General features: G+C 32.0%; 2 protein-coding genes across 2 annotated transcripts; both read left to right on the forward strand.

Moving 5' to 3' along the window:
* Positions 1 to 29,703: 29,703 nt before the first annotated feature.
* Positions 29,704 to 82,010, forward strand: LOC137926861 (lachesin-like). The gene is made up of 8 exons (XM_068770587.1): positions 29,704 to 29,785; positions 51,553 to 51,686; positions 54,766 to 54,951; positions 55,335 to 55,527; positions 60,533 to 60,661; positions 68,383 to 68,502; positions 81,114 to 81,284; positions 81,372 to 82,010. The coding sequence occupies exons 1-8, from the start codon at positions 29,704 to 29,706 to the stop codon at positions 81,608 to 81,610; spliced, it is 1,254 nt and encodes a 417-aa protein (XP_068626688.1). The 3' UTR covers positions 81,611 to 82,010.
* A 9,850-nt stretch (positions 82,011 to 91,860) lies between these two features.
* On the forward strand, positions 91,861 to 94,252 carry LOC137926993 (C-type mannose receptor 2-like). Its single transcript, XM_068770757.1, has 4 exons — positions 91,861 to 92,104; positions 92,346 to 92,546; positions 92,837 to 93,079; positions 94,050 to 94,252. Exons 1-4 carry the CDS (start codon positions 91,867 to 91,869, stop codon positions 94,220 to 94,222), a joined length of 855 nt encoding a protein of 284 aa, XP_068626858.1. The 5' UTR covers positions 91,861 to 91,866; the 3' UTR covers positions 94,223 to 94,252.
* The last annotated feature ends 49,927 nt before the right edge of the window (positions 94,253 to 144,179 follow it).

Consider the following 144,179-nt stretch of genomic DNA (forward strand, 5'->3'; position numbering starts at 1 on the left):
AATATTTCTAAAATTAATTTATAATGAGCTTAAAAAATCCAAGAAATTACCAATTTTCACTTCTAAAGTGCGCAGGATTTCACTACGAAACTGAATAAGAATTGTAAACGCACAAAAACAAACGATATAGTTCAGCAGATTGGCAAGTTGAAATGCCGAATGCAGGTTGCTTCCAATCTTTATTTATAAGAAATTTATGGAGGAGACCTATACTCAGTAGTGAATATCCTATGACTGAAATGATTATGATGAAGTATAAAGTAGAAGTCGTGATGCTAAACCGCGGCAGGATTTAAAATTATTTATACTAAGTTAGGAATGCAGTATAATCTACCCGACTGTAGAAACGGTTATTAATAGTTTATTATGTTCTTGCGAGTTACAATAGAACAAAAATAAAAGATTGTAGCGTAATCTCCATTGTATTATCTTTTATTCCGAAAATGTAACATCGGTAGTTACTAAAACAGGTTTAACGTTTAACATTAACATGAATAATTAAGAGCAAAATATTTTGTACCCAAGATAAATATTTTTACTAAGCGCAACACTATCTGTCTTTAACTTATGTTCCCCAAGTGTTAATTTCACGAAGTAGTCTGACAAATTCGCCAAAGGCGCGCGGAGCGTCGGCTCACACGTTTTTAATGACTCTCAAAGAGCTACCTTTGGAGCGCTGAGGATTTTTTTTTTGGATATTAAGTCACAATAGTTTCACTTTTCTTCGAGAAAAATTTTATGATATATTGAACACCTTGTACGAGTAATTTTATTATACTATACATATAAACAAAATAATTAATTTAAATGTATGTTAGCTAAATTTCTCGTGTGTTATTATAAATTAATTTTATATAAAGCAATCACGACTAAGCAAAATAATTGTTTTAATAAAACAGTTTTGGTTAATACATAATGTTTTTAAAAACTATTATATACATATTTCAGTATTTGTCTTTAAAGAAACAAACTTACAGTTGGAAATGGTTTGACAAAGCGCTTTGTGCTACAGTACAGTAGTTTAAATCGGAAAGTAGTTGCGTGTTCCGAAGCGAAGTTGCTCGGGGAACTAAATAAGTAATCGGTGAAAATAAATCAAAGTTAATGCATCGAAGCACCTTAATGTGTGCACCATTGAACCTTCGGTAAGGTCTGAATACAGAATGTTTATATTAGATTTTCTGTAACATATATTAGGTTTTTTTTACACCTTCTCACCTTTACCTTTAATTGGTAGACTTTTTATAATACAGGGTTAATAATTTTTCGGTTTGATTTTCCTTAACATTATTACTATTTCTTATCTTTTTTTTTTCTAATCTGACTGATTCTTGGCTCTACTCTAATTCCTTTACATTATTGTCTTAGTCTATTCTAGTTTACTCTAATTTTTTATTATTAAATAAAAAATCTAATTTCTTTTTTGTTAACCTGTCTATATTTTTACATCATTCTTACCTTTGCCTGCTTTCCCAACTATTGTGGATATGTGTACTTTACCTTATATTAATTAAACTATCTTTATACAATACTATTTACTTATTATATTATTATTTTATTTCTATTACGCGTGCCATCTATAGCCAAAATAAATGGCATTTATTAGACTGTTATATCTATTTTAGTTAACTATATTTAACTTTTTCTTTCTTTTTCATTCCTTTTCATTCGTTGACCTTTTTAACCTGGTCACAGCCGGCGCGTGGACATTCTTCCTAATTTCTATCAGTGCTCGTATATTCTGAGTAAGAATAATCTTACTTTAAGAAACGCACGTAATAAATACGTCATAATCAGCATCATATTAACCTATAAACGCCCATTGGAAGGCATTTTTCTCCCCCAAAATTCACTGTGGTGCTTCCAGCGACTTACCGCGACCTTACTATGTCGTATAGCCTCCCAACGCCGCGTCTACCGTCTAGTGGTCATCATTCGAGAACCTTTCAGCCCCAACAGCCATCGGTTGCACGAACCTTCTTCGATCGATATCGATGATCACAGTCTGTCAGCGGATCCCGTCATTACTAAGACGATCCCACAGCTAAACTCTGAAAGAGCTCCCCTCCTTTCTCCCTGGTTGACAATGAACCTTCTTAATAACCCGTGTTTATTGTTTATTAACCATTATACTGTAGTCATTTATTTTATACGTGTACCATTGTTAACCAAAAGGTTTTTTTTATAAATTATTGATAAATGAAAAAATCTGTTGTAATATAGTTTTAAGATATGCTTGAGTACAAATTCCAAAAGAAAATCACAGTGGTTAATAACAATACATTCAATACATTATTGGTTTCAAAAATATTGGATTTTATTCCGCTTAAAGTCGCAACAATGTTGTTTTTTTTTTTAATTATTCTACACTGTTTTGGTATTATACAATAATATAACAAAACGCAATCTTAGCACGACTAAATTGAATTACGAGATGGATGAAAGCGAAATGGAAGCTGATATAAACAAGAAGAACACGTACTCATTCTCATGTTTTAATCATGCACTTTCATTCAAAGAAAAACAGATTATTAATAAGTAATGTGTTTTCTTCGAAATATTTCTATTAAAACGATTTTTTTATAATTTATGATAAAAAATGTATAATCTTCTATATGTATTAATACGTATCTTTATTTCTCGTGATCACATTATTACTTGAGAAAGACTTTACCTACCATCAATCTTTATATAAGGTTCCTAATACCTTGTATGTTATAGATAAAATGGAAAATAAAGCAAAAAAAAAAGCATATAAAATTTGATCATTATTGAAACTGCACATTTGACAGCTCTGCATGTTTAATAGTCCGCTTTGTGGTTTTAACTGATTATTCATAGGTAAAACTAAACTGAATCAGCTAAATGTTTCAACAAAAATCACGGATACTTTAGCTATAAACAGTTTCTTGTACTTATGTGCACAATAATTAAATTAATATTTAATAAATTTTTAAATTATGTTTAAGGTTACATTTAATTCTGCTAAGTTACAGGACACTAATAATACGAAGTAAGACTTAGGTTTAGTGTTACGAAACCAACTTTAAGAAAAATCAGTAAAGTAAATATTCGGAAGATAATATTATCATTTTTAATATCACACAATTTTTAAAATCTTAATTATGTTAAATTATTGCTTTGTAATGATCTAAGAGTTTTGTGTTTTAAGAGTATATAAATATCAATCCAAACTAATATAATATCATTCATAATAAGTACTGCTAAAATTTCTGCGGATTCGGAGAAACTTGGTTTAGCCGACTTCGCAAATAAGTTTACGGTATCTTTAAAGTTAATCTTTGCTGCTCTAATAGAGATAATGTGTAATAATTTAATTACGTAACTTGTTAAAATTACAAAGTTTTCAGGATGGGAGATTAATGAGTTCGTTGTATACGAGTATCGATACAGACATTTTAATAAATTTGCTATTTTAAAAGATAGAAGATGAAGATAATATATTATTTTACACTATACTATTTTACACTGAAAACATTTTCCTTTCAAGTTATTATAAGAATAAAAAAACCTGTTCTTCTTTTTAGCCCATAGACGCCCACTGTAAGGAATTGGCTACCTCGAAAGATCAACTAGGTTACATATTATTGGTCTTGCGCTGCACGTATCCAGCGACTTTAACTATGTCGTCAGGCCATGCCGCATCTACCTGCTCGTGGTCGCCATGCGACAACCTTCTAGCCCCAACGACAATCGTTTGCACAGATGACATACTACGCTAACTGCCACTACAGACGAGCAATTCTTCCAGCTACGTCGGTAACCATCATGTAATATTTTCATAAAGGATGATTTTATTTTTCTTAAATGACAACACTACTCGACCCCATCACTCTTTTTAACAACTTCCGGTAAAAAGATTGAGAGTGGTGGGGTTGAAACAGCGTTTTGATTATTGAGTCGGGAGCTCGGTCACTCGTTCGATAACCATCGAAGTGATTAGTTGTCTAGTGGAAACTATGCTAGTTGGCCTATAAGAATATTAAAAAGTGGAATAAAAGTTTTTACTGTGCTGTTGTGAATTGAAGTTTTTCTGATAATCGTTCTTCAGCGGAACTCATCAAAACAATCGTTAGTCACTATGAAAAAAAGAATATTAAAACTTCCTATTTGTTTATTAAATAAATACAAAATAGTATACAGCCAATTTGAAATATCATATAGGTTTTATTTTACAAATAGTAATAAATGAATAAGAAAGTCACTTTACATCTCCTTGCTTTTTTATTTATATGGTGTTTTCTCTCTATTTATCAAGATGGTATAATTTGCTATCCGGTGTAAAAAGTTATAACTATTTACAAATTATTCATTGAAAGACACATTAGCCACATAAGCAATATTTACTGCATTAAGGTTTGTGCATATTAGGATATAGCTTCAGAACTAAGTATTGCCATGTTTGGACATTTCCGGCACAATATGTGATCTTTTAATATATGTAAACTAGTGACATGATTATCTAGTTAAGTTTGATTAAAATAAATTTAAATCGTATTTACGCTGACCATCAGCCAAACAAACAACAACAATGATTTTCAATTTAGCCCGGAGCCCTCTCACCGTGATAAAATGAATTAACAGTTTTACTTTGTTACGCTAATCGTTCATTAATTTTGTCATAAAACAATATACATTCGACGTAAATTAGCTAATTATGTATTTTGTGACAATAATGATTCAAATCGTTATAATAAAGAACCTACTTATCCGAAAGTGTAGTAAATATCGCTTAGTTCATTATATATAAGTTATTTAAGAGTCCCCTTTACACACCTATTATTATAATGTAAAAAAATTCAGATGTAGCCGGCAACCCAGGTACTTTTTTTCATTGGCAAATTATGACAGAACGTTAGCATTTATAACTTTGTCTTGCTTAAGGTGGTTTAACTCTGAAGGGTCAAAGGACGATTCGGATTTTAATTAGATATTTGATCGTACTGTGATGCTGCCAAACCTTTTGGTAACTTAAGCGGTAGATCCATGTAGCGACTTAACAAAAACCTTGTGTAAGAGTTTGTACTGCTAGTCGAGGGTAGTCAATAAGATCGGACCACTGTTCAATTGATTATTATTATCGGATTATGATATCCATTTCTGATTGACAGATGACATCTTATAATTATATTGAAGTAGATTTATATTGATGTCCATAATTCAATTCACTAGCTCGCTACATTCAACGAATCTCAACTACAAAGGTCTTATTCAATTACGATTAACCCCAAAAAGTTAAAAGTTTACCGATGGTGCCTGACTCCGATAAAGCTTTATGCTTTTTAATTTATGATGAGATACTTAAAGATGCTATCACAAGTAGAAGTAAATGCCATATTTTGCACTTCGTCATGAATATAAACAATATTCTGAAGCAATGTTAAGAATAGAATATAGTTCTAACATCGTATTGAGACGGTTGAGACACAGTTTTTGTGACATTTAATCATCAAACCTTAGCAATACTCAGCGTATTATAACCACCCCTGCATAAGGTGTAATTTACCTTTGGGACATATCAGGCGCATGGTAGACAATTTTTTTTGTCAAGTTCCGCAAATAACTTCAGTATTCACTATTATTTGAAATCATTTATCTTAATGCTAATCCAACAATTTTAAGCGCCCGTTAATACGTACCCAATTCACTTTAATAAATTCAGATAAAATAATGTTGTTTGTGCAATGCTAAAAATGTAATAGTCTACCGTTCCATTAACATGTTGTTGTGTTTTATATATCTTAGTGCATAAGAATTTGACGTATTTTTTATTTTTCGCAGTTGACCGACAGACTTTCTGTCTTAACTATGAATAAAATAAAATAAAAAATAGCCTCACCAAGATTTTCCAAAAAAAAAAAATTCTTGTGTTATATTTCTGAACCTTAATTTGCATTTGAAGGCTTATCGGTAGAGCTTTTAATTATCGAACTGTTTTAATTTCATATTTGGTTAAATCAAAACTTGTCAAATTGTTAGTAATCAAATTAGTTGTAAGCTTTCCTTGAATGTTAAATATATACTTTTTTTCCTTTTTGACGGGGATTAAAATTATATTTATACATACCCAAGCGGAAACTAAATTGAGCATTCTTGGACTAGCAGTAACTTAAGCAGTACTTCTTCACTCTCGCTTACATCTCCTTCACCGGATACCGGACCGGTCTTTCAAGCTTCCTCTGTCAAGACGCGCTAGAAACATTTCTCGCGCCCTAAGGCAAAATAAAAAGGACACTCAAGAATAAGGAAAGACCCTCATTCTTGCAGTAAGTGAATTAATTCTGCAAACAAAAACAACAAATGCTTTTCGTGTACTAGCTGATATTTTTATAAAATATTGTGTAAACACTGTTTTTTTTTTTTTTACAAATTGTTGAAGTTTTGATATCGTTAGTTTCATATAACAATAATCTTTGCGAAGTAAATTGGAAATATTATGATAACCCGTTCGAAAACGATAAGATCGCGGAAGCCGTTAGTTCACGGAAGACAGCAGAACTTTATCTCTATATTATAATCGAATTGCTGAGCTTCTTCAGATCTAAAGATACCATTCCACGTAGCACGCAACAACTGAACGTTAAAATCGTTTTATAAAACATTTCTCTTTTAATTTTGACATAAATTTAAATTCTTTAACTACAGGCAAACTAACAACAATGTAATTAAAATTATAATTAATCTCGGTTAGTGAATAAAGCAGAGGAAATATTAAATATATAATTTTCACAGATTTAACATATCCCTAATTAATACCGATGATTTTTAAAAATAAAAACGAGTAGTCTTCATCTATTTACTAAATCCACTCAATTCAGTTATGAAAACACTGCAGTACATAACACGTGTGTTTTGGACAGGTCATACAGAACTAACTTTAAATCTAAGGTTATATAACCTTAGAAAGACAACGAGAAGTAGGAAATAAAACCTGACTTAGCATTTCTGAATTCGACCATTGTTTTGGAATTTAGCTTCCTTTATAGAACGAAATTTGAATTTTAAATTTCATTTTGAAATGCAGCAGATTTTTTTTTAAAATACAGTATGATATATTTGTTTAAATATATACCAAAAACAACAATACTATACAAATTACAGACCTCTGCATTAAAACTAAAACTGTCCAGTTATTTAGAAACGTGTCGCAGATGTTATGGTCACATCCGTAGTTTAAAATTTAAATCTCTACGTAAATATCTAAAACAAAACGAAAACTGTAAAAACAATAAAGATGTGTATATGTGTTCAAAAGATTTATTACGAAATAAATAATTCAATATCTTCAAATAAAACATTTTTACTTACGTGAAGTAGCGAAAAACTGTTTAATATGCTTATGTATTTTCTAGTATAATCATGGGCGTATGATATAAAGTGTTAACTTGATACAAGCCCTTATGAAAATCTCTTGATACTTTTAATCCATTTTACGTGAAATAAAAGATATAAATAATAATGAACTTGCCAAAACATTCTGCAGTTTACATAAGTAGAGCATGTATGAATAACGTCTATTGTTTTATCGGTTGCGCTACGTTATTAAAATATTTATAAAAAATTGTAACAACTTGATAATTAAACTTTAATGAAATTTACGGACACATTAATCAGTAATGTGGTAACCTTTACCATAATAATCTTTAAATTAAGCGGCTTCCAAGCCGATATCCGCTTTATTGCTTATTTTTAATTAGTATTGCGGGCGAGGTTGTGTTGGACATACACACAGCTTCAAATAATTGGATGTTGAACACGTTGACTGAGTGTTTATTAAGAGAACAAATAACTTATATTAAATTTCGAATCTTATATCAAAAGTGTCCCTAGGGTTGTGTCATTTAGAAAATACGTGTATTATGTATTAAATTGGATTAATTAAAAAAACTATGAGTGTTATAAAGTAGCAATGTGTATTAAAGAAATATTGTTTACTTTTATAAAGTTGAAAAGTTGAAAAAATTCTGTAAATTTTTACAATATCTTAATCTGTTCACAGTGAACAATTAGTCTCAAAAATTAGGAAAGCATTTGACATCCAATTCAGTTTATTTCTGTTAATATCATTCTGCTCTACCCAATTCGCAAAAGATCTGTGCAGTGGATTAGAACCTCTTCAAGAGAGTGGCCTGTGGTTTTCTTTTCTTCATTGCGGAAACCCCAAATTTGTATTGATGTGTTATACTAAGTGCCTCCCGTCGATTTCACGTGGCCTGCACAGTCTTTTGTGGTTATAATTTCATGAAATACATTCTCAGTAATTTTTAACTTGATGAAAAAATACTGACCTAGTTTTATACCTACAGGAGCTATAGTTTTAAAATATGCGTTTTTTAATGAATGAAACCTCTATTCAGCAGTGGTAGCTCAGCGGTAGAGAACTGAGAATGATCATATCATTGGTCGCAGGTCCGATTTCCGGGACACAATCTCATATAATTCACACTTTCTGCATTAATTATTAATTATTATTTTTACTACTGCTCATAAACAAGTTTCCAGGGGATGGGCAGCGCTCTTTACTTACTATAATACCAAACTACGATCGCTAATCCGCCTGCCAAGTGTAGCAATTTTGATATATCTCCCCAAATATCTTTAGATTTTTGGAGGAGGCTTATGCCTTCGAAGGGGCGTCTAGGGCTTAAATATTTCACATTTTCCGTTCTTGCTTTCATTACTGTCGTTATGTTTACATCTATCATTAATGAATGCATTAATTTTAAAATTTGTTCTAATGTTCTTCGTCTGCGTTTGTGTAACACGTTAAAAATGAAATTTGTTAATATTTTGTGAGCAGACATGCTTGTGTATCTCCCTAAAAGGGATAACCTCTTGTATCTTACTTGTAAGTTATTGATTTTAATAAGATTCAATAGTGTTGCAGATCTTAATAGTATAATCATTTTAAATTGTTAAATTAGTTGAAACATGTTACTTTTAAAAAGTAGGTTTTGTTTTATAACTTCAAAAAGTAACTTTTTCCCTAGAAAAAAATTCGCAGAGAACTTTGATAAAATATTTTCAAACAAATTTTTTCACATAATTAAGGTGCTATTTTTATTTAGGTAAAGTGATTAAGAAGGCTAACACACAAATAGCAAAACGGTGAAAAGAGATTTCCCCCCTTTCTAAATTTATTGCCTGATCGGTGCTAGCCGATTTACGTACGGTGATTGATTAATAGCCACGAACGTGCAGATTGTTTTATCCCACCTGGTTCTGTATGTCGTTTATAAAATCACGTTGTTTACTTAAATTATATGAGGCGAAGTAAAACTCAATAAATGAACAATTTCACAAAGAAACAGTAATAAATCAATATTTACAGTATTACAGTTTTATATTATTTATCATATTTCTTTTAGTAATAAGCAGTATTTTCTTTTCGTTTTAAAATTGTGTTTTCTTTCTGGAAACAAAAGTAGTTAGTCTGCCCTCAACCTATGTGTGACTCGCCACCAAGCATTACTGGTTTTTTATGGTAAAATTTTAGTCTCTCGTTTTCCTACCCTAAATCTATTACAGGAACTTTTATATCAAATAATTTTACAGTAATTTTATTTATTAGCGTTCTATTCTGTCATCCTTCACAAGGTTTTTTAAGGTATCTCCTATCATTTTTTATATTTTATTGCATACTATTTTTCTTAACTCTCAATCCTTACACACGCATCTTTCCCGTCGCCGTATTCCTGTAATATCACAATTTAGTTCGCTGTTTTTTTTTTTAATTTTTGTCCTTATTTCTTTTCTTGTCGTTTCTTAATATAAATTTCTTTTGTTACTCAACCTTATAAGGTAAAATTTATTTTATTATAGTTTATTCTTTTATTTAGTTTTATTTTTTCCTTCTTTATTATTCCTTTCTTTATTATTATATAACAATAATTTTAAAATGTGTGGCGGCGTTAGTGCCAATTTTCATCCGTATCTCCAGCTCAATTTCGCACACCCATCTTTCTCTCGCAAACACGAGACAACTGCCAGGTCACTGATGAACGCGGGGCTCTCCCGGGGCTTAAACCTATGTAGGTACTCAACGAATCCATAGCCCCGTGAACATCAGACAACCACAACAACAAGAACAAGAAAAACCACATAATTTTCTTACAAATTTCTCCTATTATAATATGGGGTATAAAATTAGTGGCTAATAAATTTTATGAAAAGAATATCAATAAAGAAACAGAAATAATATCTTTATCCCTAGACAATAAAAAATTTAATAAATCTTAACGTAAACAAAAATGGCATAAGAAACTTGAGAATATTTCGAAGTTGCTCGAAAATTGTTAACTTACCAAGTTGAAAACTAATAATGTAAAGCGAAGCATGAAACAAAAACTGACTTCGCGTCAGAGTTCTTTACGTGTCGCCTTCTTGATACAAACGGTATGTCTACTTTAAATCTTTGTATATTTACTTTGTATACTTTTTTCTTGGTTACCTATATGTTGGAAATTATATGATCTCTATATACAAAAAAAACGACGTGTCATCTCAAAGGGACCATTTTTTTATTTATGTATGTCTATTAGAGACACATTTACTTAAAAGTGATTCGCTGTTTACATAAATACAGCGCAACCCAGTATTTTAACATTCAAAGTCTTACTTATTACTATCCTGCACGAGATATGGGGAACTCAAAAATGCTAATTAACGTTATCTTAAAATTAAGTCTGTCCTTTTAAGTATGTTGATTTTAAAAGGTTTGGGTGACATGGTATAGACTGCTGTCATCATCATCGTAGCCGTAAGATGTTTCCTGGAGGTAGGTGTCGTCAACAGATTTTCGATAAGACCAGTTAAAAGCGGCCTGCATACAGTGTTTTACAATCTTTAAAAGGTCGTCTAGTCATCTGTTCACCTTATAAGCGGACGTTTTATGCTGTGATATCCGGTACGTTGTCACTGCTCCAGAACCTTGAAGGCCAAACAACTGTCATAAATACACAAATTGTTTTTGGTTAACCTAAGAGGATTCGTCATTTCATCAACTGTCAAAGAAAACTCTCAAAATAAATACGGAATTCGAAAATGTTACCTATATGTATTTAAAAATATTATGTACTTATAAATACGTTCTTAATAGCTTGAATGTACTAAAATATAAGTTTATATTAATACATTACTTATTTGTATTACCAAAACGTTATTAATTTATTACAAAAATCACTATATAAATCTTTTTTCATATAGATTATATGTTTTGAAATATTACGTTATACACTAATTAAATAAAAAGCAATACATAATAAATAATATGAAATATCAAAATATAGCTACTGATTAAATATATATGTCAAGGTAATCTTTGGTACCGTTTTTTTTTAAATTCAGTTTTTTGTGAGGTAAGTAGCGTAGAAAAATAATTTTTTCTAATTATTTTCATTAAATGTCATATTTGCAATATACACAATAACGTTAAGGGGAATTTATTTTATTAATAATCAGTTTTTAGTAGAAATTTTATGTTTACTCTTTGGTCGAGCTGCGAATATGCACCAATAAATAAGAACAGATAAGAAGTTTAAAGGATAAGAAGCCTTTTGTGCGTCGTACATTCATTTTCAAAAGAAAACACGTAAGATATGTGTTTTCTTTGAGAAATATGTGTTATTTCGTTTTAATACAAGAAATTTTACTGCAAAGGGCACGTTGCCGGACAATACAGATTGAAGAAAATTTCATTTTATTTTTAATTCTTTAAAACCTACTTTCATCTATTTGTTTAAAATTACTGCAGATTAATTCAGTAACTTTAGCATTTAGTAAAACTTTTTCTTATTATAATATCCACGCCTGAATCGATATGAGATTTTATTTCACATTTTTATTAATTATCATCGCACAAAATAATAAATATTCATTGATAACTCCCTCCTTGCAATCAACTGATAAGTTTAAAGCAATCAACAGGCATTTATCAACGTTGCAATCTATTTTCTCGAGTTTTGCTAAAATCGGCGAAACGAGCAACGTTAGCGTCGCAACAGCCTCGGAAGCGAATCCCACAAGAGTTGACTTAATCATAAGAACGAGCCGCGAAAATCGCTCCAACTGAAACTAGCCCCCGGGGAGCCGCACGCTATCGGCCTCCTTTTGCTTTCTTACCCGATCCACTGCTGCAAACGTGCCAGATTACAACATGCTTACGACTTTCCATCAATGTGAAAATCAATACACTGTTGTTCACATACTTTATAATAAAACTATTAATTTATAATTGTTGTTTATTACATTTTCTGTTTCTATAACCGTACTTAAAAAAGTTTTAAGTCATATTTATGATTTAAAAATGAAAGATAAATTTTTTTTATATATTTAAAAAGGAATATAAAATTCTGTTAATTACTTAAATTTACGTTATTACATAATTTGCTCATGAGATATTTCTTTGATAAATAATTTAATTCAGAAATATATCATCGTCTACGCACACAAACCACTGATCGAAATAAGTTGGGAACGACGCGTGCGCGTAATATATACGGCAATCTTCACCTCGACTGGTCAACAGGTTACCAACGGAATTGCGAGATAGTTTAACACCTAAAATTAGGTACATGCTTCAAGTTTCACTTCCTGAATAATCTAACCATTAACCAACTTGAATATATATACTTATAACTTCTAGTGCCACTCCAAACAAAGGTTTAATTCACTTTAAGTCAGTTCATTTATGTTTTTTTTTATTTTGACTCTATTAGCGCAATATAATCCCAGATGTTTTTTTTTCAATAATCATGTAACAAAAATTAACGTAAATTAATGAAAAAAATATTATTAAAAATTTATAATTTAGAATTTCTCATAGCGTTTTTGATTTACGAAATTTTTTGACATTCATATGAATGATAATTTTATATCCTTTAATCGCAATGTTCTGATGTAATGCTTTTTGACAAAACAACAACTAACATAATGTAATTTATTGGTGTCAGTCATCATTAGGATCTTGTTACTCGCGACAGTAAACAAATAGGTGCACACTTAATAATTACAGTGGCACTGCTAAATGTAATAAGTGCCAAACGTTTATTATTCAAAATTGTACTTTTTGTGATTATATATACAGTCGTTCATTGATTGTACATACGTTTAAAATTTGATACAGTAAAATAGGTGTCTAGAGGGCGTAGGGGTATTAACGTTGGCTTATGGCAATGTATTAATTTTGAACCGTAGTAACTTTGGCGGTGACAGAACTAAGACACCAACACATAATTCACTTTGTAACGCAAATGAAACTAGCGCTTAATTTACTGGTATAATTCAGTAAATTCCTTTATACACGAAATTGTTTACGCCGTTGTAACACCAACCACGATATAAATAGCAGATTTGTAAATGTTTAGCTACTATGGACACCACATTAAGAGATGCAATTAAGTTATATGTTAAATATAAAAAAAAATTGTTAAACATATAGAAAAATCAAGTAATACAATAAGGGAGAATCTGAAATTTTGTCAGCAATTTTTAATTTATAACAGAGGAGAACATAGTCACAGGCAGTGTATGTATGTCTAATTGAATAGTTTTATTATGGAAAATAAGCCTGATTCAATTTAACATGTTTTTCTTGAAAAAGAAAACGTATTTTCTAAAAAAATTCAGATGATTGTGTTCTTCCACTCCGTACATAAATAAAACAAAATAGATGGGAGGCTTTTTGGAAAAAAATAAAAATAGGAAAGATAAGAAGTTAGCTATTCAAAATTAACACAGAAATAATACAGCCTGTGCCATTAAAAACAATGAAAAGTATTAAAATATCGTTGCTGTGTTCGTGCCCTGGTTAATTAAAAATTTAAAAAATAATTACTTGTTCAATTGGACCAGACTTGGTTTGTATTCAACCTTTACATTAAGGAATCGAATTACTAATTTTCTTTTATATCTGTTGTGTGAAAATTAGCAATCTTTCCTCTTTGCGATAATAAAGTTTTTCATCTCTATTGTCTTAGTAGATACAATCCTTCGGTTTATCTAAGTATGTATTAAGCACTTAATTATCAATTATAAGTAGTCGTCATCGTCGTCGCCGTTTCAGCCCATAAACGCACACTAAGAGGCATAAGGCTCCCGCAAAGATATCTATGGGGGATATACCATAATCGCCATGTCTGGCAGAGAATGCTGCTACCCATCCTATGGAAACTTGTTTGTGAGTAGTAGCAATCCTCTTAATTAAAGCACAAAAAGTGAATTATTTTAGGTTGTATCTCCTTAAATAAACCCGCGACCTAAGATCACAAGTCATAATTCTCAACCGCGGGGCTATCACTGCTCTAATATAATTAGTAGCCAACTACAGTTGTAACGTCCTTAACAAATGTACACATTTATTACGTATTTGAATGTAAACCTTTTCATTGTAAAATTTAATTGAAATTAGAGTATAATACAGAGTAATTATCTATGTCAATTAATATATAGGGTGGATTGTTTTAAGAGTAAAAGCATCAGCTTCTTAAAACACACAAAACATAAACTTTTTTTAAGATTCACCCCATATTAGTGGGGTGAATCTATAGTTTATTTGTTGTTATTAATGTATAGTACAACTTATTCGAAAATTAATGGTTTCAGAAACGTAATGAATGAAAAAATTAAGAAAAAGCATTGTCATAATCCATCACCTACATATTAAAATAAATTATTGTTTACTATCTATCCCTGCAGATTTTGTACAGCGATAAATTATTGGCTGCTGGTAAAAAAATAAAAACAGTAAATAGAAAATGGATACACCTAAAGCTTTAAGGCTATTACACCTATAAAGTTTTGCTCCTAAGAAACAGATTCTAACAACAGTTGAAGAGTCTATATATTTATAACATGATGTTAAAACAAAAATACCCTGTTCTCTAAAATATATTTTTTTAATAACAAAAATTTTATAAGTCCGCTTTTGTTATCGTTTTAAAAATAAAACATTGCAGCGTCTTTTCATCAAGTACAATAGATATAAGCGTTCAACAGCACGTGAAATTGAGACAAAAAAAGGAAAGAGAAAATCGTAGAAAGCGCGGCACCATAGGCCGACTCGGTTTGCGAACTACAATACACTTTACATAAAAAAACATTGTGTTGAACGACAACGGGGCATCAACTTTCCCAGCGAAGACATAAGCGAAATTGAATTACACATATTGAAAAAGAAATGTGTAGCTTCTTGGTAGGCGTGGTTTGGTTGAAGACTCCTCCTACAGCACGAGCGGCGCATGGAACGCGGCGTCGTCGCGAGAAAATCGCTCGAGCGGTCCGCGCGTCGCAAAGCGCCTCGTCAGTGCTCTCCGAGCCTTGCGTCGGGCCTGTGTCGCAACAAAGCACAACTTTACTCAACACGAGCTTACTTACAGTTTGTCTTACTTCAAACGCGAACACAAGCTGAACTTTTGAGTGTTTGACTTTGACGAGCTTTAATATAACTTTGTTCCGTAAACTCTGAAAGTGAAATGATGGAAAATGTTGGTTTAAAACAAATACACCGCTAACCAAATTCGGTAAATGTTCAAAGTGTAAAACTTGTTGTGTGCTTTGTAAAAATGTAAAACATTTCACTGATTTAAATAAACATACAATCATAGACAATTGATGATGGATCCCAATGGTAATTTCATGTTGTTTGTTTATTAAGAATTAATAAGATAATTTATAATTTTACAAGTATACATAGCCATAAATAACGTATTGTTTGAGATCGTATTGACGTAGAATTTGTTTCTGAATATTTGGCACGAACTATACTTAGTAATTAACGTTTAGTGTTCACTTTCAGTTCTAAATTTATAAACCCTTAACTTGACAATCAATGCATTTCACTTTATATTTAAACCTATATTTTATTTCGTGATGATGTAGTTTATCTTATTCATTACCCCTGTAGAAAATTTCGTTTACTAAATATAAGAATTAAAGGAAGTATTTCTAGTGACTTGAATTTTCTATTGACCTTGATAGACAGTAATTTAAGTTTTATACACAACTTTAAGTAAGATATATTATAAAGGCTATATGTATATATAATTTAAGTCTAATTATTCGCTCGTTCATAACAATTACTTTTGCGGTTTAATTCTCACGAAATACAAGAATTGGCATCAATATATTGGTGTTATAAAAAGTACTTCTCTGTTTTGTAATAAACGTATTACGTAAAATAGATTTGTAGCCAAACTTTACATTAATTTAAAGTATATTTATACGAAGCTAAATAAAATTGGTGTATGTTTGTTTGCGATAATTATGCTGTCCAATCATTAAAATATAACGTCTGACAATTAACGAATATACTGGTGTACAAAATATACTTTGTCACACGTTTTTTTTTTCTTTTAAATTAAATATTGGACTCTATTCGTCTTATATTTATTTATTAACATACAGCAATTGTTGAACATGTGTATAATTTTTTTTAACATTTATATTATCGACTTCGCTGGATGTAAACCAATCATTGGGAATCAATGGGGAAGCTTGTGTTCAGCAGTGATGAATGGTCAGCTGTGGCCTATGTTTTACAGCTGAAATGATGATAATGATGATAGTAGATTTTCCCTAATTCCGAGTTATTATTCGATATTTATTTTATGAAATTGTTTTACAAGTTAGACAGTACTACGCTGTACCGGTGACTGTAATTCTTGTAATGGGCATCGGATATCATACCACATGTCATTTAATAAACCTAAGATTTGTATAGGTTACGTAAAATTATTTCCTATGTTTTTTATGAATAATTAAGGAAAATTGGAATTATTTTTTCTAGTACACTTCTCCTTTTAGAAAAATTTAATAAAATAACTGATATTAAAATTATAATAGAATTCCTGTAATTAATACAATTGGATTTATATTTATCAAAAGTTGCTGAACAGATAATTATTAAATTAAGTATTTTTATTTGTATTTGAAAATAGAATATTATGTAAATGTTTTCATTTCCATCATTAATATAAAAAATACGTGTTTACCTACATAATACTAGAGTTCTCAAAATATTAATTTGTATAAAACACTCTCCATAAAGTAGTCAATAGAATTTTTTTAAGTTTTTCATTAACTTAAAAGCTTCTTAAAAGCCGTACAAGACGCTTCGTCAGTTTTATATAAAATGAAGACCAGGATAATTTAATAGTCAATTCATTTTCTGTATGAATTTTAGTGAAGCTGGTATTTACGAAAAGTACCTTTAGATTCATCATTTCGTTATAAAATTTGTTTAAACCGAGAAAACACAATTTAATTTTTTTATTTTAATATGAATTATATTTAACGACGGTATAAAGGTTATATACAAATAGGATATTTCTGTTGAATGATGTGAAGAAATCAATAATAATATTTAATAATTAAAAATATTTTTTTTGGTTTATTTTTATATTTGTGTCGTATTATGTCGTTGCTACTTTAAACATATTTTAAAATTATTGCTTAATGTTTTGTTAAGTTCAACATACGATTTTTAACGTGTCTGGGTCTATTTGGTTCATAGAGAAATTACGTTTGCCAATTATATTGATAATAAGGCTTTAGCTGAATGCCGTCTAAGTGATCTTATCTATTTATTTTATCTCGGATCGATCATTTTTAGTCAAATTATTATAGTGATAAAATGTACAATATCGTGTCAATGTGACGGAAGGCAGATAATGTTGCACATGATTATAAAACTGTGTACCTCCACTACGCTTTTTGGTTACAGAATCAATTAATATTACGTTTACGCCTTGAGTGACTCATTACTCATATCTTAGTCGTCATTCCTGCCCATGAATGTCCACTGCATGTCGTCTGTCTCCCCCAAAGATATATATGTGGGGAATACACTAATCGCCACGCTTGGCAGGCGGGTAGACGATCGCAGTGAAATATTATGGTATGCTGAGGACGTTACTACCCATTCTCCGAGCACTTGTTAGTGAGCAGTGGCAACCCTTTATAACGAAAGCATAAAGTGTGAATTATATAAGATTGTAACCCGGGATCGAACCCGCGATCTAGGGTCGCAAGTCTCAGTCCACTATCGCTGGGTTACCTCTATCATTAATCATGTATTATATATAAATTACACAAGCCGCTGCTTTGTTATTTCCTAATTTATTTTATCAATGATCTTTTTTAATTATTTATGTAAATGTAAGTTATATACTCATATGTATATCTCGCATAAATGTCCGATAAGATAGCCGGTAGTCCACTTGTTCGGATCCGGTTTTTACTATTTTATTTGTCGCAGATAATTCATGGTAGTCACTACTAATTCGAATGATCGTAATGTTTTGATAAACCAAATCAAGGTTTTAAGGACATTATTTGACATTCATATTGCTGAAAATTATGCAAATGAAATACATAAATATGGAGTTTTGAACGTAGGTAGTTGATTTTCATAATTATATTCGCATCGTCGAACCGCTTCACGGGTTCCAAAATTCACTAACGGCCATTATGTCTCGCTCCGTGACACCAGGAGGTAATAAGAATCAATTACACCTTACACAGTGATAAAGGTAATTTTTATTCGACCGCTCTCTTATCTTAATAGTGTGAGAAACACAGTTAAGTGGATTTGTAGGCATTATAGAGGCCATGTTTCCTGAACGGTGAGTTATTTAAAGTCGGCTCTTACTGATATCTAGAAGCGAATCCATTACCTTCCCACAACGTGGTTGCTGCGTACTATAAATTATGAGTAGGAACATTTATCGTGATCTACATCAAGCGGTAAATTAAACTTAATGTGTTAAATTTGATAGATAACTTTCATAATTAATTGATAATAATATAATGTTATACATTATTTAACTCAACTTGCAAATTGGAAATTTTATCTACGATTTATTACTTTTTCCTTTCTTCCTGAATTTATCTGCAAAATATTTTTATGAAATACAGAGTATTTTTTTGTATTTAGTATTTCATTTTGAACAAATTGATTTGACTTATTATTAAGAATTGCACTCACTAAAACAGCACGTTGAATGAAAAATAAATAAACGTGAACATTACTTGATTCGACAGTTCTTTAATTTTTCAAATAATTTTTGATCGTATAGTATAATTTTCCTAAAACACTTTACTACAATATTCAATTTTATTATCTTAAATATGCTTTTGGTTTTAATTTCTTATTATCTAAAATAAATAATTTTTGAAAATATTTAAGTACAAGCACATTAATTTAATCAGGCATCGTCGAATAATTTAGATTGGTTTTTCATTTTACTCCTTTTAAGGCTCCACTAACAAAGTTCTATAACATTTTAGCTTATTTCTCAATTTTTAAGGATTCTTCTAAATTCATTGTTATAGGAAATTCAATCAATGCAGAAATACATAAAACTATTTAACACGAACTTTTACGTTTTGATTGCAGTAAAATCGTTTCCATTGCATTGGAATTAACTTATCAAGAATGTATAGAAAGGTCAATGTAATGTAATGTAGTGTAGTTAAATATTAGTAGAATTAGTAGACGATAGTATTTGTTTGAGCTGAGATTCAGGACTCTTGAATCAGAAGGTTAATTTCCTATTGAATGACCACCCAAAAAGGTTCCCTCTCGGAGGTCTTTGCGCCTGATCTTTCATATGATAGATGGAATTTTTTTGATTTATGTTCTATTATCTTCATTATCATTATCATCATTTCAACCGTAAGACTTCCAGTAAACATACGCCTCTAGATCTCCAATAAAACCGATAGGAAGCGACCTGAACTCTCACCATTTTCCGACAACAGTAGCAAGGTCACCTGACCTCCTTGCGGATAGACACCTTACACAACGGTTGCCGGTCCGTGGTCTCGACGCCAGAACTTTTCAGTCCCACTGGCCTTTTTTTTTCGCGCTAAGTGACCGGCACAACGCCACTTCAATTCGCCAATCCGCTAGGCTATATCGGTGACTTTTGATAATCTACCGATCACCTCATTCTTGATTTGTTCACATAGAAAAATCCCGAATATAGCCTTACCACGACTCACTAAGCGACAATAACCTTCAATCCGCAGAAATGCCAATAAACTATGCATTAATATATAAAATTTACTGTTTTTTATTCAACTTTTCATTTGTATTGAGTACAAATGATAAAAAATAGTAGAAAAAACTACATGTTTTTAGCTTCATATTAAAAAAAAACTTTTTTTTTAGACTATATGTAAAAATACTAACTCTTGCTTTTCTAAATCCTTATTGAATGCTTAATTTATATATGTATATTAATCGCGACATATGCGAATTCAAACAGAACATATATATGCTACACATAAAAACGCAGCCGCATGATTCAATAACACGTAACAAAACATGACTTGCAGTGAGAATAAAATCGCAACGTCAGTCAATGTCTGTCGAAAATCAATAACTGGCCAATATGTGCCTATCATTTTGACATCTAGAATTTCGTATACGGCTTATGGAAACAGAGTTAGGTTATACCCGAAATTCGCAGCGTGTATGAGGAGCCCGTTTTTGTACGACACGTTACACCGGCCATTCATTAGGCCCTCGCCGCTGTCCATGTCGGCATTAATTACAGTATGCCTGTGACGAATGTTAGGTACACAAAGATACACTATGGATAACTGTAGCTCCCAGCTTCATTTTAATTCTATAAAGAGGTTTATATAAGAACGTAATAATTTATCTTCTTTACCAAATGTGTAAAATTACGAGACGGACAAGTCTTTCACCCTAATAAGTGATAAGGCGTTTTCGGACCATCCCAGTCAATTCAATTACCATAACAGCCTTCAAAGATTAATACGGTAATATTATTAGTGACTGAGATACTGTATTACAAAGTACTGAGATGCTGTTCGCCAAGATAGTTTTTTTTTAAACGTTAGAGTGTAACGTTTTAAAAGAAGAAATTAACAAGAAGGCTTATTCATTTCACAAAATAGACAATTTAAAAAAATCGCTGCTATTGTAACAAGACCAGGACGTAACTTAAATTAAAACAAAAATAAAAAAACAGTTAAAAATAAAAGTATATTACCGTTATCTCAAATTTGCTTTTACTTCTACTTTGTATACAATTGGTATAAGCTTCAACCCGGTGTCAATGCCTTTTAGCAGTTCTGGAGCATAACATAAATATTTTAACATATTCCACCACTGAATAAATTTTAAAAGATTAAGTTAACACCTAAATAAACTAGATATTAAAAATACAAGTCCGTACATCTAGTCGAAATCTAATCCATTTTTTATGCAATTTTAACAATGATTGATACACGTTGGCATAAATTTAAAAAAATGCGCAGATTGGCTATGTGCAGCTCGCAACGAATAATCACAGTTTACTTTGATTAAACTGTATTTGTGTATACCACATTCACTTGGTATTTCTTTTTTATGCCTTCAATATTAATAACATCGCATAGCTAGTAGCCCCATAGATGCGTATTAAAATGACCACTGAAAATCACCGTTGTGATATTGTGCAGCATTATGTTCAATAGTCACCTACCATTCGCGTCCACAACCGACAATATTTATTTTATACATCAAATAACTACGTAAATATTTATATTGGAACTGTGATAAACAGTTTTTCTTTCTTTCAAATAGGTCACTAGCAACAATGCTGTTTAAATTTGTAATGTACAAATTTTGTATGCTCGTTTGTATGTTATATATGTAAATCTATTAGATGTAGAAGCAACATCAGTGGCATGCCTGAAAACAAAACCCATTGGTGGCAATTTTCATTCATTTATATACATAAATATACTCAAATCTAAATTTTTTTAAAGAGTTAAATAAAAGCTGCAAAACATGATTTATTAAAAATCTTTTTAGTTAGACAGTAAGACTTGTTGATATTGAGCGATTTTATTTTTTATTTTCTATTGTAAAATCGCTGTATGACTATGATTATAACGATATCATTTATAATATGTAATATATTTTCACCTCGAATAGTTACAAATTTTAAAATCTTTATGTTACTGTTGTTCTTCTCGGGATATAACTTAAAGATGCCAAGTCTAATTTGTTCTTGATTTTTCAACGGCTTTTTTGGGTTCGCCAATCGCCGATCATTCTATATAAAAACGTTGCGGGAGTTTTTCTCCCAGCTTTAGTAATGTTAGCCAAGTAATATCAACCGGGCAGGTCGCAATTCCTCACTCTTGGGCGTCTTAAGTCGGGATGCAAGACAGGTGTTATCGACAGGCGACAGCTGAAGCTGATATCTCCTCGTGGGAGCCCTTGAACCTAGTCACTCCTTGGAGCGTCCGCCTATGCGATCTAATAGGTCTTATAATCTAGTGAAATTATAGTATTCGAGCTCAGGCTCCTCGAGAAGCACTCGAGTTTCGCTGCCTTAAAAGGTGTTTTAAGCTAAGCACCCTTCGCGACCTGACCCCTCGCACCCACGAAATTTAGAAATGCCAATTGGTTAGCAGTGTGCTTTTACTATCTATTTTCTTGATTTTTAGTCGTTAAAATATCTTATGAAGATTAATGAAAAAAAGCAATGAAATAAGATAAAATCAGTTTTAAAAAATGACAAGAGTATTAAGATGTGTTTTCCAGATTAAATTAAAGAATTTATTTAAGCCATTTAGTAAATAATTAGGTGGAGATAAAAGCCAGTGTTTCTGTTGTACTAATCACTTTATTGTGCCGTAGAATCAGGGACAGCGGCCACACGCGACCGCGTCCTGATTGCTCTGGTTTATAATTGCCGCTCTTACAAATGAGTCCGACGAGTCCGCGAGTCGATAATAAAATATTTTCAGCTGATCATTCATTAATTTGTGGACATTGTGTTAATCCAACATTTGTCTAATTGAGATGCGGTGTCATGTTTTGTCATTGATTATATGCGTGTTTCGAAATTATCGTGAACACAAACGCTTAATTTAGCGAAATGATAATCATGTAATCAGTGGTTGATTTCAACTAATTATTCATACAATATTTAATCTAAACGTATTTAGCTTTACTTCATTTAGTAAATAATTTTATTATATTTGAAACACAACTTTCTGAAATACAATCGAATTGTGTTCATGAATCTCAATCATTTTCAGAAAACTTACAGCTACATTAAATAATAAGAAGAGAGTGGAGAATAATAATAATATGGGGAGAATAAAAGTTTTCACAAGTATATGGAAGAAGAATATAAAGTTTTGCGGTCAATATATATAAACATACATTTTTCTCGTTATGTACACATCTTACAAAAATTCCAACAACGCTGACTTGCCAATTATCAAAAGTAAATAAAAATAAAGTAAATATTATTGTAGTTGAAACTTAAATGAGTACTTAATTTACCAATAAAACCTATATTAGTTTTATCTTTTAATTCTCAAATGGCGGCGAAGTTAAGATTTTTTTGTTATCTATTCTTTAAGTGAAAAATAGTTGTATCAAACAATATTTTCACTGTCATAGTATAAGGCACTTTTCAGTTGGTAAACCCACAACTATGGTAGATGACATTTTACCATCGTATCCGATCTCCTCATAATGTTTTACAATATTAAAATCCTTTAAAATTATTGTAAAAAAAATATTTTAAAAAAATTATTTTACATTTTTAGAGATTATTAACTTTAATTTGCATAATTTCTTAAAAATAGAGCATAAAATGTAACACATTTGCTGATTTATGACGCAAAGATTTTTAAAGCTTCAACAACCTTTACTTTGAGTTTTCTAAACACAAAATGCCTTGTGCACGTTTGAAATAAAACGCTCCCAGAAATGAAAGACTCACTCCTTCTTCACCACACAATTCTGCTCAAACGTAGATGAAAACATTTCTAGCCTTAAAAGATTTAAGTAGAAAGTGTGTCATTTCAGAACAGAAAGAAGTACGTATAAAAATTCTTTAGAACTATAGCTTATTTGCATATACACCTATACCCCGATTTACACGGTACTTGTTTTACACGTTTTCGCTTTCACACGGTTTTCCAAATAAGTTATTTTTTTTGTTTTAATAACTGATTTTATTACCATTTCTCATAATGTAAATATTTCTGCTTCAAACAATGAATCGGCACAAATAACTTCGAGTGATAAAAGTGAATTCGAACCTTCGATTTCGAATAAAATAATAAGAGTAATTTCTGATTAAATTTTTGGTTTTATTTTTTATTCTTATGTTTAATGCATTATAATAGAATTAAAAAGAAAGTTTATCCGTAATACATTAAATATTTTAACTTTTCAATGCATTTTATTTTTATTTCTGTGTACACCTAAAATATTTAAAAAAAATCACAACTGTTAAATAGCAAAATTATGCATTTTCTGCAATTTTTTCGATTTACACGGTTTTGACTTGAAATTTTTTAATTTTTGATTTATACGTTTTCCTCAGGAACGTATCTACCGTGTAAATCGAGGGATGGGTGTATACATTTACTATTTTGGTTTTATTCTACAAGGGAGTACAAAAAGAAAAAGTGACGCGTTCATCTTGCAAATCCTCCAAATTATACCTATATTTAATATGTATAAACTTTTACTTGACAAAATGTAGAAGAGAAAGATGAAAAGTTGTCACTCAATTCTGAGTATTCATTTAATTTGATATGAGTTCACATAATGTAATAAAGTGTTATTATTTCCTTGCCAATGATCGCAATAAACTTACATGAACAGCTTGACAGCGGAAAACACCAACAAAAACTTAGTCATGCGAATCAACTCTAAAGACTTTATTACTTTGAAACAATTTTCACTATTCGCAAAATGAAATAATTCACTTCATACCGTCTCATAACTTTAAAGTGACTTATGAACAAGCACAATGAGGCTTTATACAATACGATAATGTTGCTCGACCTGCACGCGGCCGGTAACGGAAACGCATAATGTGGCGCTGGCATTAATTACAACTTCCGGTGACGATCGCGGCGTTATCGCGCCTTCACGGGATAGCCGGCCGCTACGGGATGATTTGTCATCGCTATTTTCGAGTATATTTTGGCTTTACATATGCTTTATTGAATGTCATTAAATAAATTGCCGTAACTTTTTGGTGTTTCTGTAACAATGCAGTGGTCTACGTGTTCAACAATTTGTTGTCATGTGCCATTATACGAGCCTAGGGCTTTACCAGCACAGTAGATTTACGTGCCAGAATAACCCGTCCATACCAATGTTGCAATGGACGAACTATAACGAAAACATATTATTTCATACAAGTTATCCTACGGAATATATTGTTTAGTGTTTTTGATCTCGCTGAGTTTCATTCGCCTATTCATCTTAGATCAACAGGCGAATGAAACCCAGCAAGGTACTCAAACAGGTAGCAGACTTAACTTGATTAAAATGAGGGATGTAATCCATCGTAAGCTGCTTAAATAACTTTAAAATTTATAAGAATTCTAGGACTTTTTTATTAATTTAAATGGATTAAAAAAGTCCCGAAAATTTGTTGAAACTTTTGAAATCAGAAATCATGTTCAGATTCAAATAGTATGAATTCACACCATATAACACACAGAAGCGGCTGCCAAGTAGGTCTTTAGGTCCCGGAATGAAGATCACGAATTGGCGAAGCGCAGCGCAGGATTTCGACTAATTAGATGGACAATCGGAAGACTATTGACGCAGGCCACTACAAATCACCTCTTGTCAAGTGAAGAAGGCTTAAGTCTATCAGTGGATATCCTACAATGATATGATGATAATGATAAATGTGTTTAACGGTGTTTTTATCAAACACCAACCCTTTTGTACTTTTACCTCGTTCAGATTAACGGTGCTGTAATAGTTTTTGTATTGTTACAAAATTTTAATAAAAAACCTGACGCAGCATATTTTACATAAGTTTAAACCCAAATAACAATAGTTGAATATGATAACGTTTCAGCTCTAATAATAAGCGTCGTGTATTCTATGGTCCTGTACGGGCGTTGGGCCCGTACGGCTCACAGCAGTTGCATAACGAGTTGCTAATGGGTTAGAATAATTTGTTGCACCAAGGCGAAAACATTCTGGCGCTCTAAACATTGGAATTGCCCGTATCCATGGAAATAGCAGCACATTGAAATTTTTAAATATTTTAATTGGACTTGTTTTGGAAAAGCAACAATTCCTGGTATACAAGCCGTTGCTTCTCTACTACAGTTATGTAACACAATGCACATTCCTACTTCATTTGGAAATGCATTATCTATTACCACGTATAATATTATTCGCGGTAAATAATTGTTATAAATTTAATTAGAGATTCCATTTTTGTTTTATATATCAATAATTTTAATATGACAAAAAGTGACCTAGGAAGCAAAACAAGTGACCTAGCAAACTTATGGGAATACAGCCTACCTACAAGACATCCGATCCAGTCCCATACTAATTAGAGATTACAAACACTTAATCTGCATTACTTCATACTTACTTATCTGTACATGCTTCATATAAATTATATTTTTTTGACAGTGCTACCGAAAGCGCCATACCTTGCCTTGTCCCAGGGGGAACTCCGCTCCGTAAGTCTCCCGCCAAAGTTATCGACGGCAGCGTCGTACTTTTCTTAGGCATAGGACTGCGGTTTCGGTAGTATCAAAGTATGTTACCTTAGCTAATTAAAATTTTAAATTTAGCCCACTTCTCAAAATCAAAACTGAAATATATTGCATCTCGATATGTTTAGAACGTTCACCAAAAATATTCAAGGCTTATTTATATAGCGCAACTTTTCTTTAGCGTATTTTGTACATGTAAGTTTTCAAGCTAAGATAAATTCCTTTCCGTATGAATTTACTCACACGTGATGACGATTTAACGATGTAACTTCAACAAACGTACCGATGTGTGAACACTGTTTAATTTCTTTTATTTTTATATGTACAATATATTGTTTGTAAAATTATTTTAGAAAGCTAAAAAAACAAATTACTAATTACACAGGTTGATTAATCAAAGGCGTAAAAGCTTTTACGGGTGAAAGTATAGCTTACTTCCAAAATTCTTTAGTTTGTACAACTATTTTCATGAATCCTGTAACAAGAAATCACTTTGAAATATTTGTTTTTAGATTGGAATGGGTCAGTCCAGTAACTTCCGGCAGGATAAATTCTGCAGGGGTAGATAGTAAATTGCAATTATTTTTTATAGTAGTTAATTTTATGTCTTATTGCTATGACATTTATTGATTTCTGAAACTTGATTTTTTAAAAGGATTTACAATACATCAAATTGATAGCAAATTCGTACACCTCTAACACTACAATCAATCACACTGTATAACAATCTCAAGTTTAGTTATTATGTTTAATAAAAAACAGATGTTGTAATTGAATGTGTTTTAAAGTTTTGTTTTTTATTTTATTTTTTATCAATTATGGCAACGAAGCTGTAGTATTTAAACAAAAAGTAAGATTAAATAAATTCTTGCTAATTAACGGTTGCCTATTTAGTTTTGCCACCGAATATAGAGTAACCTGCAAACATTTCGTGTGCAGGTTGCTCGTTTCACGTTAAACGCAAGCAGACACCAGGATAGCTACTGATGCAAACAAAATTTCATATCGCGCCATCGTTTCCCCCATACAATGATAATAGACTGTCAACAAACTACGTTTACTCTGCGAATGATCCGTGATAACGTCTTTTTCAAAAAAGGGATATAAATAAAGTAAATATGGTATCCAGAGGTCCAATCAACGTACACTCTATTGCATGATTAATATTAAACATGATCTCTATTTTGTCCCTCATTTTTAAGTAAGAAGCTAAACCCACTTTCGTTGTATTATCTTAAGTGTGACTAAACAATTTGTACTTTAATAAATAAAAAAATATACACGTCGAGTTTATTGTAATGCTTTTTGGCACACCACTTTGCTTGTTTTTTATTCCCGTGCATACATATATAATATTAATTCGTTTCAAACACGTGAATAGGCGACATAATCGCCCGTTCACTGTTTAAAACTGTTTAAAGGGTGAGTATATTTCTTACATTCGGTTTGCCGGTGACATAGTCATAATGGCTGGAACCATGGTCCATTATGACTGAGTCCCATAGGTACAGTTCTGGTTGATCTTAGTAGAGCCTTAATACAAAAGTAAACCTTATAATAAATATGGAGAAAACGAAATTGATGTCTAATATACATGGCCTACTCAAGTACTCAAGTCGAACAATATAAGTTGATTCTAGGACGATATAAAAAGTAATTAAAAAATATATAAAAATGCTAAAGTAAATATGATAAAAGTTCAAAGCGAAACGGCTTTTCTGTTATACGGCTTTAGTTTATTATAGAGGTCATATCCCCTTGAAGATGAAAAGACGTAGTTAATATAAATATATAACAATGAACGTAGCGGCTTCAATAAATAGTCTATATTAAAATATTAAATAGAATGAGGAATTTTCATTTTATGAAGAGCACGACCACAAGGTCCATATTACCATTGCCGCGGGCGAATCTTTGATATCAAATTCTTTTAGAGCAGACCGCACGTAGCCACCATGCCACGCCGCCCCACATTCACTCATATTTTAGATAACGTTCGACTGTTTCTCTCGCGCTCTGCCGCCGGAATGTGAATAAAAATAGGAATATTTTAGCGTAACTGGAAGTCGTGCGAAGATTCTGCAATGTTTATATTTCTTATATTATCTTTACAATGCAGTATATACATACTTCTATCTAGAAGCAAAAGAATATGCTTAAGGAAAACATATACATCTTTAAATTATACAGAAAAGTTTTGCTTTTTATTATGTGTTAAGTGAATGTACTTTATGTGCGTACATTCATTCATTCATTCGTATCAGCCGATGTACGCCTTCGCCAAGGATGCCACAATGACCGATCTAGCTAGCATCCAACGACAAAACGACTTCCACTTAATATCTACATATGTTAAGTACAAATGCCTTTTCTATTTTTAAAAATACTTAGTAGGTTGAGTAATTTGTAGGTACACTACGCATTACAACCCTGACAGGCAAGGAGGGTTATAATAAAAAAATATTTTAATAAAAGTTTGGAAGTACGGATTATCTTTCGTTGATATTATTTGATGATGACCTAAAGACGGATGTTAAACTTTTTAAGTAACGCTATATACGCTATAGGTGTAACACCTTTAAAAGGTCTGAATGTCTTTTCAGATATTCATACCTTTAAAAGGTATGAATATCTGAAACCCAAAGAGCAATGATTCAGATAAATAAAGTAATGATAAAATAGTAAGTTAAAGCGTTATCCAAATTCAGATTAAAACTATTATTTACTATCTGTCCCTGCAGTTATTCAACTACCAGAAGTTATTGTCTGCATTGCAATATAAAAAAACATATTTTAGGAAGACCACATTATACATAGGGAATGGAAAAAGATGTAGAAGCTTTGAAGCTCTTTACTTACAAATGAGATTAACATTTAACCCCTTTAAATCTATAGATTTAGAAAATTTAGATTTAATTTTAATTTAATTTAGAAATAGAAGATTAAACGGTCCGACCCTTTTAATCTTCTATTTACAACATGCAATTTTTTATTTTTTAAAGTGTTTTTATTATTTTCAGGTTTCGAGAAATGATGGTTCTCAGTGAATTCCAAAATACATTACAAAGAAAGTTGAATATGTCATTCTCGAAATGTATATGGAAGCTAAAGAGTGGTAGACGGCAGCACCGAGCAGTCACTCGTTAAAGCAAGATGGCGGCAGGCGCACAGTCTCGAAGATGTGGACCCCTCGCTCAGCTCCTAGTTTTGGCAGTTTTACATGTCAATTTCATAGGTAAGGCACTCCTAATGTTATATCAAAAAAAAAATAACGTATACAGCATACGATTTTATGATTTGTTACCTTGTTTATCATGTTTTGTTATGTTATTAATCGTTCTTATAAATAAATTTGAAATTAATTTGCAGTAATTTAGTTTCCTGCAATTCTATAAATATAGAGAGTCACCGTTTCCCCCATACAATACCAGTAAATGTAAATAAACATAAGAAACACCTGATACAATAATTTTCATAAGAAATACATCATAAACAGAATACGATCTTGACTTCTGTTTCATTATTTCTAATTAATTTTAGAAAAGTATTTATTGTGGATTTTTAGGAAACTTTAAACATAATTAACATAATATAGAGTTATTTTTAATTTTATATAATGAAAACAAAATTCATTTTTATTACATTGAAAACAATTTAGATTAACCTAACTTAACAAATAAGGATCACATTTCAGTAACACGAAAGATTGATTTTCCTAGTATCATTACTATAGGTCACGTAATTGAAGTGCCGTTTGGATAGGACAATGCGTGGGCTGGGTATAAACGTAGCTACGAGGATTGCCAAATAACACAGTGGCGTACATTTACGACATTTGCGCGGTTTGTGTCCAGAGTTTTGCAGTCGCTCTCATTTAACAAAGTGCAAGCTTTCACAGAGTTTGCGTGAAATTTCAACGCTGTGACAATACACAAGCTCGTTTAAATGGTTATAAAAGCATTTCTACAAAATATCACTGAAAACAGGATAAAATTATTATGGTTTAAGCATTGAGTATTTTAATAGTTTGCTAAATAATATTGCAAGTTTTAATCAAATGATACCATGATGTGTTTGTATAAACAGGGTTTGAAATGATTTTATATATATGTTTGTACATCCGTATACATACATTTTTTCGCTCCAGTTGTATAGTTGTATCACACTTGTCCTAATTACAATATTGAGGGTTTATTCAAACGGGTTAACATTAATCTTCTACCTATGCAAAACGGTGAAAATATTATTAATTACACACTTATGGTTATGATGATAACCATTGAATGTTAAATTCTCAAAGGCGTATACAACAATTAAAGAGACATTTGCAAATGGATTTTTTGTAGTCACTCTAAAAGCAATTCATTCTACGGTGATAAAAATGTACAAACGCAGAAAAGTAACACGGATAAACCCTTTCAGAAATCAAAGCGTAGCTCGAACAAAAAATCTCATTGAAAAACAGTCCATAGCGTAAAACTCAACGTTTCACCAAATACACATGATCTTCTCATATTTGATGTTTTTATTCCGATATTTTGTAAGCCATTAATTGTCATATACTTCGACAAGTATCGTATTTACAAAATGATTGGAATAAAGTTATTTATTATTTGAATAATTAAACCACTGTTCAACGCGCTGTAGAAGTAAATATTATTATAAGGTCTCATATCAATAGAAAAATAAATAATACAACACTTAACGTTATAAGATTTCATATCAAGTTATTTTTAGTATTGACACCGCTTTATTTTAGCTTGACATAATTTAACAAATTGATATTGCGAAAATAAATCAATTCTTAAAAAAGGTTTAGATTTATTTAATCCACAAAAAAATAAAGAGAGCACGACAGGTAACATCAAAGATGAACTGACAATACCATGTTGCGATATCAAAGTTAAACTTATCATTATAAACACAAACATGTTCAATCATCAATTACTTATAGAATAGTTTCGTATAAAAAGGCAATTATTAGCGTTGTACGGATTTATGAATGCTGTAAATTAATCTTATGATAAAATTTTCACTTGCTACCATATCTCCGGTCGTTTTATTGTGCCTGCCCTGAAACCATTAGCGAAAATGTCACAGCAGCGGCATTGTAATCGCGCCCGCGGCTCGTTCGCACAATGATGCGGCCGTTCGACCCCGCCTCGTGCACACCCGCCTTTACCTTTACGCTACGATTCACATTTATGCCTCCGTAATAAATGACAACGACAAATTTTTAACAAAACTTTAATCTTTCAATAAATATAAAAAACAAAATTTAACGACGACAATTTTACGAAAAAAAGTCACAAAAATTTATAACTGAATAATCACTCACATTTACGATTTTGCTACTCGCGTTACTTCTCTAGAATTCTTCACATACAGGCTAACAAATCTCAAGCGTCCGCATGGAAAAAAGATTCTCATCACGTTGCGAACGAGTGGCCGACAAAGGGAAAAGGGCTTGCATACCTTATTACCACCTTTTCACAAATCCCTACTTATGCGAAAAACGACACGCTCGCACAATTTAAAATGACAGCTAAGTGTATGTTTACGTGAGCACGCTAATAAAACGAAATTTTAAATGAAAACCCCAGACGTATAAATTAGGCTAAAATACCGACATCGTTCGAAAGACCCCACTCTGCCCTTTATTTTCTTGAATTTTTTTCTGTGTCAGGCTGTCATTGCTTCTTACTTTGCAATTAATCAGAAAGTCAATGAGCCGTTTTGTTTGGACACAACTAATGAAGAACCCTTCCCTAGTGAATCGGCGAAGTAATTATTACTTTGTTTGTTAATTACGTTTTAAGTACATTCAATATAAGATAATTGTAAATAAAAAGTCTATGAATTATCATATCCAGTCTCAGACTGAAAAAAATCTACGGCTATAAAAGTAAGTTCAATGAACGTATAAACTAGGCCGTTATATAAAAAGTGGGAGGGCGGAAAAACCAAACAACAACGCTAGTATTTATTCCCGTTATCTTATTTGCATGCAATTCTCTGAATTGTTGCCTTCACTATACACTAATACTATAAGTCGTATTGCGTTCCAAGTTGTTTATAGAATATTTACTCATAAACATGCAGATTTTATGTGAAAATGGGGAAAGGGGAGCTGTTTTATTTATTGCCCTCTTCACTTGGTAGCGTCAGAGTGAGAGATTGCCTCCAGTGCATATCTGAATCAGGCATCAAGCCTATGAAAGCGTCCATCGAAAATTTACGTATTTACGTACGAAGCAAATATAAAGTAAGATTCCTATGCATTTACGATATTAAAGAACTCTTTTCCCTTTTTCATTTCTATGAATGTAATAAATTTTAAATTTAATATTTGATTTTCTATATTCTGATTTAAATTAATATATTCTCAGGAACTGTTCATGAATGTTATGATAATGCGAACAAATTTATAAATGTAACTTTTATTTATTAATACTAAGAATAAATAAAAGTGCACACACAATACTTATAATTTAAATTATATATATATACACGTGTGTGTGTGTGTTACATAGTAGTTCCACGTTAAACCTTTGAAATGAGAAGCATCAAAAGTATTTAAATACACAATATCAAAACTAATACAATGGTTAAAGAATAGAGTAGAGCTGTCCAAACGTATTTTCCTGTTCGTGATTTATTTAGAAAACAACGGATACGGAGGAGATCCTCTCCAAAAGTAACGGATCACCGACGATTTTATTGTTATTGATATTGTCATTTTCATATCTCATTCTATTATGCTAACTCTTTGTTTCATGGAAGTTTAAAAACAAAAGGTTGATTTGAATGTCCATCGGTGTTGTTCAAGATTATTTATGGACTTCATTCTTGTCTACTTTTTAAATTTCGAAGAACTTAAATCGACGAAGTTGTAATACTTTATCTAGCAACAAATGCGGAAGCTTTTAAAATTTTCAAGCTCTATAACTTCTTTCTCAACAACTTCCGGGCAAAGCCTAAAAGTTGCACAAATATAATCTGGGAAATAGTTTTGCGCCTCGACGCCTCATAACAACATATTTTGCGTCAGTCTGTTGGGTTTAAAGCTACGTTTCTCTCGCAAGTTACTGAGAGGTCTATTTAAGACCAGTTTCTTTACTAAGCCTTATAACATAAGACGTAGTATATTTATAAAGTACAATATAGAAGTGAAACATATTTTTAGCGAAATTAAAACATTTGTGTGTAGCGTTTTAAAAACAAAAAAAAAACATACAGAAACAAATTCAATGTTGTGATGCTGTTTTTAATATATAAATAAAACACAATGGAGATAATACGCTTCAGAGTCAGGTTTTTGCAAAATCATACCTGTTCATATTACTGCAATGCTAACAATTGTAACAATCCGAAACCGCACAATTCTCGGCGGATTTATTGTAAATCCACGCAAGACGGCTTTTTGCCTTTTCATGATAATTTACCTTTACCGTATGATTTTTATACTTACTCCGTTAAAAGTGCTAGCACTCATTGTTTATTTTCAACATTCATTGTATAGTCTTGGTAAACTGATTGTTTTAGAAATAAAAGCTAAAAAAAACTGCCAACGACCTGCTGACAATTATTTGTTTTACTTGTTAATCGAACTCTTTTGTATTCCTTATAATATTATAAGAAGCAAGCATTAATATTATTATAAGTACAGGGCGCTATTAGCGCTTGGTAGCATAACGTAAAGTTATTGATTTAGTGGCAGACACAGTAGGTTAACTTGTTTAGAGTAAATGATAAATATTTACAACATTTTCAAAATTACAACTTTCACCTGAGAAAAAAACGGTATTTATTTCTTTATCAAATGGCACCACATGAGGTATCTTTTTTCAATATTCAATTAATAAAGATTAAAAAAATCAGAAATATATGTAAATTAATATATGTACGAGATATACTACACTAATTCCTATTTAAACATTATAATGATTTTATTGGTATCACAGTTGAAAATTTTTATTGCATAATACGAAAGCTTGGCTCTCTAAAGGAATAATTAAATATAATATAACACTCCGTAGATTATTTCATACACCGGTAATTAAAAACGTGACCGTCATCACTTGTCGCTTGAATACTCATAAGGGTTTTATCTACTTCCCACCACTCACACCATTGATCTTTGTTTATTAGAAACAAAATTTTATGCTCGGTCTTGAATTTCGGCTATTTCATAGGCATAATGTTTTTATTAATCCTGTTACTTTAACAAGCGTAATAAAAGGCAAGATATGACAAGATGGAGATTGAGCTGTGACAAGACATTCATGGTATTTACTTTTATGATTGATTGGAGTGATTACTTATAGATTTAAAGTAGTCAATGTATCATCACTGATTTTCTGTTAGTTTTTGTACGGCATTTAAAAATCAATAGTTTTAAAAATAAAAATATAACGTAACGATTGTAAAAAAGGCGCATTCAAAACTTGTATAACTACATATTAATATTGAAGAATTTTTACTATTTACCCCTTTAGACTTTGTATAACCAAAAAATACCGATCTGTCACTATCCAAAGAGTTTCAGGGACGTCGTCTTATACAAGGTGATTGGAAATGGGTGTATGTGTTTTTTGTTAAGAAATGAACTATACATTTACCTCTTTAAAGTTAGTGATTTTGTTCAACGAGAGTGTTGATTACTATTAATAAGATTTTTTTCTAATTTTTAACGACAGTTTTCATCCAAGTGCTACGAGTATATAAGGCCAACTTTAACGGGGCATACTGCTTTTACTGTCTTATTATATATAATTTTGTCGACTATTGGTAGATCTTGTATTTCGTGTAATCATTATGTTTTCGATTAAAAAGTGTAATATTTTATAACTAAAGATATATATATATATATATATATATATATATATATATATATATATATATATATATATATATATATGTATGTATATATATATATTAGTCTGTGTATATGTGTGTATATTTATATATATAGTTCATATTACGCCCTAGGCTCAGTTCATCTATCCATTTATATCACATCTACATCTGCTAACTGTGAAATCCATGTATTTATATTGTATTATAGTAGCCAGAGGTACATTTCTTGAGTATATGTTTATCAACGCTTGTTTATACTGTTCCAAAAAGATTTAGGGCAGTATATAATAAAATAGGTCTCAATAAAGAACCTTCATCAACACCCGGTTTAATTTCTTACCTTTGCTTGTAGGGTACAGGATTTGGACAGGATATAATTCTCTGATCTTTGAATGAAGTCGATATTATATTTTGATAAATTTATATATAACTGTGTTGAATATTGCTAGTTTTTCTCGCTTATTGCTGTCTTAATCATTATGAACAGTGCTGTTTGGAGTGTAATAATTTTTTATTTGGCACGACTCATCCCGAAAAAAAAAATTATTCAAGTTCAACTAAAATCAAATTTAAAGTAACTAATCTTTGATTTAACCTACTATATATCGACAGCAAAACATTGTATTGATTTTCTTTAATGTTAGTAAACCGAATAATTTGTCAAACTTAAAATGACCTTCCCTAACTTATATTTTATTGTTAATATTCAATCCAACTTTTACGAAAAAAACTCGATGAGTGTTGCTTCTACTTCGTAAAAAAGTATATCCATGTTAGGTGTAAACCACCGCGAGCAGTGACTTTTTCTTAATAAAATAAAGTGATAAAGTGAGAAGGGCGCATACTTGATGATACGTACATGTTACGCGTAATAATGTGGCGCCAGTTATGTTTGTGGAATTATGAACAAACATGTCTATGATTACTCTCATCTTCATGAGATAATACAATCTTCTATTTCTTTCAAAAGTTTTTTTTTTTGTTATCTTATTATTTGTAGATGAGTTTTAAAAAAAATTAAACGGACTCTTCCTCTAGGAATAGCGATTAAATTTATTCAAAAACGTGTACCTATAATATATAATACGAAACGATGCAAGTAAGCGGAGTTAAGCCTATTTTCATAAGCCATATCAAATTCATTACGACAATAAACCCCCAAATGTATTTACAAGGGATCACGTCATGAATAAATTTCGTCAACGAAAAGTTTGATGCGTAAAATAACGGTGGCAACTTAGACAAAGTTTTTAAAAAAACGTTCGTCGCAGAATTCAATACTTTTGTAACGCGGTATGTAGTCTCTTCATTTATTTTAAAACGAATTGTAGATTAAACATATAACACTATAAGCATACTGAGAGAAACAGTTTTTGATTAAGAGACTAAGAAAACTTTTTATTTCAATTTTAATCAAACTAGATATCACATATTGTGAAATTTTGGTTTCAAAATTTGATTTATATTTTGGTTGATAACAATCAGGGGCTATTAATTGTGATTGATTTATATTTTATATATGTAATAAATATACAATTCTGTTATCTTCTATAACAACATATAAACTCTGACCTGGCAATCACCAGAACAAAAAAAAGCAAGACTTTGCATACAAAAATGCATTCTTATTTATTAAATATATCTAAATTTTAATTTTACCACTTAATTGTCAAAGCAGCGACAGACTGAAAAAAAAATGAAATTTGTTATAATTTTTTTTTAGTATGACACAGTAGTATCAAACATTAATATGTATAAACATCTTTTAACGTGAAATCATTTATCAAAGTCAATAGGATTTCAGTTAAATAAAAATTACAGTATTTTTGAACAGCACCTTTATTTTAGCATTCATACAACCTAAGAAAACATTCAAAAGCTCTGGCGGCGTCTTACCATGAAGTATATTATACGGCAACACGGAGTGTTGCCATGAATTTATGGTAAGCGGTCGAGATGCCTTTATATGAAACATTGTAATATATAAATATTTTAACACTTTAAACATGAATTGTCGATGTAAAAAGTTTAAATTCAAGCTATTTAAACACATAATTCTAGAAATGCTCTAATTTTAATTCAATGCGAAAGTACTAAAATGTTATTTTTATATTTTTCTTAACGTAATAAACAGGTTTTAGAAAAAAGAAAAGATGTCTGTAAAATAATAAAAACAAACATTTCTCTTTTTCAATACAAAGTATAATACATTGAAAATTAAAACACATGTCCACAGCTATCAAACATTTGACGTCAATAAAATCCAACATAAGGTGTGTTAGAAAGTAAACAAATAAAAACTATTATTTACAATAATTAAAAAGTATAATCACATTATTACTAAGCATTAAGTGTTTCAGTGTACGAAATGTAAAATATTTTTTTAAGTAATCGTTGTTAGATATTAATACATTAAATCAACAAGCAAATTGATCTTTCTTTATGTATTATTTTAATTTTATGTACTAAAGTACATATCTACTTACTTTTTCTATTTTAACTTTGCACTTTCAGAGTATTAACCATAATTACGAATTCGCTCTTACCAATAAATAATTTTTGAAGAAATTTTTTTTTTTTTTGGAAATGCGTTAATTGAAATGATACACGTATATTGAGTAGTGTTAGCCCAACGGTAGACGACTGTGACTTGCGATCCTAGATCGCCGATTCGATTCCCGAGATACAGGCTTATATAAATTTACATTAATTATATATTGCCACTGCTCACAAACAAGTTTCCAGATGATGGGTAGCAGCGTCCTCTGCGTACCTTAATACCACACTACGATTCCCAACCAGCCTGCCAAGCGTGGCGATTACGGGATATTCCATCACGCATATCTTTGAGGGAGGCCTATATTGTCGAATTCGCCTATAGGTTGTAAATATAAAACGACGTAGCATAAGTATAAGTGAGCAACAAATTATAATATTAACAGTTCACCTAAAAATCTTCACGAATCTTTTAATTTAATTATATACAAAAAATTCTAGTTTATATCATTTAAACTATGTTAAGTGGTAAAAATATACAAAGAACAGCAAAAAACATTTTTTGTGAATTTTATGCATCGAAACTGTACGATACTTTGCAATGATTATTAATTGATGGAGCTAACCAAACTAATTACATTTCTACATCTAATTTCTAAAAAAATTACATTTTTCACCTATAAAAGCATGAATGTAATCTTCTTACTACTTGGAATTTTAATATTATTCTATTATTACTAGTGATCACGACATTATAAGTATTTTGCCGGTGGTTTTTAATATACAACAAGGATCTAGATCAGCATGCCATAACAAAATTAAAAATTCCGAAAGCTTTTTGCAAAACGAACGGTAAACATTTGGTCTAAAAATTTAATAATTTTTTTTAATATTGATCTAGAACCAGTCAAGTATTTTTAATATTGCGATAAATTTTTACTTCTAAATTTACTTATTCGCCCGACATTTATTTGAAAATATTTCAATTTAAAATAATGTTTATCTATTTTGTCATTCGTAGAATTTTTGTCCAATTCATTCTGTTACATTATATTTATGCTATAATATTCTAAATTAATATAAGGTAAATTCGTTTAAAGATTTTTTAATATGTGTAAAAAGATTTATTCACGAAGAACATGTCCTATCAAAATATCTCGAGCCACACGTTATGTCGGCACATTCTTCTCCTAAATTGAAATTCTCGAACGCTCTGCCTTCGCAAGCGGGATGGGGTCAGAAGTCAAAAGACAAATAGAATGTTCGATTAATGGGATCTTATAATATTATTTTTTAGCGTATAAATTTTTAAATTACATTTATTTTAAAAGTTTTTTCGTCCTTTTTTTCTAAATCTTTACATTTACTATAACGTCGTATGCTATATGGCTATAATTTCTTTATCTACGAAATGTTGTCAAATCATTTTTAAGCGTCTCTGAGCATGTATTCTCAGTGTTACAAATTCTTTGTTTATTTTTAGTAATAATATTTAAAGATGACATGGTTCGCAAACACACATTAAAGTTCGAAATAACTTTGACTAATATTTAAGAAAAAAATTAACAAACGTATCTCCGTATAAAGTCCTTTTTATTTAATATTTTTGTTATAATTCCAAAAATACGATTTTAAAAAAATATTTAGATTTTTTGAATGAATCATCTCATCTCACAGTGCAATGGTAGAACTGTTAATGTGTATACAATTGTTAATAAACTTCTTATTACTCTTAAAAAATTATGGTATTAAATAAATATATAACCTGTATTAAAACCAAACAAATCTACAAATACATATAAAGTTTTCAAATTTAGAAGAGAAATAAAGTAAAGTCTATTCAGTAAAGTTCAAATCGATAGCACTATCAAAATGCGCTCATACTAAAGCTTTCAAAGGCCGTCAGTCTGACCGCTTCAAAGGATATGTTCATACGAAACAAGCTGCATGTTCCTACTTAGATGATCGCACCGGGATATAAGAGAGCCCGCGTCTGTCATGAACTCTTAAAGCAAATCTCAGCTCGTATACCTGTGCCGATAACATTGCTTTTATAACATTATTTGAACTAGTTTCGACTACTTTACTTAAGCTTTATATATATCGTGTAATTATGTACAATATAGAGATTTAATGTGGAAGTGAGCAAGCCACGTTGTGCGTAGAACAGATGCCTCCAGGAATCCTAAGTTTCTCGAGTGAAGACCACAGACAAGACAAGACAAGAAAGCAAGCGCTGCGATCACACGCTGCGTCTGCGCTAACTATGGTCAAATGATATTGATAAAATCGACGGAAATGGAGGATACAGTTAGTTTCCAACAGATCCTATTAGAAAAATATAAGAGAAGTCTACGTCCTGCAGTGGACGTCTTACGGCTGCAATGATGGTGATAGCAGAGCTTTGTTCGTAAAGCAAGAGGAACCCGAACTGTTCAATGACGAAATTTTCCAACGAGAAACGAAGGTTCGATCTCCGTCTACACTTTTCTTGAATAAGATAATTGAAACATACCAAAAAACGTCGAAGAAAAACGTCTTTACAAAACCGACATACTAAATTTCATAGGCAAAACCCAACAATTATAGTAATGAAAAATAATTATCATCTAATATTTATTTATACCGGAACGTTTTGTGTGAATAAAATATTTTTTTTTTTGTGTTCTAAGTGTTAAAATCGAAATTTTATTTACGGACTAAAAGCGCGGACACGTTATTTTAAAAGCAATACCTTTTTTAATAAGCCCCTACCTTTATTGGAAATTCCTTTATTAGATAATCACTAAGACAAGATATATTTAAAAAATGAAAGGATTGAGAAGTAATAGATGGTTGTCGGAATAAATGATAAAGATCGCTCTTTGTACTTAACTATTCTGCCAATTACATGTGATTTCTGTAATTGTCCTATTTACTTAGAATGACAAATAAATACATCACAAAATATACAAGAAACATAAGATACTCAATGATATTGTTAGTAATTAAATATGAATAAATAAACTAAGAAACATGTAACACATAGGCACTTGTATTTTTTTTACAAAAAAGCTAAATAAAGTAATTATTTAAGTTAGGCATGCAATGTATTTACGCTCATTAAATGTATATTTATTTAATTTGCCACGGCTGAGGGCAGACGATAAGCTGTGGGGCGTGCACGCCTCAGACTTCGCCGACTGAATAACAATACATACGGGTACCTAAAATAGCGCTTTCGTTTTACACAATTATTTGTATAAAGTTATATATTAATGTAACGCAGATCTTAAACAGCAACATTTTAGGCAAACGAGAGTACTCAGTATCGCTTTTCCGGGACACGGCCGCAGCTTGTAATGGAATTACAATGAAAAGTAGAGTACTTTAAAGAATAAAAGTAACCAATTGACAATTCAGACAGAAAATACTTGATGAACAGGACTCAAAATACCGCATTAAAGTTCGTCATCATTCAGTTCCTCGTCATCATTACGAGCTTCCTCTTCTGGACATGTCTTCCCCTAGACTTCTGAATAGACCGGATGCTAGCGGACTGCTTCCAGTGTCATCCCAAGACCTTTTAAAGTTTGTGTATTCACCTTGTATGTGAACATCTTCCGGATTCGTAATCTCCAGAACTTTAGAGCCTCAGCTGTCATCTGTTCTTCACGCCTTGTGGCCTGCTGACTGTTACTTGCCCATCCGCTAACTTATACCAGTTACGTTTTAAAGGATATCTTCATTTCTAATTCTATCTAAATTCGATTAAAATTTATTAAGATTATATTAAAAAGAAAAAGCATCACATTTATGCCTCTTTGTAATATTTACAATTAATATTAATGCAAATAATACAAACAGTTTGGGTTGCTACTGAAAAGCAAATTTTTTAGTTCAAGTTAATTTAAAAATTTCAAGTCACCCAAAACTGATGCTTCTGTAAGAAAAACATGTTTTATTGTTTTTAATAAAAATCTGTGTATTGATATAGATTGTGGATTTTTTGGCATTTTAAATAAAAAATAATAATTATTACAAAGTTTGTTTACATTTTATAGAAAATTTGTGAATTCTGAACAAAAAGCGACAAGAAATTTTGACAATCCTCTCTTGATGTTAACCACTGACACTACCTAGACATTTCTAAGAGACAGAAACGGATGAAATATAAAAAGGTAAGGTTAGGCCCATATAGCGGATGCACTATCACCTTCGAACCAAACTCTTAATTTTTGCTAATTGGTTAAAGATGTGTGTATTCTATCATATTGGTAGCCGCTTACTCCCAACTTCTTGAATCTCAGCAATCGTTAGCAGTAGAGAACAGAATCGATGTTCCGTCCAGTAACTAAAGCTCGTTATAAACAATGATTTGCAACTGAATCATAAACATAGGATCACCTTATTGCGCGTTTACTTGGGTTTTGCGATAGTCTGTGAAGTCTGTCGGATTTTCAACCACAACCTTTTTCGCACATTTTGCTGTCGCTGCTTCAGATTTACAACTGGTGACATTCTTCACGTAATTATCCATCAAAGATGGTTCGGTTTATTACGTCTGAATAAAAAATTACATATGAACACACTTCGTTAGGTTTCTTTGAGTAAGCTCACGTGGTACAGAAAAATCAAAAAATTTAAATATTATGCTTACTTGTAAGTTTTTTTTTTTGTTTTAATGTATCCTTTTTATTGTCATCAAAATCAACCAAATATAAATAATACAGCCAAAGAGATTTTATTACATGTTTAATCAAACTATTTGTGAATACACTTTTCCTGAACTAATGAGTCGTACAGAAGTAAAATTAAATTCTATGAATAAAACTGACTCGTGTTCTTCTAAAGTTTTATCAAGAATAACTTCTTGTAATTAAATTTAAGACTTTAAAGTAAAAATATTTATTTGTATTCATTTTCCATTTATTCCCGTGTATGATTTTTACATAAAGAAATCTCTTTGTTACTATGGAAAATATGTTTTTGTTTCAACAGTAAATTCGACATAGTTGTTGTACCCCATGTATATAATTTATTAATATTAAATATGTGAATATATACGAATATACCATATATACGAATGCCATAAATATGAATTAAAGTTTTTTCTTATTGCGTAACTAACTGAATGAATAGTGTAAACCAGTGTACAGCACGTTGTATAAGTTGACCCATGTCAGGAACGATGCGCAAAGTGCTCCGATAACAGGGCCAACCGCCGCCTATCGCTTTTTGATAGCATCACTTTGCCCAACTCGCCATCTGGCGGCCATTAGGTCCGGGCCTTGAGGATATTGAAAAAGTAAGCCACAAGACAGACCGCCTCGCACTCGTGCATGTGGTTAATTTTTTACAAATTATAGCACAGCTTGACAATAACGTGGTTACTTGAATATGATTTTGTAGAACCCTTTACAACATTTTTTTATTGTTTAATTTTCAAAAAAATATATTACAGATTTCATGTTCACGTTTCTCGGTCACGTAAAACGTTAGTTCAATTTTTAATCGCCTTCTCTTTTTTTCCAAATTTTTGTCATAAATAAATCATTTTCAAAATAAAAGTTATACCATTTATAAATATCACCTCTTATTATTAAAAAAAATTGCTTTATATTATAACCAAATACAAATAAAATTTTAAAATTTCAATATTCTTATGTGTTCCAATCATTATGTTATTATTAAACTAACAGATTTTTTGTGTTTTTTTTTTTAAATAAATACCATAAAGTTTTCACTTATTTTTTTCTATTACATCCTTATTAATAGTTTTAACTTAAAATAACGTCAGAGTACTCGTTACTATAAATCAGTCTTAATTGATGTTCCAGATTGCAGGACGTCGATTAGCAATAAATTCAACTGGACAAGTAACGATATCCGAAATCTTGATGTTTTTTAGATAAAATCTTCCGAAATACAAATGAAATAAACAAATAATACGAAATCAAAAAAAGTGTAAGAAGTAGCTAAAGTAATATCAAACCATCAGCGCGTAGAAACTTATATATTACAAGGTCCTTTAAACTAGTGATTGTAATCATCGACTTTAAGACAGTAGAACGCTCAAGATGCTTGACCCAAGCCATAATCAAAGGTCCTAGGGTCTGTCTGAGCCATCGCTTTGGGTTATATTACTTAAGATAAGCTTGCAACTCTCGTGTCGCTATAGCGGTCGCGGCATGGAGCCATGATAGACCCGAGAGGGAACAACACTTCATTTTGAGGGTACCCAAGTAGGCCTAATTTTAGCTCAATCGGTTGATATTATAGGATTTTACTAAAAAAACTAGTTATTGTTATAAATATACGCTTCTGTTTGAAGATAAACAGACGATGCGGTGACACCTATTAGTAAAAATATCTAATATGTTCTAATATGTTAATACATGAAATTATCATTTTTTTTCATTATAAATATGTTCTAAGAAAATTTTAAACCACATACAAAACCTCAGTTATAGCCCGATAATGTTTTTTCTAGCTGGCGTTAAGTGTAATTCGGTTTATCTGTGAACTCGCCGACTTCTTTTATTTATCTAACAAAGGTAATTCATTTACCCGTGAGAATAGTTTCAACACGTGCCTGCGTCTAGACGAATTGACTGTAATGGACTTTGTACCCGCACGAATGGGGTCCATCGTTTTTGTGAGTTTGCCCAGGGTAACTAACATTCATTTTGTTCTCGGTTTCGCCTAATTTTTACTTTCTTATTATTCACTGACGCGAGTGAAAAAAGATAACGCTATCGTCCTTTACTTATCATATTTATATTCAATATACAATATATAATAACGCAACATTAATTTGAGTCAATTAAGTTATAATTACACTACCTTTTTATTATTAATAATTACAAACAGACGACAATGACTCTTATACATTCATATAGAAAGACTTGTTTAATTGGTGTGCTAAAAATATTATAATTGCTGAATACTTTTAGATTTAATATTATTCATATTTTTAAAACATAATTACAAAAGAAAGTGTGCACGGGATGTAAGCGTAGATAATATATACAAGGAAAGAATAAAAATACAAGTAATTTTTTTCTTTTTGTTTTAAAAAGTCATTCCAAATTCAAAAAATTCTTCTAATTATATTTATATGATGTCACAGCAAAGAGGTTGAAACATTTCTTTTAAGGAGTTCGCAATATAATAATGGGAAATGTACAAAATATAATTCAGTGTACATCTTCCAGAGAACAAAAGAATGGTAATGCAGGATATGAAAGTAACTGAATCAGTGTTAATATAATTCTCTCCTACTTTGCAACCAGCTAGGAAGTGTCAAGTTCAATCAAAAGCGGTTGTGACTAAAAGCGTTGGTTTCTGCAGAGAAGCTATTCACTTTAACAATTTCATTATCTTCATCAATAACATAAGTAAAATCAAAAGTTTTGGTATATTATATCAGTAGTGCACAAATATTATAATGTATTAATTCAAAATGAAGTTTTAAAAAAGACCAATAATTTAAAAACGTACATATTTTTGAAAATCTTGTTTGCTGATATAGCCTTTACGATTAAACAGCCGGTAATCATTTAAAAAATAAACTTTTTCTTAGTTTGTGTTATGAATTTTATAAAGTAATTTTTTATTAAATTGTTCCTAATTTTTATTAAAAAATTGTACCTTAAATAACTTATTTCGTGTTTATGTCATAATAAATTGATAATCGGTAACGTATGATACCGAAGCGCAGAAAGAAACATACCAACTTTGAAAAAGTGTTAATTAAAAACTCCGTGATAAAGTAGTTGTAGTGAAAACTCCAGCATGTTTTAAAATACCTGTCTCCAACTTAAAATAGACGGAGACCTCGACAATTAAGTCGCTCGAAATATTTAATGAACAGTGCTAGTTCCGCAGCGGAAATGACACATAATCAGCTTAACTTCGCCTCAAAACTTCCTCAAGCCGTCTTTCTGCCTCGCGCCACCCCTCGTGAACCCCGTAGGAGATACGCTGCATCAAAGAACTCCGAGAATGTGCAATTATGAGATTGTTTTAATTTAGAAACAACGTTGTTTGTAGAATTTCCTCGTTTTCAGTGAGCTCTTCAACCAAAACCAAAATTCTTGGTTTCATTCTGCATTGTTCTTTAGTTATTTCTTACCCGTCGGCAATTGAAGGAAAATTTCTTAATAAAATTACTTGTTTCCTTTTACACATACCTCTCTTTAATCGCCTCTTGTCGGATGTTTACAAGTGTTGCGTAAATAGTTAGCAGAAGTTACTTTCATAATAAAATGTAAATTAATTGACATTAAATGAAAAAACTTTCTTCGCAAATTTATTAAGTAATAATGAAAATATTATTAGCAAGGAAAACAAACAAGAAATGTACCTTTGTTTTAAAATGATATATTACCACAATGTTCCAACATATGTATATACATAAATACATTCCTAGGTAAATGTAAATATATAGTACATAAATCCATAGGTAAATGTTATAAAGTATTGTTATAAAGTATTGTATATAAACGTTTGCCATAATTTTTCAGTCGTTAATGAGTTCAATATTATTGTAAATTTTTTTTCACTAAAAACTCTAGTATAACTTATTACTTTCAATGGTCACGAAATTTTCGAACGTAGTTTATTTTAATTTTACTCAAAATTTGAATAGGTCAAAGGCAATGAAGAATAAAAATAATTTGTTCTAAATATTTTGTACATAAGTTATTCCTCTATTATTACACCAAGATAAACATATAATGTGTAAATGGGCGAACGAGTAAAACACAAATATTAAATAAATGTAGCATACGGCAAAAACACTTAGATGCTTGAAGAAAAATCACTTTATAAGTATTTAGTAGACTTTAACAATAATAGAGGACAACAACGTCCCAATCCGTTGTCCGAGTAAAGTTTGGAGGAACATTTAACTAGACGCAAACAAATCTCGGAGTGTGACTCTCGTAGCCACAACTGCATTCAAGTTGTGTTTTGCCATCTTCAGAGTTTGTACGAGGACTCTAAAAATAGTTTGTATTAATTTTTATTTCAAGTTTATGAAATTGTAATAAGTGTATTCAAGTTATTGTTCAATAATAATATTAATGTAACCATTCACCCTGTAATTAAAATAAAAAATATAATTTTTGCATTCAAATACTTACACCAAACAAAAATATTCTCCTATTTCAACGTACCTTTTGGCAAAGGTCACACCATCTATGATTTCTAATATTGTCTTTTCTAGGTGACTTGTAACGAACTGATGTTTTATTTTTATAGTTCACGAACTCATTTCGACGAAGCAGTACAAAGCCGAGCTTACAGCTAACATCATCATATCAAATGCAGAATTCCAGTTTCAAATTAACGTTAACATTAGCTTATTCTACTACCTACAGTTATCTTTTTTCACCTCGCTCCACTCATAATTTATCACGAATAACAAACTGTCATATTCTCTTGTTGGTAAGTTCGTAAGTACCTTGGTATTTTTTGTTTTTGATACCTAGTATCTAAGTCACATCCAGGCGTTATATCTGTTCTTATTCTAGATCCAGATACCACAGCCATAAGTTAGGTGGAAAATTGCACAAGTCTATAATGGAACAAAATATAATTAAATGTTTTCATTTATCGATTCAACGTTTTATCATTTTTAATTAAATCTTCAAATAACATTTGTGGTAGTTTAAGCCCACAGATGCCCATTGCAAGATATACCTCTCATCGGTAGGTTTCATCCAAACATATCTATGGAAAAGTATAATATAATCGCTACGCTTTGTAAGCAGGTTAGCGATCACAGTGTGGTATTATGGTTTACAGCTGCCCATCTTCTGGAATATACTTTGATCTCCTCCATACAACCTTAAGATTATATTAGTAAATAAAAATTTCAACTATTCCTTTAAATGATTTATATTTAGTATAACATATTAATTCGATTTTATTAGGTATTTATATGCTTGCAACGAACTTTACAACAAATCGTACTAAAAAATTTACATTTAAAAAATTAAACAACTTTTAGGTAATGATATAAAATATCGAGCAATTAATTGTATTACTTCAGTACTAGTGCAGACGTTAATTAGAACAACCAATATCCAAACAGCGTGTATTTATTTACGCCCGCTAGATCTCAAACAAACTTCCAAGTGCTGTCGCATTCAATGTTTCGTACAACCGGTTGTAATATAAGTTAAGCAAACACTCATCGTTTGTTCGGACAATTATTGCTGCACATAATTTTCCTATATGTTGAAATATTATAACTATTAACATGGCGTAACTATATTATGTATAATCGTGTTCTACGAATCTTTCTCTAATATACAATTTTAACTGTAGTTGCGTTAAGATCTCTTATTGAATATTTTGTTGATTCCTTATATAAGTAATTTCTTTTAAAAAAGTATTAAGTATTTTCTTTTTGATAAAAAAAAATGCCACGAGATGAGAAGGCAGGCGGCTTGTGTGCTCGTGTGCGATTCGCCCCACCATAAAACATCATATATTATAACATACTTTTTAACAATTGACGAGAAGTCAATTTAAAACTGATTAGCTGGTGAATAAATGTAAAATTATTTGTTTCAACTCTCAAGAACATGAAAACAGCCGTGATGTACTTTATTTGTATATTATGTGATAAATAAACAATAAATATTTGCTGACATTTCTAAAGGACTAGAAAATTTGTTTGACAAACAAGCTACGAAACAATAACCCACCGATAACGCTTAAAGCTATAGCCCTCTAACTTAAAAAGTTTTGAGATATGATTCAAACTTTTAAGATATATAAAATTAAACATTTGTATTCATAAAAGCTACGAATTAAAAGCTTTAAGCTAAAGCTTGCAATAAATATTAGAACTTATTTAAGTGTAAGTTTTAAATTTATATGGGCACAATAAATTATCCAAAATAAATTAAATCAAACGTGAGTATAATTTTTCGTGTAAAATAACCAGTATGTTACAGAAATTTTATTAATTCTGCCTTTTGATATGATAAAATTTATCATATCTAGAAGATACCGCGAAATCATATTTTTTCGGTGATTACACTTTTTTGTTGAATTGCCATACTATTTATCTCTTCTTTTTTGGAGTCACACTAAATCAAAAAAAGAAAGTTACTCGAAAATCTTTTTTTAATTTTTAATAAATCCCATCCATTGCGACTGTGTGTTTGAGGAAAAAATCGTTAAAAAATATATTTTTAATGTTCAATAACAAACCGGGTTTAAATGAAAATTTTGATTAATGTTTAAATTGCTTTTTGTATAAATTATTAAAAATTAAAACAGTATTAAATAACCATGCATGTTCCTCAGTTGTGAAGTATATTTAAAGTTCAAACATTTCCTTGTATTGTGCAAAAAAATCAATGTACGCTACGTGAATACCGCGAATCAAAAAAGAATAATGAACAGCTGAACGAGATTTTCACCTTAAGTGTAATTAAATTATCAAAACTAAACAAATAAAATAAATAATAGCTATTCATCATTCTCACGTACTTTTAATCTTGTTATTTATGTCGTGTCGCTGTAGTCGAATTGTAAATGCATTCTCATGTTTCCGATTCGCATGTACCTAAATGATTCAATACTACATGTGAACGCCATTCTATGAGCATATAGATAGCCCTCACTTCCGACACATGTCTCCTTGGTAGCGACACAAGGAACTGGTCACGTAGAATATTGACACCCCTAGCTATCTACTACAAGAGTACAATAGGTATATTTTTAGCGAAGAGGTTTAATATTTTTGTACAGACGAAATTTTCAACTTCAATTCTTTAATACAAGTTAAATAAATCGATTGAATAACTATTTCCTTTGTATAAATACGAATGAGTTTATTTAAATAATAATGTTATATATTATAATCAATTTATGTTCGATTTTTCGGCTAAGGATATATTCTTTTTTATTTCAAAGATGTTTTTCCTATTGAATGTAATGATTTTTTACCTTAATTTAGGTTCACACATTAGGCACACACATACACACGAAAACATATTGTATACTCCCTCTCTCTTTTCAGCCAACGAACACCCACTGCAAGGCTCCCCTTAAGATATCTATGAGAGGGACAGACCATAAATTTTGTTTACTTATTGACGAGTATATTTTCGCGTCATTGTGACTATCACACCCAATAACACGACAATTTTGAACCCGTTTAAAAATCTCCAGGCCTCCCCCATAGACTTCCAATAGCATCCAGCATCTTCCAACGACCTTAACAAGGTTTTCAGTCCAACTTGTGGGTGGATATTTTACAATACTCTTGCCGATCCCTGGTCTCCACTCCAGAAACTTAAGGCTTTGCCCGCTACCTCTTCAACTTGCCAAATCGATGAACAATTTTCGTCACTTTGTCCGTCTACGGATTTCGTTATTCATATAATAATATTATAAAGTTATATCAGACTGCTAAATAGTAGTTTTTGGAATTGTTAAATCTATACACTTTGTAAACTGTACTAGTTAATCGATATCCAAAATAATCCAAAACTTAATCCCTAGATAATATTATTTATTACTTTTGAGTATACTTGTTCGTTCTAATTAAAAAAATATTTTACCTCGTTAATAATAATAATAAAATACTAGCATTAAATGTAGTCTTTGACTTTGTATTAATAACCACAACTACACAATGTTCCGTATTGGAACATCGTAAACGACACACATCGTTAAACCTGTGAACCCTAAATTAACTTTTAACAATTTTGGTTTTCGGTCTAATCTAGGTTTTCGATTAATATAACTCAGTATTAATCAACTAAATGCCTTTAAGCCAATGTAATGGAGAAACGCAGGCATTACTCTGTAACGAAATAACAATAAATTGGTAAATCAGTGATACGATAGTAACACAATCGAGCTCATTTCGATTTAAATATAAAGTACTCATGTTAAATACTCAATTTACGTAATTGCTCTGATAACATCGATTAATAAAGCCGTTTTTCGAATTATTTTATTCTGATTATATTCCTCTTCAGTTAATTGGCATTGCATGAGATCACAGCGCTTATACGATTTCATATTTGCTCATTTTTAAAACTGGATGATATTTATACGGCTCGAAATTGTAAACAAAAATGAAATCCTTTGTTATTTCGCTTCTGCGTTTGCACTTTCACGTTATTTTTCATAAAGGGACTAAACGAGGAGTTCGATCACCTGATAGAAAAAAAATCTTACCCGTAACAGTACTTTCCTCGGGGCTTGATAAAACGAGATGACCTGGGTCATACCGGAACCAGCTTCTTCTGTACTCACGACAAGATGGGGTACTTAAATATGAGATGTAGTTATAACATGAAAGCGAAGTATTTGGATATTTTTTACGGTGTTGATATTATTATTTATGTGGTAAATGAAAAACTAAAATCGAGTCCGTTACTGCATTTTTAATAGAATCATCATATCAGCCGTTAGATGCTCACTGCAAGGCAGCCGCGGCCTTGACTATGTCGTCGGCAAGTAAAAGTGAGGAGCCCCCACACGTCGCATCCACCGGCACGTGGTCACAACTCGATAACCTAGCGGCTCCAACATAAACAATCGAAAAATAATAAAATTTGCGCAACAAATTTTATCCACGATAAATTTTCGTAATTTTTACTTTGTAACGTAATTTTGTATTTTGTTTAGCTCTAGGTCTGGAGCCGGACTTCTTGTATCCCCTGGAGAACGTGACGATCGCGCAGGGCAGAGACGCGATGTTCACATGCGTGGTCAATAACCTGGGTGGTTACAGGGTGAGTGGCGACTCCGCCACTGCCAGGGTGTGTATCAATCCAACTCAATACAGCTAGTCGTCTGAATAGTGACGCACCGTCAAAGAGCACCACTGGACTGGGATCTGGTAATGTGAACGCCGCATGACATCGTGCCTTAGGCCCTAAATAACCATAATCATAGTGTATTATCAAAAAAAATCAAGTAATTGCCGATAATAGCAAAATACAATAATTTATTTTTAATTTTCGTTGTTAATCATTTACCTGAATTAATTCAAAATCAAATCTAAATATCAAACAGGATAGGTGTCCGTATTATGACAAAACATTATTAAAATTCATAATCTGACAAAAAATAGTGAAAGCATACCTCATCTTAACCATTTGAATAATAAAAAAAATGTTTTTTGAAAAACAAAATACTGGAAGTTACCATATGGCATGACTTGTTTAAAAATGCTTTAGTCTGAGAAAAATTTGTGATACATAAATTGTTTATAATTCTAAAATTACTAACTATAATATGGTCCCGTAACTCTCATGTAAAAAATTTCATATATGATACAGATATATATATATATATACATAGAAATAAAAAAGAATTTAATGAATTATATTTCTTAGTACACGATAAGCAATACAGTAACTTTTTTATGTTCCAATCATGAATTTAAATTCAAATGCAACCGTCACATTACAGATCTCAACCAATAGAACTTTGCACCAACTTCCACACTCCTTGCACATTCTTTAGCACACAACCTTCTGTGCACCCCTTGAGCACTCTTCCACTCACTACTTCTAGAAACTATCTCTATCTAGCATAGAGTGTTCCATGAATATTTATAATGCACAATAACTTGTAAGTTGATTCTCAATAGTATGTAGTAATAGATCACTGCAAAGCCGTCGTCTTACGCACACTATAACAATTGCACATAGTAATTCAGTTCAAAATTTATTTTTTGCAATTAATTCCTGTGATTTAATTTTCATTTGCACAAAAAGTTAATTTAATATAATTTTTATGTAATTAATTTATACGCTTCTTATTACGGATGTATATAAATCAAAACATATATAAACAAAAACCTCTCCGTTTCAAATAAATGCCCTAGCAGATCTGCATATCCCTGTGTGAGCCTTAATTTTCATTAAACAAGGACGTTGCAAAACAGACACTTAACGAAATTAAAATAAAGCTTCTTGGTCCTCGTTCAATCATTTTGAGAGATTTTCACGCTCTCACTTTCCCGACAGTTAATCTTTCTATGTAACATATGACACTTTATAGAATATGATTCTTTTTATTTTACTGCATTAATATGACTACAATTTTAAAAATATTTAGATATTAAATAAGATGGTTAACGTTATATTTCTGTATTATTAAGAACTTTATTTAAATGATATACATAAAAATTATAGATATACATTAATAAATATAAAAATTGAAGCAATTGCTTTTTGTAGAATTTTTCGAATTCGTGAATAAGATCATAATTCTGATTTATTTAAAATAAGTGTAAGAGTTATCAATAATCATTATATAATAATTAAATAATCTTCATTAAATATTATCTGTAAAGTGTTACACTTAATAATAATCTTTAACACTTTTGTAATTCTAACAAATTTTTAATACAATTCTTACTCTAAGTGTCACTTTAACTACATTGATCAGTAAATAATTAACTAGTCTAGGACGTTCTATTTCATTACGGCATGTCTCAATATCTATCGATTGATATATGCATGTTTACCCTTCAACGTTGGTCACAGTAAACACTTAACTCAAGCATCAAAGCTAATATTTAGTTTCGTTGAACCTTACATAAAGACTAAGGAAAAATGTACATTTTGTACCGATTTTAGGAACGAAACGTACTAGTATTTATCCTTTTATTACCAATACTTACCAGGAAAAATATTGGTTCAATTAAAAAAAAGAGTATTAATTTTTTTGTTTCGCTATTTATACTTCTCTCAAATTACACATTTCAATTGAAGCACCAAAACTTCGATATGCACCGCTGGTATGGATGAGTTAAAAATTGGTAAATATTTATATTATTTTAAATGATTATTATATTTTTGCATAACAAATAGCAATGGAAATTTTTAAATCAGTAATTTATTGAATATGGTTCGAAATATATATTGCAATTAAATTGAAAAAATTCGATCGATGTTGAGAAAAAGTTAGTGCTCAAAAAACATTTTTAAAAATATTCATTGCAAAATTAAATTCACAACCCCTAGACTATAATTTTGGAATTAACACTAACAAAAATAAAAGAAATAAAACCAAAATTATAATGCAAGGGGTTATGTAAGGCTTTGTCATTGAAAAATGGATGTAATACTGTACATTCCTTGCAGATATTGCTACCATATCCAGCACAATTCACTTGTTTTGTAGCTATTCATAGGCACTTTGAAATGTCACAAAGTAGTGTTTGAAGCACAAGCACTCTAAAGAAGATGGAAACATGTTGTGTAGTCCTTGATATTTATCTTGTAGAAACATTTCTTGCACATTAGGTATATCTTTGCACTTTGAGTTACAAATAAAAATAATGTGACAAACAATATTAGTAAATGAAATATTATTATGAAATTCATTAATAACGTACTTTATTCAGATAAATTATACCGAATTATAAAATAAACGTACTGGAATTTTGAACGTCATATTTTGTGGACATTTGCTCGTTTTTTCTTTCGCGCTATGCAGGAAATTAGCTTCTATTGCAATGTCGACGCTTTTGGTAAGCGAGTGGAACGAGGCGTTTTCAGAGCTCGCCCACAGCGAAACTCATAGCGGCGACCAGACGAAAATGTAATTAAAAATTCCAAGAGCATTTTGCGAGGCTTTCGCAACAAGATAGTGTTGCTTGAAGATCGCTGTCATGACTGCCTCTTGGGAACTACTTGCTTGTAATTAGACTTGTTCGCTGTAAAAGTCTTCATTACTTATACTCTTCGTAACCGTTCTTCGTGTCTTATGAGATTATTGAGTTTAACGTATCTTATATATTGTGTCAGCAACGTTAATAATTTCGTTAGTATCCCCATGAAGCTTGAGCGCATTAACAATATTTGGTTGTGCTCTCTGAGACAGGTTGCATGGATCAAAGCAGACACAAAGGCCATTCTGGCGATACACGAACATGTTATCACTAACAATGCGAGGCTGAGCGTAACTCATAACGACTACAACACGTGGACTCTCAACATTAGAGGAGTGAAGCGGGAGGACAGAGGACAATACATGTGCCAAGTGAATACCGATCCGATGAAAATGCAGGTACTAAAAAAATTATAAATGTTGATTATATTTTAGAATGTGATAATTATAATTCTGTTCTTGGGAGAAAAATTACCTGAATATTTTCCCTGTTACCTACAAATATATTTAGAGCATTAACTTTTTCTACCCTTTGTTACCAACAATAAAGATAATATTTGTACATATATATCTATAATGGACAAATAGTTGTCTATAGATTAACGACTAAAATTTACAGTTGCACATTAAATATAAGATTCCTAACGGGCGTATATTTCAAGTGAATAAAATGTTTTCACAGGCTTACAGTGAAAAATCGAAAGACATATTTTCATCGATTTACATAGCTCTTGTGCCCCATATTTTTTTCGAAAGATTTTTTGACATATATTTATTTTTAGACGGCATTTTTGGAAGTGGTCATACCGCCGGACATTATATATGAAGAAACGTCTGGGGACATGATGGTACCAGAAGGCGGTTCTGCAAAACTAGTTTGCAAGGCTCGAGGTTACCCCCCTCCGAAGATCCTTTGGAGAAGAGAAGATGGCGGTGATATTATCTCAAGGAGTGGACCGCAAGGAAAAACAAAAGGTGAAAATTAATTATTCATAACTTTATTTCCCGTAACCGTTACAAACGCCCTAATTTTAATCTTCATTTAATTTTTTTCAAACAATTACAGTTTATTTTTTTTACAGAAAAAAACCGTTATCCGTTTTTTTGTTTTGATATGCATCGTCATTTATGGTTATAAATTAATAGTTGACTTTCAATGCAATAAAATTAAATTTGTAAACTTTAAGCGCAATATGTTTGTTTTTATTGACACAGTTCAAATATCTGTGTCAATAAAAAACATGTCCCATTCCGCTGCACTTTCGTATTCGAAACTTTTCACAGGAGATCCATTAAGATTCTCTCTGAATATTAAAACTTTTTTTTTAAAAAAAACTCAACGTCAAAGTGAGTGAAAACATGAAAACTTCTTTCAAAGGTAACATTTTACAATTTAAAGTAAATATACTGATTCCAATCGATAGTCAAGTGAATTAATAAATATCTAAAAGAATAAAAAAATATTTTTACTTGAAAATTATTTTAATACTAATTTGTTTTTTATTATTTTATTTATTTACAGTGACCGCTTATGCTTATTACGAGTAGGATAAAAAGGGATCCCAATTTCATAAAAACTAGAAATCGATTGATTTCCCTTTAATGGAATACTTCAATTTAAATCTATGAGGGTTTCAAACACGCCCTATTCTGTGAGTCCACGACAAACTCGGACGGGTTTTTTTGGTGATCACTTGCTCAACAGAGGAGTAGAACAATTCGTACCAACGCTTTATTATCAATTAAATAATCCTGCTTTAGGATTTTTACAAGTTTTTGTTCATCGAAGTTCTCATATTTATTATGTGATAATTTCGAAGCATTACACAGGGATGTATTGCTCAAGCGTACATAATTGCCAGATTTATTAATTTAATGAAGCATTTCATGAAAGATGATTTTTATTTTAATATTCAACATATATTTTATTTATTATGCAAATAAGGCAGATTGTCTTTTAATGACTACGTACCGTCACAATATTTATAGTTGAAAATTAAATTGCTTTTTAGCTTCAGATTACAATAAATACTTGTTATTTTAATAATTAAAAACTTTTTTAAAGTTGATATAAGAAATAAATAAAGAAGAGTGTAAAAATGAATATTAAGTAAATCACATCTTAAATTATTCACTATTGAATCTTAGCAGTAAATCAGACCGCAGCACCGCGTAGATCTCCTATTACTATTCACACCGCCCTTTCTAATCCTCCGGGATTACACTCTCTAGACAGTCCGGGAATAATTACTTATCTGCTCATCTCTCTACTGGGCAAATAAAGGGGGTAATGAAGGATTGTCGATTGAACTTCGATCGTCAAAAACTTTAATCCTTGAATGGCCTTTCCATTATTACATAGATAATTACCATATATATTGAAGACTTCTTAATTTTTACTATTTTGTTCCATATATTTGTTAAATCAAGTAAAATATCATAAATGTCATCCCATAAAAGCGTCATCCCGAAATCTAATAATAGAACCGCCATATTGTAAAAAAATCCATATGTCCGTTAAAGTTTGATGTGCATTTTGAGTACATGAAAAGTTCTAATGTCTCTTAAAAAATAACCTTTTGTAAAAAAATACTCACGGTACATCATCGAGTGCATAAAAATCATTTACTTTTTTGAATAATACATAACGTAGATTTTTTTTAATTATTTTCCGGGATTAGCTACTATGACTTTGATTTATAAGAACCTTGTATAGGTAAAGTTAGTAAAGTGGTTTCATAGAATCGTGCCAAGCCCAAAACAAAATAAGTTAATTTATAAAAACGTTGCGAAGGGAATCCCATTTTAAATAAATAGCTTCATTCAATTTGATTATTCATTTTGGTATCTATATTTGGACTAGAATTTTCTTGTATCCATATAACATTCATATAAACATGTCAAATAATAATAATTATTGACTCTTGGGAAAACGCTATCTTGATACGATATTAATTTCGATAAAAGTATCGCACTTGCTAACTTGATAAAAGTAATAACTATCATTGTCACTTACGAAAAGATATTTTTGGTGATCGGATTATAAATTTTATTTGTTTATGTCTATTCGGGTTGAAATATCTAAAATAATGTTCTAGGAAAAAAATAGGCGACCACTTGCATTGTGCTCAGAGTCGTTGTTTAAGAAGAATCTTCACAGTCCATTCTATAGTATCTGATTATTTCAGTACTAACGACTGTTCTTGAAAATATTGTCGTTTCTTTGCAAATTCTAAAAAAGAATCGTAAGGAATAAATTTGAAAAAGGATTAGAACGTTATTAAACATATAAAGATAAATCTTCAAGATTTGTAGTTTTCAATACGTTTATTATAATAGCTACTGTTATTTCTGGAAGTCGTGCCGAATAGCAATTGAAAACGGCACTGACAGGGTGATTAATCGGCGGTACGTACTTAACCCCACCACAGTTCTGACTTTCTCATGCCATCAGTCAATTCATTAAGCTAACAAAGTACCACCGGTAATGACTTGCCTAAGGTTCGGAGCACTTCTATACAACCTGTTAAGATTAGAGACTAGTATTCATTACCTGTCCTAGATTTAGTAGAGTACCATACTCTAATCATAATTAAAAACACTTATAATATTCCGTTCTCTTCAAACTAGCCCCCGCCGACTTCGCTTAGCCCGCACGGTCTTTTGTGGGTGTAATTTAAAAATAAACTTTTTTTTCTAATTTTAACATACCAAAAACAATTCTTATCGAATTGTATGCCTATCTATATGACCTATAGTTTTAACATGTACATTACATTTAATAGGTGCCATTTAAACTCATTTTGCGGACCGAATTTCCTGAAATTCGATTTTCGCTATCCTCTACTCGACGACAAGTATATTCCCTACACCTAAACTTTGGGCGTCTCAGCCTTACAGATCATATTGTAATGAGTTATTACATAAGTAGTAGCCTCTTATATATGTGCAAAGTTATTATTGGTTATAGATGTAAAACTTTTAAAGGGTGAATGTATGGCCCATTCGTCAGAAAAAAGCTTTAAATGTTTAAATTAATTACACTTATAACCAATCACCAAGTAACCATGGCTTACCAGTTACGAACATAAAGGGTAGGTAAATAATTAACTTTTCGAAAGTTTCAATATTAAGTCAACAAAGTAACCCTCTTCGAAAAATTTAAATTGAGTAATGTCAGTAACAATCATCAATTTGAATGAAGAAGTCTAATTAAAGAAGCCCTTACAAGTTACCTCCATAAATCTGAACAGGAAACAATATAGGCTATCCATTACGTGAGGCAATGTTTCTTTACGGAATATTCCAATGAGCAAAGTTCGAGGGTTGTCCAACACGATGAATATAGTTTTTCAATGACAGCGTAGAGGCGCCCCGAATTCGTTATACCCATCTTATTGAGTTTCCTCTACATAAATTACTTTAAATGTTCAAGTGTACTGTATTTATTCGTAGCAGGAAAATACAACATGCAGCTTTGTTTACTAATAACTATTATAATATAACTTTTTCTCAAGAAAGTTTTGGTTTCTTTGGTATTACCAATTATTATAAATCTATTCATTTTAAATATAAATAACACATAAGTTAAAATGTTTCCATTTAAGTCAACTTTTTCCTTCCCTCTTTTTCTTGAACAAACCACTACAATCTATGACGCTAGACTAGAGAGAGTGTCACTTGACTTGTGACATATCGACGGGGAAAGTTTATTCAACGATCGGCTCCGAAGACAGTTTAAAAATGTATCGAGTAGCGTACTGTTTATTAAGAGTATAAATACTGTGTTATCACCTACAAGTATTTTTATCAGCAGGTCTTAATTTCTTTATAATTAATTTATGTAATTTTATGTATATACACCTTAAGTTGTTCTCTCCTTCATGTCTCTCATCGCTATCCAAAGGCAGAGATCGCCTGGAGGGATAAGAACGGCTCTTGTACCTCTTAAAGAATTGATTCTTTTTGTTTTTTTTTTATTTAATTGTATATGGTGTACAAGAAAGTGTAAATAAATAAATAAACTAATAAAATACAATAATATAAATAACAAATAACATAATTACGATCATGATATGATATCGGAATATATATGTTGAAAGTACCTACATACATATACCGATAACCTTAATAAAGTGGGATTCCAGCTTGTGTGCTAAGTCGATTATTTTGATTCGTGTTCGTATGTTCTCATTTCTGTTTCGATCCCGAACATAGTCTTTTCCTTGGCGATTATAACCTTACCTGTGAGGTCCAAAGAGATCACGTTACTCTATTGGAAGTTATCATTGTTTATAGACACAGCAGCCAATGCATTGTTTTGAAAGGTTACTAAAAAAACCCATTTTAATTCATGAGTAGCTTCTAACTAAAGTTGATGAACGTTCTTCATTTAATTATATTTTTTGTCCGTTGCTCATCTGTGAAATGTACATCATTTTATTTTGAAATAATTCGTCTTTACAATTTTATGATATCGAAATTTTTAAATAGGTTTGAGGAACTACTCCATCGCTGTACTGTGCCGACATTGTTTGCTAACGAAGCGTCGATCGTGCCTCTGTCGACCGAGAGCTATACACTTTAAACCATCAAACTTTCCGTTTCCTTGGAAAATATTGCCGTAGCTTTTTATCTTCTTGTTTGAATAATGGCTCTAAACGTACTTAACTGCCGTTTCGCCAAGGTGTCAGGAAAACAACTCGAGTTCGAACCACTAACGGCACTTGTTTATCGAAGCTCGCCTACTTCTGGCGTTTTCTAGTGTTTTCAAACACTTCCTTGCGAAATGTAAAGTAAGCACTAGTATTGATAGTGGCGAAAGACTCATCAATCTTGAGTTTGGTCTTCCTCTAAGTTTCCTTTATAAACACGAATTTGTAAAATTGAGTTAAGTTTTAACTTTTCATTATTATTTATACATGTCTCAAGTTTTCTATTTAATTTTTCATTAATATATAAAAAAATGTTTTTTGTTTAGTGACGTCTCTGGAAGGCGAAGTCGTTAATTTGACAAAGGTCACGCGGTCGGAAATGGGCGCTTATCTATGCATAGCAGCTAACGGCGTCCCACCATCCGTCAGCAAGAGGATCATGCTACATGTACATTGTAAGTACAAATTATTGATTATATAGGTTTTGTAAACACAAGGATTAATATTGATAACATTTAACAAAGTATCCTCATCAAAAAACCCAATATTTGAATAACAATGTTGTAAAATATGTTTTTTTTAATTTATAAGGCTAAAGTTCGTGAAAAACACCATCTGTATTTATTAATTTGGTTTTAAAAATGCTAGGTCTCATTATCTAAACAATTGAATTAGCTACTGCGTCAACCGAAACAGATATAATTACGCTCATGGTACTACAGTTTCTTGAAGGATTTTCAGCAATGCATCGCTACATTTATCATCACCATCATCATTTCTGCCGTATAAGCTCCATTGCAGCACGTACGCCTTCCCGGAAGATTTCCAATAGGAGATAAACCCCTATGGGCAACACAAGGCGCAAAATAGATGAACTTTCTGCGTGATATGTGACCTGCTTACTGCTACTTCAACTTGCCAATTCGCTTGCCTAGAACGGTTACTTTCGTTCTAGAACGTTAAAGAACTACTCATTTGTGATTTGATCTTATAGAGAAATCCTGTGTAAAGTACCTCCATGGCTCAGCATTACCTACCCAGCATCAATACCAATAAATTGTTGTAGTCAGTAACTTTCTGTAAGTATATTATGGACTACAAATAAAATTTTGTAGAAATTCAACGTACATTTTGACAATTTTAATAAAAAGCAAAATGAACATTGGTATTATGTATTCAAGACATGAATCAATTTACCCATCGATAAAGTCTACTCACCTGCGTAAGGCGGCGAGCAAAAAAGCCACGTTGCGAACTCACTTATCAGAGGATCTTTGAGTCTAATTTATAACCAGGAGTTATTCAATGCTCGGTTAGCCAGGGAGCGCCGAGCCGGCATCGCGAACACGTAAGCAATTGGGAGATTTTCGTGTTATCACGTATCATCTTCGCAGCGTGCCGTGCATCCGAATTCAGGCGGCGGGTCGTTTGTAGTCGCTGCGTCGTGTTTACTGCCCTGTTGACTATCAGCAATCATGGAACGATGGAATGCTTACACTCCCTGAATACTGTGTTACATGACTTCTCCTATGTAGTCACGACAAATTGCTGTCAACCTTTACCTATTAAATTGAAAATAAGCTAATTTGTTTACGTTCAGAAATCTGTAAAATGTTTTATATTCATTTATGATTTACGTAGTTATTAACTATGTACATATTTTACTGCAAAAATGAAGAAAGCAAATACAAGGTACAATGATACTCGCTTCCCACTGCAGGTCTCCTCTTCCCATACGTCAGTTACTTTGTAGCTAGTTAGGCATAAAAAATATCATAGGACAACAAGTTTTCTGTACTGTATCGAAACCGCCATATAAATATACTGTGCCATAATAATTAACGGAACGGAGCGGTCGATACTCCCCCCGTCTCGCCACGCGCAAACCTAAGGCACGGTACAGAGGTTTCTGTAACACTATGGCTACTAATAAATAGTTACATTAAAACTGCATTTAATAATTTATAACTTATTTGTTTATTAAATTTACAAAATCTACCTTTAGTTCCTTATATTTATTTACAAACATTTGAGGTAACATTTATTAAGGTTAATTTCATCTGGATATCGAAATTACGTCACAAAACCTAAATGGATTATTATCAATATCCATTCCCGTTTGCATTCATTATTCCGTCCTAACTTTATGTATATTACTGATACCAGAGTGAAGATAGCGATGCAATTAATACCGACCAATTTATAGTAGTTTAAATATTAGTTTTATTAGCGGGGATACAAATCAAATAATGAATTTATTTAGCATATAAATTAGGTATTAAGAATATATGAAAATGTTTCCTTGAAAAATTCACATTTAGCCCAAACGTTAAATCATAAAAAGTAAATTAAATTGGTTTATATCTCGGCTTAACTGTTTATAATCAATCATTTCTTGCTTCCTATGAATTTTTATAAACCTCAAGATCATCCGTCACCACTGCGATATCAGTTTCTCGTGTTCTATTAAAATTTTAATTAACTGTTCTAGATTCGTGAATTGGCCTGCTCTGTTTTGGTTTTAGTGCAATATGTATAAAAGTTTTTGTGAACGCGGGCTGGCCCGACGGTCGAACGTGTTGTCCGCTAGGTATTTGCATTCTGTTATTGGCAGTTCCGATGTAAACACTCGTCTGATTGGACAGCACCATATCCGCATACATTTGTTTTTATATTTAAGCTGAAGGTTTTAAAATTCTCTTTGATAATGCGTTAAAAAGGAAATGCGCTTTTTCATTGGGTTTTTATATTAAATTTATTTTACTATTCAGTGTAAGGACTAAAAAAAATGAGACGTTTGAGTAATTATACAATAAAATGTTGCATCTAATTTATTTATGAAATAAGATATATAAAAATATATAAATCCTTAAACAAATGTGAAAATAAGAAAATCATCGTAATTTTATACCTAGTAAAAACATTATAAAGGAATACATAACCTAAATAAATACTACTTTAAAATAATAAAAGATGTTAAAAGTAAAAATAAACTGATCGTTTCCATCCAAACAATTAATACTAAAAAGTTAAATTTTGATCATTTTGGTTAAACAATATATTATTTTCTACTAGCCGGATATTCATGGCTGCAAGCCTGTGTATTGTATCACTAATTCCTCATGGATGATAAAGCTTTAATTTTTTCACACTCGATGTCGGTGTTGAATTTTTAACTTTGCCACCCTTACATAAACAAATAGAAGATCATGGCACACCCGATGACAACTGGGAGAAATTCACTTCATAGGAAACGCAATTTCAGACGAACAAACAAACTACCGCCTGGAACCCTTCCACTCCGTTTAATTACTTCACAAAGAATGCGCCGCTTTCCCCCCATGAGGAGACAAAATTAACGCTCTCAAATATTTAATTTAAATTTTCCTCCCTAGAGCGAATGATAACAACCCATCGACTCTCGCGGACTCTCTCGGTTAACATAAAAACACTTTTAGATGGTCTTGAGAGATGCAATTCATTTGTAACTTAAAATGCTTAGTAACGGGATGAGTTTCTTTTACTTGATTGGTTTAGATCAGGCAAGACGCCAGTGTAAGTTTAGTGGAAAAGAAATAAAGTGAATAAATCCCAATCAATTTGTGAGCGGGGCGTCCTGTTCCTTTTAATTACTTATACTGCGGCGCAGTTACTTTTCTCTTTAATTTTCTCCGATAGATTCTAGAAGTCTATAATATTTTCGTTTTATTACTTTTTAATTTGAAATGGAGCAAACAGTTTTTTCAAAATTATTTTTCTTTGCAGAATTTAAGAAATACTCTTTCATTTTGGCCGTTAATTTTTCTTTTTAAATAACAATAATTTGGTCATGTGAAAAGTAAGAAAGTATGAATTGCTCAACGCAGGTAAAGTCTACAAAAAGCTAAGGAATCCAAAGTCGGTAGCGTGTGCGCCGTTCGGTTAATCAAACTGTCACTTCAAGAATTCCGCGCGAAATCCTCTCTAGGAAAACTCTTCCCAACTTTTGATTGCTGCGAGGAATTCCTATCCACTTATACATTTAGAAAATTTCTTAATCAACTATTAAATGCGACATACTTGAGATTAAACCCAACAAACTTAATTTTCATAAACTATTAATATTGCAAAGCTATACGATGCTTTAATTTTAATTAGATGAACATCCCGGCGGTTCGTTATTCCGCTTTATTAAATAACCAGAAGCCCCATTGAGCCTTCGAGTTATTAATTAGAACAAAAATTCCGATCGTTCAGATTTTGTTCGCTAAATTGGCCACTCAAACTCGTAAAAGCCGTCCAAAGGAACTTAACGACGGTCAAAGAGAATAACCGCAAATAAGCGGCGATCTAAGACCGAATGAGAAAAGCCAGTTTCCCTTAATTCAGTGTAAACTGGCTTTAGAATGTTGGTAATACGGCTTACACTTGTAGAGTAATCTATTTTTAAATTCCTTTCTCTCTTAATGTTCTTCAGCTCTTTAATTCTTTGCTGTATTCGTTTATACGAATAATAAAGTGAAATTACAATCTTAAATGCTTTACAACGAAAGGAATGCAATAAAATCTTTAATGAGGATCACGGAATTTTAAAGCAAATCTAGAAAATGTTAGAAAAGTTTGTTGATTGTTCGTAACAAAACTTTTAACTATTTAACATAACATACATCTATCGGTTTCTTATTAAATGCTTATGAGATAAAGTTTTTTGCGTGCTATCGTATCTGCCTACATTCGAATGCACTTCTGATAACTGTTAATTATAACTATACACACACAGTATCAAATTTATATAACACGCCCGCGGGATTGAAAAAGTCTACGAATAACATTAAAAATTTTGCAACATCCACTGTCAATTTTAGAAGAGACAAATAAGTAAATACGTTGAACAAACGCAAGTAATGCAGCTAGTCCCCGGATAATATTCAAAGTAAACACGTGACAGTTGCAGAGAGTTTTACCGCTGAACGGCGAATAGCGCCTGTACACAAACAGCGCGAGAGTGCTAATCTTATGAAGCAATTGCACATCCTTTCGCAGCAATTCATGTTTATTTAGACATATTGGCTTATTTATCTTCTAACCATACGAACCGGTCATGACTTTTGAACTGACATAGTCTTATTGTTTTAGTACTCTACCATCACAGGCAAATATTATGAAATTTATTTGTATTTTTAAAATATCAATAATAAATGTTACAGAAAAACGATCTCATTTCTCAAATAATATAAATATTTAACATGTTTACTTCATTATTGTATATTTATATTAGTATTTTTAACCATTCTGAATAAAAAGCTTATCCGATTCTTTGTTTCTGAGTTACCACGGCAAATTATAAGGACAAATCAACACTGTTATTGTTCATAAAGTATGTACAAAAGTAGTTGGTATGCAACCTAGTTAATGTAACTTAATATAAACGGCATACCTTTTTCCACAACAATATTGCTTGTTATACCTCAGGACAAGTTTGAAACCGCATAACTACATCGAATTGTCCACAAATAAAACGCAAATTTTAATTTCAAGTGACATTTGCAAAATACGGTAAAAGTGGATATGGGTTTAACTAGACGAAATGTTAAGGCTTTTCACGGATCTAGCGAACCGCATGCATAAACACGCTGTGGGCAAATAAATGCAAATGGAAAATTGTGTAAACAAGAACGCAACTAGAACTGCAGTGTTACAGCCGACCGCTCACATTCTCTAATGCCTGATGACCGTAGAATGCAGATAAAAAATACTAAAAGAATCAAGTATTTTTATTACACAACACTATTTATTTGTTTATGTATGTTAGTAAAATACCCAAAGCATGGTGATAATTTTTTAAATATTTTATAATAATTGATATGGCAGACTATATTGTCAAAACTTATTGGCCTGTCACAGTATAATGGAAAAAAATCTGTATTTAAAACGTATTTCAGAGTGATGAACAATAAACAAAACATTAGTAATATAAATTTGTTACTGACTTAACGAAATGAAAAAAGTAGCCGAAACCGTTGAACCGTTTTCTATATTTTTGCAGAGCAATTTATTTGGCGGTACAATTTTATGTAATACTTTGGTATTAATGACGACATGCCAACTCCTTGGTTACCACATATCAAAACTATTGTATAGTGTACATCGCTTTGAGGATATTGTAACAAATAATTATTATAGAAACCACGAGATGGATTTCAAGGCCAAAAATACAACAAATTAAACTAAACCAGTAAAAACACACTTTATTGTAAAGCTTATCCCCAAAAACTTATATATAACAGGTTGTCAAATATCTCCCTTCTGCTTTTTTGCTCTTTATTCAATGCTTTATAAAAAGCGTTACGGTGATCGGATTTAGTTCAAATATGCGCCGTTTTGTACGATAATCTGTTTCCATCTAGACGGCAACTTCATAATACCACCCTCGTAGAAGCCCCCCTCCTTATTTGCGAAGAACTCGGACAGCCACTTTTCACAAACCTCTTTTGAGTTCAACTTTACACCACCAAGGGCGTTCGCCATGGACAGGAACAGGTGGTAATCACTTGGCGCTATGTCCGGGCTATATGGTGGATGTGATAAAACCTCCCATCCGAGCTCCCGTAGCTTCTGACGAGTCATCAACGAAGTGTGTGGTCTGGCGTTGTCCTGGTGGAACACTACACCCTTCCTGTTGGCCAATTCTGGACGCTTCTGGTCGATCGCCTGCTTCAAGCGGTCCAGTTGTTCGCAGTAGATGGTAGAATTAAGCGTCTGGCCATATGGGAGCAGCTCATAGTGGATGATTCCCTTCCAATCCCACCAAACACACAGCAAAACCTTCCTGGCCGTCATTCCCGGCTTGGCCACTATTTGGGACTATTCACCGGCCTTCGACCACGACCGTTTTCGCTTGATATTGTCGTATGTGATCCATTTTTCGTCGCCAGTCACCATCCGCTTCAAGAATGGGTCGAGTTCGTTCCGTTTCAGCAGCATATCGCAGGCGTTGATTCGGTCCAGAAGGTTTTTTTGCGTCAAATCATGCGGCCCCCAAACATCAAGCTTTTTTTTGTATCCAGCCTTCTGCAGATGGTTTAAAATGGTTTGGTGACTAACTCCCATCTCCTGGGCGATGTCACGAGATACCACATGCCGGTCTAACTCGATGTAGTCCATGATTTGATCGGTATTTGTCGTCACAGGTCTTCCACCGGCTGGCTTATCCATGGTGTCGTTTTCGCCGGCTCTGAATCGTCGAAACCATTCCTCCGCGGTTCGAAGTGATAGAGTACCATCCCCCAAAACACCATTAATCTCACGGAACGTTTCTCTAGCGGATTTGCCTTTAACGAAGGAAAACTTTAAAATAGCGCGAATTTCGGCGTTAGTGAACTCAATGTTTGCACGTCTATAACTGTTGAACGCAATATCCAAACTAATCATGCATAGCGTCGTTTTGTAGGTTATGTCAAGACCTTTCAAATTATGTATAGAATTGCCAGATACGAGCTCTGTAGCGCTTTGTACATAGCCGCGAAATTCAAAAGACAAAAAGGCGGAAGGGAGATATTTGACAACCTATTATTTTAACTTTCATCTCCATTAATAAAGTTTTTTTTAGTGTAAACATTTTAATTTAATTACATACTTTTTATTACTTAAAGACTAATTAAAAAACACGTTCTCGTGGTTGCTTCATTGATTATTTCATACATGATAAAAAATAATAGTACACATATTTATTTCTTTCAATCTTTACTATATACGAATACAGAAAAAGAAAATTAATAACGAGAAATAGGCACACGTCGTACAAACATAATGAAAAGAATTGTATAATTTTTTATATCTATTTAGGATTTGGAAAATATAATACTATGAAAATTTAATTAAAATACTTTTAAATGACTGATGATCTAACAAATACCGAAGGAATGATATGATAATAACAATTTAAAATAAATTATAATTTTTAAATTTATGTTTGAATTTTATTTAAAATAATCTAAAATGAATATAGTAGTTAAACAAATAATCTATAAGTCTCTAATACAAAAGTATTCAATGAACTTATACTTAACTAACATATATATAACAGTTACAAATTGGTATCATACACTATACTATGAAATTAGTTTCCTAAAAGTCAGAAATGTTCAAGCAAGACTCACTAGTTGAAATAAATCTTACAATGTAATTTCTCGCACAGTCCACCCACTGGTGCAAGTGCCGAATCAGCTGGTCGGCGCTCCCACCGGTACAGATGTGACGCTGCAGTGCCACGTCGAAGCCTCGCCTAAAGCCATTAACTATTGGACTCGAGAAAATGGTAAGCGTATATTGATATCATATTTATATTAAATTGCTTTAAAATATACCTAATTAATTATTACATTCTTCTTTGTACAGGAATATTAGACTACGTAAATGATAAAGTTATAACTAAAGTCTATGTTTTACACATAATATTTGTTTTAATTAATATTTTCAGTTATTTAAAACACTAATCTATTTACATGATCATTACTCACGTATAATATAATATTATAGCGTCAACCACAAACACAAAATACACAGATGCGAATAGTCTGCATAACTTTGATATTTGCTAAGTTAAATAAATGTGTTTTGTTTACCTTTCTGTTTTTGTACTGTTTTATTGTAATTTATCTTAGCAATTTTGATTATTCTTACTTTTGGATAACCTCATGCCAGAATAATAATGTAACGTAATATGGAGGACGTAACATAGGTAATTTCGGAGTTTGAATCAGAACTGAAGATATCTGCAGATAAACCTAGATTACCGTCGTAGATCGAAGAACTGCTCGTTTGAATTGGCATTGGGTGGTGCGCATCACCCGTGCAAAAGATGGTGATGGTCAAACTTTTTCGAGTGGCGATCACGAGCCGCTAGAAGCGGCGTCTCTAAGCCCTCCACTAGATGAACCGAGGACATGTTTAAGGTTGCGGGGAGTCACAGGGTGCAGGCAACGCAATGCAGGTCATCGGCGCAATCTTTGAAGCTGATCTATGCCTTGCAATAGCCGTCTATCGGCTGAAAAAAAGAACCACTCGGATCTCTGTAACAGGCCTGTGTGCATAAAGCAATTTCACCGGCAATTATAACTTATGATATGTCCGACTAACATAGTAAATACAAAAATAAAAACAGCGTTCAATTATTACAAAAAAGTGATGGTACGATGATGAAAGAGTTTTAAGTCGGCAATGAAACTATTTCACCATAATTCATTCAATAACTAAGATGAAATATCACAGTACAACTGTTAATAAATAACAATATAATAAAACACACATGCAGTATTGCGATATGAGCAACCATAAATCGACATAAAAGACCATATTATTCAAACGTAAACATTCCTTCTCAATAGTGCATAAACTTCAATTCTATTTTTAGCGCCAAATGCAAATAATAACTTATATTCAGAGTGATAAGCTATAAGTGTATAAGGATTAAAGGAGTAGATACATAGCTTAATTAATGCATACCATAATCTACCGTGTCATTAATAATAAAAATGAATATAAAAAGGTAACAAAAAATATCTTAAAAAATCCGGATTACGACTTATTAAACCTAATCATTGTTTACTCTTTGTGTTACAGAAATTACCAGCCTATCGCATTCCAATCGAAAAAAAATATATAACCTATTTCCTAGTGATCGCAATATACAAGATAACTGGAAATAGGTGTAAGTTTTAAATACTAACGCAATAACGATCGAGAATCTTTAACAAATTTTCTTCACTATTTCGCTTTGTATTATTTACAATAAAAAATTATCAAGTACAATATTTCAATATCCGTTTCGTTAGACATTACTTAAATAATCTCGTGGTAGGACTAATGAATTTATGAGTATTTAAAGTGAATTTCGTACAAGAAGAGATTCATTAAAATATGCAAATGTTGAATAAAAAAGTTTTTATTATAAGAAAGTTTATTTGAATTTACAGCCGCATTTTCACGTAACTCAAATACATTTCGCTCCATTAAAATCTGAATAATATAGAACAAAGTATAATTACAATATTTGATTACGCCCTAAACAGAAAAGCTAAGCCGAAAGTCGAATATTTTACGGGCGACTCGTAACTCATAAAGCTTATTAAGTCCGAGGCACGAAACTTAAGAACGGAATAAGCAACTAATTTCATTATTCATAAAGCACATTGAAAGCGCTAAAGTAGTCATTATGCAGACCGTTACTCACTTTTCTACTATCCTTCTTTGACAGGCGACTGCTGGTTGCCGCTAACAAGTTACGACGTTTTTATAGACGATTTGAAAGGATAATTAGCAATTGCCTTATCCGAGTTATTTGTTACGTTATTTTGATTACAAGCTGATAAAATTGTAAAGTATAACTCTTTAATTATAGGGTCATACCAGAACCGTTAATAACATTTTTCCTTTATTCTATTAAAGAATGTATTAAAACAGTGTTTAAATAAAAAAAAACTGCTATAAGTACACTTAGCTTCAATAAAAAATAAAAATGTAAATTGTGCGAATTTTATTTCTTATAAATTATGTCGTCTAAATGGTCAGCATTTAGACGATTCATGTCAGGTATGCTCTTGAAATCTGACCTCGGTATTACGTGTAACTCGATCCAGAAGTGATCATATGATAGCACTAACCACACAAACGCCCAGTAATTATTCAAAAACTTTATAGAATGAAAGATACTAGTAAATATTATATAATTTTGTACTATATTACTACCAATACCGCTGTGCCGCGCTTTAGGAAACCTCGGGGAGGTGCGGGCCGAGAAAAAAGACCCTATGATGGGTCGGACATACTCCCTCCATATCCGCACACACAGCGCGTACATCTAAGGCGCAGTACAACGATTTATGCAGCTCTATAATTAAAACAAGTAACGCGTATAAATTATATTTAAAAGGAATATTTTTACTTTTTTGTTTCTCTGTTAAATATATAATACCATTAAATTTTGTCAGCGTGTTAGTCGAATAATATCAATGGGGATTTATTTACAGCGTTATTACAAATACCATAGATTCAGCATATATCACAACAAATACCAATTGTTCTCAAAGTATTTTTAGTTGGAAAAGTATATAATAACTATGCTGCAACGGCTGCATATTTTACCCTTTTAAAAAAGATATAATAAATAAAATCAACCTGTTTTTAGATATAATTAAGACAATAAAAGAAATAACTTAATCTATGCAATTTTTTGCGATGTTATTTATCTAAATTTGTAATAACACTCTTTTTCATCAAACTTTGTCTTGAAAAATTAATTACCAGACGTGATTAATAACGGGCTGATTATAATATGTGTTATATCTATAACCAATCACCATATATAATGATACGGGTTTCATCACGATTTGGTATCATTTGACCAAGCTTTTCGAAAATTCTTACGTCCTGCTATTTAATATACAGAATTTTTTAATTATCACACGTAGCTACCACTGCACATTCAGACACTGTACTCTGAAAAAAAAAAAATTCCTATCATGTAAACCTAGCTTACCAATAACATAAACAAAAATTTTGTTACTAGAGAAACTCTGTTAGAATACATTTAATAAATGAAATGAATAGAGAACTTCTAAACATATTGCTCTGAAATTTATCTTTCTCAGAATATTTTTTAAATTAAAACCCGTTGATTTTAAGAATCAAGATTTTAATGAAATAATTATTTACAGCCTTACATTTTTATTTTCCCTTCAATTTTACCGCCACACGAATAAAGCAATTACTCCCCTTTTTCGTATAACGAAAGAAAACATAATTTCAGCAAAGAATAATATTGAATGAAGTGTAAAAACACGTCCTAACTAATATAAATAAGGCTCTTAACCTAACAAAACGTCGACCAAGGGTCGGAAACTTCATTACTTCTCATTAAAATGGCGCTGTAAGGATAAAAGTTGCTTAAACAGGGCGAGGCGACAGACAAACAGAGCACTCTGTCGGTTAGGGAACAGAAGAAAGTGACCGTTACAAGATAATGAACAAAAGGACAATGTACAGAATAATCATCATTCATTATTATAATACTGTTCCTGAATTACGTTCCCTATTATATTATTAATCCTTCTCATAGAACTCACGTCCCTACAGACATAGCACGGCAATGTTGATAACCATCAAACCGTCTGTTCTCAAATGTCTCGTGTGCATTTTACCAATCGCGCCCTCCCCTATCTTACCGCACTTGCCACAGGCGGTCACTACTGCCACACACTTTCACATTGTAGAAACAACTGTGTATAGTGTACACGTTAAAACAAAGCTTTTCTTGCCAATAGTAAGAAATTGAAAAACTTTACTATAAGTTAGATATATGTTTAACTGATAAAATATCGCTCGACAAGTCTTCATTGGAGCTTTTTATCATAATACCATATAATAATAATTTTATTTAACTTCGCTTTCTCACAAAAGTAGTTTTTTTTTTGTTTTTGACACATTAATAATTGTACTTATCAAAATGACTTATTCTTAAGATGAGTAAATGTTGTTACCAATAAAGATATTAATAAATTTTGGCATTCAGTTTCAATATAACGAAGGTGTCTGGAAGTATATAAATAATAAATGAAGGAAAAAAATTTAAAGGAATTAAAAAATTTCAAAACTTAAGTTAAAGGCAAAAATTTTTTGACCATTCTTATAACATTTTGACAAAATACAACATTATTTAAATACCTCAATTTATATATATATATATATATATATATATATATATAACGTACAAAAGAAATAACTAGCGACTATTGAATAATCGAGAGTACAGCCGAAACTTACAAACATTATATAGATCCTGTTTGAAGTGGGAAATAAAAAATAACAAAAAGAGCTATTCCTGACACTATGAACAACTCATTATCAAAATGAAATATTTCGTAATAATAAGTTTAAATATCACCCTCCTTTGTCTCGTGATAAAATACTTTTTTGAATATCCTTCGGTCGAGGGGGCAATGAAAGTGTAATGCTGGACTGCTAGCTGTTAAAGTACCTCAGACTTCTTTGACGCCTTTTGTTAAAGCTATGCACGCATTCTGTATATCATTACTGTAGTTACAACGGCGTAGCCTATAGCCGTAACGTCTTAGGATAGAGCTGCAGTCCCCCACCCACATCATAAACATGCGAGCGGATGCAATTGTCACGTAATATGTCAGACAATAGCTTCGTTAGTTCCTCTTCCTTTCGAATTGCAATATAGTTTTTTATACATAATCGCTTGTGATATGAACATAAATATGTGCATTAACATGCCTACATGTATTTATCTATATACATCATATTATGTAATCACGTACTGTATATAGTGTAAATATTTTTTAATCTACGGAGAAAAACATTAAAGACTAGATATAACTTTAAAAAAATTCAAAACTCATTTATTTTGTTAATTTAATATTTGCTGAAGTTTTAACAGTAAAGAACATCATAGTATCACATGCATTAGCAAACTAAAGGAACAACATTTTTCCTTTCATTTCTTAATTTAAACTAATGCAAACCGCGTTCAAAATCGTAAACGCTTGTTTATCATTTGATTAAAGAAAAAATCTTATTTTTAAATAATACCTTACTGCATTTATAATGTAACGTACAAAAACTAGCATTTAAATACAAATATGAACAAAAAATAAAAACAAATTAGCCACTATTTACAAGCGTTTAAAGAGGGAAACATTTAGCCAAATTCGCCAATATACTAGCTGATAATGCGTGGAAACAACATGGAGCGAGGCAGACAAGGCAACAACGTCCGCCACTAAAGTCGAGTTAGCCGTGGATTTACGTGGTCTGGCACGCAGGACATATGCGAGCTGCCCACACTGCCGCAGCTGCCCACCGTAGCTTTGCAAAACGAACAAAACCGTTTTTCGCACAACACACTTTAAACTAAAATTTAAACCGATCGGCCGATTTATTCTTCGAAGTGTTTGCGGGATATCGATTTAACCAGTATTTTTAGAGTTGTGTTTCTAAGTTTCCTTTATGTGGTTAATTGACATCCATTTTCAAATATAACATTTACTTTTAATGTCCTATATTATTGAGGAATGTTAATAGATAACAAATCAAGGCAAAAGTCATAAATATACTTTTACAAAAAACGTTATATGTTTTATTGCCGTGCACTATCATCATCATTTTAGCCATAAGATGTTCATAGAGAGACATATGTCTTTCCCTTAAATTTCAAAGAAGATCGATTAAAAGCGGCCTGCAGACAGTGTCTTCCGACATCCTTAACAGGTTTGTCTGTCCACCTTCTGGATAGTCAGACAACCTGCGCTACGCTACCCTTCTGTTCTGCACGCTATGTGGCCTTTTCACTACCACTTCCACTTCTTAATCCGTTGGGCTAGGTTGGTTACGTTCGTTGGTCTACGGATCTCCTCGTGGAGAAATCCCGAACATAGCCCTAACGAAGGCTGAATGAGCGACTAGGAGCTGGTCAATGAGACCCACACTGTAATTAACAATTTATTATTAAAATTGTCGTTAACAATGTCAAAAGATTAAAAATAAAATTATTGATGATGTAAATATTAATCTTCCATAAAGTGTAAGTAACCATGAGTTATGGTGGAACGTAATAATACAATAACTAGATGGATACCCGATGCAGGCAGATTTAGATGCAGTTTCAAAGGCAACCGAGCCCGCCATTACGCGGCCAGAGCGACCGACTGCGCAAAAAGCGGACCAAATTCTATTACCGTCCGATATGCAACAAAGACCGCTGGCCCGCCCGCTTCAAATTGCTTTAGGCTACAGTCGCGATATTTACCCCCGCATACCACAATATTCAAACAAATAGAATTCAATTTTATGCTCACTTTTCAATATCCGCAACCTGTTTAAGGTTAGCAAACAGTTCAAACAGAGCGCATTTTTGTAAATTTTTACATTGCGCATACGAATTCAAAGAACTTTACTAACTAAATTTGAATTTGAAAGAGTTTTCTTTGATAATAATTAAAATTGACTATTCAATTTGTTCTCAATTCTTAATAGAACTTCATTATCATCATTATTTCAGCCGTAAGAAGTACACTGCTGGACATCGGTCCCTATAGATTTCCAACAGGAGTAATAATAATAAAGGCAATTAGCCGTGGTACCACCACCCGACGCTTCGAATATTCCCAAGTGTTTACCGTAAGTGCGGACTAAGGGAAAAACATTCACGGATGATGGACAGCGGCACATCCCGAACATACGAATTTTAAAATAAAAAAATTCGCTCGCCAACTACGTCAAGCGAGGCGCGAATTAGCACATACTACCGTATAATTAATGGAACATATATATGTAGTATATTTTAGTGTATGCTGCAGTGATATTTTAATGTATATGTCAATAAAAATTAATTAACTATTTAATTTTTAAATGCCTCCAAAACCAATATTAATTTATATTACTGTGAAATTACTTATATTTTGCAATGATTATTTATATATCTGCGTTTACTTCTTCGTCGAACTTAAAGAGTCCGCAAGCCATAAATTAGTATCGACATTCGACTTTCAATTTTTTTTCTTAGTAAATTCATATTTTAAACACTTCCTATAATCATTATTTTGATTTTATAACCTTCATAAGTATACATTCATTTAAATAACCAATAATAAAGCAGAATGAATGCTTTCTCTTAAGAATATGGTGAAAGGACCCGGTCATTTTAACTCACACAATAGACTTATGTGCTCTTATTGTGCTCCTTTATTTTAAAGATAACTATTTCTTACAGCGAATCTTAACTAGCCTTATTTGTGATTCGGTTTCTGCTATAATTAGGGCATCTTTGTTTTTAGTTTACAGAGGTAATCAACTATGCTGTCTAACACATCACTGAAATGATAATTAGTTTTATATTTTAAAAGCTAGCAGCACTCATTTATGTCCTGCACGCGTCAAACACAGCGCAACTGTCCGGGTTGTGATATTAGTGACAAACAAGCGCTGCAAAGCTTGTGTAGGCTATAAATTGCGGCTGCTACAAATTAAATTAGGTAATACACGGGCGTGACGAGTTGCGACAAGCGGCGGGGTGGCTACTCTCGACATGGAATGGGAGTGTCCTCACAGAGGTCCGAGGCTGTGTGCACACACAACATCCGCCAACTTTTGTTACCATTTAAATTGCTCCAGTTCTTATTCATATTTTTTGCGAACCAACGGTATTAAATTACACTTGCTGACATCTGTCCGAATTTTTACTCATGTTATTAAGAACGGCGGTAGAACAGAAAATTGTAACATTATCACCATAAAATTTCGAAGTAATGTAATAAAAAGTATTAAAAATAACAATATTTTTAATCCTAAAACTGAATAACTGGAAGATTAAATAAAATCTACGACCTTTATATTTCAATGAACTAAGATAATTTTAAAATATCTTCTATCTCTAATCGTGAATTAGTTTAACAGCTACCACCGGTGGTGATTGAATTTTAACAATATTTGATGTATGTATTATAATATCAATTCTACCGAATAAGTCTGTCTAATCAAGTTCCACACACACATTTCAATCAACTAAATATTTTGAATGACTTATAATTTTTTTTATTTAACTAACTAAGATACTAAAATCTATGATATCATTGATGATCTTTTGATATCTGGAACTTTATTATAAATATATGTTCTATATTACATATTTATTATATAATATTTTAAAATATACTTATTAAGATATATATATATAAAGCACGTCAAACCTGTCAAATTTTTAGACTTCATTGAAAGATATACACCCTCTATGCTCGTTATTTTGACACTCCGCCTCAAGTTTAAGGGAATGCGGAAGTCGGCTAATGAGTGTGCTCGTACGAACTCTCACAGCATAATAAACATTTGAAAGCTCCCCTAGAGCATCCGGAACATGTAATCGTGATTAGAATTCAATATAAAAAATAGTGAAAAGGTTTCAATCTCTCATTAACCACTCCGACCCAAAATTCATCATAAAATACCGCACCCTAATGATTTTACTTAGTAAAACACGATCAAATTATGTATTGAAATAGTTGTCCACTGTCCGCTTCGGCTTGCCTCTTACTTTTGTGGGTGTAATTTCATAAAATCCAATCTTGGTCATTCTTTAATCGTTATTCCAAAAATCTATCAATTTATAAGAGTTATAGTTTCAAAATAATCATTTTTCAATGAACGGTCACTCCTCCTCCTTGTGGATGGAATTTCATAAAATCTTTTCCTTTTTTTTTGATGACCTCTGGTCGTCATAGTGCATATTTGTAAAAATTTTCAAGTCTCTAAACCATGTGGTTCGAGAAATATCATAATGAGTCATTATATAGGTGAATATTTCTTATACATATATACTATGTATTAACTATAATTTGCTATATGTCCCTGCAGAATCTGTACTGCCAAATGATATTGGCATGTCGTATTGCAATAGAAAAGAACAAATGAATATTGTATGTTTCAGAGTGACCAATTTATACAGAATGATTGGAAATTGGTGTAAAAGTTAAATCATTTTTCCTGAGAAATAAGCTATACATTCTCTCTTCTAAATCTTGTACACCAATCAGCTTGTTTATAGATTGGTGGCATATTATATTAAAACAACTTAAGTCATTACGATAAAGTCATAATTCTTTTACAGTCATCTTTATATGCTTATGACCATATGTGATCATCTACTATATTATCCGGTCCTTGAATCTGTAAATTTAATATTAATTAATGAATTCCAATAGATTAATGAAGTTATTGCGAAAGAGGGCGTGTCGGCAGCAGGCGGGCGGCATCAAAACGTCAGTTGCAACGTGTGAGCCACAGATTTGTGGTCAATTCACACGACCGGGGCCCCAAGTACTTGGCCAGCCCGTCTTTGCCTTCGCTATTATTATTACTGAACTATGAATCTCTACTTCATTGACAAATATTGCTAAACGCGGTATATCATATTAATAATGTTTTTTTATTATTTATAGCAATAATTATGAGAAAAATGAGACGCTTTATAGTTTGTAATAATAATAACATCATAAATTACATTAATAACCCACTGTTGAACAAAACACTACACAGGGCACAGCATGTATCTTCGAGTAAATTATATTTCTAATAGCACATTGGAGAGGTATGCAACGTGACAGTACTGAAAATTTGTAGGAAAGAAATGTTATGTATAGTTATTGGTATGTTACTAAATTGATAAAACAGGCATAGTATTCACGTAATACCAAGTGACAAATCCTGCCACATATTTATGCTTGCCACCTTAGAACATAAAATGGTATGTCCCATTAGCCCTTAATTTCATTAATTAGGGTGCTCACCTAACCGAAATAGAATGAAATTTGCACTACCATTTCAAAGCAGAGGTTGAGTAGAGATGGTTTTCTGGGCAGAACTTTTAAAATTTTTTTTAACGTGTAACGTATTACTGTTTATATTATTATTTACTTAATGTAATTAACAATTGTCCACGTGAGTACAGCGTGTAATGAATGCCAGAAGAACCCAATTTGAACAGAAACTATAATTAGATTGAACTTCCCTATAACGGCATTCTTTAAGCAGCTACGAGGGTTCCTAGCGCGCCTTGTTTTGAGAAGAGCCCACAATAAACTCGGCCGGTATTTTTGTAATCACTTTCACAAATAGACTCATTACAGTACGGAAACAATACATTTCCAAACTTTATTATCGCACAAATCTTTCACGCTATAATAGGATTATTACAAGGTTTTTTTTTAAAAAGATTTTAAATATATGAAAGAACAATTTAGATACACTCCATGTTCGATTTATTACAATACACTTCGTATTACAATACTTTACGCATTTCCTACAGATGCCCGCAAAAGAGTAATTATTTTAAGAAAACTAAAAAAATGGCCACGTGTACCGTAAACCTTTATATTTTTGTGGGTTCTTTCACAATATGCCTAATACAGTAGTAGAAAAATTCATTCTCAAGCTTTATTAAAAAATTGGCGTCCAATATTAATGAAAACAATGAATCCTACGCGAATAACAAATACACGATTACAACAATAAGTTTAAAAAAAACACTTTCCAACCTGTCTGGCTATAAATTCACATAACCTTTTCATGAAATCAAAAAATATAGGCCAGCCGCTTTAAATAAGAGGTCGTTTAATAAACGAAAAATTTTAAATAAAAGCCGCTTCAATATAAGCTAATGTTTTAAAAAAGAATAACAAAACTCCGGTACAAAATAAGCAGCATAAAGGAATGCAAGCAATTTTTAATGTGGAGTGAGTGGAAAGCAACGTGACCCCCGACCGCGGTAATAATGTAGCTAACGGAGAAAATTCAACAGAACCGGTGAAGCATGATTCTTTACCGGGTAATGTAGAACATATTAAACGTTTATTTTGGAATATTAATGACTACTGTGCTAAGTAACGTTCTGAACCGTAAATACTCTTTATAACATATTTGCTATTTACTATAATTGCGAGATAATACATACAGTAATACCTAGTTTTAGACCTCGTACAGTGATTAATTGGAAATTTTAACATCATCATCATCTTTTCAACCGTAAAACATCCACCAGTAGGAAATAGGCCTCCTCATAAGTTTCTATTAGTACCGGTATGAAATGCCCTGCATCCGTCTTACGCTACGCTTACCGGCTCAAGCTCTCCACTCCAGATCCTTAACATTAGTTGTTTTAACTATAATTCAACTAATGCACTTTTGGCTCAAAATTTTTCACATTTACATCATCATTCCTTTCAGCATTGATCAGATTTTAATTAGATATAATTGCATTAAATTAAAAAAATATCGCTTAAAAATATCAACAAAAATAAAGCATTTCACAAACAATAAATTACTAGCCCACTGACCGGCAAGCGCAGTATAGGACGACCCCCCTTCCACACGTGTGAAAACGCTGGATTCAAACCACCATAATAGGGTTTTTTTTAGAACAATAGCTATTAGTCTTTAAATTGTAAAAAAATACGAATTATACTTTATTATTTATGAAGTTGCTTAAACAATTAACCGTAAGTAGAATTGCATTGTTCAACTAGTAACATGTCAAAACATATTTCACCACGATATCAGGCGAACAATGGTCGGAAGTGGCCGAATATAAACGATCGGAAAGAGCAGAAGCTATCGAATAAAGGGCTATGTAACTATAACTGTTGGGTCGGATATAGCTTATGTTTGCTTCAATAATATATCATAAGTATATCGGCAGACGAAATCTAGGGTTATTTCTACAGAACTGTTTTGATTTTTTTTAATATTAAGTGCTTACGTTCGTGGACGTATCGTAGGGAAACGTACACGTGTATACTGAATTCCTTTAATAATTTTTTTCACATCTTAAAATCTACACGATGATTCTTATACGATATGATTATAATTATATGTTCATTGTACCATATGCTACAATCTATCTAAAAATTAATGGTCACGAATAATAAATAACATAATGATAATATGAAAAGATGAAGCGATTTCAAAATTAAAATTAAATAATGTCAATTATTGTTTACTCTCTGTCCTGCTGAACTTGGTACTACCAGAAGTTATTGACCAGTCACATTATTGTAACAAAAATTAATTAACGTAACATAATTCTTGGTAGTACCATTATGTAGGAAACATGTGTAAGAAGTTTAAAGATTTCTGCTGTCAATAGATCTAAATATTCACCGCTTTAAAACTTTTTCACCTATAACCAACAATTATATATGTTTTTCATAAAATAAATATATTATATACTGTAACAGTTAATTCCTATAATTTTAAACATTAATATATATTATAACTAAATAAAGAAAATTGGCGGCAATTGTTAACATAAAAGTTTTTTTTTAAATATTTTTAAAATAATAATGGTGTTTTTTTACACAGGTGAGATGATAATATCGAACGATAAATACCAGATGACAGAGATCGCGAGTTCTGCGTACAGCGTACAAATGCGCCTGGTGATCAGAAACATTCAGCGCAGTGACCTCGGTGGATACAAATGCATCTCCAAGAATTCTATAGGTGACGCTGAAGGAAATATAAGGTTATATGGTAAGTGTCTATTGTTCTTTTCCATTAAAAGATTTTTTAATCAGATATGTATTTATTGCCGGTTTAAATAATTAAATCCTAATACAGAAATGGATCTACCATATCGAAAGTCGCGAGTTGAGGAAGAAAGCGATACGGTGTCAGAAGAAAGTAACGACGTGCGTTCGAGCCTTCAGGGACCTCTCAGAGAAGGTGGCAATCGTGTAGAAGACGCCGGTTTCCTCGGCGGAGGAGGCCCTCCTGCCAGCAAATCTCGACGCATCCTTCCATATGGATTTTATTTAACTACTTCCCTGTATGTATACCATGTGTTAAACTTTATGTAATAAAGCCATGTACAAAGTTAAGACTTTCTACATATAATAGTGTAACAACTTTTAATTGAAAACTTTAAAGGATCCCCCTCAATTCTGTTTAATTTTGATTGATATACGACAAAATGTAAAAAAAATTGATTTCATAGTTAAATGCGAGTTATGAACTAAATATGCTTAAAAAAGGGCGGAAATAAAGACTTTTAGCTGAATTGTATGTAAATAGATGTCTCAACACAAGTCTTAACAGGGTACGTGGTTTAACCAAAGAAGTGAATGTTGTATTAAATGTTATTTGCTTGCTCATGTACTTCTATAGAACGAAGCGAAATACTGAAACGATTTAAATGTTTTTCGCCTCGCATCTAAAAATATCAAAAAGTATAAAATCGGTTATAAATGTCTGTTAAAATGTAAAGGAACTCATAAACTCGTGAATACGCGTGAATCGCTTGGTATTATTTTTGAGCCCATGTTCAATACTCATTCTGAAACTTAGTCGAATCAGCAAATTACCGACCAAAGAAGTTTATAGTAATGTGCAGCATAATCATACTTTAATTTGTAAATGTGACTACTGATGTCCTCGATGTGTAAATAATGTAGATGTAACAGCTGTATCTGCCTTTATTTGCTTTCTTGTATTGTTAATCATTATTCATAAAGAGATTTAAAAGTTTCTGACTAAGTAAAATGCAATTGTGTTTTACGTTATTTATAGCGCTATTATAAGCATAATATAGCATATTATTGTAATTGTTAATGTTAATATTGTTGAATTTATAAACAATAATTTGTAAACTGTATGAGAAATACTATCTCCACGTAGAAACAATGATACACAATGTTTATTGTAACCTGTACGAAGTTCTCAGATTTGATAACATTGTTTTAGTTGGTAATTGTGAAGAATCTGTAACTTAATAATATTCCCCCTCTGTACTTCATAATGGCCTTGAACTGATGTATATTATTGCCTGCAATACCAATATATACCAGATATAAAGTGTTGTTTCTTTAATTCAACCCTAAGTAATCGAAGCCATTTCGTCATGATCATTATCACTTCAGTTGCAAGACGTATACCCCTGGACATAGGCCTCACCCATAAATTTCGCAGAAGACTGATTGCAAACCACCTGCATCAAGGGTTTTCCGATGACTGGACATTTACATCTACTATGTTCTTGCGCTAGATAAAAAAGGCACAAGTTTACACACAATAAAACTTTGTAACATTTTAATGTCGCTTGATATTATTTCAATTTGAAAAACTTTAATTCATTGCCGTTTAACATTTCCAAATTTAATAAATTCATTTTATTCATTACTGAAGAAAATTTTAAGTACGGTTATCACTATAAATAAATTAACTCACATTAATTACTATTTACTGTAAAAAATTGGTGAAATTGTTATAAATTAAAAGAAATTATAGCCATTAAGAAAGACAAGTAAATGCTCTTACGAAATATGAATTTGCGGCAACCCTAACCATCTTCCCTTTCGACCCTCTTAATTGCTACGTTCGGATATAGGACAAAGTGTAAGAGCGATCTAGATAGGATGTAACCACGTGCATTAGCGAAATTACCTGGGGCTCTATTATTTTCATTGCGACAAACAAAGTAACAATTTCTGGTGTTATAAAGGAAAACTACAAAGGAGACATAAAAATAAACAATCATCATAAATTTTAATTAAATTTAACATGATTATATACGTATGTGTGTTTTGGAGACTAATTCATGATAAAAATAAAAGATATTAAACTTTTGTTTGCTATAAAATTGAGGTTATTATCAAGTAAAGATAGAGTCGTATAATATTATAATAAAAACATAGATTTTATTGGTCAACGCCATTATCTAAAAAGTCCGTGAACAACATGTTTAACAACTAGTAATGTATATGATACATATTTAAGATACCCTAGTATTCTTAAGCATTGAGAAATGACGTATGTAACGTGTTTAAGAATGTCGATAATCATCGCATCGTCGCTTTACCTCTCGCTTCGGAAAAAAAAATATCATACACATCCTAATATTTTCACAAAATACAGTTTTAAATCGAAAAAAATCCATTTTGGTGATTTATTAGAGTAATGGCTTTATCTTGACAAAAAAAGAAGCTAATGAAAAACTAAACGTCTTGCTAAGAAAAATACCACCTATTTTAAATAACTTTCACTTTTAACTTTTAATTTATACGGTATATAATTAGCTTTAAATTAACAATAAATGTGTGTCCCAGTGATAAAAAAAAAACATTTATAATTCTTACCGACATGAGCAACATTTGTATTTTCTTATTTAACATACACAGACGCCCACTTCAAGGCATAAGCCTTATCCAAAATGCTGCCCACATCCAGCAAATTAATTATGTTGTCGTTCTACCTGATGGAAGAATTATATTAAATTATATTTAATTTCACTGTAAATCAATACTAAAGTTCTATTAATAAACGTCCTAGTTTTGTGTGTAGGTTTAAACATATCAGTTTAAGTAGGCAACAAATTTTAAGATACACTTTATTTAATGTTGTAATTAAAGGAACTATTTATAAAATGTTTACAAAATGAATGTAAGAAGTTATAAGAAGTATTGAGAATTTAAACCCATTTCAAGGGCTTGTCTAATTAACAAGTGACAATCCAAATGATTTCCATGTGTTTGTTCCCTTATAAGGATATGTACCGAATTCGGTAAAAAAATATTAATTAATATTCTTCTATATTTATTATACATCAGCACCTTGAGTATAATTCTTCTTCTCGAACTTATTCCGTATCATCGAGAACAAGACAATAAGTGGTCACAAGACTGATTAAATTTTGTTTATAAATTACTAACCGCAAAATATTCTAATGCAAACGATTGTTACGAAATAAGCGTTGCATTTTCAAATGATATCATTACTGCTGTTACGGTCGGATAAAAACCCATTCACGCAGAGCGAGCCCCATTGTAATCTCATTATTTATGTACTGTTTAAAGCCTTCATCTATAACACCGAATTAACCACTATCAATTCATACGTATCACAAAATTACCTATAAATGCATTGAAATAAACTTGTACTATAGTCAATTTCAGTTCTATCGTTAAAGGTTATAACAGTAGAAAGCATTAGCTCATTTAAACTACATATTTCATATTAGGAGAAGAACAACTATTCTATTATTAAAATTAAACATAGGCTATGCATTCTTTGACTATGTCATCAACACTTCTGTTAATGAAAATGAAAAGGTTTTGCGTGTTTTTTAGGTTATGGCTTTAAACCTTATAGGTTATCGAGCGACGCGGGATGCAGGCTCTTTTCTACCTATAGGACCGCCTTTTGGAAATCTATTGAGGAGGCCTATATCGAGATGTTGACATCCTCAGCTGAAATTATGATGATGATTGTTTCACATTTATATATAACAAGCTCACACTTGATTGGTTGCAGTAGAACAATGATAACCTTGTGGTAAATATAAAGTTAAAAAATGTATAAACAACATGGTAAACTGGACTTTATTTTGTAAATTTTGCTATGCCTCATCTGCGAATCATAGTATAATAAATCTTTTAAAAAAAATAATCTAATAGTTAAACTGTATTTTTATCGTAAATCGCGCGATCAATTCTTAACAGCCGAACATTCCGTGTAAATTATATACCTGCTCACAAACCGTTAAGGAAAATACCGTGAGGAAATCGGCATGCCTGAGTTTGATTCAATATTTCGCACTTAGCCCACACAAAAATACCCAAAACAGACCTGTCAATCGTTTTTTTATACACTTTCAGTACTAATCACTTAATTTTTTTTTATTTTTATAAAAAATAGTTACAAATACGTCCGTGTATGGACGTATACAGATTGCATTTTTATTACCGTGAACAAATCAAATAATTGGTAAACCCACCAGCACATTGCCAGAATAAATTATGCTATGAGCATCGTACATATTTAAAATAATACTATTAGCAAAGATACAAATATCAAATAGTTCATAATAAGTAAAATTGAGAATACATGTGGGCTAACAAAAGACATACTTTAAGTTTTTTTTATCTATATAGTGTGCTTTATAACATTAGTAAAATTATATTTTTTGTGTTTTAAAATTTTTGCATTTGAATCGAAGTCAAAACGACTGCAAAAATTGTCTCAAGTGTCAAAGGCACAGATAAGGATATTCAAGCATCATCGCAGGGAATAGAGAAACGATAACTCAATATAGGCGCTTGTACATTTACGAACGTCCCAAGCGTGTTGCAGTTTTGATGTTGCAGTTTGCATCTCAAATGCTCTCGAAAGTTGCAAAAGTGCAGGGACTTGTGAAATATTTACAAAGTACATTCTAGCAAAACAAATTGGCAAAGGAAATCTTAGAAACAACAAAGTAATGGCACAATAAAGGTATTTTAAACTTTTTACACTAATGGTTCTAGAGTAAAACTTACAAACCGGTAACCTAAGGCTTAGGACGAGTCGACAAAGCTTACCTACAAAGTGAACAAAACTCAGCCTTGTTGAGGTCATAAGACATTGGATGCAGGCGGCTACCAGCTGGTTCTTTTCAAATATCTATGGAGGATTATGTCCATCAATAGAGATCCTACGGTTAAGATGATGATGGTGATTGCTATAACCGCTATTGTTCTTTTTTAAAACAATAAATAATAATACAAATAATGCATAAATCAGTAGTGTAATGCATCACAGAATTTTGTCAAATAAATGGTGTTAGAATGAGCAGTAATAATAACTTGATGTCTATGTACAAAATAGACTTACCTCCAGTAGATTGAAGAGATGATAAAGCTCGTCATCTAGAGAAATATGTTTTGACTGACAGTGAACTAGTAAACTACCAACGGTATAATTCTTTAGCGAAATATCAAATACTCACATGTCGATAATACCGTTTAGCATTCTGAATCAAGAGCCATCCGAACGAAGAGAGCCGAATAGCTTATTGTTCGACCGATGTTACTTACTCGTAGCTAACATTACTACCAATTCGGAAAGCGTCAGCGCTGGGAGTAATGGTGGCGGATGAAACTCCGGAAACGATTTTGTCTAGAATGATTTTTTAAAAGCCTTATAATATCCAGTGAATTATTTATTTAATGCATTAAATATATTCAGAGGTTTGCAAATTCAAGCTATATATTCATGCAGAATTTCATACGCATATATTAATCGATGTATATTTGTTTGGAAGCACGTTATATTCCTGGGAATACCCTCAGCGTACGGGACGTCCGGTTACAATCTGCATAACAATTGTGTCCCGTAGATTTCCCACACTCCAGATGGATGCTAATGCCTACCTATTCATAATTCATGTCTTAATAAAGTGGATGAATATACGGCCAGTACAACACTAAAAATTCTTGAGAAGATTATCTTTTGACAGCGCTATGAGTACGTTCTATTGTTTTAAGCAGAATTTCATATTTATGGCGATGAAAATTATTTTTGAAAATTTGACTACTTCAAGTTACAATAGTTTACATCCTTGATAAAACAATGTATTATTTTATAAGTAAAAAAGATTAAAACTAAAGGATATGAATCTTGTTTATGAAAAATACCTATAAATACTTTTCGTCCTTGACACGTATAATGAAGTAAAAATTTTAGTGGTTAATACCCAAATTTTGGTCTAATCTCTCAACATGTCGTAAAAGCAGACATTATTTCGTCGTATATTAAATCAACTCACGCTTTTTTTAAGTAAATATATAGGAAAAATTACGGTCTAGAAGTTATTGGATTATGTTTAAATAACATTTTTTTTTTCGTTGGGATTTAACTTCATTACCAAGACGTATATTTTTTAATCTTTACTAATGGTTGGTCTTTCACAGAGGCCTGCGATGGAGGATAATTTTGGTGGTCTAATATTCAAGACTTGTTTGGATATGGTTTGAATGACTTTATAACTTAATAAACTAGTATATTAAAAAGTAAGAATTATTTAAAGTTTTAAAGTGATGAGAATATTAAATTCCAAATTTCTAATAGTCCCAAAGAAGGCATAGAAAAAAAATTGAATGGATGATTGGGCAAATCCGTTGTTATCTGTATAGACGAAGTTAATATATAGCGGGACACGGGGAATAAAGGAATATTTTAAAATAAAAACACCTGAATTTCGATTTAGTTAAAAAAAAAACAATCCCTTTGAATAGTAACATTGTTAATGGATACAAAGATCGACTCCGGTGGGAGTAATGTTTTCAAAAATATTTAAATAACTTAGGGCTACGCCACAATTTCCCAGAATTTTTATATGATAAAAGATGATAAAGTGGTTCATTGTGTACGTAAATAAAATCGTTCAGTTTCTTTCCCACATGTATTGTATGGGTCTATTGTAAATGTCTGAACACAGGTGCGACCGCCCTCGCAAATTCGCTGTTATAACTCTCCTATGAATGTCAAGAGTATTCATTTACATATCTATGTTTTTATTGACACGTTTATTTAAGCAACTTATAAGTTTTGCAGATTTTTTGCCTGATTCTGTATAGAAAACACGTTTTAGTTCATAAATTATGTTACCCGGATAAGTTCAATACTCAAACGGTTGCTTTTAAAATTTAATAATGAATATTTTTAACTAAAGAGGCTGAAGAAACATTATTTACATAAATATAGATAGATAAATATTAGAAACAATTCTATAAATGTAAATTCCCACGAATTTATAGCTAACAAACATACGAAACAAAAAAATATTGCAACAATCTTGTTAAAAGACTATAACAATTTAGGCTCTCGAAATTTGCTACAACTGTATAGGTCGTAACGAAATTTTTACAAACACTCGTCATTTTAATTTCTGTTAAAATTTATTTTAATTTACTACAATCTAAATATTTGCCAGTAATCAATTTGTTATTTCGATATTTTATAACCTACTTAAAGTTTTTAATTTCTCACCTCATTATTTGTTAATTTTGAATGGAAATAATTCAAATTCCTTGTAGAGTATTAATTTGAAACGTCTCGAAGTATTTTGAGATTTTTATAAAACAGAACAATAAAAATATGAAAATTGAGATGTTTATGCGTCGATTCCGAATCCCACGGTAGTCACATTAATAAGCCAACTCATACGGTGCGCTGATTTCGATCTGTAAGAAATATTCAACTGCTTAATTGCAATGCAGGAAGTAATTAGTAATAAAAGTGATTTTCTTTTGAATGTTTTATTATTGATGATATGTTTTTTATCAGTTGGAATATACAGGGAATTAATTTTCCGCTGCCCTTCCCAGATGAGCTTCGGGACCGATGTACCTACGATTGATTTTTTCGAATGCAATCGCGCCTGTGTCCCCAGTGACCATAAAAGCCGCGCTCTTTAATGACTGATCAATTAGGTATCTGATCCAACTTTAAAAGCATGATTATCGGTATTACAGCGTACAAACCGCAGCGTACATTTTATGCAATTAACCAGAAATTAACGAGAAATTGTGTAAACTTCGGCTGAACGCTGCATTATGAAACGACTATGTTACGGTCGTTAAATAATTATAAATAAAAAAACCTTGTACATAAAGTTTTAATTTGAGAATTATTATTTTAAATCATAATCGTAATTCCGTATTCTTATTTAAATAAATAATGAAAAACGATGCAATTTCTATACTATTTTACCGAAATAAAATAAATATTGTAAAAAGTTAGCGTCATATATTTAATTGATTTAAAGAGCTGAAACAAGCTTTAAAAACTGGGAAGCCCGACGTCGCCAAAAGGAAACCAAATATATAAATAAGTTTAAAGGGAAAATTGTCTTAATATTTAAAATATCGATTTATATATTTTTCAATCAGTATCGGTCGATGTAGGCTACCCACGCAGTTTCGTATAACGAGAGAAACAGACGGGCGGCACTCATGATTTCACTTGGAAAAAAAATCCATGCACTTAACGGAGAAATAAGCGCGGCTTTCGACCGCATTCACTTTTAGCGATGTAGTTTTTCTCGTTTTACACCCTCCACACCCATTCTCCCCTCTAACAGCGGCCGTCCTTCTCTAGCTACGTGTCTCATCACATCTATACATTTCGCTTCAGCGTTCGTGACACAAAGCAATATGTGAGTTAACTTCAGTGTAACGGTTCTTGTTTGAGTTGCGATTTAATGCCTCCTTAAACTGAGATGGTTTACGGGTTAAACCGACTGAAAAAGTTCTCAATACGAATTGTTATAAACTTTAGATAAGATTCAATATAAAACCTTATTTCGTAAGAATAAAACAAAGCGTTATTTTAAGTCAAGTATTTAAAAATTTATGATCATCATTTCATAAGACATGCGGTAGAACTTCCGCTGCTTGACATAGGCCTCCCTCATAGATTTACAATAGGACCATTTAGACGCGCTCAGTCACCAGCGTCTTCATACAACCTTAAAAATTAATTAGTATTTAAGATATATATGATTGTAATTTAAACTACCAAAACAAATATTAATTTCTATCTTTCCATTTGCATTACAAATTTAGTAAGCCACTACGTGTAAAGGGTTAAAAGCAAAGCTTTATTCAGAAACAGTCCATATACAATTTGATCGAAATAATAATTAATGAAGAAAAATTAAAAAAATTTTTGTATATAAATCGATAATTTCATATGACCGCATGATTAAAATTTTCCTTGAAATGTAACAATGTACAATTTTTAATTTTACTTTTTTTCTTACGAAATTGATCGCTTAAATAAATATATATATGAAAAAAACAGTAATAATTAGATTACAAGGTAATTTACTAGTGAATCATACATTAACTTAAGTCCAATCCAATTTACATGAAGAAGGTGACGGTATCGCCTGAGAAACTTCTCGTAAACTTTTATCTGATCCCTACCTATCACAACTAATGAGCTGTGGTTTTGCCAAACGAAACTATGTACTGGAAATATTGATCCACTTCAACGCTATTGGATGTGATCGTTGCGTAATCAATGTTAAGGTTAAATTAATTGTTCGAAATAAACATGTCTGTAAAGACACTATTTCATTTGGTTGTATTATATTGCCCCAAAAATATTGTCGTTTCTGTCGATATACAGAAATATTTAGTATTAAGTATTAAGTTTTTACAGAAAAACGATTGATTTTTTCCCGCTCCGGCATTGAAAATTTCTATACTAAATGGCAAAAGGTTGTTGATAACGAAGGTGAATATATTGTTGATTAGAAATAATAACTAGTTAAAAATATAGTCGTGTGAATTTAACTTAAGAACGCGACATTACTTTCCGGTCCCCCTAATATTTGACAAGTATGCTATGGTAACCATACACTACTGCTATATATTATATTTTTACCATTTGAAACTAAAAAAATAACTTTATTATAAAATAGATGTATAAACGGTAGGCCTTTTGTGGCTTGTGTGAAATATGAATATTTTAGATTTGATTATGGAGATTGAAAATAAAACAAAAAAACACACTACACGCTTTCCTTTTATTCGAACTTGGAAGTATTGGTTTACGTTAAATTTTTATAAAACCAAGTGAGCAAGTAAACACCGGCCAACTCAGGAAGTGATTTTAAGAGATTTGGATTAGCCAGGCCGACTACGTATTACTCGAAGAGATTTAAACTGAGTTATCCGTTCAATCGGAAAATTGGAATGCCACACAGATAATTACCTGACACTCACAGAAAAGGAATTCGCCTGAAGTAGATTCAAATAAGCGTGTTGGAAGGACCAAGTGAGGCGGGCCAAGTTGCCTTTATCACAAAAAAAAATTACTGATACACCGCTATCGGTGGCAGCTATCAAGTTAAACTCGAAACCAGAGAGTCAATTCGGGATCTCGCCTTTTGAGTGTTTAAGATTGAAATCGATTCAACGGATTAGGCTTGCGTATTGATTCTCTAGTGTAACCATTTCACGGCAAAGGCATAAAAAAATATTGATTGAAATTAAATTCAATAATTTTTTCAAGATAATATGACTTGACATTTCTAATTCTACAATGCTTCTTAAATCAGTCAGTGTATTAGTTACATTATGGACGATAGCACATAGTAAGAAAATTTTAATTTTTTCACGAATCCCATTGACATAATTTGCAAATTTAAAGTTTGCTACTTAGATTCTATATCCATGATGATTGACACGATTCGTACATACATAATATCAAACTGAAGATTGTGAGTCTTCAGTTCGTAAAGCAGAACATGAATTGGACAAAATTTATTATTTTTACAGCGCAAAAATTCCGTATGGACTACATGTGGGCTCATGCATTCAAAACCTTCTATAGACTCCATGATTTAGCGACAGACTGGCATCAAGCTCGACAGATCTGTGAAGCTGAAGGTACATCCCTACTAGTTCCAGGATCGTTGGAAGAAATGGAAAATTTAAAACTTCTTATCAGTAATATGAAAGCTCACTACACCGCTATATTTATTGGAATACATGATCAATTTTCGGAAGGTGATTTTGTGACAATTAAAGGTAAATAATGTAGTCTCTATCTCAGCTACAATTTATTTCAAACATATTTTGCTTTGGAAAGATATCAAATAAATACAACAAAATATTTTAGACAATATCATGAACATAGTAGAGCATCATCATCACCATATCAACAGTCAGACGCTGACGACCGGCCTTGCTCTACTCGCTTCCAAGGATTTCACGCGACCTTAGCTTATCACAAAAATAAATCTTCTAAATTATGTTTTAAATTTTGTAGGGGAACCGGTAGCCGGAACAATTTTAGAATTACTGTGGGCTGATGGTCGACCGGATAACGGCAATGGTAGTGAAAATTGTGTGGTAATGTCAAGGGAAGGCCTGTTCGACGATAGACCTTGTTATGACGTATACCCTTTTGTATGCAAAATTTTGGGCAATGAAAGTAGCTTCAATGAAAAGTGCGAAGGTTACGATATAGGTTTGTTAAAACTTTTATACAATTTTTTTTTAATTTATATAATCCTTTACTTACAATAATTTGATAAAATAAAAAAAAATCTCACTTTTTTCTATCAGTGAAAATTAACCCTACCCCCCCCCCTCTTGGAGGGAATAATTAAAAATAATTAATTTAAATATTGAAAACTGTTTGTTTGTTTTGTTTTTTCTAAGTCTACTATTACCTGCTTTATTATTACTGATATCATTAATTTTCAGAATAGAGTGTTAAACTAAGCAACCTTTATATTAACAAATAATTTTTTATAGGTTATATACCACATGAAAATGGTAAATGTTACAAATTTCATGCAGAACCATTACAATGGCATGATGCTTACCTTGTTTGTATGTTAGAGGAAGGTAGCCTTTGTGTAATCAATAGTGCAGAAGAAGCCAGTGTTGTTGTCAGTATGCTCGGTGAACACCTTAACAATAACGCTCCCGACTCCAACATTTTACACATAGGATTTACCGACTTAATGTTTCCATTCCAATACAGAACAATAACAGGTAATTAACTACTGAAAGTGTAATATTTATTTTAAATAATAGGTAAGAAGTAATAAGACCTCTTTTGAGGCGTAGCTCGTGAGCTCCCGGAGGAGTCCCAGCTCGGAGTGTTACATACTACTGTTTTATCGAATTAGAAGGCCGCTAATTTATAGACCGTTTCGGCAGATGCTCTATGGGATGACTAGGCTCAAAAGCCCCCACCTTCGCCCCCCGTCCTAGAACTGGGCTGGTCTGACAGACTAAACCAAGGTCCTCTTGTCGATAATACTGATTGTTGATAATACTAATAATATTATTGTTTAGTTAATCAGAATATTATAAATGCAAAGAAGCTGCAATAATAATGTGAACAGAGTGCACAAGCCTTCATTTGAGAATTTATAGAGGTGAATGTATAGCTCATTTGTGAACTAATATATGCCCAACCTTAACAAAAGAATTCAAAAATAATAAACATCGTAAAGATAATATACTGAGAATAAGCTTTTTAAACTCCGGATCTGTACTGATAAATTATTTACCTGTCGCATTCAAATAGAAATAATATATCAATGTTATATATTTCAGAGATGTCACTTTACACAGGGTGATTAGAATTAGATAAAAGCTTTAAAGCTTTTTGCTGACAAATGAGAGAAAACAACAAATAAACATTTACCTCTATAAAGCTTATCATCCTGTATAAAAAAGGGACGTATGATTACTTTTAAACAAATTTAATAACTAATTTCATTATCTTCAACAACCTTCAAATTCGAACAACGTGACGCCTACTCGACAGTAAATGTACACGCGGCGGTTATACTTACCAATATTTATAAATATTCATGTTCATGATTTTCTAAAGGGATTGGCATCCTAAATTCCAAAAACTACACTCATATTAATTTATAAACGTATATTACAATTAGAAATAAACATTTTAATCTTTAATAACCTTTAACGCATAATGTTCGATCATTTTAAGGTAAAACTCTAGATCAAGCTGGCTATTCTGCATGGAGTCCAGTGCAAGAAGGAAAGAAACATCCAAAAAATCATAGATGCGGAGCCCTATCTAGAACAGGTTTTCTACAAACTACCTCTTGTTCACGTCCTGCTATGTTTTTGTGTGAAAAACCTAGGAATACTACATCATAAGAAAACACGTTTTGTTTATCGGTATATTTATTTTAATAGACGACTCCATATGTTAAAAGTTACACAAATAAACATTAAACCGAACAATTAGGTCTTATTGCTACTCAAAGATAATCTTTCAATCAAACTCATTGAAAATATTTATATGGAAAAAAATTGAACCTTTAATATATCCATGAAATTTATGTCATTGAAAGATGCCTATTAACATGTTATTTATATTTACGACAAGGCACAATATTTCTTTTTTCAAAATTTCATAATGTCTTTTACACATGACAAAAGCGATAATGCTGGTTTTCGAGTACAATTGAAGTCAACAGTGCGTGCAATTTGTTGAGTTGCGACTTTATCGTTCATAACCACCAATTGAACGAAGTTAATAAGCGTGAAGCGCTCACATTACTTTTGAGGTTTGTGTTTATATAATTTACAAAAATAATTGACTAAATATTTTTACGTTAGCTATTATAACATCTATAACGCTTCATATTGGCGGTGTTTTTCTCTAACAAATGCCGTTTACCCCTTGGCACTCATAGCTTGGAGGTTCGTATACGAAGCTCTTAATTATTGTTAAGATTTGGGATTCGCCAAGCTCTTGGATTACCTCCTAGAGAGGTGACCTCGACTTGAGATCTCATTCGATACACACCTTTATCGTTGCTATTACAGATTGATATAATTTCAACTAAAGTTGCGATAACTTCAATTATAAAACTTGTCTCTTCGGAAAGCTTTCGGGAGTGAAAGGGAAACCCTAGAAACATTTCATTCATTAATTAGTGAGCCTATGTAACGCAAGGATATAGTAGATATGAAATTTAACCGCGAATATGTTAAGTTTGATTCTGGTCAGTTATTATTGCAACATACCTCCCAGATAGTTCAAGATGTGTCATATTAATGGCAGAGTCAATACACGAATGTGTTGCATTTTAAGGCAACACTTTCTAATTGTCTAATATTTATATGAATCTTTAAGTGCTTCTAATATGCCTCCGAATGAATGTTGTTTATTATAAAAATTAACGTAGATAATTTTACTTTTTTTCTTCTTACTTCTACCAGCAGGATACAGAAAAGTATCTCATCAAGTCCACGTACTTATGTTGATGTAATCTATTTTTTTTTTCATTTAAAATAAAAACGTACCATCCGTCTGCGTTTTCCTATTTGAAAATTCATATGTATATGAATCAAAATAGTCAAAATATGCATTAACTTTTTCTATTTTCTTTCAAAACTACGCAGTACAATTGTATCAGAAAATAATGTTTAAAATATCAGTTTTCATTTTAAATATGATTGTGTTGTACTTGAATTAAATCTGTGTTTATTACTGAACGAAATATCATAACATCCAGCATGATGCGAAACGGAGGCCTCACTCTATTGGGTTTTATTTAAATTTCACTTTTCCTAAAATGAAGGCATTAATATTACAAAATTTTATTAACTTTGTTCGGAATAATTTACGTCATTAGTACTTTAATAACACACAAACATTATCATGCTATCAAACTGAAATAATGTTATCATATGTCAAAAGCCGTTCATCCATGTTTGCAACATATTCAATGAGACAAACTGGATTAGTCTATTTTAATATCAGTATAGCAATCAGATTAATCGAGTGAAATAGGTTGATACCCGTTGCTGACTGACGAGTATAAATTAGAGTGCTATAAATTAGCTGATTGAGGAATTCAATTGTCATCAATATTACATAAGAGACCCATGTGTTAAGAGTACATCTATATATAAACCGTCGCAGTGTTATAAAAAATCACCGTTAAACCTGGCAAGATACAAACCTATATACACCTGCAAAAAGACTGAAATGGTAATTTTAAAGCCGTCATTAATTATTCAACGAGATTATGTACCTTTCTTAAATTCTTAAAAATACGTGTTTTAATACTGTCTTCATTGAGATAATTTTAATACATGAGTGGCACTATTTTGGTGTTGAATACATACTTTAAGACTTATGGTTCAGGTTAATAGAATTTCTCTACAGAGTCGTATAACAATTATATCGGAAATGCGTAGTAAAATATATTTAAATTATTTTATTGTTCTTCTTTTCAGCCGATAGACACCCCCTATAAGGCATAGGACTCCCTAAATATCGCCACAATAAGCAATCCTACGCTATCCGCTTAAAATAACAGAATAAGACTGCAACAAGCGAAATATGACTTTTTTTTTTGTAAAATACTTATATTACTTTCGAAGATGTGATAGTAAATCTCGAGGTATAATCTTATTTAATGATAACATTTGTATCTAGAATGTGACTTAAACATAGGTTCGAACGAGTTATCATTATTTCTGACGCAGAACTTCCACGGCTGGACATATGCCTGCCTCATAGATTTCCAATATGACTGGTAGGAAGCGCCCTCCATTTCACGTCTTTCAACGACCTTGATAAGGGCGTCAGTCCACCTTGTGTGTGGACACCCTACAATGCACTCATCGGTACAATACGTCAGGCGACGAATCTGACGAATCTGCCTGTTTTTAAATTTATTAGTTCGTGGATTTCGGATCCGCGAGCACTGAGTCCGAAGGAACTGTAAACGCCAGAACGGCTATCAACGTCCAGCACCATTCGAATATAGCCATAGTCGCTGGACCGTGGTCTCCACTACAAGACCTTGAAGCCCCAAAGGCCATTTATTCTGGGCGCTATAAGTCGTATCTACTGCCACTTATACCTTATAACCTACTGGGCTATTACGGTAACTTTTGTTCGTTTACATATGTCATCATTAAAGGCGTAAATTGTATAATAAAATTCATAAATAGACAACAAATTTGACATCTCTAATACAGACGAAAGTCAGAATAAACTACCTATTGAATGGCAGCAGGTTTGAGTGAAAATTTATACGATTATGGCTTCCACGTCGAGCTAGTAGTCTGATTGATATATCAAAGCCCCCGGATTGGTAAGTTAAAGTGGCAAGCCGCGTAGCTCGCAGAACAGATAGTCGTTGGGCCCTTAGGAATCCGGAGTAGAGACTACGGATTGGTAAGCAAGGCGTTGGAAGTCCACCCACAAGGTGACCCGATACGAACAGGCGATATTGTTAATGTCGGGAGATACTAAATACTGGCCGCTTCCTTACTGGACCGGTTCGATATCTATGGGAACAACTAAGTGTAGAAGTGAATATCCTAAGGCTGAAAAGTTGATGAAAATTTTTTTCCCTATAATTTTTTTAAACAGGGAAAGTTTTTATTGTAAGAATGTACATATGTTCAATCGAGTAATTAACATAAAGCACAACCATAAAAAAATAATTCGTTCATTACAAAACCTTTGGGACACTAATGACAAGGTTTTAGGTACCTGTACTATTTAAAAAAAATATTCTTATCATGTATGATTATGGAATGAACTTTTCTTATAACAATAAAATTTAAATATTAGCAACTCCACGAATTCATGAAATAGTTGACAATTAAAGTAACTATTCCATATATTGTTTAAACTCTGTGAAGAAAATTGCTAAATGCGATTTGTGGTATGCACAGAATTGAAAAGATTAAAACTATATTTGTACATGAAAAGAAAACGATCATTTAACCTTTTAGAATCGAACATGCAAGAAACGACCCACTGTCAATGACGTTCAAACATGGAATCTAGCTGTAATGGTACCAATGAATAGATAAGACTCCAGTCTCTCCACCTGTAGCTGCCATAAGAGCTAGCTAAGGGAAAAACATGTATGTACTTACAACGGGTAGCAACATCTCTCAAACACATTCGAAATAAAAAAAATTCATCTGGGCTAAACGCCTGTAAAACGTGACGAGAATCGGCACAAAATTGTATAGGTTAAAAGCTAGTCTTTTTCCGATCTGGCCACCAGTTCTCGGCAGCTTTACAATTAGCCTAGCCGGCTAGCTTAGCTAGGCTGTGCTACCGACCATCTCCCCATCCGCCACCCGAGGGACGCCCCCCTACGCTGTGAGGCCCCCACATGAAACGATACAAGAATAAGCGCGTTAAACGAGATGACCTTCATGTTGGAAACGTTTCATATGCGGAAGTGGCGAAGTTCCAGTATCTAGGCTGCACCATAACGGATGACAACTCCAGAGAAGAGGAGATCGATATCCGTATCCAGAACTCGCTGAGATGTAGTGCAGCACTTCACAAGGTTCTGGTGTCTAGGCTCCTAAGCAGAAGTACAAAATTCCGTATCTACAAAACCGTAATACGACCAATATTGATGTATGGCTGTGAAGCTTGAACGCTAACTTTGAAAGAAGAACAAAAACTGCTAGTGACGGAACGCAAAATCATGCGGAAGATCTTGGTACAAGCGAGAAATCAACACGGATCTTGGAGGCTCCGAAAGAATGCCGAAATTGAGACTTTAGTAGCACAGCCAAATATCGCGTTGAGGCAGACTTGCGCGAATTGAATGTCAACCAATGGCAGACGATGGCGCAAGATAGAGGAAAGTAGAAGTCTCTCGCTTCGAAAGCTAAGACCCACTTTGGGTCACTAAGCCAGCGAAGTAAGTAAGTAAGCAATGCTAAAAAACAAAAGCAATAAGCTGGCTTACCGATCCAAGAAGGTCTAGTTTTTGGAAGCGAGAATTCACCTCTGACCTAATATTAAAGTTCTTGAAGGTTGAAGTTGACGAATACTGGTGAAGCCACCGTGCTTACATCTTGCCTAATATTAGGTTCAGTCAGGCTAATACCCCACCCAGAAATTAAAGTTACGAAAACGATGCACTTTAAATTACAACAGAAGTAGCACACCCAGATTTCATAGTATGTGCAACGTGAATCTTTATCTATCCGTTCGCCGTACAACGAAAATATTTAATAATTATTAATTGCTATTTTAACTAAACATCGAAAAGTTAATGTTGATAAGTTTATTTATATTAAGCCTTATTTTTGTACCCAGTTAATTTATAGGCGCGTGGTCGTCATAGCGCGCGCATGAAAAGTCGCGATTGAGATAAGGCAATAGCGCCCCTTTCATACGACATTAACTACATTAGTGACGCCACATTTCGTAACAATCTGCACCGTCGCTCATTCGTGTGTGAATCCTAAGATACAGAGACTCATTTCCTCGCACGTCCCGGGTTAAACAAGACAAATATACTACTGCCTATTTGTCTTTATCCGCCTTCAATTATCATTGTAAATGTGGTGCTAAGCTTTCCATACCTATTTAATTTAATGACCTGTGACAAATTTATTACTACCAATGAAATATGCTTTTAAACGCTTTTGATTATAAATTACACTATTAGTTCTTCTTAGCTTCAGATATATGGTGATCTATTAAAGTAGTCATAATTAGGAGATGCCATTTTACCACTATGCAGGTAAAATTTATTTAAATCACGAATTAAATATAAACTAAAAATACAGTTAACTTAAAACATAAACGTGGGTCACTAACATAATACTTCATTAGTATTATTGTTAAAAGTAAAAAATATTTTTATTTATAACAATAGATCATCATATAGTACTAACAATAGGTTTTAAATATTATTAAATGAACACAAAATTAATATAACTTCAAATTGAAAATTTATATGTATTTATTAACAACGAGGACTAATAATTATACCGGAACGTTAACAAAAGTGATATACATTTATATGTTATTGTATTGTATTATATTGTATTTATACATTATATGTTATTAATTAAATAATGTTCTAAACATCATTTGTTACTACTATACAAGGCCTAGATATTTTCTTCATAAAACAACTTATAATTCCTAAATTCACTCAAACAAAGACAACGTCGTTTATTTTAAATATACTAAAGTAAATGTGACTTATTCCTTATACGTAAAACTTAAAAAGATGCATAAAAATGTGTACACAACATTAAAATTCCAAAAATATTAAAGTGAAAATCACAATAAAGTGGCGAGAATAGAATGCGAAATAGTTTTATACATTTTACTAAAATATGTCTCAGAATCTCTATGGAAAGTAATAAAATTTCATCGCTTTATTCCGGCGGAGTGACAATAAAATGCATCTCAATTCTGATCACATTCGTTTCAATATTCAGATGCGGGGCAACACCTGAGACATCGCGCTTTGCATGAAATACGCTTATTATATAGCTCGCCTGTAAATGAGAACAAGTTTTTATATCAGGCGCGTGTCATATTCGTAACAGTTCAATGAACCATAAAAATATCTCAAAAATATTCATCATACATATCTAATACACAATGTTTAGAGAACTTATTTATAAGTAGAAGTAAGAAAAGTGAGTTTCACAGCTAAAATCGTTATTAAGACTAATATAAATAAGTTATATAAATATATGATATAAATTTTATTATAGCATTTAAGTTTGTTGTTGATCGCAATGTATGGAACTAGGCCTGTTTATTCATTTACATGACTGATATTATAATGAACACATGAAAAATTGTTAAACTTCATTTAAAAGAACAACTATTGAGTTCTCATATATCTGACTCTGGCCGGCACCTCTCACCCGCGTTCCGGGCCAATAGTAAGTACTTATTATTATGTCAAAAGAGTCGACGATAAATGCGCAGGTAAATGCCTAATTGAAAAATGATATTTTAAATTAAATTTAAAGGGAAACAGAAAATAGAAAATGTATGAAATTTTATTACCACGTATCATGATTATTTTAGCTGTAAAACTTCTACAGCTGGTCATAGATTACCACTTTCCTCAAATTCTTTGGTTTATCATTAAAAATTATACTAGAATCATAGTCAGAAATTTTAAATTTTTCAAAACACTTGTTCGTAAAATTGTTCGTTTTCTTTTCTCACTATGTACTAGAAAAAAAAATATTTAATAAAAAATAATGTTGTAGTTGTAAATTAGTTTATTATTGTTTCATGCGCATATCAGTGGTATTTTCATAAGACATTAAAGATTCGAGAGATTCGAGATAAAAAAAGTTTAGTACATTCAAATCGAATGAGAAAGTTAAACAGTGATCATAGGACATAAAACTCAGCTTTATACAAAAAATTATAAGAATGAAAATCGAGTAAGCACGATACGTATCATCTAAAAGGACGACAAACGAGAGGTAAGATCAATACTCGAAGTATGCACTTAAAGTAATGGTTTCCAAACAGGAGCGACAGTATCTGTTTCATTTTTTGGCGGACTGCGGGGCATTAAAAATTCACGCGATCAAAAGTCCGGATCGACTTTTGCGCGCCAACCGGGCATAACCTAACATTAATTTTATTCTTTGACTGTGCTACAGTCAATTCCAATTTATATCCATCCAGTGGACACTTCTGAAACTGTTCTTTTGTGATATTAATCTGTCAACCAATTATTAGCAGATAATTTAATATATATCAAAGTAATGGAATTAACTAAAGAGGCAACCTAGAAAATTAAATCCTTCAGCTTCAGATAACTTGTTTTTTATCTGTGGTTAAGCAATATACTGTTTAGTAAATTTGAAAAATTAAAACATAGCACCTTATATACAAAAAATTGAGAATAGCACAACATCGCCCGGGCTGAGCGTTACGCTTTCGAATCGCTCTGCGTACGAAAAATTTCAGTTGCGAAAAAAGTTTCTGATTTTGATGCATTATATATAAAAAGAAGCGCAAAAATGTTAGCAGTACCATTGTGAAAATATTGAAATCGGTGCATAATTAAGCCTTTCATATCCGAAAACGCCAATTTAAAAGATAATAATCATCGATGACTTTTCGGTATTTCATAATATATATAATTTGTTATTTTATAATTTATTGATTACAATCCCTAGTGTCATTAAACTAAAGTCATAATATCTTTATAATTGCAACAAAATGAGTCCACCTTCATCGTCATCATTTCAATCATAGGCCATCTACTACTGGACATAAGCCTCCCCCATAGATTTTATCTAGGACCTGTTGGAAGTGGCCTGCATCCCACGTATAGATGTAAAAAAGCCGATTTAAAACGTTTAAAACCAAAAGTGGCGGTTTAAAACCGCAAATAAATCTTTTTAAACGGTTTAAAACTCGCCTACTAAAATATAAGAACAGTGTTTTACACATCATTATCGACAATACTTGGTCTTGTGTTAGTTACCTATGCAGTTTATACCTATGTAGGTAAGTATATTACATATAAAGTACTATAATTATAAAGAAACAATATTACATACAATAGATTAAAATATGTACCTAAATCATAAAGAAATTGTGGATAGGAGTTTTGACCTTTATTTCCAAGTACTTAAGGTCTACTCAATGGTCCACTCCTCAATTTCTGTTCATAGAGTTTGCCGACAGAGAGCCACCGCCGACTGCTATGCACATGCAATTTTAGGACAGAAATGTCAGTCAGTTTTACAAAGATAGTGGCACCTCATAAATTTTCATGACTTTCTTGACTATGATGATCATCATGTTGTCGAGTAGACTGTGTAAGATTAGCCAGTTTTTTTATTACTTTCAAGAAAAAGTCGGGTACCTAATAATCTAATTTTATAACAGCTCATTACATTTTAGTTATTTAGTAATGTTTGACATATTTGGTTTTTTCGGTTTTAAACGGTTTTTTTCGTTTTAAACCGATTGGTTTAAGTCGTTTTAAACCGGCCTTACATCTATAATCCCACGTCTTCGAGTTAAAACTGTAACGCGATAGTCTGTCCACTTCGCATTGATGTCTCACAAATAATTTCGTTTGTTCATTAGATAGTACTTCGTTATAGCTTGCCGAATTTATTTTAGATCTAGTTAAGTTCTGTTTCGGCCAAATGAAATTCGAGTAAAAAGTAATTCGTTCAAGATAGGCTATCATTCATAAGTGTCACAAGCGAGAACTGTTATTGACAGTGTTATGTAGTTTTTAATCTGCTCGTATATTATACATTCCGCACACGCCTATTCGTTGTAGGGTTCCGGCTTGCGTTCCACTCCACTCGGTCCGGGTAAGCTGAAAGCAAAGCGGAACTTTCTACGCAAAACTAAGTTTAGGATTTTTATTGCTTTTGCCAAACGTGAGACGCAATAATATTAAAATTTTCTATTAAACTGAATTTATGCTTTAATTTATGTTCCCGGCCAGGAAGTAAAGAACAAATTTATTTCTGCTGATTTACAAATTAATTCCGCACGAAAAACTTTAAGTACTTCAATATTAACTATGTATCTTTGTATAAATTACTTCTAAATTTACTAACGATACCTTAGAATATAATAAAATTAAAAAAAAAAATAGAAAAGTTTTCAAAGTTTTCTCAGAAATGTCTTCATTTACTTTGGTACAATTCATTATTCTAAATTTTTTCTCAGTACAAATTTAACTTCTCTATATAATTATAAATAAAAAATATAATTATAAGCTGCAACATTAAATTTACATGGCTAGAAATCAAACTAGTTTCGATAACTCCAGAACAAATTGTTTATTAAAGACGCCACGTAAAACTTATTAAGAAATAAAGTAGATGTTAATTCCTAGATCCAACTCCTTAATTATAGCCTAATGTGATAAATCTAATAGATGTAAATCTGTCTTATTAAATTATGGAAACAACAGAACATGATATATACTAACAGTCTATAGCTGGTTTGCTGTTTTACTTTCGAAATCACCACAAAAATAAACATAATCCGGGCGTCGGGCCATTATTCATCTCCGTCACAATTCGTCTGCCGGAGACGCGCGTTTCTGTACTTTCGCTAAAAATGCAAATTTCTATCGAAGTGACACCACGCCCTCTGACTGTACGGGAGTCACGCCAAGAGCTGACGCAGGGCTTAGGGGGCAAGAAATGAGAAAACAAGGATTGATACAATTTTTCACTGAACAAATTGGCAAACCACACCCCTAAGACAAAGACTCCGGGAACCCATTTTTTTTTTCATTCGAACGATTTTATGACTCATAGTGCATTGTAAAAGCTACCATTAAACAACGAATTGTAACAATATATTGAAACACTCGTAAAGAATTATGAAGCGTTTTTGATTTACTCTTATAAATATTTAACATTATAAAGCTTTAGACAACTCTATAGGCACTCGCACTTTGTGAGTCACTTATGAATATTGAATCACATTAGCGTCTGCATTATAAACGCAGTTTAATCTTCTGTTATTATTTTTTATCATATTATACACGGAAATGAAGAATACGAATATTAAACTATGAAATAGTTCTATAAGCCCAAAATAATACACTTAAAGATTCACAGAATTATAAATGCAAAAGTCAAACGAGATGTAGGGTTATACAGGTCAATATTACCACATCCGCCTCACCTATTTATGCCACTAAGACCCATTAAGTAATAACAGGTTCAAACGTGCTGCAAACAATAAAGCTAACGAGCTAATGAAGCGTGCTATTTTCGTGCAGACTTTTTGAGAATTTTCTCAAGCACGGTACTTCATGTGTAAAGCATATCAAGACAACTTTCTGCACATATACTAATTTTACATAAACTGAAGTATATAAGAAATAATTAATCCTTTAAGCTTGTACTTTACTTACCTTAAAAACACATTACATTAAGATATTAGAAACAGACAAGGGAAACAGAAATGTGACTTATTTTATTTTTTAATAATATAGGTTTGCCTTTACACAAATAATGCCTCGAGCTATAACATTGTTCGTCTTATAACTCGAGGCAATTTATGTAACATTTAATTTTTTCCATATTATTACAACTCTCTATTTTTCTCGTATCAGATCTATTCTACAAGCAGTATTACATTAAAACGGATGGGTAAGTTGAAGTAGAACGGGGCAGGCTTCTTTGTGCAGAATAGATAGCAGCTGGAGCATTAAGGTTCTGGCGTGGAGACCACGGTCCGACGACCACAGTGAAAGACGTCCACCTACGAAATGCAGGCCGCTTCCTACTGATGTTATTAGTAGTCTACGGGGTAGACCTATGCTCAATAGTAGACGTACTGTTGCTGAAATGATTATATATTTCAATCTGAAAAATTGCCCTTAAGTGAAATGTTCTTTTGAAAAGAAATGTCATAGCTTTGTAGCAATTAACACAAAACGATTGGACACCGGATGCTATCGTAAATCAGAAGTGCAAACAGTGTATTAATTACAAATGCAAACAGCGAGTGTGGTCCACCGCAGCCGTCTCTATCCAGCTAATGATTTGCAGTCCAGCTATACAAACCGGCTGCAGATAACCGCAAGGATCCTAAAACGCAATTAAATACAATAACAACGCCAAATGAAATTGATATAATAAAGAAATGCAATGGAAATAAAAGTTTTCGACTTCTATTCAAGAATTAGTTTTATGAAAAAAAATACAGAAATAGAAGTAGCGTTAACTTTTCTCTAATTAAAATGAATTCTGTTTTAAAAAGGATAAAAATAAAAAATAAAAAGATTGACTGAGGATTCCCAAACATGTATGTAAATCAAGAGTGGTTCTCCAAAAACGTTACCGAAGTTCACAAGTGTATGTACAAAATAAGTACAATGTATATAAGTACAATATTCAGTAAGCTAAAACAAATTTTGTATACACAAGAATTAAGTTAATCGAATTAGTGATTTTTTCTATCGGGGAAGCTTTCTGGACGTGATTTCAGATAACGTGGATAAAGCTTCTTTGATAAATTTTAAAATATTGTCTAAGAACTTCAAAAGGGATTGCAAAAACGATAGTAGGAATCATATGAATGATATGTTCGAACACAGTCGACTTCAAGCTTTTTCCATGTTGAATAAGCAGTTTTACATTGTTTTGAAAAAAAATAGTCTCGCTTAACACTAAACATATCATAACGGATCAAATGACCCATTTTTTACTTTAATGGATTATGAATTTTTATTTTTTGCGTTTGTAACATGTAAATGTATCAAATACTATTTTGTTTAATAATTATAAATTTAACTTTTATTTCCTCTCTAACAAACATATTTCATACATTCAAGTAGGAAACATAAAATCGGGGCATTTTACTCGCTGTGGTAGAAAGTACCTAGTAAGTGTTGGTATGATTAGTGTAAATGGCTTTTGCCTGTTCTTCGAAGGTTCTAGAAATTTACCATTCACACAGATAATAGACTCATCTTGAAATTTTCATACGTCCTATGTTGAATAAAGAATTAATATCCCTCCTATTTCCTAATTACGTGACTAAAACGTCCTGTTATATAAATCAGTAACCAGAATTTACTTTTAGAACAGAAACTCAAGAACAAAATGTTTATAACAACTTTTATCAGTGACCGGCGATCTATGAAAACATAACTTATTCAACAAACAAGTTAAAACTTACAATATTAAATTTCATTAGTTTAAGATGTATATGGTTTCATATAAACAGTGCAATAAAAAAGTATACCAACTGCTACGTCGAAACAATAATGTGTGTTTGTGGTTGCCGTAACAATAGGTGCGGAGACATACGGGCGCGGCGTAAAGTGAAATCTGTCCCTACAAAACTTTTTTCTCTGAAGCATACGATTTAAAAAAGAAACAATTCCCGCTAGAGTGTTGATGTAATATTTTCTTTTCAACTTTACTTCTAAATTCGGTTCTTTGAAGCGCACTCTCATTAAACTCTCATATCAGAACCTATACTTCTCTTTAGATAATTCAAACGTTTGTAAAAAATGCTTACATTTTCGCGAAGGCAATTTCAATACATTTACAATTTCTATGATTTATTTGTCTATTTAAAAACATGTCAGTTAAGTAGCTACGAGAAATAGTGGATACGCTGCATTAGCTTTCTTGCAACTTAAAATCAAAGACCCGAGGTGCAATTTGCCGATGCTGCATAGGGAGACATTATCTTTAATAGTTATTATGTAGAGGACATTCCTTATTCATTCTTAGATATGGACTTTAAAGTTATTTTATATTGTACCTTTTTTTATAATAAATAATTATTGATTGTATGTTTTTTTATATTTAGGTTTACTAATCGTGATTAACGTCTCTAATCATAAACATAACAGGGATAATTAGTTTCGTGTTATTTTATCAAACACCACACATATAGTGAAAAATCTTAACAATACATTTCGTCAAAGAAACTATCATTATTATTCATTAATATACAACACAAAATTCATTAGTTTTTGGAATATCCTACGACTAACACAGCAGTAATAGCCGGGTACAACACTTTCTTCCACCCATTCTTCTTACACAATCTGGATTAATCCATGCTCAACAACAGCGAGTAAACCAAATCATTTTTGTTAAATATTCTCTACCCATTATAGTGTAAATATACGAGTACATTAATTTACAGACAGTTACCAAAATAGAAGTATTTTTTTCCCCATTTACTAGTCCGAATTCGAGAAAGACATCACTAAGTAAAACGAACATCTCGTCCAAAATACAGCAATTTCTGAAGTCCATATATGATACACGACGTGGTCTCTTAGAGTGTGCCTTAAGAGGCTAGGTTAAGAAAGCTCAAAGTCAGCCAGAGCTTTAGATAGGGCGATGCTCGAAGTTTCGCTGCAAGATCGAATCAAAATTAATAAAATCCGTAAAAGAACGAATGTCACTGACATACCTGGAATCGCTCGTCTGAAGGCCGTTGGGGCCGAAAAGTTCCCAAGCGGTTACCGGTAAATGCGGCGTTCATATGCTCTGACTAAGTGGACCAACGGCGGAGTTACGGTCGCGGTCATCATGGAGATCTTTGGGAGCGACCTAAACCATTACATTAGTTATAATACATTAACCCGTAAAAATAAAATAAAACCTATAACCTTGTAAAGAACTATATCCTTATACTTTCATATTTAAAAAAATAACTGTTTGTCTTTTTAAAAAAAGTAATGAAAGGAATATTACAATTATATACAATGACATAGGCTATGTTTACCAACTGTTTCACATTTATAAAACAATCAAAATGTAGAACGTATTATCACCGTGTTGAAGGAAGCTGCATCTACATATACACAGATATTCGATAGAAACTCTTAGCTTGCTTTAAGTGTGAGAGAGCTATTTTACCCATATAACGTAGGAAATACACTGAACCCAAAAGATATAAATAATCTTTTTTAATTTTCAATTTATTAAATATCAGATTCATGACATATAATTTATAATGTAACTAAAAGGTCACTCAATAATTTATCACTCATAATAAAAACTATAGTATAGCATTATTACAAAATGTTGCTAAAATATCTAGCCTGATTTAAGTTATTACAATTTTTTTTTATTATCATCATGTACATTGCATAACAAGAATGACAAAATGCATACATGTACTTAATTAACTAATATAGCAATGAGGCAGTTGAAGTCACACGTCGCGCATAATCGATTGCCATGAATGGAGTAATAAAAGGACCAATATTTAGCCACTTCCGCACATGCAGTGGTAGTCGTGCAATGAAATGCACCGCCCGCCAGCCCGCTGATAAATGCGTATGCGGCAAACAATGCGAATCACACAACCGCCACCACCAAATTACTCAACACGTGTTTCACCCCTCCACGGGGCATCTTCAGGAGTTATGTGTAACATATGCATGCAAGGCGGGCGGTGCATTTCATTGCACTACTACCACTGCATGTGCGGAAGTGGCTAAATATTGGTCCTTTTCTTACTCCATTCATGGCAATCGATTATGCGCGACGTGTGACTTCAACTGCCTCATTGCTATATTAGTTAATTAAGTACAAGCACCTAAAATATTATTATAATAATATTACATAATTATTTTCATCTATTATATCTGTATTTATGTATTCTGTATATTTGGCATGAATTTTTGAAAATATTTCCCGGTATGTATCCAACCTAAAACAAAACTAAGGTTTGCCTCTGGAGTGGCTTTTCTGCTTGCGAACTGCATTCGATCTATATTTATCTGCCTCATGCAACGCGCTCTTTACCTATTAATGTGACCTGCAAAACCCACCATTCATTGCACGTCTATACTTTTTGTTACACTTTATTTTATTTTCGTTTTCCATTTTATTTCATTATAAACCCAAAACCACGTTCACGTTTTCTTTTTGAATACTAATAATGTAATTTTTATTTGAAAAACACTACATGTTCATAAATTCAAAGGCTTATTATAATTTATTTTTATCTTTTTGTTAAACTCACAAAAAAACGCCAATGTCCCTATATTTAACCTAAATACCTAACAGTAATCGTAAAAACTGGTTACTGGTGTTACATATCAGGCTGTAGTATAACTATATATATTGATAAACAATCTTTGCTTCTCAATTCAAGCTAACCATTGTCCGAGTCCTTTGAAATCTGCCTCACGTTTTTTTTATCCTTACAGTACATTTGTCTATTTCAGTTATTATTTTTTGTAAATATGTATATATTCTGTTATTTTAAAGATACCCTTTTATCATTTTATGATGTCCTTATCTATTATTTATTTTAGCTATATTCATTAATTTAATTTTGCATATTGCAAAAAGTTAAATTGCACAGACTACCTTCGACTTCTAATTCGTCTTTAAGCATCGTATAAGTGTAGGTCACTTAAATATAATTAAAATGTATTTAGTAAATTGTTTGTCCTATTTTGAAAAGTAAAACATAGCAAAAAGGAGATAACTCTTAGTTTTAATAGATTTGATTTTACGCGTATCAGATACATAATAATATACGCTAATTTTGAAATATGAAGAATACTTTCATGACGAAATTCATAATTAATGTTCTGTTAATTATGTATTTAACATGTTGTTAATCGTAAGATCACGCATCTTAGTGTTTTATGTAAAAACGTTATGTCTATATAACTTATACCGCGACGAACGAATTATAAAATTCTGTTCAGGCAATAAAAATTACTGATTGTTTAGCTTTGGCAGATCTGTGACTCTAAATCAACATAAAGACGCACACGTATCACATCTCTATACTGAAAACCTCGATCACTTTGCAATTTTGGGAAATTAAAGGTATGATATTCTTTAGTAACTGAAAATCAATACAATGAGCATTGGTTCTGTGTTATTTGTCGTTTAATTAAATTTATTCCCGAAAGTTTACTCGTGACGTGACATATATTCGGACGTTTCTCGTAGATTGATTGCATTTTCCAAGCGTCATTGCATAGAAAATATTGCGAATTTGTAATTGGATAGGCCATGCGTCGTTCGCACTCGACACGCGGCGGCGCCTGCCAATGACGGCAGTTGACAAATAATATGACTGACGATGAATACTTGTACCTATTGGCTTAAACGCAATTTCATTTCAAGTGTGTTTGTTTATTACTATCAACGAAAACGATCCCTGTTTAAAATATGATCATTCATTACAGATAATCAATAATATATTTTTAATTCCTGTATAATTTTTTATGTTAAAGTCTATCAATAATGTCAATTTTTAAATAAAATTGTTTTCCTAACATAAAATTATAAAGAATTATATTCCCTTTAAGTTTATCCTTAATCAAGAAAAATTGTATGTTGTAACGATCGTTTTTAAAATAAAACTTCACATGAAGCATATTGCCAAGAACAGAATAAATAGAATTGTGTAAAGATTTACAATAACGAATAACAAAATTGATTATAAATAAAAGTATAACAAGAAGCAAAACATAATCGTCATCACTAACGTCTTCAATGTACACAAAATGCTCAAGTTTCATTAATTATTGTCCCCTTTTAACGGGCGATTCCATACAATTTGTGTTAGACCACGACGACTCTTTTGAAGCACGCCATTCGAAGTAAGCACCTATTTATCCGCTGTAGACATAACGACTCCCCTTCTAGTAATAAAGAGTATGAGACTAGACTTATTCGTAACAACGTCAACATATTCTCAAAAAAAATTCGATATTATATACGTTAGGATTAAAACAGTTTATTTTTATAGCACTGAATTTTTAATCTTCGTAAATTACAAAGTAAATGAATATCACAATAAATTCATTATATTTTCAAAGGTACGTTTTAAAATAATTTATTACTTTGGATACTTTCCAAATGTTCACAAGACTCGGTGCTGAATATCTTTTGTCAAACATTACATTCAAATCTTGACTATTTTTCTTTCAGTAGTCTCTTTACGTCGACAATAAATTATTGATTTAAAATAAACCTAAGATTAACGTTTATTTCGTATAAATAAAATATAAAATGTTCAATTGTGTTCAAAACCATTTTCTAGAATTGACCTTCATATTAAATAGTAGTTATTACGTAAAATATTATTGGAGGCCAAAACGTCATTGCATTTTTAGTTTTCTTTTGTACCTAAAATATAAATAAATTCTAGTAACAATTAGTTTGAGAAATTCCTTATGTTTCTCCCAGTTTTTAAATATTAGCATCCGAGAGTAAATGAAGATGACAACCTTGCCACAGTTTGATTGACAAAGGTAGTTGAGTGCTTTTTTGACCTTTTGAAACTTATTGTTTTTGCCAATGTAAAAAAATTTAACTGACTATATTTAAGTAAGAAAAAGACCAATATTTAGCCACTTCCGCACATGCAGTGCACACACAGACTCTGTGTTTAGCACTAATCGGTGTAACATAACTCCTGAAGATGCCCCGTGGTTGGGTGAAACACGTGTTGAGTAATTTGGCGGTGGCGGTTGTATGATTTGCATTGTTTGCCGCATACGCATTATCAGCGGGCTGGCGGGCGGTGCACTTTGTTGCACGACTACTACTGCATGTGCGGAAGTTGCTAAATATTTGTCATTTTCTTATTTAGGATGGACTTCCGCAAGGCAACGCCTGATTCCATTAAATACTGACTATTTTTGTTGTTTGTTTCAGTTTGCCCAACGAATTGTCAAATTAGTGACAGGCAAGGTCACGTAGCGCGTAGAATAGATGGCCACTGGGTCTTATGGTTCTGGACAGGAGACCATGGACTAGCAAGTGCAGAGTAGGAATTTCGTCCAAAATTTGGACTGCCGACCCTGTTAAGGTCGCCTGTACCCGCTAGATGCCACTGTAACTGATCTATGTGGAGGCCTATGTCCGGTAATGGACTTCAGGCTGCTATAATAATAATGAGTTCAAACTGCTTTCTTCTTCTTCTGTTCAACAGATAGACGCTCACTGTAAGGTATAGGCCTCCCCCAAAGGTTGCCACGGTGACTGATCTTGCGCTGCTCGCATCCAACGACATCCAACGACATTAACTATGTCGTCGTTCCACCTGGCGAGGAGCCCTCTTTATACTGCGACTTAACCCCTTTCAAAATATCGTGTAGAGACCGTAATACACTTAATGGCTTAGTGTGAGAATCATTAGTTATATGACTAATAGTTTAGGTCGACGGATATGCAATATTCATTTCGAGATCTTTACTTATTTTGTTGGCAGTTGTTTTAAATTACGCTCATGCTGGTTGGCCATCAAAAATTTTTGACTTACACACGTAAGCTAAATATTATTAAGTTGCTACTTAGGTGTTAAGTCAACATCCTCCAAGACTTTTCGACCGTAAGAAATCAATTTCTGGTCATAAACGTCCAAGAAATACGTATTGAGGACAATAGTTAATTTAAAACAATCATTACCAATTTACAACACCACAAATTATTCATTAATTTTATTATGTTTACAATAATTTATCGCCACTTTATTTGTGTATTCGCAGACGCAAATTAGTACTCACATGAACACCATTGTTATGGCCCTCTGTCGCGCTGCGTGTAACAAATGAAATCGTAAATCAACGCCACTGAGCATATATCGACAGATTTTAAGCCCGCCCAAATTACTCTTTTCATCAAATTTTACACTTGCTAATTAACAACACTCAAACATTCATGTAATTAATTATTTTATATGTTCTAATAAATAGTTAAAACACATAACATGTTTACTGATGAACACGATAAGTTAATAATAATGTAAATTACATAAAAGTACTTTAACACAATAACTCAGAACCTCAAAAAATATTCTTCTTTGAAAACGTATTGATATTTATATAACATATTAGTTCATATTAATCCATAATCCTGGCATAACAATATTAATGCAAATTTGTTTGAAAATAATAAAAATTATCTCTCTTTAAATACTTTACGGCGTCTCTACAAACAGATATTCCGATTTCAGGAGCGGGATTATTTATATCTGATGGCTCTCTATATACACACGGGCTCTATGTCGGCACTCAGCACTACATCAAAAACGGTGCACTCCAACTAATTGCATTTGCCATTGACGCGGCTCCATTTCTATATACGTATAAACCAACTCATCTATGATATCCTGAAGAGATCAACCAATACACTGACATTAATGGAATATTAATGAATAGTACATTGTAAGCTCGTTTATTTAATTGTTGTTTAAAATGTAACGACGATTATTTACATATATACTACATATATATATCGATTGGTTATAGGTGTAAAAGCTTTAAAGGAATTTGACAGCAAAAAGGTTTAAAGATTTTACATCTATTTCCTATTACACTCGTATATATAATGATCACTCTTAAATTTGTTACATTATTTTTTTCTATTGAAATGGTCAGTAATTATTGGTAGTAAAAAGTCTACAAATGCAGACCATCATCACCATCGGGTCAGCCGGTAGACACCCGCTTCAGAACATAGGCCTCCTCCAAAGATAGCCAGGATGTCCGGTTTTGCGCTGCCCGTATCCAATGACTTCCGGCGATGTCTTTGCCGTCGGTCCACCTTGTGGAGGGTCTATTACGAGTACATTATTTAATATTTTCAAATCATTGGTTTTAAGAAAGGCTGTACTACACATTTATTATATGTTTTACGAAATAAATCGAAAGTTATGTAATCATTTTTAAACTTTAGCGTTCATAACATAAGTAGAATTTTTACTTAAAAACTAAAATTAAATTTAAGTAAATCCATACGTTTTAGTCAATAATATTTTTAATCTCACTAACATGAAAAACAGAAGCGTGTTAATGCATACCCAAAGCGGGATTTAAGCTCGCTTTTAACTTTAAATTGTGTTACATAACAATTATGTTACTGTCTGTAGATTAGACACCATCCACACCTTTATATTAATATTACGGTCAACAAATAATTAACGAATTAACAGTTCACTATAGCTTTACTATTTTATTAAATTATTTTATATGCAAGTAGAGAATAAAAAAAATATTTAATTTAAGGTTCAAAGCTGTCTAAAGTCCATTAGTCCTAATCCAATCGTAGTTCTAGAAATAAATTTCTTTAGCAAGTCTAAAAACACAGGTGAAGTCTTTCTTAACACTTAATTCACGTATGCACAAGCTTATCTCCGGAAATAAATACTACCAACTCCGCGCTGGGCTATTTAAATGTATCTAATTTCGCTCAGACACCTGGAAAGTGTTGAGTTTTCTATTTTAAACTGCCGATATCGATTATTATGTGTCAAATTCATAAGCGTGTCTGTGATAAAAATACCTTTATTTTTAACTGTCACAGCCACTAAATATTTTTTATTTAATAATAAATGTAAAGTCATCGAATGTATATTTATCATATTTATTTTACGACTACTGGGCACAGGAGAATTTGTTTGTTAAGGTTTATGACTAGAAGTATAATTCGTAAAATATAAAAAACACTTCCTGTTTTTTATATGTTTATTTGACATGAATGGAGTATTCCATTCATGTCAAATAAACATGTATGGAATATCCACAATATGCATGTATATGCATATTGTGGATATTATAATATCCCAAAAACGTAATCCAGGTTTGTTTACATACTATCTATAACCACATAGATTAGTTAGTAATTTGTGTATATTTACGGCAATATAATAGTAAAGTACTTAGGTATTGGATTGGCAGGCAAGGTCCTCTGAATACTGCAAAATGACACTGCGATCGCCAATCAGCCTGCGATACGTGGCGATTATGGTAAATCTCCCCATAGATATTATTGGGAAAGCCTATGCCTTGTCAGTGAGCGTCTATCGGTTGCGAAGAGAAACTTATACGTTTTTTCTATTTAGTTTTCTTTTTATATAGTCCAATCTTGACTGTCAAAATAATTTGTACGGTGGTAAAAAAAAATATAAAATATGTGGTCTAAATAATTCAGATGTAATAAAGTAAAATCCTTGATTAACGTTTTAGTATGCAACAACCTATAAAAACAAAGAGGCTGCCGCGACAGAAGGAGGGTCTGATATTCTATTATATATTAATGTTACCGACGCCATTCTCTTGCTAGTTTTGGCAAAGATGCAATTTCATTTGAATATTGTGCAAGTCGACTGTTATCCGGTGTTATCGTCATGGCTATAGCACTTTAAATACAAAGTGCTCATAAAAGTAATATGCTTTACTCTGTTGCTATGCGTAGCATAATTGATATTAAAATAAAAGTTCTCCCTATCTTTTTAGAATTTTAATACAAAACAACTATTTTCTCCTTTGTTTAGAAGTTCACAGTAAAAAGGAATGTATAAGGATTGAAAATAGATGTAAAAACTTTAAAGCTTTTTGCTAACAAATGAACAATATTTACCCCTTTAAATGTTTTACACCTAAAACAAATCACTCTGTACAATTTCATAGAAAAATATGATTTACCGTGTAAAATTATGTTTAATTTAATAATATGTTACAAGTTTTGTGGAAAGCTATGAAAAACAGACTATAGATTAGTACATTTTGAGGTTTTCACATAAGTATGTTTGCCGTCTTTAACATTCAGTACATTTAATGATACAAACTTTAACAAACAATAGTTTCGGTGCATGAAAATAAACATTTTAAGCATTTTGTAATACCTCAACGTTATAAAATACTTCGTCACCTACGCATTGTTATTATTATATGTGATACTCGTTGCTGTTAACACTATTGTCTTATATTTAATTTACTTAATATCAGAAAGGGTATCAAGGTAATACGCTGGCGTCGTACATTCAGAGAAACAATTAAAAGGACATTCTCGGAGCAGTTCGCGCTTAACGTGGGGTAGATGTCTCTCATTCTGTATGTAAGTGCGCCTCCCCGTCGAGTTCGTCACTGTGTTCCCACGATTTATACCTTCATATTACAATCCATTCGACACGTTACCTCATGTCTGCACAGATATATGAAAATAAAGAAATAGACATGTTATTAATCTTATCTCGAACGTGCTAAGAATAAAAAATTAACGACTATTTTTCTGTTGTTTATGCGCATAGAAAATTATATAAAATCCAACAAATTTTTTTCATTAATAATTATGCTTGCCTGATGGTATTCCTATCCTCATTTCATTTGACACAGCGTTAAAGGTGCTTAGCCTAGACCTAATTACGGAAATTAAACAACTTCTACTCCGGCCATTAAGGTGTTGGGTTGCATAAACGCTGGCTCCATATCTCAGCTTGCAATGTCGAAATGCGTTTAGCATTGAAGTTCGAAGATATCCGATAGCAACGAACCTTGGTTATTAAAAGTTTATACTTTGCATAATGATACTTGATATTTTTAAAACGAACTAAGCGAGGGCTGTGTTCGGGATTACTCTTCCAGATCGAGTCAAGAGTGAGAAAATCCGAAGGCGAACGAATGTAACCTTACGTAGGTTACATTCGAAATGACGTCACAGTGAGCTGGCGATGCAGCGCTCAGAACTGAAGACCGTTGGGGGGCTATTTTAATCGCTACGTGTTGCTGGTTCTGTAATGGACACAATGGACTGGCTAACGCAGGACGGCCTAACTATGACCTGCTTAGGAACATCGGGTTTCATTGGAAATCTATGAAGCAGGCCTATATCCAACAGGGGACTTCCTGCCGCTGAAATAAAGTTGAATATTTAAAACGTTTAAGAGTTTAAAGCTGTCTTTGTATCACGTTTACTATTTGTGTTATATTAAGCAAAGTTGTTAATAAATAATATGCTTATTTATTTTGGCCGAAACAATAACAAAAAAGTCTAACATAATTTCCATGTGTCTTCTATCATCTTTGTAACTCTCATGTAGGTGTACTCCTGTCTAATTGTTTCTTGCAGGGCGGCTATATTAAGCAGTGAGACGCCGCTTACTTTATGACTTCTTAAATGAATTAAATTATTGAACCGGTTCGTTTTCGTACATAATTACTCACACAGAAAATCATGAAGACAAAATTTCTAACTAATAAGTATTATGATGTTATATTACTCACTACTTTGTAATTTTAAATTATTTATACTCTTACTGATTATTTAATAATCAGTGTGTAAAAGTTAATTAATTGATTTAATTACAAATGTTTTGATTAATGGTAATAGAAGTGTCTATATTTATATAATTAAGTGACATCGTTTAGCTAATATGCAAGCGATGCGCCTATTTCATAACAACGCGATGCTACTCATCAGAGTCATTTGTGTCATAAGTATGAACACTTTGTATAATCTTACCTGAATTTAATGTGATGTATAAAAAGACAATTAACTAAATTAATATGCAAAACCTTTGTGCCGAACATAAGACAAAGAGATTTCTGACAGTACAATTCTCTTGGTAAAGGCCGATCACGCGCCTTTGTCTGTCATCAAATAGTAGCATAAACAATACTGATCCGATTTGAGACTGCAATGTCTGTCATTACTTAGCTTAGGAAACGCAGCAACTCCTTTCTCTTGTTGATATATAAAAATATAAATAACTATATATATGCACATACATGTGTATGTGTAACATACGAAACTTTGTTTCACGATAGTGTTATGTATATATATATATATGTAAATATTAAAGCCGATTCACTGACAATCAATCGCCTCAACGCTTTCAATTAAAAATCATGCTAAGATTCAATCAAAATTACTATTCTAATGAAATTGAAGCTTTGATGAAAGTTTTATGAATATCGCTAATAAAATATGCTATAACGGCTGGTATTTGTTTCGAGTTTTTGTTTGTTTCTAAATTAATTCATCTATATGCCCTCTAAAAATGCTATGAACTTTTTTGCGAAAATAATAATTTTTTTTTTATATTTACGTGAAATATTTTGTTTCATGGCGAACCTACAATAATTAAAGTAGCGCATTACCCACCACCATTGTTTGTTCTATTTTATCACTTTGTATATGCTTACGGATTGGACAGCTTTAATCGCAGTGGCCATATAGCGCTGGAGCCTTTAATTTCTGAAGTGGAAGTCACGGACAGCCCATTCACGTGGGATGCATGCCGCATCCAAACGGTTTCATTGATAATTTGTGTAAGAAGCTTATGTCCAGCAATGGACTTCTACGGCTGAAATGATGATGATGATGATGAATTTTTAGAGATTGTGGCTACGTATTATTACTTTAACCATTTCTACTATAGTATGTAAAGATAAATGATAAACTTTATTATTGTGACCAAGCAATGAATGAAAAATGTAAATCTATGAGGACGCGTATGCCCAGCTGTGGACGGCCTATGCCAGAAATGATGATAGATTTATATTATATCTGTTCAGGGTCACCTTACACAATATTAATAAAATATAAGAGTAACAATTATTCAAAAACTATAACAAATAATTTATTTGTACCGGCAAGTAAGATATCCAAGATTTAATTACATCAGATTAAACCATGTTCTCCCACAATCAGAGATGAAGCAAAGCTAAGCTTATCGTATTAATTCTAATATTATGTAAGATGTGGTCCTTTTGAAGTTAAATTTAATCTTGTATTTATATTTCAAGCCAAGTCACATAACAAAAAAATACTTAATAAGAATGAATAGCTAAGAGAACTCTCCAATTGTACGTGATTGATGTTCTAAATTTATTATGAAAAATAAAGTTTTTAAAATTTCTCAAATTACTTCCCGAGTACTCTCTGGTTCAAAAGCATCTCTTTATAGAGTTTTTAAACTGAAAGTAAAAAAAAAAAACTTTAACATTTTCTAACGGTACATTCCAGGGCGGCTTATTTAATTTCTTCATAGAGTTCTACTTTTCAACGAAGTGGAATTAATAAAAACAAGGCGAGAGAGTTCATAAAGAAAAATGTCACTGCAATGCAAAGTAATGCGTTCTTGTAGCAAAGGAGCGGCTTGGCTGAAACGCAAATTCATGAAGGAACTATTTATAGTCATAGTGTCTGAACTTGACTCAGTCTTACCATGGCTTAATATTGTTGCAAACAGAAAACTGTTAGCAGCTAATTGTGACAACGTCTTTTATTTTAATTAATAGCTGAATGTATATAATTAACTGCAAAATAATAGAAGCAAATAAATAATCCGGATGCTTAATTAGTACTGAAATTTTATAACTAAAATCTTGAATACTCCTGTGAACGAAACTTAAGTAAATAATCAAATAATATATGTTTTTAATAAACTTGATTAACGGTACTATTTCGGTAGAGACTAAGGCTGATTCCATCGACTGGGAAGCCCAAAGGGAACCTAATTATTTCTTGAAACTGGAAAAGCAATCGCTCACTTCTAGCATCATTGATAAAATTACAATCACTCAACGAACCATGGAGAGATTTAAGCAATGTGGAGATCTTAAGACAACAAACAAAGTTGGCCAGCGGATTTAAAAGTTGAAATGGCAGTCACAGAATAAATGCCCAGCGTCCATCTGTTGAGCGCGCTATATGCACAGCGTAATATGTACCCGACAAGACGGACAGACAGCTTTAACAAGGTCGTCAGAAGGCACTGAATGCAGGCCGTCTCCTACCGGTTTCATTAGAAATGTAAAGTCAATATCCAGCAGAATGATGTTGATGATATACAAGCAACAACAATGAACTTTGAAACATCTCGCTTTAACTATAATGTACGGAGTCCCAATACAAGTATTGGACCTCATTACTATATTATTGGACCCGCAACCATGGGTGTTATAAAATATTCGGAACGTCGGGAATGCAGAAATAAAACTCAAAGTATTCCATAAACCTTATTTAAGCCCATTAAAAAATGGAAAAGTTTTTTTCCTTATTATACATTCAAAATAAAGTCCACGTTTCATAGTAGCTTTTTGGCAAATAGATAGTTTTATTTAATGGCCGGATGGTATATTCGGTAGTTTATAAGAACGAAGCGGCGCTTGGATTGTGAAGCGTGCTCTATCAGTCATCTCAGTGGCGTCACAGCAAACACGGCGGTTACCTCCGCTCGTTTTATTGGAGGCCCGTGCCCACCGCGCCAACGCTTGAATCACTAACTCGATAATAAAATGGACTCTGCTTTCATTCTTACAGACTTTTAACGGTTTTTAAAATGTTAACGCTTATAACAATTTTATATAACTATAATATTGATGGCTGTCCCAACAAACTTCGTGATGTTAAAAGGTATTGGACTGTCGTAGTTCAATAAAAAAATTAATAAAACGGTCTGAAAAAGTTCATAGATTTGATGTGTTAATAAAAATATAGATAACTTTAAAAAAATGGTTTTCTAATTCGTACATTACAAAACTAGCAATAATGTTATTATATTTTCATTGTTATGCTTACAGCGCACGATAATTTTTGTTTGATTACACTCTAACACGATTTTGTTTTGATTGACGTCAAATGTTTGACAGCTAGGGTTATGTGTGTGTGTTAATTTTCTTTATGGAATTTTAAGACAAGGGAAAAGTTTTTTTATCATATTCCACGTGATTTTTTCATCCATAGTAACGTATCATGTATCGTAAAATACCTACACGAAATAGTCGCTTAACAGCTATATAAAGGTTAATTTTTGTGTATTGATATATAAAAGATTACTCTTTTATACGGGAAAAGTTAATAACATTTTTTCATGAAATAATCGTGTAATTAATCACTTTATCTAAGTAATAAGATCCTTTTATTAATTGTTTTATTACATTGGTAAGCGTTCGATTAACCATAAATACATCTAATTTCGATTTGAGATAATATGTTAGAAAGTCAAGAGAGTTACAGCTATATTTGGAATTCGAAAAAAAGATTAGTGTGAAAAACATTTCTCTAAGTCAAATTATTATAATTTTAGTAAGAAGAGATATGAAAAATAGCTTTTTTATTCCGCACACATTTTTAATATAATACGTACAAAATTTAATATAAGCTTTAAGGTGTTGAAAATTAAGAATTTTATTATATGTTAATGCAATTCATACAAAAGCAAAAGTCGCAATTTCTGCTCAGTGTTTTTGAACAAATGCTATTACTTGTTATTTATTACAACCAACAAGTTATAGGAATTACATAAGAAAAGAACTAAAAATTTTATATCATGGCATAAATGATTTAGTAAAAGTTTCAATTTCCAGCACATCGAATTTACTACAATATTTTCTGCTTTACTAAACACTCTACATTAGGCAAATGCTGTTTCATAGAATAAATCATCGTTTGTATAAAATAATTCAATTTTAAAAAAAAATTAGGTGAACACTGCGCAAAGGAATCTGTTTATCTGTACATTTGCTTGTACATGGATCATATCTCATTATTAACCGAAACGTCAGTGACAAAAAATAAGTAGCTAAAAACTCGATACTATTAACATAAATATTAATCTATTTGGATCAAAATTTATTACACTAAACGGCTTAGGCCATGCGGGGCGAAGAACGAGCTGTAACATTCTTTAGACAGGCTGAGGTCCCGAAGTCAGCATTAGCGTAGCATCACAAAGCCAATTACAGTCTGTAATACATTTATAACTTAATTGTAAAGGTCTTGTGTAAGGCAGCACACTCAGCTACACGAAGAGCGACTATCGGCTTACCGAGATCATCTCGCCAACGCTCCTAAGGTCCCATAATTTTTTGACGTATCTCTCCCCCGAGCGTACACATTTTTTTCTTTGTTCCTCACTGTTTATGAAATCAGGGTTGACTGAATAAAACTTCCACTCTGTTTAAGCGTTTTAACTTATAAATCCAACACAAATTAATATTATTTATACTTTAATATTTCATGAAACTTAACTACAACCCTGTAAGTTTCATAAATTTGGCTTTCATTCTTTAATTTTTATTCACATATTATTCACATTTATACACAATACATATATAAAAACATATTTATATACATATATATATGTATATAAATATATTTACGTATATATATATACATATATATATATACATATATATATATATATATATATATATATGTATATATGTATATATACATATATATATATATATATGTATATATGTATATATACATATATATATATACATATATATATATATATATATATATATATATATGTATATATACATATATATATGTATATAAATATATTTACGTATATATATATACCTATATATATATACATATATATATATATATATATATATATATATAGTTGGAGTTATATTTTCTTATAAATTATGAAATCGCGATATTTTTGTAACGGAAAAGAAGCTGAATCAAATAAATAACGACAACTATATTTCAGTGCAATATTAAATTAATGTTCATTGTGTAGTGACGTTAACGCATTAAAAACAGTAAGGAAAATAGCAAAAAGAAATTTTATTTTAAATCGAGTTACGCCAAGCTTATTCAACATTATTAATAAATGTTTGAACGAGGATATAGTCAATTATACGGCGATTGATGGTTCAACCCTGCGACACCGTCGCTCGATTGCTATCAAGCGTAGCTCCGTGGAAATGAGAACGGGCGACCGGGGACCGCAGACAGATAAAAACTTTCACTTTTTCTGACAAGTCTCAGTGGCAACATTCGCCGACGGTAATAACGTCGGCTGCGTTTGCCCTTATTAGGTTATTGTTTGTGTAATTGCGCACAAGTAAAAGTTTCAATATAAATTGAACAACTAGATAAACAAAAAATCTATTTAATTTTAATCCATATTATCGATATTATTTCAGTCAATAGACGCCCGCTGTAAAGCAAAGGCGTCCCCCGAAGACCGGTTTTACAATGCTCGCATCCAAAAAAACTCTCAGGACCCCAACTATGTCGTCAGTACACCTAGAGGGGTTACACCTACCCACGCTGCGTCGATCCGATCACACAGTGGTACAGTCTACTTGTTAATAAATAAACCATCCATTCTAATTACACATCTAATAATAGCGTAACACTTTTTATTTTCCAAACGTAAACTGAAATTCATACATTTATTTTTAAGTTAAATTATAATTTCCGTTGAACTTAATATTTCGCGAGGGAAATACATTTTGTGAATCCCATTACAGTGATAAACAGAGCTCCTTAGCGTACGGTTACTTTGATAGTTTTATTTACGAGGCCGGGCAATATCTGCGGAAGACAGTGTTGGTTATACCAATAGTGTCGCGTGGGTACGACCGATAGCCGTTCGATAGAATAATATGACGCGTGTGCGACCGTCCCGGTGGCACGTAGGCAATAAGCCGCCGGCAGAGAGCCAACGGCTCGCCCGGAAAAATAAGATTGCACGCCGACGCTCCAGCACCGGGCGTGCGCCCACATATGCTCGCCGATATACGAGTGTAAGGCTTCTGTAAAAATAAACAATTCTCAGCAGACCCCCTGCTTTTCTAATTATCTTTCATCTATAGGTGATTGATTATAGGTGTAAAAACTTTAAACAAGTGAATGTGTAGCTCATTTGTCAGCAATAAGCTTTAAGGCTTTTACACCTATTTCCTATGACCCTATATAACACTCTGAAATATATTACATTAACTTATTTTTTCTAATGGAATTCAAGTAGATGCGGAGTGGGTACTCTCTCTCGAACACTACGTGGACCGACGACGTAGTCAAGGACGCGAGAATGCGACGGACCAATAACTTCTGGCAGTTAAAATTCTACTGGAATAAATAGTAAACAATAATGAAATTTAATGTATATTCGAATGAATATAATGTAAATATGAATTTTCTGCTTTTCCTTTCTATTTTTTATTTTTTGTTTATAATTTCTAAACACATTATTTTTGGATAGGGTGGTGTTTTCTATATTAATTGACAGTAAATAAGTTGTATATTCGTCCATTTAAGGCTTTCACATCTATAACTTATCACCCTGTATAAAAACAACCAAACTCGAAAATTGTTTAACTAAATGAACTATTTTTTCATTTATTTATTTATTAGCTCCTATAGAAAAAAATAAAAAGAACATGAATGAATATGTTTATAAATTTTAACGATATTTGAAATTTTCCAAAACATTTTTCTTTCGCATACACGGAGTAAATTAAAACACCCATCCCTATTTGCCTCATTTTACGTTAATCAAAATCAAAAAGGTATAGATAAAATTTAGTTCAACGCGATCGATATCGTGTTCCATCAAGCAATACAATGAATACAAATATAATTATTAGTTCTGTAGTCTTGCAATGTACAAAATATAAAAATCATATTTGTGCCAAACGGATAAGTTTTGTTTTGCTTGTCACATAGCTCAGAAACAACCTGAGAATCACGATATGATAGCTGTTGTAGAAATATAGAGGAAAAGAAACCAAGAGGGCTATCACTAAACCAACGTGCAAACTGTGTGCTGATAGTGACAGTTATTGTGAGGCAATAACGGAATCACTCAGAACAGCAGGCAACTCGACGAATCCTCGACTAAGACTTTCTAGGAAGGTGCGACCTTCAGCAACGAAAATAAACGACGGAGAGGAAATAAAAAAACTGCAAATCCATGTACAACGTCTGCCTGAGCAAATAATACATAATGTAATTAAAGGTAATAATTTTAGAATAGATAAAGAAGAGGTGAAAATTGTGTACTTCAACATGCTAAGCTACAGGCTTGCATATACCTATGGAATTTTCTTTTGTCAGAATTTCTGTCTTATGTCAATCATTTATGCATTCTGTAACTTTCTACAATCTTAATGCATGTTGATAATAAAGAATATTTTTAGTGTGCCAAAATTAAAAGAAAATTTATACATTTATAACTATATTACAGTAAAATCGTTAATATTGTCCAACAAATTGAGATCTTATAGCTAAAAAATTTCATATACTAACCTCATTAAGAAAGCAGTACTTATTAGCTTTGCATTCGAATATATTCCTTCAATTGGTCACTGTAAACTTGATTTTCTAATGAGAATTCACCGCCGTTTAACAATTCATTGAATTCTTAAGGCGAAAAATCTATAGTGGTCACTACAACTTGATACCAACCACTTTTAATATACAATACGCAATAACTGTTGATCGTGTGTGTTTTATTTAATATAGTCTGACGTGCCCAAATACGCTTGACAGATTTTTTTTAAAATCTTATGTAGTATCGTTTTGTAATGGATGCAGAATGCCATAAAAAATATAACGGGAGGTTTTGGTGATGCAGTGTGGCTATCAGTATAAAACTATACAAAGCTGAGTCTTCTACGCTTGCAGCCTGTGGACCCATTATACCTAGATGGCGGTCATTACTCTACGTATTTATTTATTTAATCTTTTAGAACTTGTGTAATGCCGGACTTGATGCCTTATAGGCATTCTCTACAAGGCAATTAATAATAGAGATTAATAAATCCAACATTATAATGGCTTTTTAGTATTGATGGGACCACCCTGGCACTGCACTGCGTCGGGCATGTTCGCCCTAGCAAACACTAATTAGCAACTTTGCGCAAAAAGACTTTCTCGAAAAAATGATTGCTGGCTGTTATTACTCAACCCTTGTATGCGGAAGTGCATATCTATCACACAAATAGGACTAAATTAAATTTGAATAAATTTCTAATTGCGTAGAATAAAAACTCGTTTCTAATAGAGCCTTTGAATAAAAACTGTTATTAATATTCTACGAACACAATGAATGTGAAAGAAATTTTATTATTATTTTCATGAATATTCTGCACATTTATTCTTAATTAAATTATTAATCGCGTCTTCGTAAAATTTATAACATAAACCACAAATTCACGATACTTTGTAAAGCGTTTACACTTTACAAAGTGTAGTAAGTTTGTAGTTTTTGACCGTAAATTGCAATACTTTTACAGTTAAAACTGTTTATAAGCTAGGTATATCCGAAACCCATCTTTTTTAATCTACAAATTCTTTAATTTTTTGTTAATACAACTATTTCTTAATTGCATAAGCAATATATTTATCTACAGTCAGGATGAGAGTTGCAAAACTCAACGTACTGGCCGCGGCCAAGCGTCCAAGCGGTCGCTTAACCGCGGCGCCAACTGTTCAGCCTATAAAGCTTAATTATATTATTACACTTAATAATTTATAACGTAACATTTGTACGTCTCTCACACTAATGTATACATGATAAATAGATACTAGCTTCCTCGGAGATACGATGTACTTACTTTCCTAACAACAAATTGGAGTGTCGTGAATTGTTAGAGTCATTCAACTTAAATTTAAAAATCCTTTATTGAACATAGAATGGATTAGATCTCGTATTGACATCAACACATTTAATCGACCATCTGTTCGAATGATAAATGCCACAGACCTCAGAACAAGCGATAAAAACTCCAAAGGATGTTATTTTAAAAGAATATAAAATTACGTGTTTACTAACATTAAAAAATAGTATGATGGGGAAAAATCATTCTCAGGTTGTGTTATATTGTATAAAATCACTTTGTTTTTAAAATATATTAATAAATGCTTTCTGTATATTATTTGGGATCCTTTTGTAAAAGTGTATATATTGCTCAAAGAGACTCGACGAAGTTGCTTCTTAGTTATAAAAAATTTGTTTTCACTTCTAGTGTGTATGTCACACTTCCAAGAAAAATCGGCAATGTTTTCTGAACATACAATAAAATCATTTTTATAGCTGTGTTGAAAATCAATATTCAATTATTTCATCTTAATCAGAGAAAAGTTAATACACTACTCTTATTTTACTTAAATTTGATCATGGAACTAATTTTTAAATAGAAGTCGAAACTTTTTGTTGCATTATATTTGTTCATTAGAACATTTTGAACAACTTCATTTTGCCTTGCTTTCGTAGATGTTTTATTTTCTTTTTAAAGTTTCTCTCTAAAGTTTAATATAATAAATACTATTTAACTATGATTATCTTACAGTAACCATGCTTACCTAGAGATCCATTCGGCTAAAAAATAGCCTGTAAATTTTACAAAAACGTATCTCAGAACTTTTAAATCTAGACATTGTCAAACATTTGCAACCGCTACAAAGTCCTGTTTCATTTTACGGGCTTATCGAAATAATTCGATCTCTCACGTTATTTACTGCTGCCTTCCCTCAACTTTGAATCAGACTAGGAAAACGTGGCCATAACATCAATCGAATATCATCCTTACTCTCTATAGATTTCGTTTGTAAATACTATGTAGAGACTTTTTAATAGAATTTCTTTGCATCTCCAATTTTAGTGCGAGCCCTACAGTTAAAAACTTAACACTTATTCGAACATTCAATTTTATTTATGATTCACATGTTACGTTTCATCGTACACTATCATCGCGTTAAAATGACAGTTAAATTTACATATGTTTTAAACGTGCATGGAGTAAAGAGAAAAAAAAAACTTTTGCTAAAATAACCTAAGTTATAAATGTTAGTATTAGATAGTTAATTAATTAACACTGAGCAAAGAAAAGTTTTAAAAGACTATTGCTTCGCTATTTCCTTTATAGATCCACACGCCAGAAACTGATCGTAATGTTGATTACTTGTATACAAAAATAATCTTATTATACATGGTCGTTTCAGCCCTTTAGACGCCTACTGCAAGGCATAGGCCTCCACCAAAGACATGTATGGGAGATATACCGTAATCGCCACGCTATGCACGCGGAATGGCTATCGCAGTGTGGCGTTATGGTGCGCAGAGGATACTGTGACCCAGTCTTTATATATTTTTTGAGAGCAATAGCAATCCTTTGTAATTAATGCACAAAGAGTGAATATTATAAGATTGAATCCCAGAAATCTACCCCCGCGACTTATGATCACAAGTCTGAGACCTCTACCGCTGGGTCACTCAATTATTGCACAAACTTTAGCTAAACTATGTAATTGTCCACTTTTTGTTTACCGGTTATTTATTTACAGCCACAGTAATTCAATTTATACTCTCACCAAACCCTAAGCCTAATTGATACATTATTATAAAATTATACAAAATTAGCCATATTCATACATATACATATTTATTTTATACACAAATTTGTATATGTGTTTATGTGTGCGTATATTTGCATGAATGCATCGAAAATATGCAGGTACTACACCGGCATATTTTCGAACAGAACAGAAATAGAAAATAATTGCGTTGTGTACCGCACCACACGTTCCAATCCAACAGATTTACAACAAACACTGTCAGCGTTTATTACACAAGTAGGTACCCTCAAATAACAACTGCAGTATCGTTTTCCCAGGAGTTGAAGCGAGAAATTCAATACGCCAGTTCGCAAACCGCCCTCGACTCGTGCCACTACACGTCCAACAGCACCTAATAAGCTTAGACGGGAATAAAGTAAAAATTCCTTCCATTGTCATTCCCGTAACGTAGAAGTGGTAATGAGCTAAGTTCGCCGTAACGTCTCTAAACTTACAATTTTAACATACCAATTTGATTCAATTCTTGCTTTTTACAAAAAGTATTTTTTCATGTATAAAGAAAATGTTTCACGCTTGACGAATACAATGTATTAAATATGACATACGAATTGATAAAAAAACGTCTCCATAGATTTTCCCTACATAAACTAAAATTAATCGAAACTTATGTTCCTAAGCATAGCTTGAAGAATTCTTCATTTTTTTAAAATTTTGTACAGGCACAAGAAACATTCTTACGAGGAAAAAAAGAACAAATAAGCTGCAAAATAATCAACTTAGTAAAACAATTCTTTTTTCTTATATACAGAGTGAATTAAAACACTTGCCCCTAGCCCTCTAACATTTGGCATCGAAAAAATTTGAAAAGTCGCTTTAGGATATAATCAAGTAGACCTATATAATACCGTGTACCATAAACATTAAATAATTCATTATCACTAGTCTCACAAAGTACGAAACAAAATACTTTTTTTAAATGAATTTAGTTTTTTATTAAAAAAATAAATCAATAAATTAAGTTACCACTTTTAAGCATTTTATATTGTTGTTTTTCTGTTGGATTGCGACAAGCCAATAAATTTTAACAGTACAAAGTTTGTTGGGGTAGGGTAGCTTATTACATGGGATATAAAAGTTATTAACAGTAATAATAACAATAATATAATATAATAGATCCGAGCATGCAATTGACCGAGAAAATCTCAGAACGAAAATTAACGATTATTATAAAATTTTTACAAAAACAAAAAAAAATTACAAAAATAATTAAATTTTTACCGCTTGCTCATTAATATGTGTATGATAACTTTAAAGTACTATAAACTCAACTGATACTCAGTCTGACTTTACACCGCTGTGCGCGAAGTTAAAGCGAAACAAACAATGATACGTGGTTTGAGACAACTCAACACCTCGTTGTACGGCAATATAACGAACTTATGCAAGTTCCCTTGCCAATACGTATATGATATATACATACAACAGTTTAAGGTAAAACCGTTTACAATTTTTAAATTGCTATTTAAGTAGAATAATCATAATATTAAAAACATGTAGCTAGATAGTAATTTAAATTGTATACACATACATACATACTTACGTACCCATAGGATATAGAGATCATTCTATTGCATCTTGTTTGTGTCTTGTTCTCTCTTTCATTACATCTCCATTACTCTTCCTCTGACTACATCTCCCTTTCCATTCCTCTAACTATACCTCCCTCTCGCTATAATTCCCCTTTTCTACCCCTCGCTTAATCTACCTTTCTCACCCCTTCACTATGTCTACGCATCTTCTTGCCCTTTCACTTTCTGCTTTTCTCTCCAATTCACTTGTTTCCCTATCTCTTCGCACTGTATCTTCCATTTTTCCACTCTCACTATAGCTCCCTTTCTCTCCTTCGTTTCCCTATCCATATTTTTAACAGTTCAGAACAGTTCAGAAATATGTTGTGGATAATTTCGTTTACAATAAATTAACTTCTATAAAACTAAACATATTTTGAAACGTGTATTTAATGTGTCGCTTGTGGTTATCTATACAACAAAAATTAACTAATTAAAAGCTAAAAACTTAACACACAGGAAAATTTCTTTGGTGCATTCCAATATTTTAAAGCATCGCTGGTTCCTTTGTTTTATCTTTATTTATAATTAAAATAAGTACATTAAACGCGTCTCATTCCAAAATATAATTACTTTAAACAAATTTATTAGTTTCACAAAAACATGACTATGAACCCTATTCATTAAAGTTTCCCCAAAATACCAAAGATAAACGAAAAATGCTGAGTATATTTATGTTTGAAATCCAGTGCTAGTTCTGAGTCGACTTACAGCTTCTAAACAAAACAAGATAGAGTTCGATCCGAGATCACAATGACGGGCAAAGTGTACGTAACGATTGGCTGTGGTAGCCAGCCGGTTTCTTTTGACGACGCCTGGCCGTCGAGTTTGTAAATGGAATTTGCAAGTAATTTTGCCGCCTTCGTTGCCCCCATGCCCCGCCGCCCGACCTCGCCGTGCTCTCTTGTCTCCGCGTGTCGCTTCCATTACAAATTGTGTTGGAATAAAAATATTCTCAGATCTCACTAAAGCTGAAAATTTTTATTTTTAAAAGAAATATAAAACTAAATTTTTCCGATGCTTTTTATTCAAACGAAATTATATTTCCTCTGCCACGAAATATTTAAAAAAAATTAATACATAAAAGTTTACACAAATGGTAACACATACGGATATATAATTTATTTAAAAAAAAAAAACTTTTTAAAATAAAATTTTTTATAGATAGTGAAGAAAAAATATTGAAAAATTATTAATTAAGTAGATATTCAACTCTATAAATATCCACCCGTTCAAGGAAAGAAGTGGGCGTGTAATAGGAAATGTTCCGCATATTGACTCCAGCGACGTTCCCGAGATCGCTAAACAATGACACACAGCCACACCGACTTTTGCTGTGAACTATGCCGCAATCGTATTTTGATTTTGTCGCTCCTCTACTACAAGCAACTTACCTTAAGATTTGCATAATTTACCATGTTAAAAATCTATAAGGAATCCCATTATTTAAGTTAATCATATCCATTACATTACTTTGTTAAATACTGATCTTTTAAGACTACATGATTAAACGTAGTACAAACTATGTACATGTCTATGATGGGTGATTGAAATGATATTATACAAAGATCTAAGAGAGTCTTTGATTCACTTAACGAAAATAAAATAAAACATTAAATTGAATTTATTATTACTAAAACATTTCGTGAAACTTTCGTAAGATCAACAAATTCGATGAGTACGTCAAAGCGAAAAGATAATTTTGAAATCGTTGCCGTAGTCTACTGAAGTTAAAATTAGAAACTCCTCTTGACGTATAAAGAAATACCTTGGAACAAACTTTGAGTTTAAACCCTTTGAAAACCAAAAAGATAAACCATAGCATCTAAACGATACGCGAGCTGTCTTGCCTTTATCATAATTTATTCGCAAAACTATTCAACACAAGTTCCCTAATTTATTTTTTACATTTTATTGAAATTATTTATTTTATATAAATAAATAAAAAACCAAAAGGAACTAGGTGTATAAACGTAACCAAAATAATGTAAGTAAGATTTTTTATTAGTTTTCTTACATACTTAAGATATAGATCCATGTACATCGAAATACTGAAAATGTTGCAGCTAAATTAACTCACACTAAATATAGAAAATTCTAAAGTAATGGTTAAATATTATATTAAATTAATAATAAAACAAAAACTTTGTCATCGAGACAGCAAAATCTGTACCCAATTTGCACGCACTGAAACCTACGCAATATTGCTTTTACTGGTGCAAAGCAACTATTTCGCTACTGCAAATGACAACTATTTGGCGCATTCAGTTTTAATGGAGTAATATTTCCGTCTTCTCCCAAGGAAAGGTGATCAAACGCAATGTCATAGCAACGCCGCAATATCGCTCCACGACTGAAACTTCGCTTCTAAATCAGGGAAAATACTTCCCACCTCTACCTACTTCACAGCACAGCTGCACGGTCGCGAAGGTTTATCACCACTTCATTAAAGGTAGTCTAATTCTAGTCGGCCTCTTCAACACAATATCTCCTAACCTGTATTAAAATATCGTATTGCATCCACTGCTTTCAAAACAAGAAAACCGTAACACTTTACGGCCATCGTCTTATTCTTAAGAAAGACAAACGGTTATAGTCCAGTAACTGCCAAGCTTTAAAGTATTTTAAATTAGCCTGATCATATATGTGCATTGACGACCTTTTGTTAACAAATCTATTTCAATATTAAAAATAATTTATACATTATACTTATTTAAATGTATATTTTTACATTTAAGAAATCCATGTTAATCATTAGACTAAAGATAAAATTATATTACGCTGCGTAAAATATCGACAACTTAATGATTTTCTAACAGGTTTAGCTACTTTCGAATCTTGTCTATAACAGCAAGAACAGGAGCTCATTTTCTCAACATACTCCCTTTCTTTATTCACTTATTGATGGCTTTATTATATAATCTTCGTTGTTGTAGCCCATAGAGGCTCAATTCAAGGCACAGGCATATAAAATCATCGCTACGCTTGACAGGAGGATTGGCGATCGCAGTGGGGTATTGTGGTACGCAGAGGACACTGCTGTCCATCCTCTAAAAAACCTGTTTTTGAGCAGTGGCGATCCCATATAATTAAGGCACAAAGTGTAAAATAATTTTGAATATAAATAAATATTTTAGTCGTTGTAAATTAATAACTTTGTGTCTCACAAAAAGACACAGAAAAACTCTCTAAAACATACTTAGGTATTGTTACCTCATATAAATAAGGTACATATAATTTTTTCGATCACAAAAAATCGACGCACTTAAAGAACCACTTACGTTTATTTATCTATAAATCGTCTCTCCGTTACCTTTCCCCATTCTCTAATACATATTCTATTCTACATTTAAACTGCTTTCGCAAAGGATTTTCTAGGGTAAAAGTTTAAATAAGTTTAGGGCGAAGTTCCAAGATCCTTTTTACGATTTCTAAAGGGCAAAGAAAGTAAATGTTTATTCAAAGGTTTTATAGATCGTGTACTATGAAAGGGACGAAAACAAATTTACTTTTCATATCAACACTTCCCATATGACTTGTAAGTGAATATACAAATTTTCCACCTTATAGATTTAATATCTATTAATTAATAAAAACCATAGAAAATGTTCATCTTATTTAATAAAAGCTTTACTACACAATATATATTTATTTCAAATTTTTTTTCACGTATTATTATAAATGCTATTATTAAGGAGAAACCTATGTAAGTGATGTTAATGAAAAATTATACTAAGAATTTTAGCTCAATGCCAATTAAATCCCAATTTCGATGTTCAAAGTGAAGAAAAGGAAATTTTTCCAACCACGCTTTGTACAATAAATTATCATCATTTAATATTTAATAAATGTAAATCAGCTTCTGTTAGAATTAAACACATACAGTAAAATCTCACCTAATCCCGCTTAAATACAAATATCATTATTTCACATGTAATATATAGGAAATTACCGTACAAGCCATAACAAAGAGTGTAGTGGTAGTTGACTTTAATTTTCCTATCCAGTATGTATGCATTTTAACCATAATTTCATAGGGTTCAGCATGGCCTTTACGAGTATTTAGAGAAATACATAGATAATAGTAAAAGAATAAACAAATAGTCCGAATATTTTTATTCATAGTAATACTCAGTTTTTATTTATAACTAACTTAAATCTATTTCTAATCTGTCAACTTTATCATCAAACACGTGTACAAAAGAATACTTTTACAGATAAATATAAAACTTCATAACGTGATAACCGGTGTAGAAAATTTAATACTCTCAAATACATTACAAGTTCCTTGATAGAAATTACGACGGCGTAATATAATCTTCGCGAACTTTGTTAATTTTATTTTTCCCTTGAATTAATTTAAAAATTCCAACAAGATCTTAGCCGTTATCGAATTCGGGATGTCGAGAATTTTAAATATGAACATTCCTGTTTTTAAACATACTAAGTATTATTGACCTTGCTAAGACAGGCGAAAAACATATTTATATTATAAAAAGTTTACAGATAACGTAGTTTATATAAATATTAATATAAATGTTTTAACACAACGCACAAATAGTATAAATTAAAGCTATGTCATATAGGCAATAGGAACCCCATTAATATTAATATGCCTACTTAAGATTAATATTGTTATAATAACAGTTTGTCAACTATTTCTTTTGGCATAAATTTCATTTGAAAATATTGGTAAATCTGTCTGATGGAAATTGTAAACATAGGTTTTACCGTCGGCTATGACTAAGATCGTCGGACTTTTATCCTCCATCTCATAGTCGGGGACTGATAAAGTTCTTTGCGTTTCAATTCAGTCACAATATCATCAAAGTCGTACGTTCGCGTTTTATGCAGCAATAATACGAAACAATATCGTAAACGAACAGTGTCGTTGAGAATCAAAGCCATAAACTGTACGTCGGTAGCAAATCGGTGAGCGTGTACCGGAGCACGGAGACTGCAGGAAGGCTTTAGGACAAGCGACGTGCGACAAAGTTTTTATTTCCCTGGGGAGACACCGATCGTAGTGCCGCCCAGGTGCTCCCCGCACCAATGTAAACCTATATTATTTGTTTGTACAAAACTTTCTGGTCTCACGTGAGATAAGTAAATTATGTTTGTGCCCCGAACGCCGCCTTGTATTCAATGTATCGTACTCACAATGCGCAACGCTTGGCCGTGAAGAATAGGTTACAGTAAATTATTACAAATATTACTTACCTCTTTAACATCGACAGTTTCGTATTACATACTTATCATTTTTGTTTCAATAAAGACTATTATTCCACTATAATAGTAATATTGTTAAAGAAGAAAAAATTACATATATTCAAATTTGATATTTATCATCATCATCATCATCATTTCAGGCGTACGATGTTCACTGCTAGACGATTCAACTCCAGAACCTTTAAAGCCATCGTCCATCCGTTCTGTGCGTCATGTTATAGTTTTGTTCCATATTATGTACTTATATAGTACTTACTATACTTGTATTCAATATTGCCGGCGTCATTTTAATATTTTGAAATTCACTCATCTTTTAAAAATAGCTATCTCAAGTGTACACATTGATAGCTTTATGTATTACAAAGTATGCTTTGTATTTTGATTTCGGAACTTCGAACTTGGCTAAATGGCAAAGCAGATGCTACACAACAAATGAAGGAGAATAAGGAAAATAATAAAATATTTTTACTGTTCAACTGCAATAAACTGTCAACTGACAAATTATGTAATCATTTAAAATCAATAAAACCTTATTGATTATCGCCGTCGTCGTTCCATCCCATAGACGCCCACTGCAAGGAATAGACCTTCCCCAAAAGATATCTATGTATGGGAGGTTTACCATAAACGCCAAACTTGGCAGGAGGGCTGGCGATCGCAGTATTCTTCACAGTGTACAGCAGCAGTTATTGTACGCAGAGGACGCTGCTGCCCATCTTCTGGAAACTTGTGCGTAAGTAGCAATCTTATATAATTAATATACAAAGTGTTAAGTAAGATTGTATTCTGGGAATCGAACCTCCCACCTTCCATCGCAAAGTCCCTATCTACTATCGTTGAGCTATCACTGATTTATCGATGCAATTATACATATTATTGCTGCCATTGATTATAATCTACTACGATTTATATTAACACAATTCTCAAAGAAGTATCAATATTAACATCGGCATCGAACCGATTGGGTGATGTGAGTAAAAACATTCTATATTTTTGTTTCTCACAAGAAAATAAATAATAAACATTAGCCTCACCAAACAAACCTAGGGCAAATAGATACAGACACAATAATTAATTAATTCTTGTAATAACAAAAGAGTAAAGTAACCTTTAAGAAAAATAAATTTCTTGTATAAACTAAACACTTCTTACTAGAAAAATCCACAAGTTTGCGATTCCAAGAAAATTTAGCTCGCATAAAAATGAACGAAGCATTGCAATATTATTCTTACAATAGAACGTTCGAGTGTTTTATGGTTATTCCTTTATTCCGTTAAGTGGGTAATGAAATAATGCGGTGGTGGAATAAATTTCCTATTTGTTATAATTTCTATTACCTTTACCTTTCTACGAACAAAAAAAAACCGTTAGATTGAATTTATTAATATTAACGTGTCCAACATTTATATCAATTGTTCCCGGTGAGTATCTTTGAATGTGCACATGTGTGATTTCTTCACGCAAGATAATCTGCTTTGTAGCATTTGGTAGTTTCTGTTTTTTTTTTAATAAAAGAATGTGAGAAGCAAAAGAGGTGATGACCCAATTTTAAATTAACCAATATATGAGTACAGTTCTATACGAGTTTCTGTAACCATAAATTATAGGTATCACAGTAGTATCTCATTTGATACTCTGAAAGATATCTATAGAACTTCTAATTGTATCGAAAATTACACTAGTGCTTAGCTTGTACGTAGTTCTTAAAAAGGAAAGTAAAAGTATATGATACCGTATACAGCAGTAATAACGCTTCATTACCTTTTTAAAAGAATTCAAGTAAAGGCAACCTTTAATTCGAAATTATTTATACATTTACTATCACGGAAAGTACCTTTGCGTCGATCTTAACTATTAAAACATTCAGAAGTGGACAAAACTAGTTTCTTTTTCTATTGGACGTTCAACGACGCGCTTCTTATGAAAATTATGCCCCTTTCGAGCGGTGGCGGAGTTAAGAACTTGTAATAAACTGTCCTGTCGTGACTCGCACGCTGAGCGGTCTCCGGGAAATTTTAAACATTGCATTAAAGGTTGCACTGCAATTGCGTATTGAAATGTAAATAAAATATTAGACGAGTACCAAGGAAAATTAACGGCACAAACTGGGCACTAATATCTATTATAATCTTACAAAATTCATTAATTTTTTTACATTTATTAGACTATGTATTGTTTTTATACCACAATGTATTAATACTTCTTACTAAGGTAATATTACAAATTGCAAGATCTTGTTAGTTTTAAATTCAGTTGCACAAATATGAGTTGTTATATAATAATGTATTACTGATTAAAATATACATTAATCTAACTACCTCGTCGATTACCCGCAACTAGTACTTCTTCTATTTCCATACAATGGTGCTCTGTAAGAAATCGCCTCGAGTGATTTGACCGACTATTGTTATTTTTATATAACCTTTTTTTTAGTTATATAACTATTAAATAATCATAGAATAAACTAAATCGTTAACTGATTAAAACATTAAGCAAGGGTGGGAATGTTATAATGTAAAGACCTAAAATTTAGAGTACTAATTAAGAATTTTAGGTTATGCAAGGTATTGCGTCCATCACAAAATTCGCAGCACAAACTGTCAACCGACAAACAGAGGCGTGCCAGCCGACGCGGGCACAAATTTTAAAGTTAGATTGTTTTGCCACCGACGCACTGATGTGAAAGATGTCCTGTTATACTATTATGTACTTTTCCTTGATATAGATAAAATTATCACACCGTTCCAATGAACACCTTTTAATTTATTATTTCGTTTCATCCATAAACTTAGGGATTAGTGAATAAATAGCATTATTTATGGAAATATATTTCAAAATCGTTTACCGTTATAGCTGGCCATATCTAGAATATTAACATGTAGCATTAATAGAAAAAACATCAGTCATAAGCCGTTGTAGAACGTCCACCACTGAATATAATCCTCCTCATAAACTTCCAATAAGACCAATTTGAAGCTCTTTGCTTCTAGTAATTTGCAAAGACTTTGAGAAGGTCATCTATCCACCATCATTGAACGTCCTAAGCTGTACTGGGCCGTCTGATTCCACCTTAAAACCTTAAAGCCCCAAAGGCCATGTGCCTTAGGCTATGTTCGGACCTCCTCATTCTTAATTTAATCTCTTAAAGAAATCTCGAGTATTTTCCTTTCCATGGCTAAACTTTATAATAAAAATATGGATATGAATTTATGATGCCGTATATAATATTCTCTTGAAGCAAACTGTCACAAACCTTCTTCAGACAGAAATGATGTAACTTTTCTACACTCACACTATTGTTTTCTTTTATATATTTAAGCACGGATTATGGCTACTCTTTTCCTATGAATAACCATCACAATGTTTCTCTTGCATGTCCTTTTGGATCAGAAAACCTTACATACATTTCCTATCGGCTGTCGAAAACACCTCCTTTCAGTCTTCAGGCAAGCTCACTAGAACACATTATGAATGAATTGTGCAAGTAGTGCTCAGACTTGAGGGCTGCTGGGGCTTTAAGGTTCTGGAGTAGAGACTACGGGCCATTAAGTCTTCATAAGGTTGTAAGACCTACCGATCTCATTGAAATTCTATACGGAAGGCTTACTTCGAGCACTGCAGTTGAAATGATGACGATGGCGTGTAATAAACTCCTAGATTTATTTTCATCTGCATTCGTTGAGCATCATAGATTGTTAGAGTGGATCAAGTAAATAGCTAACGTGAGAGAAGTACATTTATTATGTCGAGTCACGATGCTCATTTGGGTATTAGAGATAAAATTAAAATTTACGCTTTACCCAAAGCAATTTGTAACCGCTCGGTTTACTTCGCGCGGAAAATAGGCTTTGGTTTATCAGCATGTTACGTTCATTTTCATAAGTAGCTTGTATTTAACAAATGAAACATTATCACTTCCGATTTTACCCGAGTAGATAATTTTAAAACTGGTTTCATTTACATGATACATAATTTTTTAAATTAAACATCATTCACATAATGATATATTAAGTAAGATCATATACTCGCTTGCTTGTTTGATATTTGTGTACCACCTTGGGTTGACTGATAGAAAATATCAATAAGGCATTAAGCCCGTTATTATATAATGTGTAAAAAGATTGAATAAATATATACATATTCCAAATTTAAACCAGAATTAGTCTTTCACTAAAGGTAATTTCGGTGAAAAAAGACTTTCAACCTTCGGGTTGTTTATTGTTCCTTGATTAACTTGACTTAATTATTGTCCTAAAATATTAACTTATTATTGAGTAAACAAATAAGCATGTTTTGTGCCTGCATCACAGTATGAACATATACATTTACAACATCTCCTTTTTTGTACGAAGCTGATAGTGAACTGCGAAACTACTGAAGTTCATATCATTTAACGCATTGATGATGACAACGGATAAGAACATTCTCAAAAAAAATAAACAACAAAATCCATGTACGATAGAAATTATTTTTAACGGCCATTATTCAAAAGAAACGACATTGGAATGAGAAATGCTGAGATAATTTGTCAATGAGGATTCATTGTTGTTTGGTTTAGTGTAACCCGCTAGTGAGGCTGATAAATGTCCTTTCAGAGTGCGCCGTCAGTCAAATCGCGGTTGCCTGCCCGCAAGATATATTGTGGACCCAAGACTCGTCCTTGTGGAACGCCTCGCCCAGCGTCACTTAAATTAACAATTTTAATGATGATTTCATTCAAATGGTAATTATTCCACTTCATCACCTGCGCTTGAAGGATTAATAATAAATTTGCCTTTTATTTGTTTAAATTACCACATAAATACAATAAATTCGGAACATTTCCTTTTGAAAAAATTAAATATAAAGTAATTTACAGTTTAAACTCATTTATCATTATCATTTCAGCCATAAGACGTCTACTACTAAACAAAGGCTTTCCCCATAGATTTCTAGTAGGAATGGTAGGAAATGACCTGAATCTAGGATCTTCCGACAACTTCAACAAAGCTCTTCTGTCTAACTTGTAAGTGGGCGTTCTTCGCTGCACTTGTTAGTCCGAGATTTCCACTTCAGAAACTTAAGAGTCCAGCGGCCACCTGTGCTTCATGTTATATGGTCTGCTCACTGGCACTTTGACATGCCAGTCCGCAGGGCTATAGTATAGGGCATTAATTTTGTTCGGCCGCTTAGATACGTATCTAGAGATTCTCATTCATGGTTCGATGTTGTAGAGAAATCTCGAGCATAGCCCTCTTCATCGCTAATGAGTCCCAACGGAGACAAATTTTTAATGGCACATTTAATAATCTCATTCAAATATATATCAGCCGTACTCATAACATAATTATCTAAACAGAATTATTATCGATTCAGTTAAAAATAATTGTATTTTGCAAGAATTTTGTTACTTCGTCTTTACTTTCGATGAAAAGAAGCAAAATGCTAATGCGTTGTTAAAAGAATGTTGCTCTGAGGAGCCTGCCATAGAAAACTCTATTACCTTTCCTTTTATTCTCTACACAGCGTTTTACATAGTGCATATTTAGCTTCCGTTGAGTCAATTCTGTACTGGCATGATGCTCATTCATATTAAAAGAAGTAAAAACGTACGAATCACACACACATGCATATTGTATATGAGAATCAACAATTTTTGTAGGGTGAACACAAGCCCAGATATTGCTAATTAATAAATCGTATCCCACAGTCGAACTCGTGATCTATTTCATCAAGTCGCTTCTATATCGCTTTAATTATTTCGTTCAGCCTTAAACTATTTACGTAGTTTGACGTAGGTTACATTTAATTTGTGAATGCTAACAGTTTTGTAAGCGTTTTCGACTTAGGGCAACCGCAACAAGCATCACCCGCTGAACAAGAACAAACAAAGTAATTAAACACATCAAACGTTTTGAAATTGAAGCTGCGACTCAAAGGTCGGGGCAAGTGAGTGGCCGTTTGAGAATATATTGAGTCGGTCATTACATATTATGACACGATGTCGAAACACAATACAGTTTCAGATGCAGTTTGAATTAAATCCGCAACTATATTTAATACACATAATCATAAAAGGAATAAATCAAATCTGTAATAATAAAAAATATATAATACAATATTTTTTTAGCACTGCGGATCTCTAAAAATGGGTGGAAGTAATTACAAGTAACGAGCAGCCCGGAAAGCACCTATTGTCTCCGCGTACATATATTTTATCGGATTACATGTACGTTATCACCGCTAGCTCGCGCCCACGCCGCGCCTGCACTGCCCTGTCGATGGTTAATTAACTTACATCATAAAGAAAACTAATTTCCACATAATCGCTACTTTCTCTACAGATAATTATTGTGAGAACAAAATGAAAACAATGTTATTTTTCCAATAGATATTTAATAGCAAAACGTCAAAATTTAACAACAAAATTCTTAGATCTTCACTAACCATCATTTTCATCATTTAACTACAAGCCGTCTACTACTGGACATAAGTCTCCCCCATCGATTTGCAATAAGTCCAGTTGGGAGCGACTGCATTCAAGTTTTTCCGACCACATCAAAAATGTCATCTGTCCACCGTGTGGCTGCTAAACATATTGAACAGTAGTAGGTTTTTTCATCATCATAGTAATCATTTCAGCCGACGTCTACAACTAAACTCCCTCATAGATTCCCATTAAGATCAGTAGAAAACGGCATGCATTCAGCATCTTCCGACAACCGTAACAAAGTAAGTTCTCAAGCCATCTTATAGTTAGACGTCTATCGCTGCGATTGCCGGTTCGTGGCCTCCTGAAGCATAAGGCTCCACTGGCCGTCTGCTTTGCGGACTGCGCGGCCTGTCTACTGCCATTCATCTTGTCATCCCTAGTCTACGTCGTTCACTTTTTCTTCCATTCTTTAACCGATCTCTTAATTTCTTATGCGATTTCGTAGATAAATCCTCTGCGTACGTTTTTTTAAACTGACGTAATAAATTTGAAGCAATTGGTTGAATGTCTTTTAATGAATCAATTATTATCTCATATATTAGTAATTGCTTTTCATACTTAGTATACGAAACAATAAAATTGTAAAAAAATATGTCTGCATTAAATATGTAGATTAAAAATAATACTTAAACAACAATTTAAATACAACGGCAGTTTTGAACTTAGGCAATATAATTAATGGGCTAAAAAACGTCTTACCCGAAAATATTAACTTTTTTTCCCGCTCAGACAAGTGCAACTATATGAAAGTTTTTTTGTCATAGTTTTTTATTTCATACAGTGTTTAATTTATATTTATGTATTTAATTTTTTTTGTTATTAATATATATCAATAGTTAAAATATTTATGCCTATGAGGAAGAAAAGGTATGTGATTTATCTGTCTTTTTGAGTGCATTATATATTTAATATCGTAAACTATCTCGTGGAATGTACACGTCGACTATCTGCTACTTGTTTTTCTTATGTTTTCATCCTATGGTTGTCTGTAAGAAATTATCTGTGTTATATGATCACCCGTTGTACTTTTTCATGTTATTATATTATTTTGTTCTTTCTGATGTGATATATACGAAAAATAATATTAATTAGATAAATAAAATTGCGTCCAGAGCTCCTCGAAAATAAAATACAAAATGAGATCTATTTCAGAAGGCTGTAGTGGTATACCGCCATCCAAATAAATCCCAAAATCTAGTTGGATATACACCCGCAGAGTAGCACTTAAGCGATACTTAAACATGGAATTTAAATATGCTAAGATGAGTTTGCGGATACGGTTACGAGTCCGAGAGACCGCTGACATGGCCCGCTCCCGACTAATGCTTCACATTAATAACCCTCGTAATTAATTGTTTGCATGTCCGCAGAGGAGAGCTAACGTCTCGTGAAAATTTCCAACGGCAAAACAAATTAAATTCAACAAACTGATAAACACTTCACGACCCGAAGCACCCACTATTCTAATTGTGTTCGCACGATAATAGCGATTTTTAAACAAAGCCGGTCTATCATTCGCTGCTTGCCTTCAAGACATCCTAAGTAAAATAAATTCCCACAACATCTTCAATATCTCTCAATTTTTTCAATTCGTTACTGAGAAAACCCACTCACGTATTCTATTTCCATTTAATGAATAGAGACTTTGCAGAATAAATAACTAAAAGTTTCGGCACTAATTGATAGTCCATCTCCAAAAATATTGAATATTTTTAACATCGACGATGTTTATAAAACAATATTAGAATTGTCAGGCATTACTAACTATTATAGGTATTTCACTGTACAACAATATAGTAACAAAATACAATAAGTGTGTATACTTAAATATAAACTTATTGTAATATGTAAAATTGTATTTCTATAGAAAAAAATAATTAATGAAAGTAATTTCACGACGATAAACATTATTTAACATCTACTTTATTTCGATCGATGAATCATAACGTCGTGACTCTTTTTTTCTTAGCATGCTACGGCTGCAAAAAGCAGAGAAGAATCCGTCGAAGAGAATCTAAAAAAAACTAACTTTGGGAACTACAACCGTGTCGCACTTTTTTATTTCGTTTAATATAATGTACTAACTGTTCTTCTGTATCATAAATAATGGACATAAAAAATTTAATATTTCATTTTATTTTTTCAATTTTAATGTCTCTCCGAATTTATTTTTCTGTGCTTTTTCTTCTTATGATATCCTGGTAATAACATTGTTGCATCACAAACTATTATTTATCTGTATCTGGATGCAGAACTAAGTAGCAGAACCAAGCTCAGCTGTAATATCCATTGCTTTAAATGGTTTAATGTTGTAATAAAATCGATAACACCATGTTTTACTCTTAAGACGTTCAGCGAGTATAATTACTCAACATTTTCAACAAATACTACGGCACTATAATATATGCCAAGCAATTAACGATATAATGTTTTCTGTGTGTTGACACATAGCATTTTAATTAAAAGCCTGTAAGATATAGTGGCCAAAATTTACATACAGCTTTGTAATTCACGCTGGAGTTATTTTCGTATTCTGTATAAATCACTTTTGTCAGGATACGCTTACACAAGTGTGTAATTAAAAATGTAGTCTCTGTACAAAAAACATCTGTAATACCTCAATGATTCTGGATACATATATATAAAACCTTTTTTTTAAATTATC

Source organism: Battus philenor, unplaced genomic scaffold, assembly GCF_028537555.1.
Source record: "Battus philenor isolate CCGP_79_NKW_IND1 unplaced genomic scaffold, ilBatPhil1.0.hap1 SCAF_3, whole genome shotgun sequence".
In the NCBI taxonomy this organism is placed as follows: domain Eukaryota; kingdom Metazoa; phylum Arthropoda; class Insecta; order Lepidoptera; family Papilionidae; genus Battus; species Battus philenor.

Excerpts from the sequence above, each read along its gene's own strand:
- LOC137926861 (XM_068770587.1), top strand. The coding sequence starts at position 29,704 with ATGGCGGCAGGCGCACAGTCTCGAAGATGTGGACCCCTCGCTCAGCTC. Across the intron at positions 29,786-51,552 it reads TTTACATGTCAATTTCATAG|CTCTAGGTCTGGAGCCGGAC; the intron begins GTAAGGCACTCC and ends TATTTTGTTTAG. Across the intron at positions 68,503-81,113 it reads CTATTGGACTCGAGAAAATG|GTGAGATGATAATATCGAAC; the intron begins GTAAGCGTATAT and ends TTTTTTACACAG.
- LOC137926993 (XM_068770757.1), top strand. The coding sequence starts at position 91,867 with ATGGACTACATGTGGGCTCATGCATTCAAAACCTTCTATAGACTCCAT. Across the intron at positions 92,105-92,345 it reads TGATTTTGTGACAATTAAAG|GGGAACCGGTAGCCGGAACA; the intron begins GTAAATAATGTA and ends TAAATTTTGTAG. Across the intron at positions 92,547-92,836 it reads GTGCGAAGGTTACGATATAG|GTTATATACCACATGAAAAT; the intron begins GTTTGTTAAAAC and ends AATTTTTTATAG.